This window comes from Vanellus vanellus, assembly GCF_965231255.1.
Source record: "Vanellus vanellus genome assembly, chromosome: 25".
Taxonomy (NCBI): domain Eukaryota; kingdom Metazoa; phylum Chordata; class Aves; order Charadriiformes; family Charadriidae; genus Vanellus; species Vanellus vanellus.
This window is the reverse complement of record NC_138930.1, coordinates 129,194-267,162: the sequence shown is the minus strand read 5'-3', so window position 1 is coordinate 267,162 and position 137,969 is coordinate 129,194. Positions and strand designations below refer to the sequence as shown.

At 50.1% G+C, this 137,969-nt stretch overlaps 9 protein-coding genes and 1 long non-coding RNA gene across 15 annotated transcripts in view; 6 read left to right on the top strand and 4 right to left on the bottom strand.

Moving 5' to 3' along the window:
• TLE5 (TLE family member 5, transcriptional modulator) overlaps window positions 1-3,642 on the bottom strand; it is a 9,648-nt gene extending 6,006 nt beyond the window's left edge. For 2 of the 3 annotated variants that reach the window (XM_082495500.1, XM_082495501.1), the window contains exons 1-3: window positions 3,506-3,642; window positions 2,958-3,055; window positions 1,403-1,466 (exon numbers count right to left, since the gene is read on the bottom strand). In XM_082495500.1, the coding sequence (XP_082351626.1) occupies window positions 1,403-1,466; window positions 2,958-3,055; window positions 3,506-3,532 (189 nt within the window). In that variant the 5' untranslated portion in view covers window positions 3,533-3,642. The remainder of the gene's footprint in view (window positions 1-1,402; window positions 1,467-2,957; window positions 3,056-3,505) is intronic. The other variant, XM_082495502.1, reaches the window with a different exon arrangement.
• A 16,946-nt stretch (window positions 3,643-20,588) lies between these two features.
• Window positions 20,589-32,972, top strand: GNA11 (G protein subunit alpha 11; the record flags this gene model as incomplete). The annotated part of the gene is made up of 7 exons (XM_082495601.1): window positions 20,589-20,724; window positions 25,148-25,332; window positions 26,994-27,148; window positions 28,177-28,305; window positions 29,733-29,862; window positions 30,629-30,782; window positions 32,285-32,972. The coding sequence occupies 7 exons, from the start codon at window positions 20,589-20,591 to the stop codon at window positions 32,473-32,475; spliced, it is 1,080 nt and encodes a 359-aa protein (XP_082351727.1). The 3' UTR covers window positions 32,476-32,972.
• Window positions 32,973-33,041: 69 nt separating this feature from the next.
• On the top strand, window positions 33,042-36,599 carry LOC309681670. Its single transcript, XR_014270055.1, has 2 exons — window positions 33,042-34,196; window positions 35,769-36,599. It is a non-coding gene; the product is annotated as an uncharacterized lncRNA (long non-coding RNA).
• A 10,785-nt stretch (window positions 36,600-47,384) lies between these two features.
• On the bottom strand, window positions 47,385-50,250 carry LOC309681625 (granzyme E-like; the record flags this gene model as incomplete). Its single annotated transcript, XM_082495530.1, has 5 exons — window positions 47,385-47,646; window positions 48,304-48,537; window positions 48,680-48,821; window positions 49,804-49,951; window positions 50,064-50,250. The coding sequence occupies 5 exons, from the start codon at window positions 50,248-50,250 to the stop codon at window positions 47,509-47,511; spliced, it is 849 nt and encodes a 282-aa protein (XP_082351656.1). The 3' UTR covers window positions 47,385-47,508.
• Window positions 50,251-53,646: 3,396 nt separating this feature from the next.
• Window positions 53,647-55,702, bottom strand: LOC309681609 (mast cell protease 1A-like; the record flags this gene model as incomplete). The annotated part of the gene is made up of 5 exons (XM_082495510.1): window positions 53,647-54,117; window positions 54,480-54,731; window positions 55,060-55,195; window positions 55,388-55,532; window positions 55,630-55,702. The coding sequence occupies 5 exons, from the start codon at window positions 55,700-55,702 to the stop codon at window positions 53,983-53,985; spliced, it is 741 nt and encodes a 246-aa protein (XP_082351636.1). The 3' UTR covers window positions 53,647-53,982.
• Window positions 55,703-64,268: 8,566 nt separating this feature from the next.
• On the top strand, window positions 64,269-65,717 carry S1PR4 (sphingosine-1-phosphate receptor 4; the record flags this gene model as incomplete). Its single annotated transcript, XM_082495486.1, has 1 exon — window positions 64,269-65,717. The coding sequence occupies one exon, from the start codon at window positions 64,269-64,271 to the stop codon at window positions 65,493-65,495; it is 1,227 nt and encodes a 408-aa protein (XP_082351612.1). The 3' UTR covers window positions 65,496-65,717.
• Window positions 65,718-68,382: 2,665 nt separating this feature from the next.
• NCLN (nicalin) lies at window positions 68,383-81,784 on the top strand. 2 transcript variants are annotated; one of them, XM_082495621.1, is made up of 16 exons: window positions 68,383-68,626; window positions 71,511-71,701; window positions 71,889-72,033; window positions 72,663-72,757; window positions 72,984-73,064; window positions 73,275-73,378; window positions 73,836-73,924; window positions 74,103-74,242; window positions 74,667-74,845; window positions 75,054-75,141; window positions 75,247-75,285; window positions 75,402-75,565; window positions 75,752-75,805; window positions 75,894-75,972; window positions 77,350-77,449; window positions 78,437-81,784. In XM_082495621.1, exons 1-15 carry the CDS (start codon window positions 68,446-68,448, stop codon window positions 77,407-77,409), a joined length of 1,689 nt encoding a protein of 562 aa, XP_082351747.1. In that variant the 5' UTR covers window positions 68,383-68,445; the 3' UTR covers window positions 77,410-77,449; window positions 78,437-81,784. The 2 variants fall into 2 exon arrangements, with proteins under 2 accessions (XP_082351747.1, XP_082351746.1); XM_082495620.1 differs by having other exon boundaries at window positions 77,350-81,784.
• A 1,108-nt stretch (window positions 81,785-82,892) lies between these two features.
• Window positions 82,893-86,348, top strand: LOC309681701 (activated RNA polymerase II transcriptional coactivator p15-like). Of its 2 annotated transcripts, XM_082495627.1 has the most exons (6): window positions 82,893-82,929; window positions 83,029-83,095; window positions 83,369-83,485; window positions 83,718-83,826; window positions 84,163-84,283; window positions 85,713-86,348. In XM_082495627.1, the coding sequence occupies exons 2-5, from the start codon at window positions 83,030-83,032 to the stop codon at window positions 84,240-84,242; spliced, it is 372 nt and encodes a 123-aa protein (XP_082351753.1). In that variant the 5' UTR covers window positions 82,893-82,929; window position 83,029; the 3' UTR covers window positions 84,243-84,283; window positions 85,713-86,348. The 2 variants fall into 2 exon arrangements, with proteins under 2 accessions (XP_082351753.1, XP_082351754.1); XM_082495628.1 differs by lacking the exon at window positions 84,163-84,283.
• A 5,394-nt stretch (window positions 86,349-91,742) lies between these two features.
• Window positions 91,743-133,542, top strand: CELF5 (CUGBP Elav-like family member 5; the record flags this gene model as incomplete). Of its 2 annotated transcripts, XM_082495622.1 has the most annotated exons (13): window positions 91,743-92,022; window positions 99,288-99,370; window positions 114,406-114,457; window positions 121,838-121,966; window positions 122,563-122,642; window positions 123,622-123,768; window positions 129,344-129,488; window positions 130,163-130,309; window positions 130,542-130,604; window positions 130,683-130,766; window positions 131,896-132,039; window positions 132,153-132,317; window positions 133,287-133,542. In XM_082495622.1, 12 exons carry the CDS (start codon window positions 91,743-91,745, stop codon window positions 132,278-132,280), a joined length of 1,482 nt encoding a protein of 493 aa, XP_082351748.1. The 2 variants fall into 2 exon arrangements, with proteins under 2 accessions (XP_082351748.1, XP_082351749.1); XM_082495623.1 differs by lacking the exons at window positions 132,153-132,317; window positions 133,287-133,542 and having other exon boundaries at window positions 91,878-92,022; window positions 130,241-130,309; window positions 131,937-131,953.
• Window positions 133,543-137,569: 4,027 nt separating this feature from the next.
• HSD11B1L (hydroxysteroid 11-beta dehydrogenase 1 like) overlaps window positions 137,570-137,969 on the bottom strand; it is a gene marked incomplete at its 3' end in the record, with an annotated part of 9,397 nt that continues 8,997 nt past the window's right edge. Inside the window, exon 7 of the mRNA XM_082495509.1 lies at window positions 137,570-137,756. Within this exon, the coding sequence (XP_082351635.1) occupies window positions 137,570-137,756 (187 nt within the window). The remainder of the gene's footprint in view (window positions 137,757-137,969) is intronic.

Below are 137,969 nucleotides of genomic sequence, written 5' to 3'. Positions count from 1 at the left end.
AACCCTCCACTTCCCGCGACTCGCTGTGGTGGGGAGCAACAGCAGCTCTGTGCGACTCCAGCTCAGCCACGCAGATGAGGCAGGAGCTGCTGTGCCTGCAAAGCCTTGAGTGCTGCACAATGAGCAATAGCCCTTCCCCTCTGCTGCCGACAGAAACCTGATTCAATTCTGGTGACTGTCAGCATTAAGGGGGGGGGGAATATCTATCTCAGCCACACCTGGAGATGAGACTTTCCATGCAGGCTGCAAGGCCCAGGAAGCAATCTTTTATCCGTGAGAATGGGGCAGGCTTCCACATTAATATACAAGGAAAGCTGTGACCTCTTCTCCTTGGCCCCAGTCCCAAGCACACCTTGCTCCCCACAGCCTCGGAGTCTGGACACACAGGCAGCACAGAAGGATGGAGGGGCCAGCTCCCTTATTTCTGGTTTTAATGTCCTAACTCTGCTCTGAAGAGCTGCTGTATTAATTTCTACATCTTATCTCTTCCTTCCAGGGCAGGTGCAGCAGCTGGCAAGCAGGCACCAGCTCATCGTTATGTACAGTATTACAACCTCCTATTAACTCCTTGATAGGAAAGGAACAGACCAGAGCCTTGCCAGGCATCCCACCTCTCTGTGACAAGGGCTCTTCCATGCATGGGAAGACAGAGGCACTACCTGGCAGGCAAACCATCACCCTGCCTACAAGAACATGGCTGTTTCCCAGCAGATTTCTCTTTAGAGAGTTACAGCTAAGCCTGCTGCCCACATGTGGCACTACATCCCGTGCTTTTACCAGGCACTGCTCTGGGATTTTCACACTTTGTGCTGGGACACGTGCACCAGTGAGACGTGCTAGTACTTGCACCACGGCTCCACAAGGCTGCTGGGGTCACGAGATGGTGCAGAGGGTTTAGCTCTCACACAGCTTCCAACTCCTACCAGGCTTGTGGGGTTTCCCAGCTCCACGGCCTCTCAGAGGACTGCTTTGTCCTTGACTGGCCATGACTCTGCCGGAGTCCCCAGACACCTGCACACCAGCACCCTGCAGCTCCTTTTCGGGTGCGCAAGAGCTGTTGCTTCCCCCAGAGCACAGCGAGTACAGTCAAGCAGACAGTCACTGGCAAGGCCACGGACCCCCATCACCACCCATCAAGCAGTCAGCCACTGGGTCCATCAGTTTTCTATATCCAACAATTCTCTGCTACCTCCCTACATTTCAACAACCCACGGTGTGCAGAAAACACAAAATATAAAAAAGCCATGCTTTCAGAAAAGCCAGTGCCAGCCTTGCCTGGAGATCTGCTGCTCCATGGGGCGAAGGCTCCCTGCCAGGCAAAACCCAGGCACAGGCACCTGCTCACCACTGGAATCCCACCCACACCACCCATGCACACTCGGCTGCCGGGGCCGGTTCTTACCATGACGTAGTGACGCTGCATCTCCGATTTCTCACTGGCTAGTTTGTCACATTCCAACTTCAAGCTGAAAAGCCAGAAAACAGTAAGAAAACCACAAACAGGAGGTGAGACAGTTGACTGCCACAGAGCAGCTGCTTCCTGCACAGCCCCATCCTGGCCAGGCCAGCTTCTCGGACACCACTGTCCAGCTCCAAGGGGTGGTTGGAGCCGGGTGATGCTGTGCTGGCACAGCAGTGACCGCAACAGAGCCTGCTCCCACATTCCCAGCTGGAGTCCCAGCAACACAGGTCCAGGAGAAGGAGCACAAGACTATCCACCAGCTGGACACCGACCTCCCAGCAGCAAATCCTTTCAGCCGGAAGCAGAAAGCAGGGCAGAAGCAGAGGCCGCCGCCCAAGGAGGGGTTTGTTTTTCCCCAACTGCTCGCCAGCAGCCGGGGTCGGCTCCTAGCATGGGCCTGTCTGCAGCACCCGAGATATGCTGCAATGCAACTTCAAAACCAAAGCCAGATCCGCTTCTGGATGGGGGGGGGGGGGGGGGGGAGGCCCAAGTGTAGCACATCCCTCCAGGAGAAAGGATTTTTTCTCTCCCCTACGTTCTTCACGCCCTTCAGAGAAAGTGCCGCTGCTCCCAGTGTTTTATGAGACTCCAACTCACCAGCCAAGCAACTGCAGCCAGCATGTGCTGTGGTTTTATGTTTCAAACAAGAAACAGCTTCACCTACACAAAACCTGCTTCTTCTCAAGCAGATTAAGTCTAACGGGGGGGGGACACAACCTCCCTTCCAGAGGGCCTGTTTCTTGGGCTCCCCTGCTCCCTCGATGGCACTTCCCAGAGACATGGGGACACCAGGAAACAGCCATTTCCCAGCAGTTTTTCTGCCTGCACCTGCCAGAACGACACCACCTCAAACCTGTGACCTGGGAGAGCCCAGGCTGGGGGAAGGCACATAGGGAAGCCACAGCCGCGTGGCACCAAGACATGCACCACGACTGGCGCCTCGCAGCCTGCCGGGCCACAGCAAAGGGTATCACCCAGTCCATTTAACCCAAGATCTTCACGTTTATTTCAGACACTCACACACACAAACCAACAGACCGTCACAAGCCAGCTTTAGGGTCAGCAGAAGTATTTCCACACACACCCACAGAAAAGCAGAAGCTTTTGGATTTAAGTGCTCCCTGCAGCATTTGCTGTCCAAGAATGGCAGCCAGGGAGAAGAACAGAGGAAAACTCCCAGCAAGACACAGGAGGCCTGTTGAGCTCCGCACACTCCCGGCTGAGCAGCACTTGGAGCAAAGACCTCAGCTGGAGAGGGAAAACACACGTTCTCCTCACTGAGCTCCTGAGTGGACACGACTAATCCCCTGCCTTAGGTCCTCCTCTCACCAAAGGTGACCCAAGATACCTGACCGGGTCCCCTCCTTGGCATTCCTGTTCGGTCCGCACAATGAAGCAGAAGAATCAGAGTGATTCTTGCGTGCCACACTGCCACTTGCGAGCCCAGTGGGGGCTGCGGGGTGAGCCAGGCCAGTCACTGCGCGGGAGCATGTACCTGTGGTACTGGGCCTGCAGGAGCTGGAACTCATCCTTGATGCGGTCGCAGGAGTCAGAGGTCGTGAACTTCAGCTGCTGCGGCAGGTGAGAGGAGCCCTTGAACGACAGGAGACAGCGCTGGGCGCCGGGGGCAGCAGCCCGCCCGTCCCACCCCGAGCCCGCCCTGCTCCCGCCGCCCCGGGCCGCGCAGCCTCGCCTGGCACCGGGGGCTGAGCCCCGGCAAGGGTTGGCCAGGTCCGGCGGCGAGGGCGAGCGGAACCCCCCGAGGGCCCGGGACGCGCCCAAGGTCACCTGCGGGGCCGCTGCCTCCCGGGACCTCCCCCGGGCGCCGCCGCCGGCCCCGCCGCCCCCCGGCACCGGCCGGGGCTGCGGGGCAGAGAGACCGCCGCCTCCTCGCTGCCGGCGGCGGAAGGCGCTCGGTCACCTCGGCCCCACCGGGGCCGCCACAGGGAGGCCGAGCGGTCCCCACGCCGCGGCCCACGCCGCCGCCCCCCCGGTGCCCGGCCCCGCCCCGCCGCCGCCGCCCCGGCCCCGGCCGCGCCGTACCGAGTGCCGGCTTTGTGGAAACATCATGTCAGGCTGCGGCTCGGCCCCCGCACGGAGCGGCCCGGTGCCGCCGCCCGCTCCCGCTCCCGCGCCCGCCGCGGCTCCCCCAGCCGCCGCCGCCGCTTTTGTCCGCGCCGGGCCCGGCCGTCCCCGGCCCCGCGGCCGCCCCGCCCCGGCCGCGCCGCTCGCCCCGCGCCGCTCCCGCCGCCCAGCCGCCGGCGCCTATTGTCTAATGGCGGCTGCGGCTCCGGCTCCGTCCTGCGGCTGCTCGGCACCACCTGCCGCCGCCGCCTCCCCGGGCCGGGCGGGCCCACGGCCGCCCCCGCCCCCGCCGGTCCCCGCCCCCGTCGCGCGACGCTGCCGGCCGCGGGCACCGGTCCGGGCTGGGCCGCGGGAGCCGAGCAGGGCCCCGGGCTGGGTCCGGCGCTGCCGCTCCGCTCCCCTGCCGCGCTGCCGGGCGCGGGGCTGGGGCGGGCCGGGCCGTTCCCCTTGCGGCGTCCCCTCCCCGAGCCGCATCCCCTCCGTCCCTTGCGGGGCTGCGCGGCCTCCCGTGCCCTCCCGGCGCTGCGGGCGGCCGGGCGGCGCTCCCCTTTCCCCGGGCCCCTCCTCGCCGCCAGTGCCGAGTCAGGACCCCCGGCGCGACCCCGGTGGGGCTCAGCAGCGACTGTCTGCGGGGGCCTTCGCCCCCCGGAGCGGGTCCGCGGGGGGCCGAGGCCCGGCCGGGGTCGGGCGCTGGGAGGGCGGCGGGTGCCGCGGGGTGACGGGCTTCCGCGCCTCGGACCGCCCGGTGAGGAGAGTCCCCGCGGCGCCTGAGGGAAGGAAGGGGCAACGCTGCCGTTAATGAAGCCACCGCGCCGGTTTCTTACAGGTTCTTAAACCTGGTGTGGCACCGCAGGGTCTGCACCGTGCCGGCAGCGCGGGGAGCGGCAACAGATGCAGCTCATTTTCACATCCTTCCCCAGGCGGGAGAAAAGGAGTTGTTTACACCGGGGTTTTGGTTTGCTTTATGTCAGCCCTGCCGCTAAGCACGGGGAAAGGCAAAGGCAAGGGAATGCACCTGCAACTGGCCCCAGACATCTCCAAACAATGGAAAATTCTGCTCCGGATGCAAACTTTGGTCCTAAACCTGCTGCCTGAGGAGCAGACCCTGCAGTTTGTGTCCTGGGGGATCGATTGCATCCCCGCTGAGAGGTGGGGAATTGAGCCACAGACTTCACTGCTGGAAGGACTTTGTTGCCATGGGGCCCCTTGGAAGCCACACAGACAAATGTGCCAGAGCCGAGGCAGGATCAGGTCCTTGGAAGCCAGCCTGAGAATAACAGGCAGGAATACGGCTGGCGTGTGTGAGCGCTTGGGGAGCTTTCATCAATTTCAGATGCTGCTCTGTGTCTATCTTTAAAAATCAGTACGTTTTCTGATTAAAAATAAAACCCTACATGTCCTGACTCCAGCAATGCGGGCTGGGCTGTTGTGGTGTTTATTTTTAAAGAGAACAATATAGCAGCTGAGTTATTGTGACACCTCCTGCATATTGTGCAGTAGCTTTTTCACTTCGATGTCTCCATATTAGTGAAAACTGTGACAGCTTCATGCCAAGGATTATTAATAGTGCAGGCAGGCTTTATGTCCCTGCAGAATAAGGATTGGAAAACAGGGTAGGCAGTCCTCCCCCAAGCTGGTCAGCATCCCAGTCCTCTTTTTACATGTCAATAAACTGAGCCACCCTAGCTTGGGCTTTGCACAAGGGCAGTGAGATGCAGTTTCTAATTGGTGTGTGCAGGAGATGGGGCTGGGTCACTGCTGTCCCTTGCAAAGCTAAGGCCTGCCTTAGCTCTACCTTCAGTGGGAGGCATTGGAGCAAGTCTGGAGCATGTGTCCTGTTCCCTGCCAGGCTTGTCACCTTGCTGCCAGGTGGGGGAAAGGAAGGGACAATGGGATGCAGAAGGGTTTGACCCTCAGCTACGTGATGATTCAGATATGCAGTGCCTGGGACGAGAGCTTTACCATCCCTGGCCCCCAGCACAGAACAGACTGGCCTTGCTGGTAATTGTCCCCACTCCATTACAGGAATTAGGTATCTAGTATAAAGATGATTATGTTAAGTGCAGAAGAAATGTGCAGCATGCAAATGCTGTATGTTGAATCATGTGTTCCAAATTGAGGGTTGTGGGCTCTCTCCTGCACCCTGCGAGTGCTGGTGCGGGGTCAGTCACTGTGAGCCCACACGTGTGGCCACTGAGAAGGTTCTGGGCTGGACCAGCTCATCCCAAGGGGAGCACCCAGAGCCTGGGATCCTCTTGCATGGCTGCTGCCTGCAGGGTTGTACCATTCAGACTGCTCCTGCCTCATTTGCAGAAGGGCTCCCATGTTGTTCTGAGAAGTTACTCCTTTTGGTTAAAAAAAACCCTGTGAGCACATGTGTGGGTCAGGAGGCTCACATTTGCTGCTAGTGTGGAAGAACAGATTAAGTGTATCCATCAAACCAGGACAAGCAGCTAAAGACCTAAACCACAATGTCGACTGCCCTGTGCAGTTGTACGTTGTACACACACGTAAGAAGAGATGGCCCCTAAATGCACGGCGGTTTTTCTCCCATTTTACAGACTTTGCCCACGTTAGAGGTGCTGAAGGATGATCTGGTGAGCTGTGCCCGCAGAGCAGTTGCTGTCTGCAAATATCTTCCCATCCAGGATATTGCTGGGGTTGGTCATGATGCAGAGCAGGACAAACTTTGAGATGAGCTCCAGAGTGGATGTCTTCCCTTATCAGTCCCCTCAGGTAAAACGAGGAGGGCAGCTGGGGCCAAAGGCACCTTCTTTACCCACTGGTGGCTGCCTTTTAGCACAGCTATGTACGCACTTTTGTGAGACGCTCAGGAATATCTGTCTGCCTGCCAAGCCAGCTAGCATCTTTGCTCTTCTTTTCCAGCTCTCCCCTTCATTGCTCATCTAAATATTATAATTTCTTCTTTAACTTGAATTTTTTTCCAGCTGAAATAAAGCAGCAGGGTTGCCTCATAGCAACCCAAAACAACAGGTATTCCTAATGATGGTACTGCCAAAGCCATGAGGCATTTGTCCTTGATGCAAACAGGACCAGTCTCTTCCTGTAGTTGATGGACTTCTTTATAAACAACAGTAATAATTGCAGGGGTAGATTGAACTTCCCTGAAGGTGAGGCAGAGGCACTCTTCCCGGGCCCTGGGCTGCCACTATGAAGCTTCCTTCGGCTCAGCAGCATGCACCCTCCATGGCGCTGCCCCCCAGCTCAGACCCCGTCCCCCGCAAAAGGCTCACGGTCCCTCTCCGAGGCACGTGTCAGGGGATGGCTGGGCAGCCCCACTGCTAGCTTGCTGGCGGCTTTGGCCCCAGCCAGGCTCCCCGAGAAGGGGGGGCACCAGGAATGTGCATCTCAAGTCATGGTGAAAGAACAGGAGCCATGCTCATGCTGCCCTGCGCTGCCTTCCCCTCTCTTTGCAAGAACTCACAGTCGCTCCCTTCCAAGTGGGAGATGAAATGTTCCTTTATTGGCTTTTATGTTGGCTACAAAATGTTCCATTTAATCTTTTTTTTTTCTGCTTACATTCTTCCAGGAAACACACTAATTTATGGTATAATCTTGGCAAATCCCAATCCAAGGGAACACAAACTCGCTTGTGCCTAGTAAATGACTCTTTAATGGGCCTGTCTCCGGCCAGGCAATGTATCTGCATCTGAAGAAGGGGGAATTATAACCTTGCCCAAGCAGTGGGCCTGCATGTGTCAGCAGAGGTGAATATGGCCTGGGCATGGCGGCAGAACAGCACATGGAGGAGCCTGCTTTAAACGCACTCTGGTGAAAGGAGGGGATTCCCACAGCCCACCTCAGACCTGGCTCAGGAAATGAGGGTTTTTCCAGCACAGAAAGGGAGCTCTGAGCACGTGTGTAGGAGCGCTCCAAGAACCAACATTTGTCTGCTACAAGGCTGTTTTACAGCAACGTTGGAAAGCTGCAGCTGAAGCAGACAGATCCCCCAACACCTCAGCTGGGAGCAAGGTCACGCCAGGCTCTCACTGCACCGAGGCTGGCTCGGGGTCAGGCTGAGCAGGCCAATGGGTTTCCAGGGAGTGAGCCTGCTCCTAGAAAAGCTGGACCACACTTTGGAGGGGCCATGGAGGGCAGCCAAGGACTTAGCTGTTGACATTGACAGCTTAGTCAAGAGCCTGATGCTGCACAGGGACTTGGTGTGGGTGACTGGCAAAGGGGTCTCCAGGCTGGAGCAACCAGGACACCGGGGCTGAAGGAGCCACTTGTGCTTCTTTTGCGGCACGCTGCTTGATGCCACACTTCCAAGGAGGAAGGTGCCATGCCTGCATTTAGCGTCGCTTTAAGGCACTGCAGTACACATGGTGATCTTGTGGCATGCCTGCTGGCCTGGAGTCTCCCCCCAGCCATGTGCCCTCAGGTTTACCACACCATGTCCATGCTGAGCTTTGCCTTTCACCATGTCCTGAGCTTGCCCAGCCTGTGGGCTTGTCTGGCTGGAGAGCAGGAGCAGTGTCCTGCTCAGAGCTGGTGCAGGACTGGACCTCTCCCGCACCGCCATGATGGTCTCCTGCCCCTAGGGGCTGGAGGGAAGATCCTGCCATCGCTCCCACTTCCCATGACACACGTGTCTAGCGACATCCTCGCTTGCCAGGTCACCTGGCCACTGGCGCTGGAGCCTGGTTACCCAGGGACCGGGAGTTTATATTTAGCATTGATAATGGAGCAATAGGCTGTCCCAGTCCCTGGCCCCAGCAGGAAGGGTTTGTACAGGGATGTCCTAATGAGACCAGAGCAACTTCCTATTAGTTCCTAAAAGGAGCAGTCTAACAAAGCTGCCAAAAATAAACCTGTTTAATGAAGAGCCTTTGTAAATTATTCAGATATTATATCCCACTCCAGCACTGGTTCAAGGAGAGAGGCTGTACAGACACTTTCTTCTCTGAAGCTCTGGACACAAGGTGAAAGTCATGCTGTCATTGCAATGGAAATGCAGGCTCTAAAATCCTGCTTCTACCCTGAGAATACTGTCTCTTACCTGGAATTAAAGAGGAAGAAATAAAAAAGGCACAGCAGTAATTCAGGCCCTGAGACAAGGAAGGATTTTTCCTTTCCCCTCCACCTCAGGACCACTCTTGAGTCTGAACACCTAAAGCTGACCACGTACACAAGTGCTTTGAGTCAGAAATTCGGGCTTCCCTGGACACTGCATGCCTCAGCACGGTGTGGACAGGACCTCGCTGGGGGTGGCGTGGTGCAGTCCTTCCCTCCTCAGTTGTGGTTTGAATGCTGTGGACTTTTTCCAGTAGACACGGGGCCGAGACCCACCGAACTCATTAAACTTCAGCTGCCACCCATACAGTGGCTGCTAACAAATCCCAGTCCCTCCCCAGGATGTAAAGCCTGTCTTTGCAGAGTGCCATCCCCCACTGCCACATCAGACACCTGTGAGGCATTTTATAAGGCAAAGTGGTTGGTAGCTTGTGGACTATTAGCCACAGCCTGCCTGATGCCATGCTGCTGGGGCTCACGGGCTTCTCCCCTTCCAGCTTCCCTGTCTTCCCAGTCCGTCTTCGCTGGCAGGAGGCAGTGGGGCCAGCTCCTGCAGTGCCTGGCCTGCAGCTTGGCTCCGGCCGGGCTGGGCAGAGGACATGCCTGCTGCCGCTCGCTGGCAGCCCTGCCGGGTAACGCCTGATCTCGATGGCTTCCACACAGCAGCAAAACCCTTGTGCAAAGTTTCCCTGCTGACTTCAGTGTGGAACCACCTGGCTTCCAGTGCTTTAAAGCTGCAGGTGTTAATTCTGTGTTTTGCTTCAGCCTCTCAGGACTGCATTTGGGTTTCTCTTTCTGTGTTTTCTCGCACCCTGCCATCAGCAGTTTGCTGTTGCAGACAGTCGGCGGGGCCTGCATGTGGGAAGGGGCAGCATCTCTCAGGGATCAAGGAGAGTGCTTGGGACAAGGGCGGCATTTTCATGGAGCACGTCTTGGCCAGGGTTCCTCGGGCAGGTCACCTGGGGGCTATTCCCACACGTGCCGTGAGGCAGCCCGGCCATCCCAGAGCAGAGGTTGCTTTCTCCCCTCTCCATGCACTGCTGTGACGTGCTGCACGTGGGCTCATTGCCTGTGACTCAGGTCAGGCACCCACAGGGACGCCAGGGGCCTGCAGGACCCCAGCAGCGTCCCCGAGGGCCAGAGCAGAGGCTGGCAGGGGGCTGGCACCTGGGCACCCGGTTCCCACATTGATGAGCTCCCTGACAGCCCCTCGCCAGCCCCTTCCCTCTCCGGGAGTTGCTGTAGTGCGGCTGCTTGCAGCCTCCCTGCACCACGGTTGCCTATGGGGGGAGCGCTGCTGACTGCCCAGTTTGCTCTGAGCGCTCAGGGCTCGGCTGGAGGCAGATCCCACAGCGGAGCGCCTGGGGACCGGGCTGCCCCTGCAGCACCTCCAGCGTGGCCCACACCTCCAGCCGGGCCCCGGCTTCCTGCGCAGTTGAGCGGCTTCACCTGGGGAGGCGAGAGGTGCTGGGGGCGGCAGGGAGGCCCCAACTGCCTGCCACGTCCAGGCCAGCTCCGGTGGGACCCGCGACCATGCTGTGCCTTATCGCCCCTCTTATCATGGGAATTATTGGCTTTTTGTATTAAACTTTCTCCAGATAGTGTAATGCAATCAAGCAGTCGCCTGGCAAGGGCTTGGCAGGCCCAGGAGTGATTTATAAGCAATCTGTCTTTGCAGTCTCTCTGTCACATACAGGCTGTTTCCTCCTCTCCCGCGCCACCTCCCAGCTTGCCCCCGCCGCCATCCTGAGCAGCCGTGCAAATCTCCCTGCCACAGCCAAGGGCTGGAATGAGCCGTGGGGCTGCCCCACCGAGGATGGGTCCCCCTTACCACCCGCCGGGATGGCAGCGCCGCCCCCGCCACAGCCAGCAGCCATCTTGCACGCCTCTCGGGCTGTTGGGCACAGGCCCCTTGGGCTCTTCCGCCTCCAGGAGGGCGGCCGACTGCCCGGGTAGGAAACATCCTTCCGACACTGGTGGTGATGCCAGCGCCAGGACTGCATCCCACAGGGGTGTAGCCGTGTCCATCGTCTTATCTCTCACGTCTTCCTTTGAAACGTCTGCTGCTGTCCTCCATCAGGGACAGATATTGAACCATCGATCTGGTCCTGCTGTCTGCAGCCGCTCACAGCCTCCTCTGCTCTGCTGGGAGTGGGGGCAGGCCAGAGGCAAACCCCCTCCATTAAAATTGCTGACTTCAGCACTGTCCTGGGAATTGGCACAGGGTGCAGCATTGGGACAGCAAACACAAGGCAGGCTCCCTATTTAGTTACTGACATGTTACTCAAGCCATAATTTGAAGCCGGGCTGGTTGCTGCAGTCGGTCCCGCTGTGTCCACTGCAGCACTGTCTGCGTGGCTGAGAGGAAGAAATCAGCAGGTTCCTGCATGCAGCCTGGACCGAGCATGGGGCCCTGGTGCAGCAGCTGCTCTGTCCGCTGCATCCCTCAGCAGATTTCACTCCTCATCACTGGGATTCCCCCACCAAAGCTATGGCAGAGGTGTCAGCATCCAGGGCTAGTGCTGGCTGGGGTGGCTCTGCAGGCTCATTCTTTGACTTGAACTCAAAGGAGCAGCCGATAACCCTGGAAGGTGGCAGAAAGTGTGTGCCACCCTCTCGGTGCCCTGGCAGTACCTGTGCTGCTGCAGAGGCCACCCGGCACACAGCATTGGGACAGCCTGAGGTGACCTGCTGGTGTCTCCTTGCCTCTCCTGAAGGCCCTCATCTGCAACACATCCCCAGCCCAGCCCGCACGCTGCCCAGCACGCTCTTCCCCCAATTTCATGGAATCATGGAATTTCAACAGGATTTCAACAGGAGTGACCCAGGGCTGGGCTCCTGGGCAGCGTGGGCTCACAGGGAGGTGAGGAAGACCTATGGCAGCCAGCAGTGCAGCACTGCCCACCCTGCAAACACAGCCTTGGCAGAACACCCACCAGATGCCATTCTGCAGTGCTGTCCATCGCCCCCATCGCTGCCCGGCCCTGGCTGCATCTGTCCCCTGGGACACCCAGGTGCTCATGACAGGACGCAGCAGAGCCTCAGCAACTCAGGTCCCACATGGGACAGCAGACAAAGTGCTTATTCTGCACCATATCCCCATATTACTATGCTCTTTTCCTGGGGAAACTGTCTTGCTGCTTGCCCTCAGAGGCCAAAATGGACTTCATCCCAAATTCCATGCCTATACCAAGAAGGAAAATGAGAAACTTCCCCATGGATGTGCACAGGTCCCAGCCAGGGGTGGCCTATGGGCAGAAAGGGCCTTTCTCCAAGGAAGAGCCTTGGTCCAGACAGGCTTTTTACAGCTGGTAAAGCTTTTCCACCCTCTCTGATCCCGTTTTATCAGTGACTTGGAATAATTGGGTTCCATTCCTCATGGTGGCTATCCCCTGCTTCTGCTGTGGCCTGTGTTTTTGCTGCAGACTGATTAGGGGTAATTATCAGCCTTTTTACCAGCTGAAGTGCAAAGAACAGTTCACACTCCTTGCAGGAAGCAGGGAAGGGATTTTGCAGCTGAAGCGTGATGAGGAAGCACATGGCAAGGATGCCTGAAATTGCCTGCGCCCAGGCCAGGCATGGGACAGTGTCAAGCTCCAGAGAAAGGCTTAGCTCTGGGTGGTGTGTCTGAGGCATTTGGTGGGAGAAAAACAGTAAGTTTGAAGCTATAACACAGCCAGGAGGTCCAGGGGAATCCACTGACCCTTTGACCATGCGGGGGCTCCTGGGCCAATTAGTTTCCAGAAGGAGCATTTGAATCCCTCTGCGTAAGAACCAGAGACCAAACCTGATGGAGGGAGTGCTCAGCAGGGGCTAGAACGGGCAAAGGAGGGGCTTCCAGACTAGGCCCACTGTGTGTCATGGGCATGGCAAGGACTCTCACCTCTCTCCTTCACTGTTTCCCTTCCTGGACAAAGGGAGTAATGAGATACCAATTTTAAGGTCAAAGGGATCACCCAGGCTTTCCTCCTGCCTAATGTGAGGCAGATAATCTCTCCCCTGTATCGCATTCCTCCTGCCCCTGTGTAGGATCAGTGCTTATCTACTGCATGGGAGCTCTGTCAAATGAATATTTGCAACAATTTCTGAGATTTGCACGGGAAAGACAGATTACTGCATCCTTAAGTGTCTTCCTGTACTCAGCTAGTTTAGCAGCACTGCATTCCAGGTAGGGAGAACATTGCTTCCTGACCTCAATTTATGACAAAACACTGAAGCATGAGGCTGGATTGATTGCACAAGGAGATTGTGTCTTAGTAACTCGTGTGAATGCTGCAGCAGCTGTGCTAATTCATCATTCCTTTATTTATGAAATCTATGTGCAGGTTGAGTGCAATTAAATGATGTGCTTTGGGATCTTAGGGGATGAAAGGATCATGGTAAATGTAGGTTTGTTATCCTGATTTACCATGCACTGAGCCCACCTACAGCAGCCATGACAAACCAGATGCGAAACATAAGGTTTAAAAAACTGTAATCCTGCAATTGCTGTCACAGGCTGCATCTGTCAGCATGTTTGATCTGGTGCCTTTCCCCCTCTTTTCAGAGAACTCAAGTCTCCTTGTGGCGTCTTCCTGTGACAGGCAATTGAAAAGCTTGTAAAAATAATTTTGGGGGAGGCTGAAACATTGACACCTGCTCTGCAGTAATAAGTCCTGGCATGCTCAGGCTTTGGGAAGAGACTTTATGCACCTTACAGGTACTTATTAAGTACCTCTTGTGGCCTCCTGGGCAGCATTTGCAGAGTGGGACCTGCAGCACAGGGAAGGAGATGAAGGAGGGGATGAGGAGCGAATCCCAGATTATGCAAGGTTAGCACTACTGCCATGATTTTACCGGTATAAAGGTGCTTTAATTTATCAAACGATACACTGCTTTCCTTTTCCGTACTCTAAGAGCTGTGCTGGCATGTGATGGGAACTGCTCACCATGCACTGGCCAGGAGAGGGTTAAAGAGTGGCAGGGGCCCGATCCTGACCTGAAACACCTGGATCTCACTCCCCCGAAGGAGGTGTTACAGGGGTGGGGTTGGCTGGAGACATGCTGGCAGCACCTCTGTGGGCTTGTGGCTTGCTAGTGCCCTCCTGTGGGAGGCGAGGCTGGCGCTGGGGCTCTGTGCTCCCTGCTGGGGCCGGTGGGTCTGGCTGGAGGTGGTCGCATGCCCAGGGCTAGAAGTGGTGCTGGGGAGACCGAGGTAAGGCGGCTGCAGGGTGCCATGGGCGAAGCGGTGTTCTCAGGATGAGGGGCTGCGAGACAAGCCTAGCTGTGACTTGCTGGCACATCTGGATGTCTGGCACGGGCTAAACTGACCCAGTTTGTCCTCGGCTTTTGGTAGGCACTGCTGGACCACCCTCTGGCTGCAGGTCTCAGTGATCCTATCCTCTTCCCTGCTGGAAAACATGCTCCGTTTTCTGTTGGCCCCTGGCTTCTCTGCTTCTGTCCTCCTCTTCTTGGATCAGAAAGCCCTCTCAGTGCCTGGGTTGCGTTCTCAGGAGTTACAGTTCTGCTGGCACAAACCCAGAATGTGCCACCGATGCTTGAACAATTGCAGATATGATGTAAAGGCCCTGGTATTTTCTACTGCAGCCTTGCTGTCATGGCCTGCCCCGCAGTGAGCATTGGGCATGCAGCTCCCTCCTAGAGGAACCTGCATCTCCATTCAGCTTAGTGATGGCAGAGAATGTGGGGAGGAAGGGGTGCACGTGCCTTTCCATCTGCTTTGAATGTCATTATGGATTTAGTAAGGAGGGCATTTGACACAGCAAGGTTGCATGTTGTGCTGCTTTAGTCTGCCCAAAGGGAAGGCCTGAACACTGAAGTAACTCTTGTCCCACGACAGTGGGAACTTGCTGTTGCTCCTTCAAGGACTTGGGCAGCTCCCAGAGTGCGGGAAAATGATGGGGGTGAAGGGCAGACAGGCCAAAGAGGAGTCAGGGTGGATGGCAAAAGCAGGCAGAGGAGAGGGGAAGACCAAGGAGCAGTGGTGAACCTCAGTGAGAGGGGAAAACTCAGGGTGGAAGTCATAAGCCCAGTATTTACAGCTGGGGAGGGAACAGGCTCTGGTGGTGTTTTTTTTTTCTTCTTTTAAAAAGCAAAAAATAATAATCTGACCCAGTAACTGAAATGGTGTAGGTGACCCCATCACCCCTAAGCCTGCAGATTATGGTCAGTGGGTCTCCAGGCTGGATGGAAAGTATGCTCTGGCCTTTAACTGTGGGCTCATTTTAGAAACACACAAATGACAAATAGCTCAAGTATCCTCCCAAGCACCTGGGTAGGAGTTGTTTTGCCTTTGGCATTGTTCCTTAAGCACCTGTGTGAACCAGGAATTTAGCTGTCCCTGCGCAGCCCTCACCAGACAGTGCGGTGGTGGTCTGCCTGGCCCTGTGGGACTGACCTGGCTGCCTGTGCTCCCAGGCTGGCGGCACAGCTCTGCTGCGTGCATGAGGGATGCTCCCAGGGCTGCTGCAACCCCTTCTCCTTGCTCTGTTCCAGAGACTACTTCAGTAATCCCAGTGGTCCTGGCCACTCATTAGCGCTGATGAGAGCTCGGGGTAGTGTCTAATTGATGCCATCTCTTCCCCAGACAGTGTGAGGGAAATGAGGGAAATGCTGCTGCTGCAAGTATAGGCAGGAAACCTTGAAAGGGATGAAAAAGGAGGGGAGCAGGTGTGAGGCTACAGAAGCACTTGGAAAGGACTTTAAAGTGTTGGTTTGTCCTTTTATAACATGGAAAATGGTGAGCAGCGTGAAGCCCAGATCAAAGAGGAGTGCCTTGTGTCCTGTCCTGTTCCTCCCACCACCCACCTTTAACCACGGCCCCACACCCCAGCGCAGGGCCCAGCAGGTAGCACAGCTCTGCTGTGCCATTCAGAAGGTATTTCGCTTCTCAGACCCGCAGCGTGTGGCCGGGGCGGCTCATGGGGCTCCTCTGGCAGGCTGGAAGGTGGGTCCGTGGAAGAGGCGAGCGGGGTGCTGGCTGCGGGGAGGGCCCCTGCCTGGCGAGGGCACCCGGGCTCCGGCTCCCCGGTCCCTGCCGGCGCTCGCCTGATCCACGGAAAACGGTCCTGGGGTGACTGGGACACGCCGGTGGGACGCGGGCGGTCTGATTCGATCCCCCCCGCCTCCGGCCGCTGCCGCCCCTCTCCGGGGGGTCCGGGATGCTGCCCGCGGGTGGCGGAGGGGGGGGGGTCCGGGGCGGTGGGTGCGTGGCGCCGGCGGGGAGAAGCGCCCGCCCCGCGCCACTCCGCTGCTGCCCTCTGCCGAGCGCGGCCCTGGGGCCCGGCGGCGCCTCCCCGCGCCTCGCTTAGCTGCCGGGGCCGGGCCCTGCTCGGTGGGAGCGGACCCGCGGGGCCCCCGGGGGCAGCCATCGCCGGGGCCCGTTGGGGGGTGCCCGGGGACAAGGGGCTTCGCTCAGGAACGGCCCTCAGAGCCGGCGCTGACGCAAGGCTGGGAGTGCCCGGTGGGCTGCTCCTGGCACAGACTGCGGTGGTACCACACCAGCTGCCTTCGCTTTCTCTTCCTCACCTCGTGCAGACCACCTATCCACTTCCTCCTCCTCTCCTCTTCCTTCTGGTGATGTTCCCCCGTTCGTTTTCATCTGGCTGTGTACTCTCAGCCGTTCTCCTTTCCTTCACACTCCCAGGAGATGGCCACCAGTGCCTGTTCGTGATCGCCTGCCCTCCCATCCTGCTCCTTGGGCAGGGGCAGCCATCACACTGGACACCTTCTACCTTGGGAAATGAGATTCCACCTCAGCTCTGCGGGATTGTCAGTTCCTGGTGAGACACTGAGGAGTGAAACCCCACACTACGTTTTTTTCCAGCAGCTAGAAGGTATAAAATGTTGACAGGCAGCAGGGCACTTCCAGCTGACAGAAAATGTCACCCCAAAGTCATGGGAGGGATGTACAACCCTGCACCACCTCTGCTGCTGAAAGCTCATCTGAAAGGTGAATTGTAGTAACTAGTTCTTTCCAACAGCTGAAGGAAATGGTTGTTCAACTTACAGAATAACCGCAAAGCAGAAGATGTAATCAGGATCCTGATTCAGCAAAGTACGTGCTGAAGGGGCATGTGCTTGGCTTCCAGAGTATCACTGTGTGTTTGTGTGCAGCTCAGCTGGGGATCCTGTGCTCAGAGCACCTGGTTCCTGTGTTAAGATGGGAGCAGTTCTCATCCTCTGGTTGCAAGCTGCTTTTTTTTAAGCAATGAACATTTTCCTCAATTAAGTTGTTGATCAAGCAGCTGTGGCAAAACGCAGCTGAGATGTCCCTGCTCCCCTCTGCTCTCCAGTATCTGGAACTCAAAAGCACCCAAGAAATGAGGCCAGAATGGAGAAAGGGAATAGGACTTTGAAATGTTTGCAGCGCTATCTAGCAAGGTGTGCTTGCATCTTGATGGGCCCAGTGACTGAACACCCTTTATAAGGGCTGGGACCGTCCTCTCTGTAAATGAACGGGGGTCATCTTTGTGCTTGATATTAACTGCTGCAAATGTAGGCCATGGAAGTAGTTGCTCTGAAGTGGCCTGACATGTTCAGGATCAGTTTTCTGGGAAATGCTCCTTATTAAGCCCTTTGTGCAGAACTTGGGAAGCCACAAAAAATACAAGAATCCCCCCCTGCCCCTTGCCAACCTGCTGGAAAACAGAGGTGAAGCTATATAGATTGGCAGGACCTTCCCCACTTAGGTAAGCAGCTGCTGCTCAGAGCAAACACTGTTCGAGAGCATGCAGCAGTAGGAGACTGGGGAGAATGCCTGGAAGTCAGTGACATCTGCTGACAGCAGCGGTTGTGAGACGCTGTGAGGGTAGAGAAAGGTAAGGAGAGGAACATCTGAGACTACAGACACAGCAACCCAGGTGGGGCAGGGAAATGGAGACTGGGGCTTAGGGAATCACATAGCACACTGGTGACAAAGCTGAGAGAAATCCCAGGTCTCCTGTTTTCTAGGTGAGCCCTCTGAGCACAAAAGCTTTTCCATCAGGGCAGAAAGGGAAGGAGTGGACAGACTATTGTTGCTTGGAAACTAGCAGTTCTGTCATTCTTAAATGGATAGTTTGATCAGGATTCATCAGAATGGACGTCTGCCAGCAGGAACGAAGCAAGTGGTCCAGAGGATGGATGCAAAATTTGTTACTCCAAAAGATGGCAAGCTGTGAAAATTTCTTCAGGATCTTCTGGCCTTTAGATTTTGATCCTGCCCGGGGGAAGGTAACCAAAACAATAGCCTCCAGCATATAGCACCTTGTGGTTCAAAGCAGTCTAGCAATCCTAACTAGATAACTCTTTAGCATGCTCCTGAGGCACAATATCTATCTTGCACTTGCAGCCTGAGGACATGCAAAGAGGTTAAATGACTTGCCTAAAGTCAGAGCAGGGGTTATATGAACTTAAGTCTTCTGCTTCCTTAAGCACCGTCTATAGATAAAATTCCAAAGGAGAGATCATGCTGAGCAGCCCACTGTGACTTCAGTTCTGGATGTCCTGAGCACCTCTGTCTGTAGAATAATTTTTGCCTGCCAAAGCAAAATGACTACACCTCCTTCACCAGAGATCAGTAATGAGGGAGTAACATTCCCCTCTCAGCTGCAGGGCATCTGGAAGAGAAAGTAAGAGAACATAAGAATGGGAGGTATCAATACTGTGAAAGGCCAAACTACGGAGAGACCACTGAGTTAAAAAGTTAAAATCTTCTTTTAATTGAGGCCAAGAGCTCACGGGAATAGCACAGGTATAAGTGGAGCAGGTGGAAAACACTGAAGTGGAAAACAGAACCTGTTGTTTGTCAGTATCTCATGTTTCTGTCTCAGCCAGACTGCCATGAGGTAGGGATTGGCAAGCCACGGCACAAGCCAGGCAGGTAACAAGGAAGACAGGTATGTAACAGCTCCATTGTGCTCTTTTGGACCTTCAAAAAGACTGGTTACATACAGACCTTCAGGCAGAGTAGACTAGGAAAGGTGAGTGAGCCCAGCTGCGGAGGTGTGGGAACAAACTGCAAGCAGACAGAATGGACAGTGTTGTAGCTGGGTGTCCATAAGGACTCCAAAACACCAGCAGAAGCACCTGCAAAAAGAACAAGAGACTGGGTAAACTGAGGGGTTAGGGAAGTTGAAAGTGAGACAAAGAAACAACAGCAGATGGAGCAAGAGAAACCAAGACATGCAGGGGGAGAAGACAGTGAGAAGAGACTTCTTTGGAAAGTTAAATGTGCATCTCTCTACCTTGCCACGTGGAATATGCAGAGGTCTTGCTCTCCCTACTTCCCTCCTTCCAGGAGGAGAGATTTGAAATGAGAGGCATGTACTATAGCACTTACAGTTCCATGGGGCAGGGACAGAGGGGCCCCGCTGAATCAAGGTGCACGACATCTGAGTACAGCTTGTAACAGCTGGAGCCCTGGCATCCATCTGAAAGCAAGGTGGGAGCTGCTGCATGTGGATTTTGGCAGCATCTGCATTGCTGCATGATTTGGCCGTGGAAAAAGAGAGTCTTCACAATCTCCAGAATTCCATCTTTCTTTCTGTATGGAGGGCTGTGGGGAAGCCACCTGGTCCTGGGGTGACTGGGACACAGGGATGGGACTTGGTAGGTCTGATTTGACACGCATCCCTCCCCCCTGCTGCTGTCACCCCTCTCCTGGAGGGGTCAGGGATGAACTGAGCCTGGGAAACCAACTCTGCAGGTGGAGGAGCAGAGCTGGGGGGTCCCAGGCAGCCATGCACCCACAGGGCAGTGGGTGTGCAGCCATGGGCACTCCAAGTGGTGTGTGCGCAGGGGGAATCCAGGTGGCTGGTCTTCTGCTTGGGCATGTTCCCAGGGGGCATGGCAAGGATGCTCAGAAAGATAAGGGTAATGAAAGGATGACTATATGGCTCTGGCTTGGACAGGATGCCTCAGGCTGCTGGTTGGGGTACCTGTGAGAGGGCAACAAGGACCTAGTAGGAAACAATGGGGAAACCAGGGTTAAGGACAGCTTTGAGACCCCTGTCTGGAGAGAGGCAGAGCAGGGAGGGCTCGGAGGTCGCACCCGGAGGGTTCAGCTGGCAGGCTCTGTTTCTGTCTGGCTCGGCTCTGGTGCGATGTAGTCGGGAGACGGCAGCCGCCGGGGCCTGGCAGTGCTGGCCCGGCGCTTCTGTCCCTCATTTGTTTCTCCTCTGCATGGAGGACTGCCGCAGCCGTGGGCGGCAGAGAGAGGCCGGGCTGGCTGGGTCTGCGGGGCCTAAGGCGTAGGTGGGGCCTCCCCCGAGCAGGGCCGGGCCCGGCTGGCTCCGCCGCGGCGGCGCAGGGCACCCCGGAGGACAGCCGGGCGCCGCGGGAAATGCCGCAACGTCCAGGGCCGCGGCCCGCCCTGCGCCGTCGCCCTAGCGGCCGCCGCGGCCCTAACGGTCCCGCGGCGAGCGGAAGGGCGGCGCGGCGCCGGCTCCGCGACGAGGCCCCCGCCGCCCCTTCGCCCCGGCCCGCCCCGCCCCGCCATGGGTGCCCCGGTCCGCCACCGTCCCACAATGCCCGGCGGCCCCGCCCCGCCCTGGGAACGCGCGTACGAGCGCCCCCCCACCCGACCGGCCAACCAAACTTGCACTCCGGTTGGCCGCGGCGCCCCGCCCCGCCGGTCCGGCCCCGCCCCGCCCCGCCGCGCGCCGCGCTCTCCCACTGGAGCCGGCGGCTGTCAATCAGCGCTTGTTTTCGGCGGCAGCGCGTTGGGTTGCGCCGGCTCGTCGCTGGCTCGGCGGGGCTGTGTGAGGAGGGAGCGGCGGGCGGCGCAGCCGGGCGAGGGCAGTGCGCTGAGGGGGGGGGCGGCGGCGGCGGCGGCGCTAGGCCCGGCCGCAGGAGTCGGGGCCGGGGCCGGGGCCGGGGCCGGGCCGGGCCGGCGCCGCGGAGGGAGGGTGGGGAGGGAAGGGGGCGCCGGGCGCGGGGCCGGGCCGGGCTCCCGGCCGTGAGGAAGACGGTGGTCGGTGCCGGGGGGGTGGGGGGTGGGCGGGGGCGTCCCGGCTGCGGCGCGACCATGACTCTGGAGTCCATGATGGCCTGTTGCCTGAGCGACGAGGTGAAGGAGTCGAAGCGCATCAACGCGGAGATCGAGAAGCAGCTGCGGAGGGACAAGCGCGACGCCCGCCGCGAGCTGAAGCTGCTGCTGCTGGGTGAGGAGCGCTGGGCCCGACCCGACCCGGCCCGCGGGGCCGCCGCTCCCGCCGCGGGGCCTTGGCCCGGCCCCGGGCTGGCGGCGGCTGCGAGGCTTGACAGGTCCGGGTGGCTGCGCGGCCCCGCCGCGCCCGGGCCGTGGCCGGGAGCGGGTGTGGCGGGGAAGCGGCGGGAGCCACAAGCGGTCCCCACCTCGGAGCCTTGTGCTCGGAGCGGCCTTCCTATCGGCGCCGGCACTGGCCGTCCATTGGCTGCTCTTTGTTTTTTATGATGCGTTCTCTGTCAAAATGGATTTTGACATAATCAGGAACTATGGAGCTAAAATTACTGGTTCTAAATGCAGGCACGCACACACACGCGTGAAAATCGTCTCAAGGAAACGCTTCCCAGAGCATGCTGGCCTTTATTAGCGTATGAAAATTCACTGATGGGGTTGATGCTTTTCGGTATTGGCAGCAAACTTCTGGGCCTTGAGTGAATATCTGTGGAAAAATTGGCCTCTGGCACCTAAACCACAGAGTTCCTCTTGCGCAGTCTGGGGAGGGCCTGGGGTTAGGAACTTGGTGTAGCGACTCTGAAGGGAGACGAAGGAGTAAGAATGTGCAAGTTCTCTGTCTGATGAGGAAATGGCTATAGTGTTTAGCATTACCTTCAGAGGCAGAGATCACCTGTGTGGTGATAAGGATGTCAGTGTTCAGATGGAAATGTAGTAGTGTTCTGTGGTTGTGCAGATGGATAACAATTCCGTGTTTAGATAAGGTTTATAGGGGATGGGTAATCAGTTACAAGAGCAGCCAGCTAAGATTTCAGGCATTCACATCCTTCTTCAGCAATGAGTTTGATGTTCACGTCCAGGTAGACCCCAAATTAAACTTAAGTTACAGTTTTCATGGGTACTGTGATTTATCATAGCTTGTGTATGTATCCTGCTTTGTGTCTTAAATACTGTATCATCTCAAGCTGAAATATGAAGCAGGTCTGATGGATTGAGCTTATTCACTTAGGGTCTGTTGTGAGTTGGCAAGCCATTAAGGTACAGGTGAAGAACTCGGATGATTGTTGTAAAAACAAATGTAAATCTTTACAGGCATGAAGTGAGGCTGTGTCTTTGGAGGTCTCCAATATGGACGTAGTTGCATAGTGATAATTGTTAAGTGAAGGCCAGGGCTTTCCTTCTCACTGTGAATCCTCAGGAATTAACATGTTGCTCTTCTTCAGGTGAAGGGTAAAATTAAGGGCTTAATGTTTGTGCTCTTTGAAGATGCTGTGTCAGTTTCTGTAAGGCTTCTTGTAGACTAGGGAATGTGTCTCTCGCTCTCATACCTAAAGCAGTCCCACAGAAGCAGCTGTTTCAAAATAGGTTGGTGCTATAGGATAGATCTGGGTTAAGAAGATCCCACTGGATCTAAATATTTCACTTTAGAAATAATTCATATGGCTTAAGAATCCTTTCTGCTTTTCTTTTAAGACACAAGTAAGATTCAGCATCAGATTTAAAAAAAAAAAATCTATACGAGGTCATTAATATTGGATAAGCAACACTCCCAGTTTTAGGATGTGTTTGCTAGGTGCTTCTCACTGAGTACAGCGTTGCACAGTGCCTACCTTAAGTTGTGGCAGGTAACGTGTGTTCTCTTTCCTTGATATAACTGCTGCTTGCAGGGATTTCTTCTGTCTTGTTCCTATTGTGTGCAGTTCTTTCAGTCACAAACACTAGTGATTGTATTAGTGAGAGGGCTTTCCAAAATATTCAAAATTTTGAAGAAAAAAAAAAAAAAAGCATGTGTGGAGGGAGTTTCTGCCTTGTAGAAACCCTGGTAATTTTTCTTGTCACTACATCTAGTGATCGTTAGTTTGTTGAAGCCTAAAGCAGAAAACTGGGGTGAAGAATAACAGTGCTAATCAATGGTGAACCTGGTAATAAGAAATTTGATTTCATGATATTGGACATAAGGTAGTCATTTGTCTTTTTACTGGGTGGGGAGAGGGGAGAATATTTTGTACAAAAATTACTTGTGATTAAGCATGGGATACTGTTGACTGAGTAATGTATATACAAGTGTCTGTCATGTACTTGAGGGTCATTAGTAACTTATTGTAAACTCTGCTGCTTTCACCTGTTGACAGAAGAAATCATGAATTCAGATTATCTCCTTGTCTCAACATTGTCATATTAAAAAAGGTTATTGTGCTCTTATAAATGTAGGAGACCATACCCACCAGAGCATGTAATGTTCTGGTGTAGTGCTGTTCTGTATTGTTGATGGCCTAGGCAAAAGCAAGAGGGACCTTCAAAAAAACCCAACCAACCAACCAAAAGAAAAAAAAAACCAACCAAAAAAAAAACAACCAAAACCCCCACCAAAAATAGGTAATGGTGGAGTGACAGGAAGAATCTGTATTTGAACTCTTCAGTTCTGAAGTGAGTGAATGGCTGATGCTGAGGTTTCTCATATGTTTTCATTATTGGAATGCTTTGAAGCACCACTTTTTTTTTTTTTTTTTTTTCTCAGTTTTGGTTGCTGTGGTAAAAGACAAGGAAGTATTTCTCACCACAGCGAGAGAAACCACAAAATATTTCAGTTTCCCATTTTCCCCCCCCTCCCCATTTATGGTCCAGGTTTCTGTTTGAGATGGAGATAATTTGTTGTATGTTAATGGTGTTTATAATGTTAATTTCTAACTACGCTGACATAACTTCTGTCAGTTCTTGGAGATGGGGAGAGTTTATTTTAAACATGCTGCTTCTAGTTATGTGCTTGCTGCTTTTATTTGAGCATATTTATTTGTTTGCCTTTTAGCCTGGCACTATAAACATGAGTAATTGAGAATCTACATGTGAGTAGTAATTGTGTATTGTGATGAATGAGATACTGTCTTAATATATCTGTCCCCTCGTGTGAGGTGAGTACCTGGTGGTTCCTGTGGTGAAAGCCAGGGCTCTGCCAGCATCTTTATTTGTAACTGCAAATCAAACAGATTTGTCACTTAAGGAGATATGTTTTCGTTTTTGCTCTCAGTAACCAAGTGAGCTGGGCCACTGTATTAAAAAGAGCTGTCTTTTTTTTTTTGTATGTGTTCTGCATATCGATAGCAAATTTTAGAAGGTTGAACAAAAGTACCAAACAGAGATGTCAATGGTATACGCTTAGGCTATTGCTTGTGGGATGAAGTGTGGAGGTATTGCTAATCACATGCAAGACTTGACCCATATGTCCCCTCCACAGAGGTACTTTCCATAATACCAGTTGAATCATGAATTTAACAAGGCTGTCTGACGGCATGGATGCTATATCTGATGATGTTTTTCTCTTGTACTTACTGTGTTAGAAATTTCCCACCATCTTTTTATATCATCTGTTGGCCTTTGCATGTTAAACGACACTTTTCTGGGGCCATAAACGTAGGAGTGGGAGTATCTGCCCAACTGACTGCAGGAAGCAGGTGCTGAGAGGGCTGGATGGTTTAATGTGCTGGCATTGGTGCGAGGGTGCCTTGCCCTCCCACCCACTCCAAGACCCAGCTTCTCTGGGACAGTAAACCTGTGTAATAAGGAATGGGTAGCCTTGCTGAGCAGCTTGCTGTCTGTTAGGGATCAAGATGGAGTGCAGACAGCTGTGAGCAACATCCTACTCTGTTCTCCCTGCCAGTTGCTATTTTTAACCCTATAATATCCAAAGGCTGCAACCAGTATTAGAGGTATCTTGCCACAATGATGATGATAATTTCAGTCCTTAAGAGCAAACATTATGTTTCCACAGTAGTTTGGGAAACTAGGCACTGATGCACTGACTGGGTTGTTCACATCAGGTGGATAAGCAAGTAGTTTCTCGAGTTCCATTCTCCTTTAGAGTTGATTTTTCTGTTGTGTTCAGTTCTTTTCTGTGAAAAGACACATAGTCTATAAGGTAAAGAGCATTTTGTGCCAAATCACAGCAAAAGAAAATTCCCTTTTTACTGTGCAAATAGGCTTCCCCCAGCCCACTCACTGTCATCTCAGTTTGCAGTACTTATCAACTTGAGAGTGCATCAGGGCCCTCTCTGGCTGGTGTGGTGATTGTAGCATCTTGCTGGAGTATCTGGGAATAGGTCAGGTGTGACGGACAAGGGCCTTTTGACGCAGAACGTGTGGGAGTGGCTGTAATGTGAGATTTGGAATAAGTACCAGAGCTGCTTTTGAAGGCTGCTGTAAAGGACAAGATGTCTTCCTTCTATGCTGTTAGGTTCGTAGTGGGGATGAGCAGGGCCATCCAGACCGTCTTTTAATATTCTGGAAAGTGACTAAAAAAGTGGTTGGAAGTAGCATGTACTTGGGTATAGTAATAGGAACTTAGGGGTATGGTGTAGTTGATGTTAGCTTGCTTTCTTCTGTAGCAAGCCTTGCTTGTGATGGCTCCTAACTCTCTCTCTTGCATTCTGTAGGCACTGGGGAGAGTGGAAAAAGCACATTCATTAAGCAAATGCGTATAATTCATGGCTCAGGCTACTCTGAAGAGGACAAAAAAGGCTTCACCAAGCTGGTGTACCAAAACATCTTCACTGCCATGCAGTCTATGATCAGGGCCATGGAAACCCTGAAGATTCTGTACAAATATGAACAGAACAAGGTAAGTTTCTCTCTATTTTTGCATGTTTCTTTAGGCAATGGGGATTCTAGGATTTGATTTCTAGGTTCCTGTTTGTTTGTGTCCTCCTGCATTGCAATCTCAACCTCTGTGAACTCCTTCCCATAAATGTTTGGTGCTTAAGAACTGCTTTTTTATGTCGTTTTGGTGATAGCTGACTCAATTTACTTGGTTGTGTTAAGGGGTAGAGCAACTTTCTCAGGATGGTTTGTGCACTGATCTGCATCATGAGTGGTGGGAGCAAGGGACTGGGATACAATATAGGGCAGGGTATAGGACAGGGGTTCTTCCTACTCATTTCAAGGATTCAGTATTGTTAAATGTGTTGGACTTTTCTTTACATGAGATATTATTTGCATTGGAACTTGAAGCTGACAAAATACATGCTGGACCCAAAAGGCACCTCTGTTGGTAGCTACCACTCTTACTGCAGTCTGTCAGTTTTTCTGGTAGGTACGGACCAAAGGTACAGACCTTTCTTAAAGGATATTGGTCACAACCACAGAAGTCTGGCTTACTGATTTTGGGTGCAGAAATAATTTTTTCAGTCTGATCTGGTCTAAATTGTTTCAGCTTTTTTGGGGAGGACAGGAAGGGCGAGGGTGCACCAGGAAATTAGATTTTTTTTTTCTTTTTTAGTGTGTTTTGCTTCTTTAATGCTTAGTACAATTTCACTTAAAAATATTAATGTATTGTACCTGTTCTGACACACAGTAACTTGAAGCTGTTTTTTTTAATAATTGTTGATAGGGACTGGATGGTGCACCAGGAATTCTTGAGTCTGAACACCGTTTTTTGCCTTTAGAGAGGTTCTGCAATCTCAGTGATTAGAATGGGTAGGGTGTGAGGAAGCTTGCCTTGCCTGTGCTTTGCCTGGGGCATGGTGAAGGTGTTTTGTTAGGTATAATCTGCCAACTTTTACTTATGATAACATTTGCAGAACTTGGTTTGGTTTGGTTTTCCATTTTTCCTGGTATAGGTGGTATAGGCAAAAGCCCCTTCCTGTGGCAAGTGCACTAAAGATTTCAGAAAGCAGCATGGTGTGGATAATAACTTCAGAGATGCCATAGGCTGTTGTAATGACTGTAGTCCTTCCTCTGCTTATAGGTTGTTGGGTGGGCATTTTTATTTTCTCTCTCAAAAGGGGTCATGATTGAAGTATGCTTAAACAATGTCTCTGTTGCTATTAAAAATGTAGTTTAATTTTTTTTTTTTTTTTGTAACAAACCTGAGATAGCAATGTGTTACCCAACTGCAGTTGGACCTCCTCAGAAGCTGGGCAGCCTGTGGTTCCTCACAGTGAGTGCTCTGCCTTGGAAACCACTGTGTTTCAAAACACCTGGTGATCTAATGATAGGTGAAACCTGCTGTTTTACAGCTTATTCTGTGAAGGAGCATATGATGCTTTGGGGGAATTTTGCTGCTGTCTGCTGTGTCTTAGATTTATAGTTTACCCACTGTCCCTCTGGACTTAGCAACCTGATCCACAACCAGCCTGTGGATCCTTGAAGTCATAATGTAAAGATTTAGTTCATCTGAGAATTTTTTGATTGCCTGTGACTGGTACCCCCTGCTCCCGATCCCGCCCCCCCCCTACACCTCCCTCCCTTTTTTTTTTTTTTTCTTTGCTTTTCAATCTCCAGGCCAATGCAGTGCTGATCCGGGAAGTGGATGTAGAAAAGGTCATGACATTTGAGCAGCCATATGTAAGTGCAATTAAAACATTGTGGAACGACCCTGGAATACAAGAGTGTTATGACAGGAGAAGAGAATATCAGCTTTCTGACTCAGCTAAATAGTAAGTATATAATTGCTGGCATGCACTTGTAGATGGTGGTGATGGTCTAACAAATAATACCTGTCCAGTTTCTCCTTTTTCTAGAGTTTGTTTCAAAGGGCAGGAACACTGCTGTAGATTTCACTACGTAGTTTGTTTGAAGTACGCTTTATCTTTTTCATTGAGGTGGATGAGTCTCACTAGTGTTTTTGACAAGCTGCACAGTCTCTACTGGCTACATGTATTGGGATAAAAATCATAGGCATACGAGAGAGGCATTTTGTCTCTATCAGCCAGAAGTATCCTTAGAGAAAGTTAAGATGAAAGAGCAGTGGGAGCAGGTAACTGGTAACTTGTTTGAATCTGGCTCCAGAAAGGCAAAGAGCTTTGCTGGAGATGGGGGAAGCTATGTGTATTTGGGGATAGATTTAGATCTGGAAATTCTTTACCATTTGCTACTTTTCATGAGGGTATGAAGTGTTCTGGTGGGTGATAAAAGACAGTTGTTCACGCATCTGCTTCTGTATATACCTGAGGCTAGAATCTCTACCTTAAGCCATCTATGTCCGTCCTGGCTCTTAGGCAGCAGAAGTGTTGCACTTTCTCTTCAGATTTGTCCTTTGTCCTACAGGTATATATGGATGTGTAACTTAATGGATTTATTATTAACAAAATCTGCGTCTAACATAGGTTCACTTATAAATAGAAAACCTCAGATGAGACTTAATTCTGAAACATAAGCATCCACTGTGCTTAAACTTTCTCTCTAGTAAAGATTGTGTTCCACGCTCCTATGCAGAGTTGGTAAAGTTGTCCTTAATGTATCTGTTTATCTTCCGAAGGGGATGACTGGTGAAGTATGGTTCCCCAAAGGTATATTCTGTTATTTTTCCACATCATATTTTAAATGGTTCAGGTGACTTCTGACTTTCTTATTATGCTAGGGGAAGATTAAATGTAGCAGTGTTTAAATCTGTATATTTATGTGCTGCAACCTAAGGTAGTTTTTTTTGTTTGTTTTTTTTTTTTTTCCATTTTGCTTCTTGTAGCTATCTTAGCGATGTGGATCGTATCGCTACCCCAGGATATCTACCAACTCAGCAAGATGTGCTACGGGTTAGAGTTCCTACAACCGGTATCATAGAGTACCCCTTTGACCTAGAGAATATTATCTTCAGGTACTGAAAGTGTATTCATGTTACAGTTGAACTGAGAGAGGAGTGATATGGTTTCAGAAAGGATGAGTTCTGGATTGCTTTAGACTGTCCAGGTGCTTAGTTGAGAGGCTTGAGTGGATGTACATGCTGCGAAATTCTGAGGTATCGGCTGACAGGTGCTTCTGTAATGGGGATGGTGTAACATTTTATTCTAATTAAGGGAAAACTCCAAGCTGAAGTGTTGACACTCACAAAACAGAACATGCTTTTGAATCAGTGACACTTAAAGCCCAGCTAACCATCTTGCTGGAACTGGTGTCCTTCCTCAGAAGGATTGTGTTGCTGGCATCTGAGGCTGAAGTGGTGGCTTCTGAGGCAGCTGAGTGAACTGTTGGTAGCTTAAGCCACCAAGGGGAGGAGGGGGAAGCTTACTCTGGGCAATGCTTGCCTTGAAATGTATTTCCCTTTAAGAATGCTTAGCTCAAACAACTTTTTGAGAATTTGTTTTTCCTTCAAAAAGAGACCACTTTTTGTCCAGGAATATGTCCTAATATGTGATACCTAGTATCTGCCTTCAGAGATGGGTTTCTGTGCCTACCTTGTGCTCTCAGGATGATACCAAAATTTGCTGCCTATGCTGCTGCAGCAGTAGATGGTATTTGGAGGCTTAAGCCAGCAATTGAGCATGGCATAAAGGGCACAATGACATGCCTGTCTATTGCAAAGCAATTTTCTCCCTAGCTGTCTGGTACTTACATGCTGGCTGCCCTTCTCTACTGCAGTGTTGACATTACAAGAGAGGAGTAAAGAAGCCTGCATCCTCTCTCTCAAACCATTCAGTTGCAGATACACAGAAAGTTACTCTCCCTGTCTGGTTTGCTGACTTATGAAACAGATATAGGGTTTTAGCAAAGGTGGATCGGGTGTGTTGCATTTTAGGTGAGTGACAAAATAATTTTAGCGTACTATGCAGATGGGACTTACAACTGAGGAGCTGAAGTGCGTAACTGTTAATAGCATGTTCTAAGAAGAGTTTAATACCTAAGAAAGCTGTCTGTGTGAGACAAGTTTTGAGGCAAGCAGGTGCTTTAATAAAAAATAAAAAACAGTTTGCTCATTTGACAGAGCAGAGTTTTGAAGGGCTTGTCTTTTCAGACTCAGGACTGCTACTTAAAAAGCCAGAGCAGAATGAAACTAAAAATGGTAATGCTGATATTTGGGATTTGGATTTGGTATCACTCACCTATGGCCATCTCTTCAGTTTGATATATTTCTGGAACAAGATATTTTGTAAACTTGATGGTTTTGTTAGCAAGCACATATTATCACGTGCCAAGTTAACTTGAATGGTAGAGAGTCACGTTTGTTCTCATCGTATGCTGGTCCTTTGCATTCAGATAGACGACTGCAGCTACTTCTGTGATACTATATGTATTTATCTTCCTTAGAATGGTGGATGTTGGAGGTCAAAGATCAGAACGAAGGAAGTGGATCCATTGCTTTGAAAATGTGACTTCCATCATGTTTTTAGTAGCACTTAGTGAATATGACCAAGTTCTGGTGGAATCTGATAATGAGGTAAGCCAAAGAATGGAATTCTGCAGGAGGGTGGAAGGAAAGGAGGAATGTCTGTCTAGCTTCTTAGAGATTGGCACTGAAGTGCTTGGTGCCAAGTTGTATTATTAAGTATTACTGGTTTTGGCCTCCAGTTCTTCCTATTGCAAAGGGAATGTGAGCCTCAATGGGTCATGATGTCCCTGAGAATGGAAAATGCACAGTGCATTCAGATCATCTGTACTTCTCAAGTAATACTGAAATACTCTGAAATTGCTGAGTTCTGTGTGCCTTGGAAGGTACTGTGCAATGTGATGGCATGCTCTTAAAAATCACCCATTCCTCTTTTCCACACTGAATTACTTTGTGCTGTGACTGCTATCTAGTTAGATAGTGACTGGTCTCTTTGAAGATGCAATACTGAATTTTTGCACTTCCTAATAGATTAAAAAAATGCCATTAGGTAACAGCAGTTACTCCTTTTCTACTAGACAAAGCGTGTTCACAAAGTATCGTAGCCAGTCCTCTCACATGATGATCAAAGCCTACAATGACTTTTAAGCCTTTTTATATGAATAGCTTGCCAGTTAAACGAAGCTTGAGTCCATCAGATTTTGCATTTCCTTTGCATTTACTAGCACAGCTTAAGCCAGAACTTACCTGGCGCCAAAGTATTCTGTGTACAGTATCTGAGGTGCTGGATCGATACAGATCTGAGTACGTGTGCAGGTAGCAGAAAGGCATCTTAGGGCTCATTTGTGAAAACAAGGCTTTCTTTTTCTTATTTCAGAACCGGATGGAAGAGAGTAAAGCTCTCTTTCGAACCATTATCACTTATCCATGGTTCCAAAACTCTTCTGTTATCCTGTTTCTCAACAAGAAAGATCTGTTGGAAGACAAGATCCTATATTCCCACCTTGTTGACTATTTCCCAGAGTTTGATGGTGAGTCGCTTTTAAGAAGGAACACATATATCTAGAAGAAGGGGTGGGGTGGTTTGGTTAGAATTTTTTTGGTTTCTAAAGAAAACTCAGATCTAGACATGGGGAAAATATCTTAATTTGAGAAGGAATACCTACAACAATGAGAAGATGTCACAAAAATGTCTTAATCATATGTAGATAACTGGAATCTGATTGAATGATCAAATAATGAACCTCTCCTAGATGAAGAATTGCTCCCAAGCCCCTGCCCCCCCTCCCAATATGCACTTCAAAGTATTAAATAATGGACATTTAACTTTCCTACCTGTATGCTTGTACATATAACCTCTTTCATAAACATGTGACGATTCGCTGGTATACTGTAGTCAAGAGGTGACATGAGTCCTTGTTTTGAGAAACTGACTGATCAAATACCCAAGTTGTTCAAACGATGGTGCTGAAAAATCTCAGCTAGCATGAAATTCCTATTAGTGTGTCATCTGCAGCTGTGGAAAAGTAATATCTATGGGAAACAGAGAAATTCCCATCTGAAACAAAATTCTTTAGCCAAAACAGCATTTCAAGCTCTTCAATGAAGTGCTTTTAAAGTTGGCCTTATTAGTTGTTCTCCAGCTTCTGGAGTTTCATGCCCCCTGCTGTCTGAAAGCACAAGCACTCTGAAATTGTCAATGGTGGAAAACATGATGTTTTTACAGCAGGCTGGGAATGGCTGGTGAGTTTATTGGTCAAATAGTGTGTACTTCTAATATAACGTAACAGCTGGAGACAAGATCACAGCGTCAGGAAGTGTCACATACTTTCATTTTTTTTCCTGTAAGTATTTACTGTAGCTCCTCCCGGGATGCTGCATGGCTTGTGAGTGGAAGGTAGCCCATCAGACTGCCTCTCAAGAGATGGTCCTTGCAATGGAGAATGTGACAACACCAGTACTGTGAGAGAAATATCAGTAGGTGATGTTTTTCTGAGGAGTTGTCAGCAATATAAAGTAAATAATGGCAGAAATTCCAGTTTTTAGGTCCTGTGAATTGACCAGCCAGTTAGGACAGACTTCAGTGTTGGCTGAAGATGACCCTTGTTTGCAAAACATACGCTTGTGTCCTTCAGCGCGTAAGATCCATCTATATATTATGAAGAAATATATATCCCATCTCAAGAAAAGAGCATTGTGTTATGTATATCCAGCATCTGTCACTGTTATCTAGTGAACACAGTGCATACAGAGTTATACCAAGTGCTGTGTTTCAAAGCACGGTCTGAAATGAAGCCTTGGTTTCTGTCAAAACTCTCAGCCTTGGAAAAATGCCTTTTGTAGGTTATGGTTAGATAACTGAAAAGCATAAGACACTTCAGCTCCTGGGGCTTTAATGCAATAGATGATCTTAATTTCTTCTTTATAGCTCTCTAACCCTTAAGAAAAAAGTGTGCTAGCAATTATTCTGATGGATCAAACTGGGGGATGCACTTAGCATAAATCAATTAACGGGTTCCTTTGTTTGCTGCAGGCCCACAGAGGGATGCACAGGCAGCCCGTGAGTTCATTCTCAAGATGTTTGTGGATTTAAATCCAGACAGCGATAAAATCATCTATTCTCACTTCACATGTGCCACAGACACAGAAAACATCCGTTTCGTCTTTGCAGCTGTCAAGGACACCATCCTACAGCTCAACCTGAAGGAGTACAACCTGGTTTGACCTGCTCTGCTCTTGGCCCCTTGAGAGGCTTCATTGTGAAGAAAAGACAAAAAAAGAAATTTTAAATATGACAGGAAAAAAGTTTTAATTTTTGATGATGTAATGATTGCAAATTGTCTGATCTGTGGAGTGGCAAGTGCTCAGTGTTATCCTGGAGTCTCATGTCTCTGTCCACAGAGTAGTTGATTTCATATTTTTAACAAATTGCTTTTATTTCACAGTTAACGGGGATATGCCTCATTTCTTCAGCACCTTGCTTACTTCTTAATTTTTGCCAAACAGCTAAGGCAGTCTCATCTTGAGCTTTCCTTTGTTGCTTAGCCCCTTTTTTTTTTTCCTTCCCCCCCTTTCATGCCCATGGTATATATATAGACAAAAATAACTTTCCAGCCGAGATTGTGAATTCACTGGACTGTGGGAGTGCAGAATGCTACTGGTCCCTTTGCCTTGTGCTATAGGGTGCCTCTGGTGTAATTTGCTAATTCTGCTTGCTTTTTTTTTTTTTGCCCCCCCCCTCCCCCCTTCTTTTCCTTCCCCAGGACACGCTCCATGGTTCACTGTGATGAAATGTTGGGGAGGAGCGATTGCTCTCCAACTATTGTGCAAAAAAAAAGGAAAAGGCAAAACGAAAAAAAAAAAGCCATCACTTTTCCATTCTTTATATGTTCTAGTTCTGAGTTATTTTTTTTTCTTATCAATTATAAAAGGTATGGAGACTGTGATTATTATTTTTTTTTTTTTTAAATTATTGATGTTCTATACATAGTTTGCTACGTGTTACTGTATTTTGTTCATGGACTACAAATGATGGAAGCTCTTGGAGCAATAGCTGCTGAGCCTGGGGAAGTGCCTGACTGTAATTGTTCTTTTTTTATTTTATTTTGTTTTTATTTTTTTCTCACACATACACACATCCCCACACACCACAAGCGCATGCAAGCGCACAAGGCTCAATTTGCAGAAAGAAACTGTTGAGTAGAGTATATGACATCAAGTGAGCAACTTCTCTATGCAGCAAATATCAAAAAGCACACTGAGTAATTGTGGCATCTAAACATCAAACTTTGGCTGGATTGAAAATCTTAGTCTTGTGCCACCCTCTAGTTCTTTTCTTGCTGCTAGTAGCAAACAAGCCTTGTTTATTGCATTTTGTGCCAGTGTGTTGAATGACTTGGTAAGAATTCTTTGGTCCTGTCCAACTTGCAGATTTTGAGAAAGGACCAGAGTTGGTGGGTGACAAACTTTGGGACATAAGTAGGATTCTTACTTGAAACCGTTGAGGATAGCTCTTGGAGGGAGTGGCAACTCTCTCTCTCCTGTTTATGCATTCCCCTGAGGCACATGCTGCTGTGTTTCTCTGTAGAGGAGTATGGATCCTCTTTGGAAGACTTGCACACATACTTGCTCCAGGGTGCATGTGATAATCAAGTTACAGTAGTCATGGCTGGAGCACGCGGCTGCTATGGAATCCAGAAAGCCCTGCTCTGGTTGCGCTTTTGTTTAGCAGGAGAGTAGAGGCAGAGACAGCAGGGTTTGCTGGTACAGGTGGAAGGCAGAGTGGAAGTAGTTCTAGCTTCTGGATTCCAAATGAAACTCCACTAAGCAGAAGGATGTGAAGTCTTTGCACATTAGAGAGCTTTTTCCAGCGGCTGAGGCAAGTGAACAAATGTGCTGAAGACCTGTTGCCGGCCTGGAAGATAACTGCAGCGGCAAGGCAAAGAGTGAGTAGGAAACAGGGAAATCTGACCCACCTCTGGACGTGTGCCGTTTAGCCATCGCTAATGCTTCTGTTTCAATTCCAACAAGTAGCATTGGGTCCAAATTCTCTGGATCAACCAGATTGCCCCCTTGAAGGCCAGCGGGCTGCCAGTAGATAAAGACTAAATGAGGTTCACTGTTGAAGGGGGCTGTTGATATTTTGTCTCTTTTGTAGACAGAGCACTACATCAGTGTTTTGCACAACATGTAAGAGTAAATCTTAACTGTCTGAGATGCTTAAGATGCTTTGATCTAGAACACTAAAATATGGAGGGACATAATTTTGAGTAATTCTGTTTATAGGTCCCTCTTGTTTTCCGGAATAGCTGAGGGAAGCCTCTGTATGTCTCAGAGCACTACAGAAGAAAGCAAGCTCTGCTAAGAGTGATTAGAGAGCTCAAGTTGGACCAGTAGCCATGGGACCAACGGTTGAAGAGCCAGTCTGGCTGAGTGGTGATGCTGAGGGAAACACAGCATCTCTTTAGACTAGCCATGCTCTGGACTGCATTTAACACTTGGGAGGAATGAGAGGGATTCCCATGTGTCAGACAGCTTTGCATCAATTTTACTGCTTTTTTTGTCTTTATGCCAAAATGATCCATTTTGTAGAAACTGTCCTATAAAGAGGAATTTATAATCATATTTGTGTATTCTGAGTGCTGTTCATGAAGCAGATGGCAGCACTGGCCTCTTCTGCTTCTGTGATCCTCTTGTAAATGGTTCACACTACAACTATTGCCAGCAGCAAACCTGGCACTGAGATGTACAGGTTCTTGGAAATAAATTCCCAGAAGTTTTTTTTTCCAAGGTGAATGATGGTGGTACTTCCACTTGAATCAGAAACTTTTCTTTGTTTTGTATCCTCCCCTTACTTAAGAGCTGCTGCCCTGGCACAGGAGGAGGGATCTTGGCTTCTGTCTCTTGCAGAGTGAATCTGTGTTGTCGTGGGGAACAGTGGGAGGCTGTGGGCACAAGGATTTAAGCACACGCTGTACATTACTGAGCTGTACCTACTTGGTGTAGCTGTTGGCCTATAACTGGCTTGGTGTGATGATTATTGCAAAGGGAAGGGGAGAATATTATGGGATGGTTATCTCATGAGTTCCTGAAACCTCATTCTGAATTAGGGGAGGAATGGGTCAGACTTGTACACATAATCTGGAATTGTCTGTGGACTATGTTATATGTGAGAAGATACCAGTGTTAGCACGTGCTTTTCTTAGCAAGCAGTAGCTTGGGTGCCTCCAGCTTGACCAGTGAAGCATTCCTGCAGAACTGGTTCATGTCTCTATTGGCTGGCCCTTTGGCAAATGCCTGCTCTGACAAAAGTGCCAAACCTTAAACCAAATTTGCCTATATTATCTTTTCTGAAAGTGAGACCAGTCAGAATTTTCTGCAGGTTGAGACGACAAATTAACCTTCAGAAAAGAGGTGGAATCGGGTTCTTGTAGACAATCTAGAATCTTGAGTCTGAGGAATTGGTCTCTTGGCTAACCTCTGCTCCTTGTGCACTTTTTATCTTTGTTCTGCTGAAGAAACCAACATACTTTGAACCAATTTGAAACTTGAAGTCAGTGAGGAGAGGACCATCCCATTTCTTTGTACCATTCTGTGTGGATTGGCTACTTGGTGAGCAACAACCCCTTCCTGCTTCAGCATGTCAGATAGCTCCTGCCCTTTCTGCCTGTCTCCCCTTCTCCCAGAGTTGAATTTTTTGGTCTCTTGTTGTTGCTTCCTAGCAATGTTGGCCTTGCGTTCAACTATGTTTTTTCTTCATGTGTTTTATTGTTTTGGTTTTTTTTTTTTAAAAAAAAGTACTTCCGGAGTGTGCTGACCATTGTATTGTACTGTACAGAGCCCAGGTTGTTAGAGTCCAGCAGAGATAAAGTGTGTTATGCAGCACCCAGTTTTATAAGAGTATGGTTTGTGCCAATGCCCCTTCTTTAGTAGTGCCAGAGACTCTTTACAAGTGCCAATGTGGTGGAAATTATTTGGTTATACTTGTATATTATAGGATCCTGATTTAAGACAATTTAAACATTATCCTATTTAAAAAGATACTATATAAAATGCTGTTTTTAAACCTTGTCATTTGCAATGCATGTATTGTTGTGTGTATTGGGGTGGGGGGAGGGAAGAGGGTAGGGTAAAGGAGTTTCTGAATAAGATGCCCAGTGTCAGGATCTATTCAGGCTCCAAACTGTCTCATTCCTGTCCAGGAGTGTGATTGTTTCTTGGAATGATCCCACTCTGACTGCTGGGCAAAACCCCTTATTACAGAAATATCTGATGGAAATTGATTTTCATATCTTTCTCCTGAAATAAATTCTCTGTTTGAAATTGGAATAAATTTTGTTCCTAAAAGCCGTGATGGTCACGTATGCATTTCTTCACTCCTGTCTCTTCTCTCCCCCTCCTTCTGGTCGGCTGAACAACTTCTGTACTCTGTGGGACCTGCATCTGATTGAAGCATACTCTGCCCTCCTAGCTAGCAATGTTGTCCTTGCTCAGAAAATCGGGACTCTGAGGCATAGAAACAAAGTGAGTTTTGGTAAATACAAGGTATAATACGCAACAACCATATATAACATACTGTACAAATAATTCTGAAGTGTGAAGAGTGGCCGACTAGGGTTTTAAGATACAGGGCTGCAATGGTGGCACCTTGACTTAAATTTTTACAGCTTTTTTGAGTAGAATTGCTAAGTGAAGCTGTCAGTCTTTGCTGCTGCCTCTGGTAGCATCAGCCCATTTCAGGCATGTATCTTGCAGGATATGTTGCCAGTAGCAGAAATGCTGGTGGGACCAGACCTGCTTCCAGTCTTGTTTGTTAGCAACATGGACTGAAATAGGAACACTGCTTAAATTTAGCCCTTTAGGAGTCCAGGGATGGATGATTGTGAAAGCTTTCACAAAGGGATTTCCTGGGATGGAGTTTCTAGAATTTAATTCTCCTTCTCTAGGATTGTTCTCCATGAATTTCAAATGAAATCAGCTGTGAGTGGGTAGAGACATCAAACTTCCTCAGTGTAAGGTTTACCATGTTTTCAGGAAGCTGCAGCCAAGGATGTTCTACTCCCTTTTATGTCATTTAATGCACAGGTGAAGTGGCAGGTACTGGACAGCCTGAGATGCTGTGTTTCGTCTTGAACCAGGAGGATCACTCCAATCTAGTTAGCCATAATATTGGCAGGTATTTCTGTCATCGCTGTTTTCTAATTAAAGTGAATGTACATTGCTTTTCTCAGTAGTTCTGCGTTCTTACCAGCTGGAAAGCATGAAATTAGTAGCTGAAAGAAGTGTGTTTAGTTTGTTGTTTATTTCCTTCAGCTCCATGTGGGTCATGTGTTGTGCCATTCTTTGCAGAGCAAGTATAATATGCTCCATTTAAATAAAGCATAGTGACAGATTCAGACTCTTCATGGAAGAAGGTAAAGTCTTAATGACCAGTATTCCCAACTGACTGCAAGAGGGCCTTGTGGTCTGGCCTTTTGCTGCCTCCAGCCATGATACTGTGCAAATTGCCCATACGTGCTGCAGGTGTGCAGCACAGGTGCAGTCTCTGCGCTGAACAAGCTGCAATGCTTCATGCGGGATGGTGGGTCCTTGCCTGTCCTGGAGTGGCCCTGGGAAAGGGGCAGCTGGGAGCAGCAGCTGATAGAACAGTCCATGCAGCTTGCTCGCAGTTGCTGTCTTTCCCAAGGGCCCCTCAAACGCAGACTGAGTAAACCATTTCCAACAAGACAGTGAGCTCCTAGCCTCCACCCCAGCAACCGGGGGTGAGACCCTTCAGCTCCTTTGTCCTGTGCAGGCAGTACCCCATGCTGTGAGGAGAGGTCTTGGGAACACAGGAGCGGCTGCGGTGCGGAGCTGTGCTGCTGCCTGGACAATGCCTTTCTCCTTTCACCTGCTCTCACCAGACGCTTGGGAAAAGAGGGCTGTCAGATCTGGGCTGTGGGCCAGGTGAGTATTCTGGTAAGGTGTGCTGGCTCAGGGACTGGGGTTTTGTTAGTGCTGCAAGTCACTTCAGGCCTGGCCATTAGGTGTTACTGCCAACACCAGAACAGGTCCTCGGGATTATGTACATGTGTGGACCCAGACATTAAGGAAATCAATTTCGATCTTCTTCATATTAAAACATCCCATGCAGAAGAAGAGGGCAAAGAAGAGAGAATTTGGGGTTCTCCTTGTCCTTGGACAGCCATCATCCTCATAGAGAGAAAAAGCTCTTTTCTTTGAGCGTAACATTTGCTCACTTGGGAAAGCTAAGGATGCACCTGTGCAGCATGAATAAAATGTCATCTGAAATTTATAAAGCAGGAATATAATGCCTCCCTCCTTTCACTTCAGTTTTCTTTCCTGTGCCTAGCCTGACCCCAAGTTGCCTTATGCAGGACTCTTGCAATCTACAGCATGCAGGTCAGAGGCACAGAGCAGCTTTGCTTGTTTGAACGGCAGCTGTTGATGCAACTTTGCTGTCACGAGCAGTGATTTCCTGGACCCCAGGCTCAGCGAGGGGCATCCATCCAGCACTCTTGGCCTCTAATTTATGTGTTTGTTTTCCTGTGCAGCACATCTGCCCTCTGAAGGCTGCTGGGTCCTGCCTCCCGTTTCATTGCCCACTTTTATCATACTGAGTCATTGTGATAAGCTCCAGATAGCTCAAATATAGAACACGGAAATCATGAGTCCCTCCATTGCAGAAGCCAATCTCTTCTGACGTGAAGGCATTTGAATAAATACTGCAATTACCTGTTTGTGAAGGTAGTGCTTTGGAATGCAGGTAGATAAAAACTTTTTTCTAAAATATTAAAAAAATATTAAATATTAAAAAAAAAAAAGCTTTTATAGTGTATGTGTCCCTACAAACAAAAGCGATAAGAACTGATGGGAAATAGTCAGGATGGAAATTAAGGCTTCCAGAAACCACCTTGGACAAATCTTCTGCCTTCTTTCTCTCTGGTTTTTGAAGCTAGTTGAAAAAAAATTGTATGTGTAGTCTCCTCTCCATGATATCTCAGTAGCTTCCCAGCAAAAGCTTGCACCGTTAGCCATTTCTAAAATGAACTCTTGTCTGTGTACTCTCCTCAGGCATACCTGTTCAGTGTATTTGTCTTTGAGCTGTTTTATCTTCTGCAGTGCAGTCCAATCGGGAATCTATGCCTCTACAAGCAATTTTTGTAACATCTGTATCACCTTGGGTTGAGCACTCATGGTTTCTGGAGAGTTCTTGTGGTTCCCATGCCAGGCTGTATGAGACTCAGCATTTGGGCTGTGAAAGCTTCTGGGTGACCTGGCTTCCGAGATGGGCGAGGATGTGGCTCAGCAGGGACGAGGGATGCAGCCTGGGGACTGGTTGAATGCCCAGTTGGGTGCTGTTACCTGTTGTCACTGGCCACTCCTATTGACTGCTCCCAGAATTGCTCCTCCCTTCATCACAGGTGCGTATCCATAGATCCTGGCCGTGGAAATAACCGGTGCTTGTATGAAGCACCCGAAGGGCAGGTCTCTCCTGCTGTGCTGGTTCGGATACTCCCTCCCAGTGGCTCAGACCTTCAGTCTCTAGTACTGCAAACAGCTGATAGCTTCAGTGAGGCTCTTTGCAAAGTAGAGGTGATATAGGATGAGAATATCCCTGGAATTCTTCTGGAACGGATTTGGCAGCATGATTAAATGTTGTAAAGAATCCTAGGGGAAAGAGGTGCCTGCAATGAATTTACTTCCAAACTGCAATCTCATGCTTTGTCGAAAAAGTTTTTTTAGAGGTAAGATTTTTTTGGATCAATTCAGAAGTTGTTTAGAGATAGAACCTTGAAGAACACGTGCTTTTGCTAACCCAAAGAGGGCACTGTGTGCATGTAAAACCCACAGCATAAACGTGCTCTCTTTGTGCAACATCATCACCTGCAGCAAAAATCACTGATAACTTTGTTCGGTTATAGCTTTCCTTAGTCACGTGAATGCCCTAGGGGACTTTGAGACGTTTTGAATTACTAGGCTTGGAAAGTACTTTGAATCTTAAAATCTTTGGTCTAGTGCTTTGTACCCAGCGCTGCTGCAGATACTATACCGGCTCTAACAAGTCATCCTTATGCAAAGGTGAACATAAGGAAAGGCAAACGCTCTCCAGAAGTACTTCTTGAAAAATGAAACCCATTAGCGGCTTTCTTTTAACACAAAAACTTCAGTCTGACTGCTGCTTTTCAAAAATTTTGGAGATCATGTTTCTATAGTAAGGAAACTTTTTGTTGTAACCTGCAAACTGAAGTGTATCTATTGGCTTAAAATGGTTTAAGAACAGGAACTGGTTGGTGTGAAACTGGGCTTAATCAAAACTTCCAGATAAAAAATAAAAGAACAAGTTTGGATTCAAAAAGACAGATGTTCTTATTAGTAATTTTGTAAACTTTGTCCCCTAGTCTTTGATTTTAGAATGTAATTTGTCTGTTCTAATCTCAATAAATAAGCTGTTGGATTCCTGTCCTTTAAACAGATCTCTTCCCCCACCATCACCTTCTATGCAGTTAGAAGAATGCAAATATTCTCAAGTTCAAAACCTCTATGTCCTACAAAACTACCTGGGCAGCTCTAATAATAAAGAGTCTGATTTTGTTCCATTTTTCTCCAGAGGTTGCTTAAATGTCTTCAGCTGTCTGACTGCTTTCTCTGTTACGAGTGCATAGTATGGGTATGAACCAAGCTCCACACCTCAGCTGGGCACATTTCTGTCAGATTCATCTTGTCTCTGAAGACTCGCTTTCTGTTGTTCTTTGGAGAGCTGGGTCTCATTCCCCAGCTGTAAGCCCTGAAGTGTGCGGCCGTAGTTAAGGCCACAGTAAACGTGGCATCAAGGGCAGTGAGAGCAATGCTTGTTCTGCAGGTGCAGACTCAGATGTTTCTCCCAAGTCTGGCAGTGCTATTGCAGCGTGACACTCACTGGGGTTCTGTGCCTGGTGGCTCTGAGGTCCTGAACCTCCTGTGGTTTGGTGGGAGTGGTTGCAGCAGTGAAGAGAGGAGAGAAGCCAGGCCTCCTTACAGCACAGGATCCGTATAAACAGAACGTTATTGTAAAACTCCTCGTCTCTTCCCTGCCCTGCACGAGGCTTGGATAGATTATCAAATTTTGCTAGTGTCTCACCTGGAATCCCAATCAAAGCTGGTATGTTTGGAAATCCGCATGAGGAGAAAAAGTGAGCAGAGTTAGTGTTTTCATATTGTTTTCAAAGACAAGCCTCAATGGTCCTGGAATGCCCTTTGTCTGCGTAAAATAGAATACATTCACCATTTCACTGTCTACCACACTCCTTCCCTCTCCGTCCCCTCTCAGCAGCAGTTGCCGTGCTGTGTGATGCCCAAGAGTCCAATGTGGAATGTATGGACTCCTCCTTCAGTGGTCGCATTGTGCATGCGCAGTGTCTGGGGAAAAGTCCTCTCAAAAAAGCTTTCTTCTGGATTTTTCCCCTGTATTTCTGTAGAGAATAGAAGAGGTTTGCTCTCACTTTTTATGGGTGGAAAGAATCTGTGCTTCTGTGATCTGAAGTTTTTACTCAAAAAGTTTCTGGCTTTCAAAATTCGGGAGAGGATGAGGTTCTCTGTGTTCACTTGTACTTGCCAGTGTTTCACTTCCATCGCATGAATGCAGAAGCTGGCCTACGGGCATTGTGCCTACTTTGTATGCCCTGTACTTGCAGCTGGTGGACGAGAGTGTGCTTTTTCAGGGCTCTGTCAGATCAGATGGTTTGCCGATATGCAGATGCCCTCACCAATTAAGATTAATTCAGTCAGACTGATGCAGCTCGGGGTATGCCAATGAGCAGCATGTTAACCCTGAGCACTCACCAGGCGGGTGGGAGTCGCTGTACCATTAGCTCTCTCTCGCCCTGTGCAGTCAGAGGTGCGGTTCCTGTGCTGCATGGCTCTCCTGGGCGAGAAACCCCTGCACCGGCAGTGGCCTTGGCACACGTGGGGGGAACGGAAAGCGCTGGCTCCCAGTGATGCAGATCCTTGCTTCTTGGATTGGGTGGCTCTGTTTTTAAGAGCCTGAATCTGTATATGTCAGATACCATTTCCCTCCCCTCCCCGGGGCAGAGGTGGCAGTGCGAGAGGTGCCAGAGGAGGATGCGAGAAGCCGTATTTCCTTATGGTGGTTCTTTCTGAGCTGGGAGTGGGGATTCACCGTTCAACTCTATTGCTAGTGGCCCCCCCCACCCGGGCCAGGTAATGGCGTGGCGTATCTCAGACGGTGAGGTTTTTCCCTGCGTGGTTTGTGGGTGAGAGGTTGTGGACGGCATGGGAAAGTGTGGCCTGGCAGGCTCAGCCAATTTTGTAACTTGGGCTTGAATGGCACTGCTGCCACGTGGGACAGAACTGCAGCAAGGGACATCCTGAAATTGGTTTTCTGGAGGAACTGTTGGTGACTTGATGTCCTGGTTCCGTCAGGGATGGGGTTAATTTCCCCAAGGAGCCGGCAGGGGAGGCAGGTATTCCATACCACGTGACCCATGCCTGGGCTATAAGAGGAGCTAGCCGGGGAACAGGGAACAGTCGCCACTCGCGGGCGGGCTCCGGCTCCGGCTCCGGCTCCGGCTCCGGCTCCGGCTCCGGCTCCGGCTCCGGCTCCGGCTCCGGCTCCGGCTCCGGCTCGTGCGCGGCGGTACTGTAACTGCGTCTTTATGTCTCTTTATCGGTGTTACTGTTTTTTTTCTCTTCCCGTTTGCTGTTCTGTTAGACTGCACCATCTCGCGAGTTTTGCCTTTTTCTGCCGATTTCTCCCACAGCCGTGGGAGTCGAGAAAGCGGCCCAGTGGCTCTGTTGCTGGCTGAGGCCAAACCGTGACACTTGAAAACTTAGTGGGACTGGCAGAGTGGGTTTCATCATGTTTTACTTTTGTCAATGAAACCCTAAGCACCTGATGGAAATATTTGTTCTCATTCTCTCACTGGGTTACTTGCCAAATCTCAGGATTAATTTCCTTCAGATACAATATTTTCAAGCTCTATTCTAGAAGAGGTGGGTCTCTTTTTTTTTTTTTGGTCTTAAACCACAAAATGTAGGAAGAAAATGTTTGCTGACTGTCAGGATGTGGTGGGAATGTGTGGTTGTTTTTTGCTGCCAACTTCACCAAAAAGACCTGAATGACTCAATGGATCTTGATGAACACTTGTGTGTGATGCAGGGCTCATCAGGATTTCTCTGACTGGCACCTGCCTGAGTCCAGCCACAGCCGGATGCACAGGGTTGGAGGGTGGAGCAGGGAGGGACAAAGCCGGAGCCTCCCAAAACTGCGCTCTGCTCTGAAGAGCTGAGTTGCTGCAGCCCCCTTCTCCCTAAATCCCATCCACAGCTCTGTGCTTCTCCTGCTTCTGCTGCTGCCATGTTTGCTCATGTTTGCCCATGTTTCCCACTAGTGGAGGACAAAGCTGTCATTCTGATCAACAGCAAAATCAACAAAATACTGAGGGAGAAGAGATGAGTCTGGCAGGAGCTGAAACTGCTACTTCTTGGCGAGTGGCACTGGGGGAGAGATGCTGATTTTCTGTTCAATGACAGCCGGGCAGAGGTGGGACGGAGGACAATCAAGAGGGACCGGGGGTAGCAGATGTGGTAGAGGGAGGAAGCTCCCCAAAGTACCAGCTGGAAGGACCTTGGGGGAGCACGTGTGCCTGACTGTATGTGAGGAGAACCACCAGCTGACTATGCCAGAAACGCTGCTCTGGATGCTGAGGTGGTTCTTCAGCTTCATTGTTGTGCAGCCTTAAGCAAGCCCATGCCTCTATTGCCTTTAGCCATGTTTCTGTAGCACCTTCAGTGTGAGGACTGACTCTGCTGTGTGCCCATACAGCACCTTGCACAGGAGCATCACTGTCACCAGGGCATTTGGCCGCTACTGTAATACGCAGCACTGAAACATCTCTGATTTTGAGTCGCCAATGAACTGATGCCTACATCTTTCACTCCTGTTTTCCAGTACAACCAGGCACAAAAATCTCTTGAATCTTTGGGTGGGATGTCTTTCCTGACTCACCAAAATTGGGGTTGACTCTGTGGTGTTTGTGCCTCGGTAATACAGTGGTTGAATATTATTGCAAGCTACAGGGGCTTGTGGGAAGAGAAGGGTGGTGATATAGTTAATGTATGCGGGCAGGAGCAGTACTCCCAGTTCCGTTTCCTTTATTGCTATAGATTGACTTCACCCTTTTATGGGCTGGCAGAGATCTGAGATAAAACTGTGTACTGCAGTACTGTCTTACAGCTGCGGTACAAGACCTTGCTGTGCAAGGTGCTATTGTCATCTTGCTTACGGTGAGGGTCAGTGTTCTGGCTGTCCACGTTTGTGGCTTGAACCAGGAGCAAAGTCTTTGCTTCTAAGCCAGTTGGTGCAGTTTGACCACACCAAGCTGTCTGGGGGTATTCCCTTCTGGAATGGACTGGTTGTACCCACATGGCACAGCCAATAGGTCTACATCTCTTCTGCACTCTGTGTTACATGTGGTCAGAAAAAAAAAACAGGGCTTTGACTTTGATAATATTTTTTTTTTCTTCTGTTGAAATCTGCAAGAAAGAATGAAACAGTGGTGTCAGCCCTATAAGATGCTGTATTTATACTGTGACATCCAGAGGCATGAGTGTATACCTGCTTTGGGAGATGATGTAAAAGATGCACATGGGGGAGGGTAACTGAGGGCATGAAGCTTGCTGGACAACTCCAACACTGGCTACAGGCAGAGAAAGTCAAGTTTGGTGCTATCTGCCTCCACAGTGTCTATCTGGGAAAGCACTTGCCTCTTTGCTGGAGGAACCTAGTTGTCCGACTCCAGAAGAGAACTGGAAGCGAGCTATGGAGGATGAGGGGAGTGTGGCTTGAGAATTAGACAAACATATGATGTAGACATGTGGCACAGCACTGCGGGTTGAAGGGACAGACTGCTTCCTTGTACTGTGTCTCCCTGCAGTTTTCTGTCCCATCTGGAGCAGGTACCTGAGGGCTCTTATATTTCCACTCTTCAGGATGCACTGCAGAGCCAAATGCCTACAGCTGGCAACAAGGAATACCACTTCTCAGTGCAGAATGGGACATTAACGTGAAGCTCCTGTAAAGCAGTCAGCCCTTTGAGTGTGGCAAGTGCATGTGATTCACCTTTTCCCAAACAACTCTCCTGCACCTCGCTTCTTCCTTCTCAGTCATGCCTCTCGTCCTTGGGCTCTCTCTTGCTGCCTTTCTCTTCCCCAGTGGGAAATAAGGCAGCACCTTAGTGTCCTCTGCTTCTGCTTGGGCTGGGCTGTGGTTATCAGGAAGCAGACCCTTTGCACCTCTGTGCCTTCTCTTGTTCAAAACGCTGCCTGCATCTTGAATTTCAGATAGTTGAATTCCATCTGGCTCTGGTCTTCCTGTCCTCTGCCCAAGAGGTGGCTTGGTAAGGCTTCTGCTCACTTGCTCTTGGCAGGCTCAGAGTGCATTTGGGATTACATTTAGTAACTCACTCGATATCTGGTAACCTGTTGAGATGCATCAGCACAGTCCTGTGGGGCTCTGAGTCTGTGACCCCTGTCAACACCATGCTCCCAGGCAGTGCCTATCCAAAGGGGAAAATAGTGCATCCCTGCCTCTGGCTTACCCTCCATCCTGGCAGGATCATGGATGTTTTAAGGGGCAGAAGTCGGAGCAGAGGAAATGGATCAGCTGCTTTGAGAGTGTGACTGCTCTGATCTATCTGGCCTCCCTCGGTGAATGTGACCACTGCCTGGAAGCCAACAGCAAGGAGGTGAGAAGCTCTCAGGCTGTGCCAGGAGGTACTGGCAAAGGAACTTGTAGGGTGCTCCAGGCAGGGGGGTGAGTGTCAGTGAGCGGCGTGGGCCATCTCTACTGTCACTGCTCTTCAGTGGGGCTGTGGAACTTGGCAGAGTGCTCTTGGGGGTTGGTGAGCGGGACATCTGCACGAGAGAGACAGCAGTCTCTTGCACACACCCCCTTCACCGCAGAACGGGGTGGTGGAGAGCCTGGCTCTGCTGGGGGCTGCCTGGGCTCTGGAGCACACTGCGGGTCCTTCTTCTGAGCAACATAAACCTCCTGGAGGGAATGGCCCTGTACTTTACCTCCTTCCGTGGTAGTGTGTTCCTCCAGGCAGCTGCACAGCTGGAGTAGCCCAATGCGTGTGCCAACGCGAGTGGCTGCTCCCCCGGGTGTCTGACAACCTGAGAAGCCACAGGCAGCAGAAGGGTTGGCACAGCCCCATGACATGGATTGTCTCATGGGGCACTTGGGCACTGCGGGGACTGGAGCCTTGGCTGTGGTTCTCAGGCACCCTGTGATGAGATGGGCTAATTCTGCCCCTGTGCAACACCGGTGGGCACACGTGGCAAGTGCTCCTGTAGCCCCAGGGACCCCTCGTGCTCAGTGCCTGCTCCCCTGTGTAGTCATTCTTTCCTCCCTGCTCACACTGCAGCATATTGGGGGGAGACGATCTCCTGCCAGGAGATGACTGATTACCATCTTTTTCAGTTTTGCTGAGCACTCCACACTGGGGAGAGGAGGCTGAGAGGCTTCCCCTGCCCTGAAAACCAGGCTTGACACCTATTCTGGGGGTTTAGGTGGGACAGAAAATGGAGGCCACTGGTTAGGGTAGAAAATTCCAGCTTGGGATTCAGCTGTTTGAGCAGTGACTTTCTTCTCAGCTGTTCAGGACTGAAGCCAGTGACCAAGAGAAAACCAAATCACAGAAGGAAAAAGGCTGTCAAATGCAGATGCGATTTATTGTTTTTATGTATTCTTACAACACCGGAGCTACAGCAAGAGGGGAGAAAGGAGGCAGCAGGTTTCAGAGGTCAGGGACAGCAGCAGCAGTCAGTGTCACAGATGTGAGGGTCAGGGAGGAGGCTGCTCTCTGCCATCCCCCTGATTTAATTGTACTGCCTTCCCCAAAGAGCAGCAGACATCCCAACACCTACTGTCACCTCACTCAGGGCTGTCCTGCTGTTTCCTTTCTAGAGCTGTAGCTACAAGCAGCTTGACAAAGGGGTAAATCAGAACAGCAAAGTGTGGGGGCATGCACTGTGTGGATGGGCACTTTCTGGCTTGCACAGGGAACAAACGCAGCCAAGGTGCAACCTCTGCTCCAAGCCCCCGCTGCCGTAGTTTGGCTTTGCCAGAAAGAAGTCCTTGCCATGTCCATGAGGATCACTGGAAGACATTTCCCAGGAAGAAAGGCAGAAAAAGCAGGTGAGCATGGGGCCCTGAAGATGAGTTTTCCAGGGCAGCAGCTGTGGGGGAGAGTAGAGTCATGCTGACTTCATGATTCTGTTGACCCAAGGAAGGAAAGGAGCAATGTGTGTGTAGAAACCAGGCCAATTGTTATGCCTATAGGAGAAGATGCCATAGGCTTTGTTGTTGCAGACAAGTGGATCCCCGGCATCACTCTGTAAAATGGAGTAGGAGAGAGATCAGTGTTGATTTACGTGGGGTCCCTGGGAAAAGGGTGTGTTTGCAAAGAACAGGAAGGCTGCAAATATCAGGACAGAGCTTTCCCGGAGAAGTCTGGACTTGCAATGTATGTGGTTCAAAAAGGACCATTGGCAGTTTTGTCTGGGATGCAGCACAGCTACAGCTGGGCAAATGCTGAAGTTTGAAGTATCACTTCATTTCTGCCCTTCTGCTGGCTGCAGAGCACTACAAAACGCACTCAGATCAGCTACGAGATTTAGGGCAAACCCCTCTTCAGCTAAACTTGTGCTATTGCAGACTCCAAAGTCCTCTGCTGTGGGAAGACAAGGATCCACTTGTCCCTTCTGCTTCGCCCAGGGCTGAGCACAAGCATGATGCCTGCAGTCAGTAGGAACGCTGCTGCCCCTCCGTGGGTCTGATCCTGGGAGATCAAGACCCAGAGTACCACTTGTGCCAGGACAGCAAGAGAGAGGGATGCTGGTGAGGAAGCATGGAGGGGGGAGAGGGACAAAGTGAGGGGACAACAAGAAGCAATTTTAGACTGTACCTTTTCAGTGAAGTTTTTTAGACCAGACGGGGTTTGTGCCCAGCACCTGGGAAACCACCTTCTACTCCCTAAGTCGGAAACTGACCTTTTCAGGTACCCCAGCAGATCCACTGCGGCCACAAATCAAGTTGTCAGCAAGTCCAGGGTAGTGGCTGAGGCAGTCCCTTTGTTTGATGATGGTGACGGTGGCCTCACGTAACATGCCAGCGGAGGTTTTGTAGCCCCAGCCAGCTATGCTGCACGCAGTCCCACCAGGGACTTTTGATTTTTCAAAGGAAATGGTCCTAACGTAGCTGTTGCTGGTGGCATTGCCTTTCAGCTGGGCAAGGGGACAGAAAATACAGAAAAAAGTGCTCGGTCTGTAAATGTTCTGTGACAAAGGCTGTCCCCTCCCGCTCCAGGGCTACAACCCTGCACATCAGGCAGACGGGACCATGCAGGTGCTCCAGGCAGGTAGTTACCTTCAGCAAGAGGATGTCATTTCCCTTCTTAGGACTTACGAAGTCTGGGTGGCAGTGATACTCTTGGACTTCGAATGTTTGCCAGCTTTCCTCTCTCCTCTGGATTGTGTGGGCTCCAAGGATGACAGTCAGAGGTTTGTGTCTGGTAAAATCAAGCACAGTGTATGTCATTAGCTTTCTCCTGTTTTCCCTGGTAACACTGAGGCACATCTCCCAGGGTCATGGCCAGGAGAGACCAGCTGGGCTTTAAAGGAGAATGATGGGAGCGAGGAGCTCTGCCAGTGAATCTACCCAGCCAAGAGGCAGAGCAAGTCCCCATCTGACAGGCCAGAGCTCTGCAGGGGTTACTTTCCCTCTGGATCTGGAGCTGAGCAGATTTGGTCCAATGCTGCTGCTGTCTACTGATATGTGGGCTGTTGGTCTAGGCTTTGTAGGCCCATGGAAGTCCATTGCACCAAGGAAGGATTTCTAAATCAGGACCCTGCTCTGGGCCAAGACTGTCCAGATGCTGCTCAGATGTGGGGACTGGCCCTGGGCCTGTGTTACTGGCACTGGGGCAGAGCTGTCAGCCCTGGGGAGCGTAGTAGCTACACAGTCATGCGCATCTAGAAGAGCCCTCTTGCCTATCCATGCCCCAGTTTCTCCAGCTGGAGGGATGGAAGAGAGATGGGCAAGCACCTTGCTCGTAAGAGATTATTAACTCTGATAACAGTCTTGGAGGTCTTTGGTGGCAGAAAGGGCAAAGCCTGACACCAGCAATCCCTGCAATGCCAGCAGGTCAGTGACAGCAAGGGAAGAAGCCGGTCTGACTTATCATTGTTGATGTCTGGGAAGGATAAAATCAGTCATGGAGGGGGAGTAAAAAGTAAGTATCTGAATACGGGCTGGGGAGGGACATGGGGAAGGACGGCTCAAGGGAGAGCTGCGGACAGACCCTCGCGGTTTCGGTGCTAGCCCCTGTCCCAGCAGAGCAGCCTCTACTCCCTGCTAGGGAAAGAGTTTGGCCACAGCCATGAAGGAAGAGACTCAAACTGTTAGACCTCCATCTGGGAGATGTTACCTGGATCATGGCAGTGTGACAATCTCGTCGTGCCAGGTGCTGTATGAACATACCAAAAACTTACACAAAGCACTGAGCCGCTGTCATCACCCAGTTTGGGGCCACTAGGAAGCCTCCACAGAATTGGTTGTTCTTTCCTTGCAGATAGGCCACGTAGGGTGTGGAGCGGGTCTTGGCTTCACCTCCTCCTTCCATCCGATTCCAGGAATAGTCTACAATGCACGGGACTGAGGATGAGGGGGTCACAGGACACAGGGCACAGACGCGCTGTCTGGGACTCTTCCTTCCCCAGCCCTCTCCCCGCCTCCGGGCCGCTCTACTTACTGGCTTTGGCTGGGGGGCATGTCACCAGCAGGAGAGAGAGCAGGAGTTTCTGCAGGTGCTTCATCGTAGCGTTCTCGGCCTCAGTGGATCCCCCGGAGGTAAGGCTGCAGCTGGGGTCTCTTCCTGCTCCCAGCAAGGTTTTATAGCGTGAGAGTAGACTCCAGGAAACCACGGAAGTCAGACTCATCTGATTAATCTATCTGCAAATTGCATGCCTCAGCGATCTGAGAGGGGAATTCAGTGAGCCTTAGCCTTGGGCATCAACCCACCTTCATGTTGGGCCCGATCTGGAGTGTCTGACCTCCTTCTAAACCCAGAGCCAATTTTAATCTGTTGCCTTTGAGCTGGAATCTATAGGGAGCATATCCATCCTCATCCCTTTGCCTGCCAGTGGGGTCTTTCCTTGCAGCTCGTATTTGTTGTTGGGGACTTGCAAACTCTCTTGATTTTTATCATGAGCCTTGCAAGAACAAGATTCCCTTCACCTGATGTACCACTTCCCAAGACCATGCAGTGGCAATTGAGAACCCTCCCACTTTCTCAACAGATGTGGTTCTGGCTAATAGAGCAAAAATGGTGTGAGTGCATTGATAACACCACACTGGTCATGGCTATGTGAGGGCAAGAATTTGTTACAGCAGCTCCATGAGTGTGGCCCACAGCAGCGTGACTACTGCTCTTGCCTCAAGGTATTTCTGCACCAGCTGCTGACTGTTTTGCTTTGTACAGCAAAACACCATTTCAAGTGTTTCTTTCCAGATGTAATTGTCCACCATTAATAAGGGAGTTCCCTGTCTCTTAGCAGACAACGTGAGAGAAGGCAGGAGAACACTTCCTTGGCCCTGGGGCAGGGGTCACTTTACCTCTGATGTGTTGAGGGCAGATAGAGACGAAAGATGTAGGTTTGGGATTCTGCCCCTTCACTAGCTAGAGATAACCCAACGACACGACTCCCTGAAGCTGGTCTTGTTCCTCTGGGAAGGGTCGCGTCCAAGTGTGTCACAGCCAGCACTGCCCTCACCCTGGCAGACAGTGATTTTTAAATGCCACACAGTGCCAGGTGCCTTTCTGTGGTGCATGGCGGGGATCTGTCTTCCCTGGACCAGGCTCTGTGACAGCTGCACCTTGTCCTCCTTCAGCCCATGGTGAGAGGGACTGTGCTGAAGGAAGAGCTGGTGGTAAATCACTGAACGTACTCTCCTTGCCTTGGGCCCCCAGGATGTGCCCACGCCTCCCCACTGGCACCAGCGCACGCTCCAGCGGAAGGTGGAAGGGTATGTCTATGCATTCTCCCCAGCAGCAGTTCCTGCCATGGCTGTGACTCGGCTCTGGACTGCAAGAGAGACAGGGAACTACTGGAGAGAGTCCAGCAGAGGGCTACAAAGATGATCAAGGGAATGGAGCACCTCTGTTATAAGGAAAGGCTGAGGCCCCTGGGTCTGTTCAACCTGGAGAAGAGAAAGGCTGAGAGGGGATCTCATCAATGCTGATCAATATCTAAAGGACGGGTGTCAAGAGGATGGGGCCAGACTTTTTTCAGTGGTGCCCAGCAACAGGACAAGGGGCAACAGGCACAAACTGGAACACAGGAAATTCCATCTGAACATGAGGAAAACCTTCTTTGAGGGTGGCAGAGCTCTGGAACAGGCTGCCCGGAGAGGCTGTGGAGTCTCCTTCTCTGGAGGTATTCAAAATGTCCTCCTGTCCAACCTGCTCTAGGTGAGCCTGCTTTGGCAGGGGGTTGGACTACATGATCTCTGAAGGTCCCTTCCAACCCCCACAATTCTGTGATTCTATGAAAATGGGGCTGTTACGTCCTTGCTGCCCTCACTGACTGCCGGTAAATTTACTTTCCTATCTGCCCCCTGTGTCACAGGGCAAAACCCATTTATAAGCTAAAAGCTGCCATTCTCGTGCAAAGACTGCAGTAGCTGGAGCTTCAAGGAAAACCCTGACGTGACGAAGATTTGATAAGCGGTTGCAGCCTTTTCACTTGCAGATTTCCTAGCTGATAGCAGCTCTTAGCAGAAGCCCAAACCATGGACCCTTCTCATTTTCTCCAGGGTGGCATGTGTGCTGAAGGCAAGACAGGGAGAACATAAGAGCAGACATCGAGGGCCAGACCGTAGGCCATCTCCTCCCTCTGACAGAGGTGGCTAGTGAGAGCCTAAGAAAGACTATAGAACAGGGTAAGCGTCCCCTTCCCTTGAATTGCACACACTTTCTGTATGTTTAAAATTTACCACTGGGTTTCCCCACAGCAAACCAGTCTGGTCTCCTCTTGAACTTGCACCAGGGAGTTCTGCAGCTCAGTTATTTACCAATGCACTGTCTCTGCCCCTTGTCATCTCCTCCAGGAAAGTGTCTAGTGCTCTCCTATCTGTGTATGAGAGACACCATCAGAAACTAGCTGGAACGAAGGAGACCAGGACTCAGAGTTTAGGCAGGTTGCTTTACACCCAGTGCAGGCCATGGAAGGAGCGGCTGGTGCAAGATATTCAGACTCTGGCGCAGGGGCTGTCTGAAAACAGTGCTAGAGCATCCTTTGTGGGGAGAAACTCACCTCTGAGCATTGCCTGGCCAAAGGGAGAGTAGTAAGCCCTTTTAGTTTTGTGCTACTGCTTAGAACAGTCTCTGCTCGTGCTTTACTGCTAGGGCTGGGCTTGCCTTCTTGAGAGGGACAGAAACATGCCAAGCCCCAAGGAAGGCAGCTCCCAGCTAGGACATGACCATGACTTCTCCAGGGAAAGAGTCAGGCTCTCCCGCTTTAGTTGGCATGGGAGAAAAGGAGGAGGTGGCATGGGGTTAGGTGCTTTTGTGAACCCAGGTCCTTTATCAGCCCTTTCAGTACAATCCTTTCAGAGACTGTATCTGTGTCTCTACCCAGGGCATCATGTTGCTGTTCAGGAGACAGAGAACTGTGGCTGCTGGAGAATGGCAGAGGCAAAGACTGAAAGCAATGATGTGCAACAAGCTGGGACTTTGAGTATGTCTCCTCTCTGAGATCCTAAAGCCTCATCCCTGGGATCTCAGCCACCACCTGTCCTATGCCCAAGTGGGGGCAGAAACAGCACAGTCCACAAAAAGTTCAGCTCCCTTCACCTGCTGGAGCCTCTTAATCTAAGGCAGCTGAAAAGATTAGCCTGGTTTCCCCTGTGACCCAGCCTATGTCCTAGGGCGCAACATCACCCAAGCGTGTGGTCCCCGCAGAGGGGACAGTCATTACTTTGCAGGGAATGGCAAGTTTTGACCCCTGGTACCTGCTGACACACCACATCCCAGCTGTCAGGTGCTCCCAGGCAGATGATGACGTTGCTGAAGTTGGTGAATGGAGTGTGTGCACATCACTTTTCCCATACCACTTCTACCTGGCCACTTTCTCTTCCTGCAACACACTTGTCCCCATGACCCCTGGAAGGGCAACTGTAGCTCCTGTCCTCCAAGTCTGCACCAATTCAGTGAGCACAGAGCTATGACTGCCTCCATCCCAACAGGCTGACCTCTCACTTCCACCAGTGAGACCCTCCCGCCCTTCTCCCCGGGGCAAGGTACGAGAAAAAAGACATACGCTGGGAAGTGCAGCTCTGAGTTTACTGTGGGTTTTAAGTGCAGCAAGATTCAAGCAGGTTCAGGGTTATCTCTGATGGAAACGGGATCCACTGTAGCACAGCATCTTTCTGGTGCCACCTGGGATGATCTCTGCTTCTGCCAGGGTGATTTAACACAGCCCTGAACTGGCTGCCTGAGATGAGCAGTGAACAAGACAGCCAGCAGCCTCAGGGCAGAAAGAAGGGGACCCTTGTGGGGTCAGGTCACTCAGGTTCCCGAGGAGAGAGGGAGTCAAGCCTTCAGCAGGGGCAGGAAGGAAACCAGTGCGGTCTCCAGGGCCTCACCAATGCTGGACCAAGTGCAGCTGCCGCTACTTCTTCAGGATTTTTTTGATCCAGGGCAGATAGTTGGAGATGCGGGTGTAGACCCCAGGCGGGGTGTCGTGCCCGAAGGAAACAATGCCTTGTGCCACCTTATTGCATACCAGGGGCCCACCAGAATCTCCCTGAGGACAGATGAGAGACTGGTTTTAGAGGTCCCTTCCCTGTAGGAGCAGGTTTCACCTCGGTCCCTCCCTGCCCAGACACTGCCAGCAGGGCTGTGCCTCTGCTCTGGACCTGTGGCTCTGCTCCTGCCCCACATGCCCACCATGCTGGTGGAGCTGTCCAGGGCAGGTGGGTTGGGGCTCTGCCCCTGGGACTGCACATGGACTATGGTGTCAGGGCATCCAGATAGCTAGTCCACATGGGAGAGAAAAATCAAATGCTTGTCACCTGCCCTGGGAACCAGCTAAGCCTGTGCCAGCAGCAGCCCCTGCTAGGAGGGAATGGGCCTGCCCCGAGCCCCCAGCCCATCGACAGCCCATACCTGGCTGGAATCCCTGAGCTCGTGGAAGCTGCCGGCACAGACCATGCCGATGTTGAGATGTGGATAGAAGCGGATGCATTTCCTGCGGCTGTAGATGGAGACTTTGGTTTCAAAGAGCTTGTTGGTTGCCTGGTCATTATCGATCAGGCCCCACCCGGCTATGCTGCACTTGGTGCCCGTGGGGAGGTCACTGCTGGTCTTGGGCAGTGAAATGGTCTTGACGTAGTCATTGAGAGTGGCCTTCGCTGTCAGCTGGGAGAAAGCAAGGTTATTGGAGAAGGCTATGAGGAGAGCAGCTGAAGGACGTTTTGTGTGCAGAGGTAGGGGAGGTCTAGCAGGACGTACAGCACCGCAAGCTCTGGTGAGCAGCTGCAAACAGGGCATGTGGCTCCAAGCCCTGCCTGCAGTTCCCTCCTAGGTCCCTCCCATTCCTACCTGCCACCAGCACTCATGGGCAAAAGCAGCTGATGAAACCCTCAACGGACGGTGCTGACAGCAAGAATGTGCTCTGCCCAGATCCTGCCAGACCCACAGCCACACTCTACCCTCCGACCCACTGCCTGCTGCAGGACTGCCTTGCCTTGAGCAGCATGATGTCGTTAGACACGGTGTTGGGGTCATATTCAGGGTGCTGGTGGTATCTGAGAACTCCCCGGATCTGCTGGGTCGTTTCTGGTGCATAGATGTTGTGAGCCCCCAGGATGACTGTGGCATTCCTGGCCGTGGCAGCAGAGGGGAGAAGGGGGAAAACAGGTTGGGTCTCACCCACATCCCTCCCCTTTTGCAGGCAGGTGGAGAGAGCTGCTCAGCACAGGAGGATGAGGAACCTACTCCAAAATTACTCCAGTGATAGACCTCACAGGTTAGGGGAGGAAGAAGGGGATAAAGCCCCTGTATGAAGTACTCACCCCATGCAGTGTGCAGCTGTCATCACCCAGTCAGGGGACACCAGGAAGCCTCCACAGGCTGACATTCCTACCTTCAAGTATGCCATGTAAGGGTGGGAGTGGGGCTGAGCCTCATGGCCCCCCACAATCTGACCCCGTAGAGCACCTGCAAGACACCCCACCACAGGATGAATCGGTGGCTGCTAAGGTCAGAGCCCACACCAGCAGCCTCACACGCAGCAGCTCGCGGCACACCATCTTACTGGCATTGGCCCATGGGCAGGAAAGCAGGAGCAGCAGTGCCAGCAGCAGGGGCTGGGGCTGGGGCTGGCACATCTCCTCCCACAGATGGACACTCCCTCCAAGATGTGTGGAAGTCTGAGTGTCCTAGTGCCTAAGGGCTGGTTTTATACCCTGGACGAGCTGTACCCAGCAGCCAGGAAACCATGTGTGATGGCCTGATTGTGCTAATCAGAGCAGTGCAGCATCCCTGCACGTCTATCTGCATCTCTGCTGCCCCGGCCTGAGGCTGTGATTGACAAGTGATAGAGCAGGGCAGAGAGAGCGTGGTATGCTGCAGTCCCAAAGCCTTGGGGATGCTGACTTGGAGAGGTGTCCTAGGGTATTTTTGAGGTGTAAGCAAGCATTTCTCCTGCAGTTTGGCTGCAGGAAAAATCACATCCACCTGCTTCAAAGCAAGGTGTCTTCAAACTCTGGCAATAAGGCTGTCTGATAGTGTACCTTCAGTAGCTCATGCCACTTCCTCCTGGGGGTTGTCAGATCACTTCATGTTTTGCTGGCAAGCGCAATGACTGCAGATGCTCTTTCCCCTCTACAGTTTCCCTCTGCAGCTGGTCTGGCCACTGGCACTTCTGTTCAAATAGGACCACCTACCCTGTTCTGGATTCCCTGCTCTCTCCCTTCCCTGACCTGAAATTGCCTGCAAACCAGGCTGTGATTGTTGTCTTCACCTTGCCCCTAGCAAAGTGTGATTTGGTTGAATGCTAAACTGAGCACCCATCCTGCTGCGCTTGTCCCTTCATGGCCTTGTGGTCCTGAACAGAAACCACCATTGGGCTGCTTCAGGTGACCCTGTTTCAAAGAGGTGATGAAATCTTTGCATCAAGGGCATAGACCTGGGGCTCAGGACACCTATGTTCCTCCTGTTCCTGGCTCTCACACTGCCTTAGCTGGTGGCTGACCACTCTGTCTGTCTGATCTTTGGGCCTCCAATTGCCTGAGTGTGTCCTGTGATGGCAGCTGAGACTGTCCTTTGTACGAAGGGCTGCCTGACTCTCAGGCTGCAAGCTCAGAAGGAGCTGTGACATACAGCCCTGTGTTGTTTAAAGTTGTCCATCCCGTTTGCACTTCCTAGCCCTTATCTACCTTAATTTTCCCCACTGCCAGGTTGTCCCAGTTTGCTGCATTGTTTCTCACTCCCTGGGGCTTGTCTGGGCAGTTGTGAGCCCACAGCAAAGCATAAATCTGTCAGGGTTAATGCTGTGTGAAGTGTGCGCTCTGCTCAGGAGGGATTGCACATTGCATACTGGAAGGACATCTTTGCCATACTCGCAGACTCTGGCCAGCCTGCTAGTTGCTAAAGCTGGAGCAGTGCTCTCCTCTCCTGCCCCGTGAAGCTGTGGGCAGCTGCTAGCTTTTCTTAAGTAAAGCAGCTACTCCAAAACACCTTCCTCTACTGTACAGATGAACAATTTGCTATTGAAAGGATGGGGTGAGCTGGGAGAGGTAGGGGGTAATGCCTCCTTTTAATTCCTGGAGTACTTTCCATCTGGGTCACCTAGGCAGGAATCCTCCCAGAAGCTCTGGCTGAGGTCACTACAGGTTCTCTGCAGGCATCTGGTTTAAATAAGGTAATTTGGGCTTGTAACTGCAGCCAGGAATTGATGAAAAAACACAACAGACAAAGGCAAAGACAGACAACAGACAAAGAACAATTAGCACTCTGAAATGTCAATGCCCCTCGCCCTCCCCCACTTCCCAAATCCTTGGTCCTGCTATGGGAGATTTTTCTACCCAACGACCCTGTCTGTGTGCCCACTCCCTGGGACATTTTCTGCCAACATTCCTCAGGGGCCTGCATGTCACTTGAAGAAAATGGGGCTTGCTTTAATCCTAAATCACCATCTCTGGAGCAGTCTCTAGTTACCAGTCCTAATGTAGGTCTGTGAGAAGTGTCAAACTCAACTGTGCCTGCCCAAGACATACCAGCTGTGCTTCCTGCTGCAGGTGATCGCAGGTTAAAAAGCACTCTCCAGAAAAGGAGAGTGGATCAGGAGGAAGAACTGTCCTAAACCCCCCTTGGGAATGCAGTAAGTGTGCTGCTTCGTGGCAGGCATGCCCTGTGCAGGCAGTGCTGCTGGCGGCACAAGCACAGTGCGTAGGTGCTGTCACTGCCACTGCCCACACTGCCCCTGGCGAGCTGGTGCTGGGTTGATTTTGCCATCTCTGGTAAGATGCCTTCCAGCACCCTGCTTACAGGTCCAAGAGGCACAACACTTGTCTCTCACAGAATCAGACTGGTCAGGGTTGGAAGGGACCTCTAGAGCTCACCCAGTCCACCCCCTGCCAGAGCACAGTCACCTACAGCAGGTTGCACAGGATGGCATCCAGGCGGGTTTGGAATGTCTCCAGAGTGGGAGACTCCACCACCTCTCTGGGCAGCCTGTGCCAGTGCTCCACCACCCTCAAAGCAGAGTTCCTCCTCATGTTTAGATGGAACTTCCTTTCTTCAGGTTTGTGCCCATTACCTCTTGTCCTGATTCCCCAGATCTGCTGGGGCATTTCTGGTGCGTAGAGGTTGGGAGCCCCCAGGATGACCGTAGCGTTCCTCTCTAGCCCTTTCTCCCCTGTCTGCTTGGGCCAGTCCTCATTGTTTCCAGCCAGGGCTCGAAGCTGGGGGACTGGGCAAACTGGCAGCAGGATAGCCATGCTGTGGGCACGCAGACAAGCTCACAGGGCAGGTGTCCCAGGAGGCTACAAGGGCGGCAGTGGGGCTGGTCTGCCAGTTAGTTTGTGTTGCTGGGAGGAGGGCATTTGAGGGAGAGCTGCGGTATGAGAATGGAAACCCCCTGAAACAGTTCCTGGAAATAAAATAAGAATATGTGTGTAGGTATAAAAAAAACAACAGATAAATATATCTCTCTCTGCCCAGAGCAGTCTCCAGCACATTAGAGCAGCCACTGGGCTCGTGGTAGGGCCATACTAACTCGGGCAGGGAGGTCCGGCAGCAAGGGCTGTCCTGCGTGCTGGTCCTCGGGCATCAGGGCTTTTGTTTGATTCAATTCTTACTCCCAAATACAGGGCTCTCACTGCGCTCTGATCCCCAGTTTCTCTCTGTGAGCAGCAGCTCTCTCCATGAGTCTGTATCCTGCAGTAACCTTGTGCAAAGGTCCTGCTTTCCCTTTGATCCCAATGGTGCTGAGCTGAAAGCCCTGAGCATGGGTGCCCAGCGCCATCTGAGTTTACTTATTGCTCTGTAGCAGCCAGTGGGTCCCTGGTGCCAGGGGGCCAGGCTACACTGCAGACAGTAGAAACCAGACAGCAGTTCTCTGCCCCAAACCACTTCATGTTCTTGTGTATAACCGGCAGGGAAGAAAACCAGCAGGTGGAGGAAGTGATGCACAGGACGGTAAGCAGCAGAGCTTGGGATAAATCTATGCTCTCCAGACATGGTGCAGCAGCACCAGCCCTGCTGCCAGTAAGCGCATTGCCGCTGCCACAGCCCAGTAGCACGCACCACAGGAAGGAGTGCTGCTTGTCCTTCCTCTGCAGTGCTCACGTTGGGTTTCAAACCAGCGTGATTTCCCCTGCGTGGTGCCAGCACCACACCCCCACCAGCTCCCCGCACGTGGCCATCACCCTGCTGTTTACACGGAGCCCTCCCAGGCCTGTTTCCTGGGCGAGGACCGGTTCCTCCCTGCCATCCCCACATGAACATGGGAGGAAACAGCTCTCAGCTGTGAGCCTGTGGGGACAGGGCTGGTGCTGAGCTAGGCCCGGCCCCAGGAGTGAAAAGCAGCACTGATGAGCTCACATGAGGGATTTTATGGGTCCTGCACAGGGGACCCTAGGCCAGAGGCTCCAGCCAGGTCTCTGGAGCAGCCTCGTGGCCTTGGTGAAGCCACACTGACCATGGCTGGCCATGCCACACCGAGTGGGGGTGGCAGGAGCACTGTGCATCTCCCTCCTTCCTGTGCAAGGTGTCTGCTCACTGCAGACATGGCTTACAGGGCAGAAGATGCTAGGGGAGAGCTGAGCTTGTCCCAGGCACTGTAGGAGAGCTGGTGCTGGACATGGCATTTGGAGACCAGGCACTCAGCTGGTCCAGCTTCTCCAGCTACCCAGGCCAAAAGCGAGACCTTGGGATGAGAGGAATTGCTTCTCTGGCAATTGCCAGTGGCTGTCAGGAGCTGCACGAAATGCCACACTGTAAAGAAGCAGCAAGACTCAGGAGTGTGCATTTGTGGCATGCTCACTCTGGAGGGATGCTGAGGGACAAGTGCCTCCAAAGCTCGCGTCCTTCAGGCACTTAGGGTTTTCACTGCAGACCAGCTAAAAGGTCAAAATCTCAAACCTGTCGCAAAGCGGGGAAATGTGCGACACCATGGCAGACAGGGTCTGGGCTGGCCCACTGATGCTGTGTTTCATTGGCATGACTTCCAAGTAATTATCTTTTTTTAGGGGGGGTGGGGAGGAGCGTTTTATAAAGCTGTTTGCTTTCTGTTTAACGTTTTTGCATTGAGGAAATGCAAGTTTCTAGAGAAAAGGCACTTCAAGAAAAAAAAATCAACAAAACTTTGCCATTTAAGGTCATTAATGTGGTCTAAAGGACACGATCCTGAAACTTTCATGTTCTCCTTCAAATCCAGAGATGCACTGCAGAGACTCTTTGCCTATAGAGACCCACCATCACCACCACCCTGTTTCAATGAACTGACACCCAGGCACAACAGCTGTGCCTGGGACAGTTCTTTGAGCACTGTGAAGGGCCAGGTCTCCAGCATTTGGTGTCAGCCCAAGCCAGAGGGGCCCTGCTGGCTCTTCCCAGCTCCTCTGGGGCCAGAAGCATCCTGCCGCATTGGGATGTGCCACTGGAAAGATGACCGCCTGCTGCTGCACAGTGGAAGAGACCAAAGCTAGGAAATGCAACCAACCAACTGCCACAAGCAATCAGTCATTTTTAAACCAACACAACTCCACCCTTCCTGGAGCAGAAAAACACCTGCAGGCAAATGGATGCCTTGGCTGATATTGAGCTGTGCTGGGGCCGCACAGCAGGGACAGGATGGGTGTGGGGGAGGTGGGGAGGGAGCCTTGTGGGACAGAGATGGGGATGCCAGCTGTCCATGAGACAGATTGGGGGCTGCCTGACCAGGCCCACCAGGCAGAGCTCTCCACAGAGCTTCACCCAGAGATTTTTTTTTTAATCAGAATGTCTGAAAATAAAAGTTTTAATCAGGACTGTGCAGCAGCACAGCAGGAAAACCTCAACATAAATCATTGATATTTTATCTTGCATTTGTAACTTGCTGTCTTTCCCCCACAGCTACTCATGGCCCCCACAATCTGGAGCTGGACGCCCTTGCGGGAGCAGGCAGTCTCAGGGCAGGAGTGACCGGGACATAAACTGACCATGCCACTGGCCACAAACCCAGGGCGCCGGGCTCCAGGCTGCTCCTGCCCTGCTCCTCTCTAGGCCCTCCTGTCTGCAAACTCTTCTCTCTGGGGCTGAGGTGGTTTTGCCTTCTTGTTGGCCTTGGTAGGAGCAGGCTGTGGAGGGTTCCAGGGCTTCTGCTGCTATGGCGTTTCTTCTCAGCATCCGTGAACACCTGCTATGGCCACGGCTCTGGCAGAGGGCTCCGGGGGCTGCAGCTCACCCCCATACCGCCCCTGGTCCTCCCAAGCCCAGCACTCAGCAGCTATCAGGCAGTTTCAAGTAGATTGTGGTCTTGATCTGAAGGAAAGAGATGAGAAACGTTGCAGGATGGGGTGTCCCTCCCCCGCCCCCCTTCATTTCAAAGAAAGAACATCTGAACTGAAACGGCAGCAAAGGAGAAGTACCAAGATAAAGCTCAGCCTGCGTCTGTGCAGATAGCAATGGGGAGTGGCTGCAGAACAACAGGAACTCTCCTCGTGTGGGTGCCCCGCTGAGAGCAAGCCTCATTTGCCCCCAGCGATGGACCTGGGGACTCCCTTCCTCAGCTCTGGCAGCAGGAGATCTGAGGGGGACACGAAGCCAGACTTGTGCCAGGCAGCAAGGCCCTGCTCTGCTGAGCTGAAGGCATGGCGTCCAGGGGACGCAGGTCCCCCCAGTCCCCCCAGACTATGGGACTGTGCGCTGACTCGCCAGGAGGCAGGGAGCTCTGGAGGCTGCTGAGGGGCAGGATCGAGAGGGGGCTGCAGCAGGGGCTGGCACACAGCTCAAGCAGCTCCCCAGAGCCGGTCCACCTCACAACAAACTGCGGCGTGCCTCACCGGTACCCAGTGCCTCCAATATGGAAAGGCCAAACAAGCCATGTGCTAGCACAGACCAAGGAACAAGGTTTTGTCTCACTGGAACAGCTCTTGGCAAAAGCTGCCTCTTATGCAGCACCTGATGTGCTTGTGGAATGGGCATTAGGAAGAGGCTTTTGCTGGTCCAGAGGACCTGGCACCCCATGAATGTGTTGAGCTGTCCCAGCTGTTTACCTGCCTCAAGCCCTCCTGCCATCAAAAGCATTTGCCTCCCACCTGTCCAACACTCTCTGCAGATCTCCCTGACAAAGAGCTTGTTCCTGTCAGACATCTCCCGCATGCTGCCAGCCATTTGAGCAGCTACTTACGGCCCCTCACAAGGCAAATTGCTTCATCCTCTGATCTTTTAGGGACACCCCACCAGTTCTGTCCTGAGCAGACACATTAGCTGGAGGCTCAGCCTGAAGCAAGAATAAAGCAGGGGTGATGTGCAAGAATCACACTGACCCTTTTGATTCCAGTGATGTGCTGGGAGCATCTGCCCAGCCCATTTGGGAATGTGCTCCTTGTGATGAATGTGCGACCTTGTACTCCTGTTCTCTGGACTGAGGTGCATTCATGGCCCAGCCTTGCTGCTGATTTCCACTCCTTCAGTCTTGGGGTCATCTGCTGACTTTATCAGCATGAGTTTTTTTTGTACACTGCTGATAGAAAAGCCCAAAACACCAGTTGAAAGGGTGAATGTGGAGGATGGATCCCTCAGCTTTTGATGAGAACCACTCTTGCTCGCACATGACTTCCTGCAGCAGGAACCGCCTTTGCATTTTCCACTTGTCTATGCTGTGATCCAGGCTAGGATCTCGCTGCTCATCAAGCAGTGGATGGACTCCCAGGATCTTGCCACTCATCAAGCGGTGGATCAACTCCCAGGACAACTCCCTGCTTGCCATGCTGATGGAAGAAATCATTGCTCTTTGCTCTCAACCTGGGGACCCCTCCATGTCTTTGCACCAGTCTGGCATGAGAACACAGGTGAAAGCAGGGCACAGTTTCTGCTGTGATCTCGAGTTAAAAGGTGCTCTTTCTTTTCTCTATGCCTCTTCGCAGCTGTTTTGGGTGGGGTCCATCCTGCACACAAATGTGGTTGATGTTGTAACTTCCCTTTTTCCACTTTGGTAGGTAGAAGTCTCACTTATTTTGCACAAGGAGCCCTCCCCACTACCTACTCTCTGCTGGGCCTCAGACAAGCAGCTGGAGAGCACTGCTAGCTGCTGAACCTCCCTCCGGCAGCAAGAGTCTCCGGCCAGTCATGACAGGTGAGTCATAAGGCAAATTCAACTGCTGTGGTTGGGAATAGCACATTGCAAGACTTTCTCTCCAGTCAAGTTTTGCAGACACAGGGAATAGGTCAATGACAAACATTAACATTACAGTCATGTCAGGGCTCCTGGCTCTGGTCTCAGTGCAGGCCCTCACGTGTTCTGCAATTCCAGGCAAGAGGCAGTAGCTTTGTGCCTGTTTCCTGGTCTGGGACCTCGATGATGGGAAGATCCTGACCCATCTATAGCAGGTGCTTGGAGAGCTGAAGGTGGAAGGTGCAGCGTCAGGGCACACACAGGGCTTTGACAAGCTGGTTTTCTTCAATCTGGGTAGAACTGAATGGAACTGAGCCCTAGCTTCAGGCACAGAGGTGCCTGGACTTGCTGCATTGACGGGGCAGGACTTGGATGGATGTGTCCTGAGACTGGTAGGATCTGGGCCCCCAGCAGAGCCCAGAGGGGTGAGAGCTTGGACCTTCCTCCTGAAGAAGGATGTATCTGGGCATGGGTGATGCAACAGGGCAGTTGATGAAGAGGCAGTTGCTCTCTGCCAGGCTCCGGGGTGAATTTAATGCCACAAAAGGCAAAGCACTTAGTGTCTCAGGCTGTCTGGGAGCTCTTACTAGCACCTGGCTTTGTTCAGCCCAACAGATCCTACCCATCAAGATGGGAGGTGTTACCCCATTCAACCCAGCTTGCCCTGACTCAAAGAGGGACCTGACATTATTTCATTCATGTCCCACCTTCACAACTACAGGAAAGCTGAGAATAGCCAGACCCATACTGAGAAATGATGACAGCTGTTAGAAACGAAGTCAATACTCTAGATTACAACAGGAAACTTTATTAAACAATAGGAAGCCCATACTCATACGTAGACTTACAAAACACCTCACCCTCCTCTCTCCTTGCTCTTTCAGTGCCACAGGACTGGCAGACAGGGCTCTCTCATCTCAACGCTGGGTAGGGCTGCTGGGATCAGACCCAGTCCTGTGTGGCAGTCTCACAGCTGTCTCCAGCCCTCAAACGGAGGGTCTGCTCTGCTCCAAACCCCACCTCAAACCATTGCTCCATTGTGCATCCCTTGGCTGCTGACCTAGGCTCAGAAGATGGATGGTCCAGGGCTGAACTGGCTGGTAAATCACTCTCTTCTCCTTCCACTGGGCTCTGCTCAATATCCTGAGCTCAGATTTGACCTGCTCGACAGGAAAGGTTCCTGCCTGCAGCTCGCTGCCATGAGAAATGTGAACATCATCCTGCAGCACTACAACTTCACAGGCAAGCTGACCAACCGGCAGTCTGGGGATGAGGGCATGGGTCTCATCCGCACAGCCTTTGCCATTGTGAGCTGCATCATCATCCTGGAGAACCTGCTCGTGCTGCTGGCCATCCTGCGGTGTCTGCGAGCTCGCCGCTGGGTCTACTCCTGCATTGCCAGCATCACTGTGAGCGACCTGCTTGCAGGAATTGCCTACCTTTCTAATCTCTGCCTCTCAGGCAAGAAGACTTTCCAGCTTTCACCTCAGCTCTGGTTCCTGCGGGAAGGCATCCTCTTCATTGCGCTAGCTGCCTCCACCTTCAGCTTGCTTGTGACTGCCATCGAGCGCTACAGTGCCATGGTAAGGCCAATTGCTGAGAATGAAGCCAGCAAGACCCTGCGCTTACGCAGCCTGATCATTTCCTGCTGGCTGCTGGCCTTCATCATTGGACTGCTTCCACTGCTGGGCTGGAACTGTCTGTGTGACTTCAATGCCTGCTCTGTCCTCCTGCCTCTCTACTCTAAGAACTACATCCTTTTCTCTGTAGTCATGTTCAGCATCATCCTCCTGGGGATCATTGGCCTCTACATCTCCATCTTCCAGCTAGTCCAGGCCAGTTCTAAGCAAATCAGTTCTCGGCACAGCCGCAAACGGTCACTGCGCTTGCTGAAGACTGTGCTGATGATCCTGGGTGTCTTCATCCTCTGCTGGAGCCCACTCTTTGTCCTGTTGCTCCTTGATGTCTTCTGCGAGACCCAGACCTGCACATACCTCCACAACCTGGATTGGACCTTGGCTGTGGCCATGCTTAACTCAGGTGTTAACCCCATCATTTACTCCCTCCGGAGCGTGGAGGTGCGCCGTGCTGTGGGAAGCCTCATGTGCTGCTGCTGTGTCAGGGTTGGGCTTTGCAAGCCTGGGAACTGCTTGTTCATCACAGACATCAACTCTGGCTCATCCACAGAGAGCTCCCTCCGCTACCGGGAGAGCTTCCGCAGCTCTGTAGCTCTGAACGCCCGTCCCAGAGCACCTCTGTCCAGCAACTCCAGTATGATGAGCAACCTCCCCAGCCTCTGAGAGGCTCTGGGGAGAGCAAGAGATGCCAGACAGCCCACCAGGACCTCATGCTGCTGGTCCTGGACTGGCAGAACTATAGCCTACATGCAGCTCAGGCTGACCAGGTGCAACCCCTACCCCAGTTTTCAACTGCCCAGGCTTTCCAGTCCCTTCAGACTGGGACATTGCTTCAGTGAGGGTGCAGCACAGGGACAGGCATTGCTCATAGGATGAGTGAAGGATACAGGCACATTTTGAGATTGATGCTCTGCTGAGATAACTGCTGTCCCTAGGTTGTAAGTGGACCCTGTTCTGTGTGTGCGTGTATATAGATGCTGTACCTGCCCTGATGAGGGTATTGTGTCCCAGGGCACAGTGACAAATAGGGTGGGTACCCCCAACCAAACTGTCTCCCAACCCCTTGGGATCAGGCTGAGCTGGCAGTGCTGCCACTGCATGTCATGCAGGGCTGGAGGCGATACTTGACTTTTCTCCTGCAGTTTACAGCCTTCTGGAACTGCTGCGATGGGCACAGCTGCTGGGAAAGGATACAGGCTTGATGTCTTGCCAGGGAGTCAAGAACAACTGGGTTTGCAAGTGCAAGTGTGTGCAGCTGTGGGGCATCTCAGAGGTCCCTGGCCAGGAACCAAGCACCCACCTGGAGTGCAGCACAAACCAGCCACAGAACGGCAGAGGGCTGCAGCAACAGCCCACTCCCTCACCAGAGTGCAGAGGCGGGGAACCGTGTCTGCGCAAATGCTGCGACAGCACTTACAGCTGGCAGCAAGAAGTAAGAGCCCTCCTGTGCCTCTGGGTATAGAGCTGCACCTGCAGTGGCAGCCCTGGCACCACCACAGGAGGTACCCACAGGGACTGGGGAACCTGGTCCCCTCCAGCATGGCAGAGATACCTGGTCACATCTGGCTGAACCTCTCAGGTAACACACACCTGTATAACTGAGGGTTTGCAGTGCTGTGGCATCCCAGAGGTGGGTCATGCTCTGGTGAATGTGCCAAGTTCTAAGGTCCCTGCACAGGGGGAGGTGCCCACTCTGGTGGGCACTGGAAGGTTGAGCAGCAGCTTCTAGATGGCTTTGCATTCTATTGTCTCCGGTGGGGTTTGGCTCATACCTGAACAGAAGCAGCAGGAATTGTTTCCTCTTCCTTTTTTGGGCCAAAAAGGCTGCATTCTTTCAGAAACTTTTCAGAAAACAGTGTTTGCAACAGAGCAGATTTGCAAGAATCACTTTAACAGCCTGGAACAGAGCCATCACCCAGAGGCAAGAGTAAGGTGGAGCCTGCCCCAGGCCCTTCTGAAGTTCAGCACAGCCGGGAAAAGGAATGGAGGGGTCTGGTCCAAGCATGTTTGCTCTCAGCGCTACCACATTTGGAGAAAGGGGTTGTCCATACTCTGCCAGGGAAATGTTCTGAGGGTCTCCACCTCATTGGGAGCCGGGCAGCATCAGCAGCAGACAAGGTACCCAAGGACCCCAGGAGCCTGGGCTCACAACAGTCACATGTGGATTCTCCCTGCTGCCCCTGGGCTCAGCGCTGCTGCCCTGGCCTCTCTGAATGCCGTGCCTTCTCTCCCCTGAGCTTGCAGACCAGTGATTGCCTGGCTGCAGCCTCTGGCCCCGTCAGTTTGCTGGCTGCTATCTCTGAAGTAGCAGGAGAGATTCCAAGTTGCTGCAATTTCACAGACAGGAAGCTTTAAGAGGCTGCCAAGTTGTGCACGGACACAGCCCAGCCGGCAGCAGAAACGGACATTTCTGTGGGCAGGCAGACAGCTGTGCTTCGTGAGGTTGGTGGGGAGAACTGCTCTCAGGGCAAGGCAGGCTGGGGCCAGCAGAGGCTTTTGTAGGGCTCAGAGACCTTTGCAGCAGGGCTGGGGCTGTGACAGGGGTTACGCAGCACTAGCAGCTCCTGAGGAGCCAACACAACATGCAAAGTGCCCGCTGGCACAGGGAAGGGGAGGTGGGGGGCACACCACCCCCCAGGTGCCAGGCCTGCAGGTTGCAGAAGTTCATGGGGGCCAGGCTTCATCCCTGGAATGGAGAGGAACTGTTCTGTGCCACATAAAATGGCTGGCTCCAAAACAGCCCTATTTCTGCCTGGGTCTGACAGAAGGCACCGCCAGCTCCCGCCTCAGATTCCTGCTCTTCTCATCCCTAACCAGGTGAAAAAACAGAGCAGTGCCCAAACGCCTCCTCTCGCCATGCACGGAGGCCAAAGCCACCCAAGTGCTGGGGAGAAAAAGCTCTCGATGACTTAAAACCTGCTGGCCCAACCCCTCAGTGGGAAGCACTGAGCTTCCAGCCCACTTGTTCTGCAATAAATCTGTGTTATAAGAGAGCCCCGTTTGATTTGCTATTATCTCCCTGCAGGTCCTGCAGGCCCGAGGGCCCACACCGCCGCGGGCGCCGAGCCAGGGCCGGGCCGGCTGCCCGTTGCCCGCGCCCCTCGCCCGGGCCCAGCTCGCCGCGGGGGCCCGCTGGCTGCCCGCGCCGTGCCCGAGTGCGCAGACGTTCACCGAACCGGTCCTGCTCCCGGGGGCGGCGGGAGCCCCCCGTCCCGTTCCATCCCGTCCCGTTCCGGGGGGCGCGGCCGGAGGGGCGCTGCCCGGTGCCCCGTACCGGGCACGTTTTCCGCCGCTGTCCGGCGACGCGCGTAACACGACTCCACGGGCGCTCGGGGGAGGGGGGAGCGCGGGGGCGCGCGCGGTGGGCGGGGCCCGGCAGCCACCGCCTGGTGGGCGCTGCGGAGTGGAGCGCCCCCTGCCGGCTAGGCAGGGCCGTAACGCCGCTACACGGGCAGCCGCGACTACAGCTCCCAGCGCCCCTTGCGGCGGCGCGCGAACTACAGCTCCCGGCAGCCCGCGAGGGGTGCGTGCCGCCTCTTGCGCACTTCGCTGCGTCGTGCGTGCCGTGCGTGCCGGTGGAGCAGGCCGCAGCGGCGGGGTCGGGGCCGCGGCGATGCTGGAGGAGGCAGGCGAGGTGCTGGAGTCGGTGCTGAAGGCCTCATGTCTGCCGCTCAGCTTCCTGCTCTTCGTGCCCGCCATGCTCCTGCTCCTGGGCCCGCCGCCCGCCGCCGAGGCCGCCCACGAGTTCACGGTCTACCGCATGCAGCAGTACGAGCTGGGCGGGCAGCCCTACGGTGAGAGACTGCACGGCCCGGCCGGGCTCGGTTCAGCCTGCGCCAGGCCTTGGTCCTCCGGGAGGGCGAACCCCCGCAGCGGCTCCCTTCAGCTCCGACGGGGCCCAGTGTAGGCCGCGAAGCTGCAGGCGGCCCGGGGAGGGCGGCCCAGCCCAAGGGAGGCTGCAGGAGAGCTCGGAGGGCCCTGGGAAGCTGCAGCCAGGCCCGGGCCCGGGTCCGGACCCAGACCCACGGGAGGACGCAGGCGGGCACCATCTGGCTGAGTTTTACTGCCCAGCCTCAGCACGAGCAGGAGGGTGCTGAGACCTCCCACATGGTAACCTAGAGATGGCCAAGGACCCTGCTGCGTCCTTGCAAGCTCCTGTGTGTGGACTGAACTCTGTGTTTAAGTAGTCCATCTGCAGCCCTCTTGCATACTGGGGAACTTGGTCGTGAGCTTAGTTTTGTTCTGTTGCCTTTGACTCCTCTATTGACAGATTTATTTTTTTTTTGCTCTTCAGCCTCTTCTTCAGTCTTAATTAGTGTCTGTTGCTCCAGTGTCTCCTCATTTGAGAGTCTTTTCTTTTACAGTTCTTCCTTTATGTTACGATTGACCTCCAGTTCCTCTGTTCTGTTGCCTCCAGCCTGCTGATTGTGCAACACCTTTCTTTGAGTCAGAAACACAACCTGTTCTGCGAATCATTGAAGTGTTGTAATCCTCGACCTCCACACCCCTGTACTCACTAACCCGGAATCAAGTGTTGTTTCTGAGTCTTCTGTAGATATTTTATTCCAGAACAGGGCATTTGTTCTGTCTGTGAGTGACTCTTCCTGCTGTCTCTTTTGTGGTCTAAGTTTCAGACTTATGTTAATAGTCTGGTAGTACAGCCCCACATTTATTCTGTACTGTCCATGAGACTCGGTCTGTAGATCTTTCAGATCTTGATAAGATCAAACATCAGTAGAAATTATAAAATGGCAGCTATGTCTGCATGCTTTGTAAACACTACAGACACTACTGGTGGCTTCTGAAGATCTGAAATTATTTCTGGGTTCTTCCGTCACAGTTTCTCAAAATGCGTCTGCATCTTGAGACCTGTTGTTGACAAACCTCGCTAGATCCAAAGTAGGCTCTCTCATCGGGGTATTAAGCTATCTCTTTTCTCATGTGGTGGTAAATCTTTGTTGGCAGGCTTAATGGGTGCAGCAGGCATGTGTTTCAGCTGGCTTTGACTTTGGTTGCCTGAGTGTTCTCTCTAGCCTGGTGCTCACCAACGTATTTTGGAATATTTTGTGAACTCTTGGAAAGACACACATTGTTTTTTAAGATGCTTGCAATTTACTTTTTGTGCTGTCTCTTTTTCTGGAGCTTTTTAGCTTGGTGGATTGTGTGTTTCCTTTGTTCCTTGCCAGCCCCTTTGGGTAGCTGATATTCCTGGTCCCTATGTGTTCTGAGGCCAGGATGTCCTTTAAGATCAAAGCTATTTGTTGTTCCAGATTCTCATATTCTTTTCCAAAAAGACCAAATAGGGATTGCTGCTGACCCTTTTCTTGCTGGGTACAGATGTTTGTCAACATCAGTCAGAACAATTTAAGAACAAACTTGGACTTCCTATAATACTGTTAGAATAGGGTTCTTTAGATTATAAATGAACAATTGTTAAACAGTTATCTATAGAGAAACTACAGAAAGTCAACTTGTCTTGCCATGCTGTTAGAAAATACTGTTGGGTCTGCTCTGCTTGGATATCAGAGGGTTGTGCTGGGAGCAGAACTCTGGATCTACACTTTGCCATGTTTACACATCATTGTTTTGGGAATGGTGGAGGGATTATCCTTATTATGGGTTGTTTTTCTTTAATCAGGGGGGTGTTGTTAATATTTGTTTGTTATACAGTGTAGGAGCTCTGTGTGCAGAATTTAGATCATGCCTTAACTCCATTTTTGGTTGTGTGGCCCTCACTGATACCGTGCAGTGGAAGTGCAGATTTTTTTTGTTTACGTGATTTGACCTTTGACAAGACCAAACTAATGTTAGAGTTAAGTTAAGCCAGGTTTAAATCTAACCTTTAGCAACACTGTTATTTGGCATAGGCTTAGATGCCTTCTGGAGCACTTTGCTCCTTCCCTGGCTGCATGGGGACACAGTGTGGTGAAGTCTTCAGTGTAGGTGCCAGAGTTATAGAAGAAGAAATTGGATTTGGAGCATTACATTACAAATTGTAGGGTGGATTTGTATGTGTCTATTTATACAAGATGTCCTTGTGGTCCTCTCTTGGAGAATGATGGAGCTGCTGGCAAGCCTCCAGACTGCTGCTCTCCCAAAGGATTGCATTTTCATGTGAGAGATTTGATATACTGAAAATAAGAGTAGGAGAGAGCGAGCAGTTGAAAACAACCTGCTCATTTGTAATTTTCTCAACTATAGAAACATCCCAGTGGGTGAGCTAGAACAGCCCTTTGGACATGGGGTAGCCTTGTGTACTTTCACAAAGTGATTCTGCACAGCTTGCATCCTCTGCTTACAGACACAATCGTACAGCTGGAGGATGCATAGCAAGAGGCCAGGCTTTCTCCAGATTGCTGTCTGCAGGTATTGTGTGCAGCCTGTGTGGTTGTGGTGGGGAGGAAGACCGGAAGGTCGTTGAGGCCATGTAGTGCTGGAGTAAGGGGAGCCTGGCAGGACATGGCTGCACATATGTTGCTCTGATGGATGCAAGGAAAAAACACAATTCTGTATTCCTTCTTGGATGAGGGGGAAGAGGTGAACTTAGGTTTCTGCAAGTCCTGGCTGCTCTGAAGTTTATCGGACTGTCGCCAAGTCTGTTCTGTGAAAGAGCTAGGATCAAGCAAATGGCATGCGATGAAATCGCTTACAAAACCTCTTGCTGTTCTCTCCTCACAGGCACCAGGAGTGCAGTGCTTAACACAGAAGCCCGCACTGTAGAAGCAGATGTCCTGAGCCGCCGCTGTGTCATGATGCGGCTGGTGGACTTCTCCTATGAGCAGTACCAGAAGGCTCTCCGCCAGTCAGCTGGTGCTGTGGTGATAATCTTGCCACGATCTATCTCTTCTGTCCCTCAGGATGTTGTAAGGGTAAAAAAAAGATTCCCTTCCTCTTCTGATAGAGAAGGAGAGAGGCTTGGATTGCTGCAGGATCGAAAGCTCCTGTTGTAATGCACAACCAATCATATTCTAAATTTTTAAAAAATGGTTGTTAATTTTCTTCTGCTCTCTTGCATGTTTAGCAGATGCTAAGTTTGTGTCTCACTTAAATCCCCAGCAATTCATGGAGATAGAGCCGGAAATGCTTGCTATGGAAACCATTGTGCCAGTCTATTTTGCAGTGGAAGATGAAGAACTACTGTCTATCTATGAACAAACACGGGCTGCTTCTGCATCGCAGGGTTCTGCCTCGGCTGCAGAAGGTGAGTTCTAACAAGTAGGGGAAAGGTTTAGAGGAAGACAGGTCTGATCCCATCTCTGGGAGCAATCTGCTGTGTCATGTGCACCATGAACCAGTGTTGTGTTGCCTTCATGTTTATTCTGTCTTTGTAAAACTGCTGTGAGATTTAATGGAAAAAAACAGTATAAGAGAATTACTTGACTACATTTGGACACACAGTTGCATGGAGTTGACTTCTCAGCTTCACACTGATGGAAGTAAGACAGACAGCAAAACTCAGGTTAAAAACCACATTGAAGATGTTAAGTGACTAGAGTGTGTTTGTAGAAGCTGAAGCATTTTGTCTAACCACAAGTCCATTCAGTGCTTCCATGTATTCCTCTGTAAATAACTGTACTATCTTACTGTCTTTGTTGCTCATAATTAACTTTAAGGACTGCTGGAGAAAAGCTTTGTTTTAGCCAGCTCAAAATACTGGGATTTCAGGACAGAATGAAATTGTGTGGTCACCAGGATTCCATGTCAACACATAAACATAGGCAACAAGTGAGAGAGCTTAAATAGTTTAAAGCTGCTCTCTCCAAAGCTAAGTTAGCAAGGGAAATAAAGTGGTGAAACTTCCCCTGGTGTACTTTGTTGTTGTTGTTCTAGTTCTGCTGCACACGGCAACTGCTAATGGCTTCCAGATGGTGACCAGCGGGGCTCAAAGCAAAGCTATCAATGACTGGCTCATACCCAGTGTGGAGGTGAGTTGCATATGGACTCAAACTGGCAATATTGATGGGATGCTTTCTTTTATTGGGACTTCATCAGACATTTTGACTGATAGGGGAAGTCAGAGGAGTCCGATAAATATCTGAAGTCCTCAGAACTGAGGCCACTGCAAACTCAAAAGGCATGCAGAAGTCATGCTGTCTTTGTACAGACGCACAAGAGGTGATGCTGAGTGACACCAATCTCTTTCCTCTGCAGGGAAAGCTAACAGGGCTGGGTGGAGAAGACCTGCCCACTGTTGTGATAGTTGCCCACTATGATTCTTTTGGAGTGGCTCCAGTGAGTATTCTTTCTTCCTGCAGCTCTCTGTTCCTGTCTGTGTGTTCCTGTCCTTTTTTCCCACGTGGCCTCTGCCGCTATGTTTTTTCTTGGCCCTAAAGATGGGCAGTTATAAGCAGAGCATGGTGGTGTGCTATCTTGAAGGCTGTACTGGTACACGAAAATCAGTGTAGGGTTGTCACCTTGTCTCTGTCTCACTTCATCCTGCAGTGGCTATCACATGGCGCTGACTCCAATGGCAGTGGTATCTCAGTGCTACTGGAACTAGCCAGGCTGTTTTCCCGGCTCTACACCTACAGACGTACCCATGCTGGGTAAGAAACTGCCCTGTTCTTGGTCGAACGTGTGTAGCTGCGATCAGATAAGAAGGGCTTTTGCTCCAGACCTGTAGAGTGTTATGAGCAGCCATTTACTTCCTCTGCTCTGTTTTGTTTCCCCCTGAGTACAGTTGCTGTTAATGGCCATGCTCCTTCCTTTGGTTTCTTTGCTGTAGCTCTGCTCAAGCTTGGGGACAAGTCGGGTGGAATGATGTGGGAAGTAGATTCCATCCTCAAGCACTGGGAGCTCTCCCCTTTTGCCCCATCCTGCCATTACTTTAGTATGTAGCATGTAGGAAGCGTTTGTTAATGGACAGTTTGCCTTGAATATCAGGTGCTAGCTGTTGTGAATTCAGCACACTTCCAAGGCTGAGTAAAGGAGTTCTGTAGCCATGCAATGGCCTAAACCACAACAGCAGTGCACTAACACTTTTCTGTCTTCTTTGATGGGCAGTTATAATTTGCTGTTCTTTGCATCTGGAGGTGGCAAGTTTAATTATCAAGGAACCAAGCGGTGGCTGGAAGACAATTTGGACCACACTGGTGAGTAAGGGGCTGGCGTTCCAGCATGTTCTGTGGCAAGGCCTCTGTTAATATGCTTGTGTTGAGTGTCTAGCTTGTCAGCCCTCCTGTGAGAATCTCCTTGTGTGGGCCTTGCTTTTCTGGGATGGAAATCCCAGCGCAAAACATAGCAATAAAGGTTTGGATTTTTCTATTCCAGATTCCAGCCTGCTGCAGGACAACGTAGCATTTGTTCTCTGCCTTGATACTCTGGGCCAAGGCAATAGCCTTCATCTCCATGTCTCAAAGCCTCCAAAGGAGGGGACCTTGCAGCATGCGTTTCTGAGAGAACTGGAGATGGTAATGAAAAGCATTGTAGGTAGATGGGAACTTGGGAATTACTATGAGGAACTGCAGCTCTCCAAGACAGGAAGGAAGGAAGACATGAAGAAGGGGTTTGCCATTGAAATATTTCATGTATTGTTTATGGTCACTTAATTTGAAGTGCAGATAAATCCTCATGTCACAGTCCCAAATGAAGCAGACTAGATCTGCTGCAATTTCCACCACACTTCCTTATGGCTTGTTGCTTGTAAAAGCTACCCTGTAGTGCCAGCTTTTTTGACATTAAAACACCTTTTTAATGGCAGTAACTGCACCTTACAGTTGGAAGCATATTTACCTTCTGGAACAGAAAAAATTAGGTCTAGGTGGACTGGGCAGTGCAAGATGGGACTATGCAGTGGGCAGCGTGACACCCTGGATGGCTTGTCCTTTCCCTCAGGTCGTTGCCAGCCAGTTCCCAGAGGTGAAGTTTTCCATGGTGCACAAGAAGATAAACTTAGCTGAGGACATGCTGGCATGGGAGCATGAGCGTTTTGCAATCCGACGCTTGCCAGCATTCACCATCTCCCATCTGGAGAGCCACCGGGACAGCCTGCGCAACAGCATCATGGATAGGAGGTTAGAGGCCTTAGGGAAGGCTACAGTGGAAATCCAGCCCATAAACACAAATTGGCCTCATGACTGCATGTGTTCTGATGGTCAGAGGATGGGTGAAAAAACACTGGGAGTTGGGCTCTGGATTCAGGCTCATCTTGATGCAGTGAAAAAGGATGGTTTCTAGAGGAAGCTGATCCCATTGACAAGTCCATAATCTCTTTTGCTTTAGGGCACAAATAGACACTAAGGCACTAATCAGGAATACGAGGATCATTGCTGAGGCTTTGACAAGGGTCATCTACAACCTAACAGACAAGGTAAGAGCTGCCCATCGTGCAGTGGTAGCCAGATTTGTCCTGCCCAACCAAGCTTGCTCTCACGAATAGCCTGAGGTTGTTTTGTTTATTTTTTTCCCGTTGCAGGGAGCACCTGCAGATCTGCAGATCTTCACAGATCAGATGGTGAGCACAGTGCATTTGTGTAACCCATGGGAAGAAGGAATCAAGAGTCTGGGAGAGAGGTCTGGTCTTAGTGTATGTGTGGTTGACTCTAATTCTTTGGTGGTATTTTTCTGCAGCAGATCCAGCAGGAGCAACTGGAATCAGTGATGGACTGGTTGAGCAGTCAGCCCAGGGCTGCTCAGCTGATTGATAAAGACAGCACCTTCCTCAACACCTTAGAATATTATATGGGTCGCTACCTGAAGGATGTCAAACAGCATCATGTAAAGGCAGACAAACGGTAAGAAGAGATGAAAGAACCAGCCAGGGCATGCAAACTGGTTTCCCCCTTCAATTAACTGCTATGCAAGGTGGTCATGCTTACCTGTCTCTGGTTGGATGAATTCCTTGGAAACAGAGCTCTGGGCTGTCCTTACTGCAGTGTCAAGAGGTGTAATACAACCTGAAGAATTTCTTCTTTTCACAGGGACCCTGAGTTTGTTTTCTATGACCAGCTGAAACAGGTGATGAATGCATACAGGTATGGAATTTCCTTGGGCACGTTGGGCTACTGTCTCACTCTGGCAGTACCTGCTGTAGCAATTTCATGTGTTCGTTCTTTATTGCAGGGTCAAGCCAGCGATCTTTGACTTGCTTCTGGCTGTCTGTATTGCAGCCTACCTTGGTGTTGCCTATGTTGCAGTGCAGGTAAGAGAAGAGAAGCAGGAAACAAATGTATTTTTTTCCTCATAAATCACATTAGCTACAGTAACTAATGCTCACACAGTCCCAGCACCAAAGTTGGAACAATAATGCCACCCTACTCTAAAAATAGTAATCCAAAATGGCTGGCTGTTTTGATGTCTATGTTTTTGAGTATCTGTTGGCTGTGCTGAAGGCAATCTCTTGCCATTCTAGTGCAAAACTATTTTATAGAGCTCCTTCTCTTGGTCAAGGACACACACAACTCATCTGTTAAGCTATTTTGGCTATGTAACAGCTTCAGACCGAAACTTCTCAAGGTAACTAAAATCTGCTGTAATGTTGAAGATTTGCAGCTTGTAGTAAGTTAGGAGTGTTAGGATGTTTTTCCAGTATCTGAACTTGGGATGCAGCTTAGAAATGCACCTTCAGGGTTTGGTTTGGTTTTGTTTTTCAATAAAAACATCTTGTGTCCATACTCTTGGAAATGTGATACTCCATGCCTTGGCCAGGCAGCTTAAGTTTAGTGTCTTTGTTTAAGTATTAAAGCCACTGTGAGCTAGGTTTCTGATCCCAGCTGGGTTCTCTGAAGAAGATGAATGCAAGGGAAGCATTTTAGGTCAATATAAGTGTTGATCTCTTCATGTTATTTGTGTTTGGGAAAACAACAAGCACTTAAAAATCTGATGTAACAACATAAACAGAAGGGAAAACATACACTTTGATTTCTGTCAGCTATCTTCATTACGTTTGCTATTACAAATTATTTGAAGCCTGGTTCTTGTTATATCTGTCAAATATCTGAAGTAGCTGTTGTTGAATCAAAATGCAATTAATCAAAGCAGAATCAAAAGAGGAATTAAGTGAATTTCTAAGTCTGTGGTGAAAGAGAAGATCCAGCTAATGGATTGTGAACTACTGGGAATCTCTGTGTTTGCCTGGTTCGCTTTTACATTCCTGAAACTGCTAACAGCAGTGTTTCTGTAGTGATCGGTATCATGCATGTGTTGAAATCTGAAGCTTTCTCCTCCCCTTCAGTAGGAAGAGAATTGCATAAAAAAACCCCATGACAAAATGTAAAATTTTTAACAAGTGTTTGCAGCTTCACAGTGGGGGTGATACAGGTCTGCACAAACACTTCTGTAAGCCATGACTTTCTGTACAATGTCAGGTGACTGGCTTCATTGTAATAATTCCTCCTAATTCAACAAGTCCCACTCTTTCTTCAAGATGAGAGTGCTAGTGGATGATCCAAACAGGGTATTGTATTTGCACATTAGTATTGTTTTAAGCCTTCTAGTAAGTTTTCTCTCTTTGTAGAACACAATCATTTAATTAGAATTTGTAAGGACTTGTGGTTACTTATTTTCCTTCTGTTTCTAGCACTTTGGTCTCCTTTACAAGATGATACAGAGATTATCCCTTAAAACCAAGCAGCAGTGAAGCAACGAGTCATCACCCATACAGCAGCACTGAGCCATCGGTGAGCCCATCAGGAACCTCCTGCCTTCCATTGAATCCTGCTGTTTCTCTTCCTCTGTCTCCTCTTTGCTACTCTATAGAGGGGAGGAAGGCAGAAAGAAAATGAAATTTTAACTCTTGTGCACCTTTTAAGTGCTTTTCTTCACCTTCTTCCCCTGACTTGGACCATGTCTGTTTTCCTTTGCTTTTTGGCAAGGGGGAGGCTCAGCAACTTCCTGCAGGTTGTTTAACCATTGAACGGCTGATTCTGAGCAGTTTTTATGAGTGTAAAACCAAGTCCAGCACCTTCATGGACACATGTGCCATACAGCCAACTTGGAAACTGAAACTACAGAGTAGAGTGATGTGTTATCTCTGCCCAGCAAACAAGGACACAGAGCAGTTGTTTAAAAGGAAAAAAAGTGCATATGCAAATTGAAGATAATACTATTAGTATGTTTTATTATGGCACCTCTTCATTACGTTCACTGCCTGTGTTTAGGAAGGTGTGCTGATCATGCAGTGTCTGCAGCAAGACTGTTCTTGCATTTTGTTTAGACTGTGCGATAATTCATTTCCTTTTAGGAGGTGCATTGTAAACGATCTGACTGTTACTGACAGAATGAGGAAAGATTGTTAAAACGGGTTCCTTGCATTAGGGTTCTATACAGGTTCTCTCCTGTCTATTGGAGGATGTATTTTGCTGTGTACTTGACTTCTTTTAAAATGTATCGTCTTTGAACAGTTGCCACCACTCTGTGCTAAACTCTTGCTTGGTTTTTAAGGGGTGTTCTGTAGTCCCAACTGCTGCAGGACCATGTTCTGTGCTCTTCCATTTGTTTTAGCAAGCTGGTTATATTAATAGCAAGAGCAGCCCAGCTCCTGCTGACCTCTGGTCTGTAATGTCTTCAGTCTTCATTCCTCAGTTTTCACTTCCAGATGCGTTCTGGATTTTGAGGTGTTTTGCCATGTTCACCTGCATCTCAGGGTCTCATTTCATGTTTTTCAGCTCTATTATTTCTGGAAACACTGTTCCTGGCTGCACGTACGAACAAGTTCCCAAAGTGCTTGTTGCTGCCCTTTCATGTGCTGCCACCAGTATGTATGAAGGGAGGCAGGTCATTTAGCTATTAAAAAGCAAAACAAAACAAAAAATGAAGTTTTATGAATGTCATTTTAAACATGGCTGTTTCTAGAACTGTACCAAAGGAGTGTATCTTGGAACACATGCTCTCTGTTACTTTTATCCTTGAGCAAGCCTTATTTTTAATTTGTTGATGCTTCTGGATGGGTAGAGCTATGTAGTTGCCCAAAATAGTTGCCAGTGCTGTACAAAGATCAGGAGGGCTGGGTAACCAGTTGCTCAAGCCTTGTCATGATCTTAGGTCTTTCCTGAATTCCACCATGCAAGGTAAGCAGGATACTTGTCACCACTTTCTGGCAAAAGTTGAGTGCCCTTTCTAGTCAGTGTTGCACTTTGTTTACCCTCAAGTTCCCCTGAAAAATGTATCAAGATACTGACTACAAGTCCTAAGCTAGTTGTAGTTCTAGAATATGTCCTGATTGATAACTACGGTCCTGACACTCAACAATGTTTGAGTCCTTTCTGTAAGTTGTTCTATGCACATGAGGTCTCTTCACAGGTCACAGCAACTATATTTTTTTTTAAAAATTACTACTTGTATTTAAAACAGCATCATTTACAGAGGCTGAAAAGCTCTTGTGGGTTTGAATGAAGGTGTGCCCTTTTTCACATGCAAGGAAGATTCGAGCTGTGCATCCATGTCTGCACCACAGCTGCTGTGCATGTGGTGGTTAGAAAAGGGGTTGTTGTGGCCAGTCACTGTCCTTGTCCTTTGGATGGGGACCAAAGCACTGATTTCCATCCATCTTTGTTTGTTTCACTGTAGTCTTCTTCTTGGAGTACCCTTATCCCATGATGTGCTTTCTGCTACTGTAGATGTGTAGCAACTCATTTTTTTAAAGGGTCTTGTCTTTTCCAGGAGAGCATGCTGATGTCAGTGGCTCACTGTAATGTCAGCAGGTAGCATAGTACGAAGCACTCTTGAAATATCAGCCCTACAGGGAAACTTGTCTTTTCCTGATCTTTTGAGTGCTTATTTAAAATACGTCTCTGCATGCATGAAGTGTTTGTGACACTCCTCTGCCAAATGAATTTATAATGACTTCAGAAATTGCTGGAGTGGCTGGAAGAAGAGCCTTGATTGTTTTCCACTGGGTTTTATGCTCTTTCCTTGGAGACTGCATATGCTGTGTAGTGGGAAGGTGCATGCTCTGGGCTGTAGGTTCAGAACAGGGGCTATCTGAAGAACTACTCTGTAGGTTCTGAAAATCTGGAAGTAGTTTCAGAAGCTTCCAGCTGCATCATACATTTCTAGTGTGTTACAGTTGGAGAGGGGGTGTTCCCTATAATCTAGAAGATTACTTAACCAGGCTTAATGAAACTCTCTTACTTCGCTGAGAAAAATTGAAAAGAACAAAATTATTGGCAAACCTGCTGCAGCTTGACTTGATGCATATAAAATTTGCAAGTAGTGGGCAAGAGAGAACAGAACAGGCCCAGAGCATTCTTCCTTGCAGTGGAGCTTGTCAACCTTCCGTCTTCCAGATTGAGAAGCTCAAAGTTCAGACTCAAAAACTTCCACCAAGGCAACGCAGTGTGGTTGCAGTTATGTCCCTGTCAAGGTTGTAGCATTAAAGCAAACACTTTAGCTCCTTGTGGTCTCAACAGTAAACTGCTAACACTCGATAAAGTGCCAGAAGCCAGTGGCAGCTATGTAAAAGGTGGATAGAGGTAAATGAGGAGAGTTCATAAACCTACAGGGCAATTGGGATAGTACATCGCTGTCTCCCACACACGGGTAATTTGTCCTATAATCTGATTGGATACATTTTGTGCTCAAGCTGGCAGCCTTAGAAAGTAGTTTTTACTACAGATAAGGTTTTATGCTTTTGATCAAAGTGCATGTGCACTGAAACATTCTATGCTCAAATCTGAGATAGTCAAATTCCAACTTTCTCATAGCTGGAACAGAGTGCCCATCCTGGGAGTGAGCTTGCGTCCCACATTGCTTTTTCCTTTGGGAAGTTGACAGAGAAGCTTGTAAGTAGACCCTGCTATTCTACTAGGTCTTGAAATAACACGAAAAATGGTGCTGATCCATATTGCAGCATGTCTGATCAATTCTGTCACCAACATGACATGCAAAGGCAGAAATACAGCAGCTGTTCAGGTAAAATAAAAGTTCTCCACAACATCATGGAAGAGCTCTGTGTAGCTGATTCTTGTTGCCCCTATTTTTACCTATTATTTTCATCAGGAGATTGCCTGGCCTGGAAGGAAAAAACATGGAAAGCATATGTGCACATATACACAAATGGCTAGCAGTTGATGCTTTTAGCCGTAAAACAAATTTCTTTGCAGTCTGTCTGACTTCACCTGTTGTCTTGGTGCTGTCAAAGTCTGCAGCTCACAACAATTGGTTTTCCAACAAGATTTAAGCACTGAAGTTGTTAATTTCTTCTGTCCACTCCCACCCACACAAGCACTTATGGGGATTATATGCAAATAGTTTGGACTATTGTAGTTGATCCTCCAAACAAGAGAGGTTGGTTCAATATTATGAAATAAGTACTCCTATGCAATATGAGGTCCACCCTTGTACTCAGTGCCAAGAGGAAAGACCCTGAAGCCAAATTGGAACTCGGTACCCCACTATTTGTTGCTGGAGGAGTCGACACAGTCTATTTAGATGTTTAAAAGCACAGATACCCAAAATTGTTGTGGGGCTTGGTTTTGGAGGTTTTTGTTTGTTTGTTTGTTTTAAATCATGCAGCCTCTTGTTGTTAATAGCACAAGCCAAAATACCAAGCTTCTCTGGCACCTTGTGGCCAAGTTGGGGTTTATGTTTAAGAGCCATTCAGTCTTGACTTACTGATCTGAAATGATGGGGGTGCTACTATAGGTGTCAGTAAATTGAGCCTCTGAGTACTCAAGTGTGGGCTCCTGCTTGCTCACTTGGATCTGTTTAGTTCCTATTTGTAGTTATTGGATAGCGACTTCAAGGTTATAATCTGGAATATTTGCAGCTCAGGAAAAAAAGTTGATTTATCTGGCAATGTTAACTCAATTATTTCTCTCTTGTGTGTTCTAAAGAACAAATGTATGTTGAGATGAATATTTAAAAGCTAATAGACAATTCGATGCAGTTGATTTACATATTTTTTCAGACTATAAATGTAATAATATTTAATTATTTTAACATTTTTAATTTCCTTATTTGTTTGTCCTCTTTTCCCTTGGAAAAATAAACCGCATGAGTAGGTTTGATGAAAAGATTTGTTGTAGAACTATTTGCTGCTGGAAGCTCAAAAAAATGGAATCCCCTTGCGTTATTTGAAGGAATAGGCCCCCTGCAAAAAGGGAGAAAATGCAGATGTTTAAGAGCTTATAGCATCCCTTCTGTATAGTCAAAAGTAAAACGGTGTGACAGAAAACATTTAGAGACCCTGAGCAAGATTCCAGCACCTTGGGGTGAGCAGATTCCCATTTATTTGAAGGGCTTGTGCTGATTTGAAGCAATTAAAGTTTCTAGGCAAGACAGCTCCAATACTGTGAAAAATTGGCTACCTGAGGAGCCAACACAGTGTATGGTAGTGGTAGATCTTGTGCCTCTGTCATTACCAAATGACTTTTTGAACACTTATGAACTATTTGTTTAAATTATAAACATGGCAGGAGATCTGTTATCTGAGCGTGAGTCACCCCAACTCTTGCACACCTCAGCGGTCGCGGTTGTAGAGTGGGAAACTGACCTAAACCCAACAGGAGGGGAAGACTCCTCACAACGGCCGACTACCGGAGAGGTTCTCCTGGGCGAGACCTTTCCTCCCCGCAGCCCCTTCCTCCGTGCTCAGGGCCGAGCCGCGCTGTCTGCCCTGCCCGCCCTCTCGGCTCCCCGCAGGCTGGCTGAAGGAGGCTGTGCTCCTGCCGCTGGGGCCCTGGAGCCACTGGTCCAATCTGCCCAGTCCCGGGCGCGCCCTTCTCTGCTGTGTCCCATATGCCTTTCTGGGCCGTGTCCCGGTGTTCCCTGGGCGACCTGGGGCAGGGCGGGGGAGCCCGGACAGCCGCCGGGCCGGAGCGTGTTCTGGTGCCCGCCGGCTGTAGAGCCCACCCCGCCCGGGCCAGGCCGGCTCTTACTGGCTGTGGCTCAGCCCCGCGACGGCTCTCCGCCCTCCGGGCCCGGGCCGACCTCCGGGCTCCCCGCCCGGTCCGCCGCGAGACTCGGGGACAGCAGCGCGCCCGCAGGCACGGGGCTCGCCGCGTCCGCCCCGCCCCGCCCTGCCGCGCGGCGATTGGCCGGATTGCAGCGGGGGCAGCGCCGGGAGCCGCGCGATTGGGGGTCGGCGGTGAGGGGCGGGGCTCGGCTCTTCTAGGCGGCGGCGGGCCGTAGGCGCGCTGCAGGCGCCGCGCTAGGTCAGGTACGAGCAGCGCTGGGGAGGGTCGGCCCCGTCCCCGTCCCCGTCCCCGTCCCCGTCCCCGTCCCCGTCCGCTCCGGGGCTGACTGGCTCTTCCCGTAGGATGCCCAAGGCCAAGGAGTTGGCGGGGACGAGCAGTTCGGAGAGCGGCCCGGAGGAGGAGGTGAAGGTATTGCCACCCCGGGGAGAAGGGAGAGCCGCCAGCGGAGCTTCCCGGTTGGGTCTCGGTCCCTTGCACAGGTGACCTGCCTCTCCCTCCCGCAGGGCAGGCAGGGGCTCGGCGGCGCCCCCTCTCCCCCCACCGGCACCAGAGGCACCTGACGGTCGCAGTGTACCCTGCTTGCGGACCCTGACACCGGTGTGCTGTGGGGGCTCGGGTGCAGCCCGGCAGATGGGCTGTGGTTCAGACCGGGCTGTTCAAACTGCTGATCTCTCTTTCTAGAAAAGAAAGAAAGAAAAGTCTTCTAAGTCAGAGAAAAGGCTCAAAACAGAGGCAAAACCTTCGAAGCTGACAGAAGAAACTCCAGGACAAGGCAGTGAAGAGGAGGGCATGTTCCAGGTATGGATGGCAGCGATCCATTCTAGGAACGCACCTTCCTTCTCATCTTTATACAGGTCTCCCCTGTACCTCCTCCACTTGGAGCAGAGCATTTTTGTAGCTGAGCTGACTGCCCGGGGTGCTGCTGTTCCTTCCCTAGTCCTTTGGCACGTTGAGTGACCCAACAGGCCCTGCGGGCTGAAGAGCAGCTTCTTGCAGGGCTGGGTCTAATATAGGCTCTGTGTCACCGCAGATTGGGAAGATGCGTTATGTCAGAGTGTCCTGCTTCAAGGGGAAGGTCCTCGTGGACATCAGGGAGTTCTACACTGACAAGGAGGGCAGCATGAAACCGGGGAGGAAAGGTACAACCGTGTTTGCTGGTGGCAGCTGGGGGCCACGCTGGCCTCCACCTCAGCTGCTGGCTCTCCAGCTCCAGCTTAGCCAGTCTCTCTCGGTGATAGGGAGACCAGTGCGTGCTACACTGAGGGACCGGGGAGCTGAGCAAACCACACGGGAGGGCTTAGCACTTTCTCAGCCTGGGTGGCAACAACTGAAGAAAAGCACAAAGAATGAGTGTGTGTGAGTCTCTGGTGAGATCTGGAGCATGGCAGGACCGCTCTGAGAAGTAGTTCGGGCAGCTGCTGTGCAGGACCCTGGTTCCACCTCTGATCGCCAGTCCTTTCTCTTGCTCTTGGCAGGGGCAGAGCTGCAAGGTGGAAGAGGGGAGGCTGAAGACACCGGGTCCAATACTGCTTCCTTGTGTCCTACTGCTAGCTGACAAACTTGTGTTTTGGTACTGGTGATGCCTTTGGCAAAAAGGTGGCATTTTGTGTGTTTGCTCCAAATCTGTAGCAGGGAGAGTCTCCCAGAAGTAAATCCATTCTTCTCTATCTGGGTGGGGACGGGAAGGTTAAGACCCTTCTGGATCCCTACCAAGGCACTCCAGTGCTGCTGTATTAAGTGTTCCTTATTCTTTTGGCAAGGTGTCTGACAATGTGATGTAGGGGCACAACTTGGGTAGCCCATCATGGCAGCACTACCTGAGTAGGCGATGCAAGGAAAGGCTGCTGGAGAAGGGAAGACACTTTTCTCCAGAGCTCCTCAACTGATGAGTCAACACTCAAGCCTTTTGCTTTGGGACTTTGATAGTGACTTGCCACCTTGCCTTGTAGTTCACAGGCCCTGGACTCTTTTCACCTGTCCCATGTGTTGTGCCCAGCAAAGATTCAGTTAATGTGGGGTTTCTTGAGGAACCTTTTGGTCTTTGCTATAGATTTTTGTGTCAGGGCAGACAAATTTATTTCAGCTCACTTTGCTTCATAACCACTAAGCATGGTTTTCCTTCCAGAAATTAATTTCCTTCAGGGAAGTTACAAGTATAAATTACTCATTTAGAGGGAACTATGTAACCTGTAATGAAAATGGGAAGCAAAGTCCTCAAGCTTTTCTGTGCCATTGGGGGCAGAGAGGGAAAGGAGCATTATGAACTCCTTCCAGGCTGGAAAAAGCACATTCACAACGTAAGACAGTTAAAACAGAGATCATGAAGAAATGTTTTTTCATTTAAATACTGCCTCTGCTGTTTTTCTCAAGAGTTCTTGGCCCCTGATCTTTATCTAGAGAATTTAATAAAGCTTGGGCCCTAGTTCTTTAGTGTGGTTCTTAACAAAGCCAAAAGGAACAAGTTGACAACATCTGTCTGGAACACATGCAGCAATTCCACTACCGTGTTTGTTTTGTAAGGGAGAGGGACAGGACATCAAGACCTTATCTCTGCTGGATCTTAAAAAGAAGCTAGTTCTTCTCTAGTGTTTAAGCCACACTAGGGAGTTCTTGTTAGCAGCAGTTTTTTTTTAGAGCTGGAGTTGGCATTATTTCCTTTGGGCAGTTGAAGGGATGGTGTCCTAATTGTTGTGTGGAGTAAGGTTCTCCTAGAATTTCTTCCCAGCTCATGTGGGTGGGAATTTGTACTAGGGAATGGGCTGTAAGAAGCTGTGGGAATCTTGAAAGGGAATTTGAGCTTATATTCTCATATGGTGCTTGTGTGATAGCACTGAGTACTCCTTGGTATGGATGCTGAAGTGCTGGCACAACTGCCAGGCTTAGAAGGCTGCTTCTGTTTCTGGTCTGTGCCTCTGCCTCAGATTCCAACTTTCCCTTCTGTAGCCAGTCTGAAGGAGCCAATCTGGTGTGCTACTTGATGCTTACCCCTTGCTTCCTCTGAAACCTCTTCTTCTGCTGTTTCTAGGGATTGCCCTGTCTGCAGAACAGTGGAACCAGCTGAAGGAGATAATTCCTGAGATTGATGCTGCAGTCAAGAAATTATAAGATGAAGAATCTTGGACACCTTAAATCTGTTTCCTTTCCCTTAAGTGCACTGACAGCTATAAAGTCAAGGATTCTCATCTGGACCCTTCCCCTCACCTTGCTGGGGTTTCCTCACTGAGGTGGTGGTCATGCTGAAAAGACCAGAGACTCTTCTATTTTCAAGTAGTCTGTAATGAGCACCTGGAACTAGAGCCAGTGCTGTGAAGTGAGACTTCAGCACCTCTGGTCTCAAGCAGATTCGAGGTCTGTGCTGGTGAGGGACATGACCCCAACCTGGCTTTTCAGGGGTCGATGGCTTCAAGTCTACCTGGTGGAATGCTTTATCTGCTCTACATCTGTTACTGTGTTCCACTTGGTTGACTGTTGAGCAAGATGGTTTGTATACCTCATGTGGGCATCCTCTGCATTTCCTCCATATGTCGTTCTGGCTATTTCAAGTACTTTCTGTGTTGTTAAGGGTGGTTTGGTGTTTTGGGGGTTTAATTTGGGGTTGGGTTTTTTTTTTTTTTGAGTGAAGAAAGGTGTTATTATACTTTAGCAACTGGTTTGTCTGTAGAGGGTGAATATGCACAATAAATGTGTTTGCATTATAAAAAGGAGAGGTGTAGTGTTTCACAGGCTGGCATCTCAACTCTTTGTTTCAGGCACCGTTCTTTGTAGGTTGCTGTTGGATTTCTCTTTCAGGAGAGGGCTCTGTAGTGTTTATCTCATGATATATTCCCAATAATCCTGCTATACAGAAGCAGTCAGACAGCAGTCTACTCCAGGTCACGGGAAGAGCAAACTAGAATGTGAATCATTCAAAGGAACTGGTAATGAGGAGGCCTATTAAATAGAGGGGAAATTAAATGGCTAAGGAGGAAAAAGAATATTCCTTTCCCTGTGGCAGAGAAAAATGACAAGCTATGGAAAGAGTGGAAAGAGGATATTTTATGCTTGAGCTCTAAATGGATCCCACTCTGGGATCAGCTGCAGCAAGCGCAGCCTTCCTCAGCCAGACTTTTCCAGACTTTTCAACAGCTTGCGTCTTCCATCTATTTTTGGGTTTTCTCTTGCCCTGGTTTCCATAGTATCTGAATGCTTCATGCTCTTAAATATATCTGACACTTGCAACACCTTGGTGAAGTAGGAGGTACCAAGGCCCTTGCTCTATAGAGGTGCTGGGGCTCAGGGTTGTGGAGTGGCGCAGTGAATTGAAACCAGGCTTTCCTTTTCTCTTTTCCTGAATTTGTAACTGCTGGATTGACCTTTCACTAGGGATATCAGGAGAAAAATAATATCTTTCTTCGTAAAACTGTCTCTTAAAAAAAAAATGTGGAAGGGCTCGGTGCTGTAGCTGCTTGGAGCAGGGGTTGAGACGGGTACACTTGATGACTGAGGCATTCTCCTCTAATCCTGTGTTCAACTATTCTCTATTCAAGTGTCACTTTTCTTTCTCTCAAGTAAGTGAGAGAGAGCATGAGGATACTAGACTGTGTCCCGAAGCCAGGCTGCTTGTGCTGTAAGCTTTTTCCTGTGGAATATTTATAATGTCTTAATACAGTGTTCAGAGACTAAAGGTAATGGGAATATAAAGAACTTACAAAAAATGAAGTGATGGAAGAGAAGCAGATGGTGTCGGTATGAACCCAAGATGCCAGGGATGCTCAGTCCTTTTATTTTGTCCCAGCCCTGGGGTACCCAGACTAAAGCATGGGACAGAAATAACCATCTCTGTGCATGATGCGTGCTTCAGGAGTGTTTGGAGGATAGAGGGAGAAGCCAGATCAAATCAGCATAGCTTAATATCTGCAGATTAAAAATGGGTCCAAGCTGAACTCAATCATCTTAATTGAATATTGCACGGTTCTACAGCTGATGACTGACCGCCCCTTAATTGGGAAAAGAGGGCCATGTTCCATTGTTTTCTGACTCTCTTTCAAGTGTTGGAAGAAACAGTTTGCAAACAACACAAAATTTTTGTGTAACAGGCAGCAAGGCTCTTTTTTTTTTTTTTTTTTTTTTTTTTTTTTAATCCTCAAAGAAGAGCTGCTGTTGATCAGAAAGATGTCTGGAGTCTTTGATATTCATTTCCAATCTACCCACTGTTACGGACAACTTCCAGTTGTAAAATCCACAAGCCTTAAAACTTAGTTAATTTTTGGTTTGTTGCAAAGTTAAAATATTAAAAAAACCCTAATCTTAAATTGGTTACAATAACAGATATCCAATGAAAGGTAAACAGCTAGGTCTTAGTAAACAAGAGAGGATGAAAGCTTATAGCAAATTGTACTCTTACACAGAGAGGATGTTTTTCTCTTAAGCTGTTAATATACTGTTTTGTAGCCATTTTCTCTGCAGAACCTTTTGCTCCCAACCAGAAAAAATCACATTACAGGAATTAACTTTTATCTTCTTGATACTACATTGTTCTTCGGTATTTTCTGCCAGGACTGGCTTAACTAGTCCTTTGGCTCTTCTGCCTGGGGAGCAAATAGGTAAGGGAAGGCAGATTGTTTTGAAGGACCCCGCCCCCTTTTTTCTGGGCTGTTGTGAGGATTTCCTGTCTCAAGCGTTGTCTCCTAGGTGATGTGGACATTCAGAGCTCCAGCTTGTATTTTCTCTGTTCCTCAATGCCTTTAGGAGCTGGAAGGAAAGGGCAGGCACTCCTAATGCAAAGCGTGTCTTGTTGTTCCTGCGTCCTTCATTTGAGCACTTTTCAAGTGGGGCCACTGGAGTGGACCTTTTCACCTTTTGTCTTAAGCTGCCCCTGCCTAAATCCACGTGCTTATATGATACAAGAAGCCAGGAAAGTATAGATGTGTTTAAAGAAAACACCTTGGGTTTTTTCACTTGCAAATGTCTCTCTGCAGAAGAGAAACTTCCTGGGCGTGCAATGTGATTTTCTTTTAACAGTTTGTTTTTGAAGCAGTGTTTCATGTTTGGGCAGAATCTGTTCCTTCATCCTCTGGGGATCATGCATCTGAGTTCTGCTGTGCCCCTTCTAGCTCTCCCTTGCAGCCTCCTCAGTGACAGATGCAACATGTTTCTTCTTCATCTGCAAAGGTGACCTGTCATTTCCCTTTTTCACTGTGTCTTGGTGCTATGGCTATCTTTTATCTGCTCATTAATCCTGTTACTGTGGTACATAATTCTCTGTCTGGCTCTGTAAACTCTTTCCAGGTGATGATTGACAGTTGTTCTACTTTTCATTTACCAGCAGTATTTTCATCTCTGTTTTTCTCTACTGCAGTTGGGGTGATTATAATATGACCATTCATGGACTCCAAAAGAGGGAAAGTTATATCCAGTATCTAAATAGACATTTTCTACCTGAGGCACTGGGTCCCTTGAGCTGTAACATAAGCTTAGAGCAGCTTGTGCTGCAGCAGCTGACGCGATAAAGCAGGCTAGGCATGGAAAGGTGCTTGAAAACATTACTTACTTAGCCATGATTCATCCAAGGTGAGGTTTGCTGCTGCTGTGATAAAGGTCTCTTGTTTTTAAGATTGCCTTATCTGCTTGCAGGTGTTAAAAATGAGAACGGCTTGATTTGTCACAAGCTTCTCAGCTGATGCATCTGTGGCTTCTGAATAGATGGCAAAACCTTGGCAGCCTCTGCAAGAGACGTAAACAGAAAGTCTGACCAGTGCAGGGAGTTCTTTTTTTTTTAGGGTGAATTTTAGAAGCTGCACTACCCTCAAACACAAGGCAGCTCTACTGCAAGAGTCTTGAGACACCTTGCAACGGCCCCTGGGTTCAGGCCAGGCTGTAAAAGGCTAAGGGCCTTTGCGAGTCCATTTCAGTGAAAAGCCTGGATGCAAATCCCAGGCCCTTGCACCTGCGGGCCCTGAGTAACTGTTCTGGCAGCTCCACACACAGGTGGGAACAATAGCCAGGGCTGGAGGAAGAAGGGTGCAGAACTGTAGCTTGGAGAAAGGTTGAGATTCTCTGCTGAGCACAGGAGAGAAGAACAAATCCACAGTGGCCTCTTACTGAGGGCCAGCACATGCCTCTGGTTCTGCAGGGGCATCCATCGTTCTTGCCATGACTCTAGCCTGGGAGCCAAGTGGGTGTTCATACATGAATAGTACTCTCAGCCCCCACTTTGCTCCCTCGGACCCCTCTTATTCCCCTGATAACCCACCCCCTTTTTCCTAACCTTTCCTGCACAGATACCAGCATTGAAACCTGCTGCGAGTAATTCCTGATGCAGGGGCCTACAGTCAGCAGCCCTCTGCCTCTCTGGGTGAAATCAGCACAACAGACCCGAGCAGTATTGGAGCCGGTGCTGTGGGGGGTCAGCTGTGCATGCTAGTACATGGGGCACTGCAGGGAGAGGGCAGGAGGAGGATGGGACTGGGGGAGAGGGCAGTCTGCTGCACTGGGCTGCTGTGTGGGAGCATGGAGCTGCTGTAGCACTGTGGGTGTATGTGTTGGATAGCAGCCTCCCCTCCTCCACTCGCTGCCTCCTTCTATCTGCAGGATCCAGGGCGAGAGCAGCGGGAGATGGCAGAAGGCTCCTCACACAGGGACTCAGCAAGGGGAAGAGAGGCCGGGTGGTGCCTGCACCACAGTCCTTTGTAAAGCCTCAGGCCTGGCGTGCTCAGCCGAGCTGAGCCCCCAGCTCTGCCAGTGCTATCCCTGCACACACACCCCTCCCAGCACGAGGTCGTGGAAGTCCATTCATCTTCGGGGACTCTGGGGCAGGATGACAGGCTAAAACGTGTGGTGTGACAACCGGAGCTGTGCAAGCTGCAGAGGAAATGCCCTGTGGGATATGCAGGCAGTGTGTGGCCGTGGGCGGCAGAGCAGGGTTGGGCTGTGTCCCTGCCGCTGCACTGCTGAGGGCTGCTGCTCCTTGTGGAGTGGCAGCTTTGGGTGTGCTGTGAAAAGTATCACCCTGGCGTAGCACAGGTGGAACAGGGAAATAAGACAGCCCGGGCCACCCGGACTGCGCTGCTCAGAGCACTGACATTCCCTGCTGCTTCCGTCATCTGTCAGAACTGCAGCAGCTGGTGGGAGAGCAATCCATGTCCCCACATGAGAAGCCAGATCTGACCCCAGTAGCAATAATGGCTGCTCCAATGTGGGCATATGCGACCCGCCTCTGGCCATCTGGCACAGTGTGAATGGGACCCAGCTGGAAATGCCTCTGCCCATCTGCAGTTAGGAGGGAGCTGAGCTTCTCCAAAGAAAGGCAGCTCTGCCCATGGGGGCCTGGGGCAGAGAGACCTGGCAGGGTTGTAGGCCTGGGGCCACGTATCGCTTCCCATGGTGACTAAGTGCCCTCTGGAACTGGTGCTTGTGCCTGCTCTCACCATCCTGTCACAGCCTCTTCGCTTTGGGGGAGAGCTATGTTAGAAAACTTTCTGCTTCAAATAATTTGTTTTCCTCAAGACCCTGGTGCTGCAACACTGCGAAAAAGGGGCCAAACACTGATTTCTGATAGGGATATGGAAGGGCACTCTCCTTTGTCTTTTATTAGCAGTACAAGAGCAAGCTCTTATTTTGGAAGATGTTCGAATGCTTAATTTCCTGACAGCCGATGACAATGCGTCCCTCTGAGATAAGCACCATGTGCCACAAATAACACCTCCCACCCCTGCTGAGCGCACAGGGCCTGTTCATGGGTGCCGAGAGCCCTTCCCCGTTACCCTCAGTGCTTCCGGAACAGAGGCCTTAGAGAGACGCCTCTCCTCCTGCGTCTGCTCCGGGGCCGTCGGGGTGCCCTCACAGCTGCAGCTCCCCCCCTCCACCCTGCCATGGCTGCAGGTGCCTCCGCCGCTGTCCCCGCCGCGGGGTCCCGCTCCTGCAGCCCCCGCCCCTCCCCGGGGTCGCCGCGGGCCGGCAGGCGGCGCTGCGCAGCGGCTCTTTGTGGCGCGGCGGCGGCGGCGCGTGCGGCGGGGCCCTTCCCAAGCGCGCCCCCCCCTCCCCCCCCCCCCCCCCAGCAGCGCGCCGGGCGCGGGGCATGGCCAGACTCGCCCCGGGGCCGCCGAGGAGGCACCCGCCGCCGCCGCCGCTCCCGCCAGCGCCGCAGCCGCCGCGCCGAGCCTCCCCCATGAGCAGCAGCGGCGGCGCGGAGCCCCCCGCGCAGCCCGACAGCATGAAGGACCTGGATGCCATCAAGCTCTTCGTGGGGCAGATCCCGCGCAACCTGGAGGAGAAGGACCTCAAGCCGCTCTTCGAGCAGTTCGGCAAGATCTACGAACTCACCGTGCTCAAGGACCGCTACACCGGCATGCACAAGGGTGAGCCCGGCCCCGCGCGGCTCGGCCCGCTCCCCGCAGCGCGCACAAAGGGCGGCGGGTGTCCCCCCCCCCCCCCGCCCGCCCGCCCGCCCTCGGTTCGGTCCACGCGTGACCCACCGCGACGGGCGGCCGCTGCCTGCCCCCTCCCCACCCCGGCTCGCTGCCCGGGAACGGGTCTGCACCGCCGGCGCCCACGGGCGGGGTCGGCATCGCGGCCCGGGGTGAGGTTCGGCGTCCCCGCGCCGGACCCCCCGCGGAGCGCCGCTGTCCCGCTCCCGGTAGCCCGGGCCTGGCGCCGCCCGCGCCGATGCGTGGGCGCGGTGACAAAGGCGCCGATGTGCGGAGGGGACTGGCGGAGGCTGAGGCGGGAGCCCCGGTGAGCGGCCGTCCGCCCTCCGGTGGGCCCGGGCCTCTGCCCCGGCGGGAGCACGGCGCTTCGGTTTGAAAATCCGCCGAACAAAGAACATCGGCCGTAAACCTGCTGTTGCCAGTGGCGCAGGGGATAGACGAGGGGCCTTCTTGGTGACAGATGAGGGGTCTTTCTTCACTGAAAGACCTTTAGCGGCTGCTAAAAAGTTTGAGGAGGGCTGTTGGCTGCACTCGTGGCTGTGTCTGAAAGCCGCGTTTTGAAAAGCTGTGGTGTTCGGGGTGCCAGCTCCCTTCGAGGAGCAGCTCTCACCCACCTCAGCAGGTGTTTGGGATCTTGTGATTGCCACAGCTCCAGAGACGGATGGGAATTCAGGGAGCCTGTTTGCTGTGAGGTCTGAGCGCAATTGCAGCACCGCTCCTTGGCACATGCAGAGTTCCTGCAGGGAACCTACACTAAGTACCTTGAAAGCTGTCAGTGCTCAGCCTCGGTCACTGTGGCCTAAACCAGTTTGTGATGGGGTCATGTGTCAGTGTATGTGAACTGCATTCAGTCCTGATGCTGCTGGTTCCAGATTGAGGAGGAAAGGTAAGAAAAACTGAGTGCTGTGGCAACTTGAACCGCTCTAGATTGAACAGAGAGGGAAGGGGATAACAGAAAAATAAGTTTATTTTCAAATAAAAGGCCAAAACTAGCCCCAGCACAAAAGGAAAGCACTTCCTCGTTGAAGCCTGTGGGAGCTGGGCTGGCTTGAATTTAGCTGAAGTATGTCTGGTTGGGACTATAGAACCGAAATGCCATGTGGTTGTGTGTCTGCGTGTGCAAGGGACTGAGTCCAAACCTGGTACCATCTGACAGTGTGTCACCAGGTTTCAGACCCAGTGAGGAGGAGAATGTGCCCGAGGCAAGAGGCAATTGCACATTTCATTTCAGTTGGCATATTAGATATAGACTGTGCGGTCTGAGGTCAGGTTCCAGGCAGGAGACAGATTCTAGGGATCTGCCACTTAGATATGGAAATTAGAGGGGGCAGCACTGGTATTAGCTGAATCTGTGTGACATATTAACTTGCTTCTAAATGCAGGATTCCTGCAGCAAAATAAGTATATCCCTTTGATTTTGACAGTTCTGAGCGGATGCAGGTGTTGGTCAGGGCTTGTTGGTGCTCTGTTCTGTCCAGAAAAGGGCGTTGAGATGTGTAGGTTCTTCTGGTGGCTATTGTACAGTCATTTCCACGCACCTTCAGCTTCCTCTGATGTTCCCTGCCCTGTTTTGTACAAAGTGAAATGTTGGGATTCCTTTCCTGGTAGCATGGGGTTGGGAAGAGGCAGTATACCTCTCCAAAGAAGTCATTCCTCCACAAGGATGGGGTGTGGGGGGGTTACTGTGCAGTGAAGAAATTAGACTCACAATCCAGCCAACCCTGACCCCAGCCCTTCTTACCAGGCCTGTCTGCATTGGCAAGAAGGCCAAGCCAGTGAGGAGCCACTGCTCCCATTAGCATCAGCTGGAGGGTGATGGATCCAGCAGAGGCCTGGAGGGTGCCAGACCTGGCCCAGAAACTGCAGCCACCTGAAGCACTGTTGCAGGAGATGGCCAGGGCTTCACAGCCCCTGATCAGGGGAAGACTGTGGCAAATCTGGATAACTATGCATTCGTTCCTGCGCCATAATCTTTCTGGGGCAGTTGTAACAGCAGATTCGGTTTTCTCTCCCCGTTTTCCCTGATCTGCAGTGACATCCAACTGACAGCTCGCATGTGGCTTCCATCTGCTTTTTCCCTAAATGGGGAGAAGCAGCTGTGTGAGGAGGCAGCACCGCTGGCGAAGCCCCATAGCTCCTCTTGCAACCCCTTGGAGCTTGACATGGAACTGAGCCACTGCCTCTGCTCCAGGGAGGCACAGAGGGTGGAAATGGCCTCCCAGGGGCAGAGAGTGTGAACTGGGGTGCTGAGACCCAGAGCCAGCTGGGACTGCCCTGTGTGGGTGCTGAGAACTGGTGAATTCACTGGAGACAGAGGATGATCTCACAGGCCCACTAGGAGCGTGAGCACCGTTATGAGATGGGTTTGTCAGTGCCTGACTGTTCACATCTCAGCAACCTGACTGCTGGTAGTTGATACTGTTCCAGCCTCCTAATATTATTCATGAGGCAGTTTTTCTATTTATGTTAATCACAGATGCATTTGCATGTAAATGGCAGTGTTTGTCTTAAAGCTAATGTTTTCACGGGAAGAGCAGGGAGGCATCTGAACAGGCATTTTGAATGGGTCAGAGGAAACCGAGCAGTGAGGATCAAGTGGAAATTTTCTGCCTTGTGTTCCAGGATTAGGCAGAAGGCGGTTCCTCCACGAGCATCACCTATGCTCTCCTGGATGGGTTCCCAAGCAGTACCCATGGTAGGGAAAGTGTGAGACAGTAAACTGAGCTGCAGGGGAACGGCAGGGACAGGATCAGCCCTCTCGCAGGGCCTGTGGAGGAGCATACAGTGTGCGGACAGATGGGTGGCGTTTCCAAAGGGCAAGGAGGCAATAACAACCTCAGCCTAACTTGCCTCACTGGCAGCTGAGCATTGACTCAGCTTCTGCGGGCTTGTAGATAAGCTCCCCGCTGACTCCATGCTTCCCTGGCTAAAGTATTTGATGTGATTTCTAATGCTGAGCTGAATCTAGAGAACCCTCTCTTTTGCAAACTGACAGCCTTTTCTTGCTCAAGGCTTTAGACTGCTGATGGCTGGAGTAACGTTTAGGATCTGAAGGGACTGTAAATCCCAGAGTCAGTGTGTGGTTTGTAGGGAGGATCAGGCACAGAATCTCTTTTTTTGCTGCAGTGTCTTGCGAGTGGGACTAGGCTGTGCTCTGCTTACAGGGAGCTGGAAGCCCTCCTGGAGCCAGTGGGAGTAGGGTGGTGTCCCCTGACACTGAGGGGACATACAGGTCCTTTTGGGGATCCTTGGCAGAATGATCACAGCACAAAGTCATAGTTATTCTTAAAGCTTTATTTTCTTAACAGAATTCTATGGCTAGTGTAGCACAGAATTCGTGACTAGAATGGCACAGGATTTCTACAAGTAGAATCACTATAGTACACTCTATAAGTAGTGTAATACAGAATTTATAATACAACTTAACTTACAATTTCTAATCGCCTGGACCCCTTGCAGATCAGGTCAGATTTTAACACATGGTTTGCTGTATCAATATAGCAATCATCATCTAGACTCAAAAATCATATAGAAGAAGACGAGTCACTCGGTCCTCTCAGGAAGCAGGTGACGGTGGAGGTATCCCTGGCCACTGGGGGTCACGGCTCTCACTGTCCAGTGGCAATTCCAGTCCAAGTCCCCCCCTTGTAATGGCTTGATTTGGTAGGCAGCACTCTGGGTGGTGTTATGCTTCCCTGTCCTGTGACTGGATCACCAATACCACCCAACTGGCCAGGTGCCTGGGACCTTCAAGGCCGGCACTTTTTAACACCATGTCTCATGTCTCATCAGGCCTAATCAACTTGGTGTTAGAAATGCCCAAAGGAGCATAAGCCTGTTGACCTAAGTTTGCTGCTAAATAAAGCAGGAAGTGTGGAAGTGAGGAAACTTAGTGAGAGTGACAGGTCCCTTTGCACCTCTGTGGACATCTCCTCACTGTTGAGTGGATCCCTGGTGACTGTCAGGCTCAAAGTTTTAGGAGGCTGAAGAACCCATGAAAGATGTGGTGAGCAGGGTCCTGTCACAGCATGGAAATGCTCCATAGATGGGAAAATGTGGCATTTCTTGAGCCTCTGGTACCTCTGTAAGCTTCAGGCGCCAAAGGCAGGGGACAAGGGGAGGCTGTGGAAAATGCCTGGGAAAATTCCTTTTCCCAAATATTTGCTTACACAATTAGGCTTAGAGTGCAGTGCTTCTGCAAAAACCCCTTTTGTGTATTTCAGACCAGGACTTTGCAAAGAGAGTAGAATTGACTCCTGCATCCTACCTCCAAAACATCTGGCTGTGGAGGACAGTAATCATGTTTTCCAAAGGACATAGCTGACCTCTTTAGTTCCCTCCTTTCCACAGCCAATACAGTCTCCCAGATTCCTGCCATTTGGGAAACAGGAATGAAACAAAATGAATGAGTGGAATGTCCTGAAAGCTTAGAGACATGGAGAGCTCAGGGATGGAGCAGTGGACAGGGCTATCCTGTGCCTATAGGCTTGCTTGTCCCAGTCCAGCCCAGACGCAGCCTGTTGTTAGAGGCTATTTCGTGCTTGAGTGAAGAGAGGGAGTACAAGGTGGCTTCTGTTGAGCAAATATCCCCATCCCTGAAAAGCAGAGCAACAGCAAGGTTTGCCAAGGGAGTGAAGCAGGAGGTTTGAATGAGGCATCTTCAAGCTCTGTAGCGGCAGGATGCTTCTGTCTCTAGAGGCTCCTACCTCTTGGCACAGATACCTAAGCAGCTAAAAGATGAACAGCATTTTGAGCTGCCTTTGCTGTAGGGAATAGAAGGACCAGAGGGGCTGTAGGGAGGGAACTCATAGCACTTTTTTGGATTGGTGCTGGTGAATGTGGGTGTTGCTGGGCTTTACAAATCCCTGATCTGGTATGATGACAGCAACTTGCAAAATAGCTCTCTATCCTTGTGTGAGGAGTGTCTCTCCTTTATCCCCAGTAAATGGTGCACCTTTGTCCAAGCCTCATTTTATCCTTGTCCTCCCATGGGCTGATGTTTTTGAGCCTACTAGTATGCATTACCTCAGTTTTGATGTTCTTGAACACTGGAATTGGGACCCAGGGATGGGGTTTGAGTGCTTAACAGGTAGCTTCATGTAGACTTACTGCTCTCCTATCCTTAGTTTTCTTAGGTTTCGTGGCTAATTCTGCTGAGGCAAGGATGGTCTCTTCGTTGCACGTGGACATGGTACCGATGCATTGAAGCTGTCAGTGGAACAAATTGCTTATTCCCAACTCCTGACTTCAGAGTTTTGTGTGCTAAACCTGATCCCCGTTATCTTAGAATAGGTCTTGTGTGACTTGCAAAGCAGCAGACTGGAGCAGCAGGTGGAATCAGGCAAGCATCTGCATTTGAGACTTCGGTGACCAGACATCCACATCTCTTAGAAATAGGGTTTGGGCTCTCTGGTCCTACAGGTGCTTTTGAGGCTTCTCCTGATGCTTGATATCACAGCAGTCTGCAAGGAGAGACCGAAAGCAAAGGGCTGCTTCCCCCACACAACAGGACTAGCTGCCTTTGCCATGAGAAGTAAAGGTTAACTGCATGGTTCCTGGCTTCCCTGCATTTGTTAAATTATCCAGTGATCCCATGTCTGGCCTTGCTGTGGCATTCTTGGTTCAAAATCTGGGGGATACAGAGCTTCAATTACCTGTTAGAGATATCAAATACTTGTGTGCTCTTTGTGGAGGTTTTTTTTTCCCCTAACAGGAGTTGTGAGGACAGATGTGATTTGCTTGGCTGCAGCAATGTATTGGAGTTGGGATGGAAGAACAGCATAATCTTGTTGCCATGGGTTGGGATTGTACTGAGCAACTGGCTTCCAGGTGACCTAAAAGTGTTGTGTACCATGGAGTTGCTCTGGGGCAGAGGGGAGAGATCCAGACAGCCCCTGATTTGCGTTCAGCTTTGGATCCATGGAGAGCTGAAGCAGCTTTGGAGTACCCCGAGCCAGGCACAAGAAAGCAGGGGCAAAAGAACAGGCCACTCTATTTGGGCCATAACAATGCACCTGCAGCCCCAGCACAACAACATAGATGCGGACATTTAGCAACAAGCTGAAGGGACGTGTCCTGCCTGTGCTTAGGATGTGAAATGCCACTGCGAATAGGAGGGGGATGAGTGAGGAGGTCAGTTGCATTCTAGCGTTTGAGTCTATTCTCCAGAGCTTTGCCCATCCTCATCTGAAACAAGACAAGTGGCGGAGCTCCAGGCACTTCCCTGGGGAGATCATTCCACAGTCTAATAAATCTCTCTCTGCTAGGAAATGTTTCTTAATAACCAGACAATTTTTTCCTTTGCTCAGTTTCATTTGGTTATCCTCAGTATCAGAGCACCCAAAGATGGTCCCTCTTCTTCCTGGAGGGGCTACAATTCCTCCCCTCCTCCCTTGGCTCCAGTGTTAGGCTAAGATGAGTCAAATCTTCACGAAGAATGTTAGGATCTGGCCTTTTCTGTGTGCTTTTCATCTTGCTTCTTAAGTTGGGCCCTTGCAGAATGCATTATGCTTTGCTGTTGTCTGTATTTCCCTTGTCATGCATATGTATGTATGTATGTGTGTTCATGCACATTGTATGGGTGTATATATGGGACAGAAAGCCAGGCCTCTCCTGTAGCTTTCCTGATTCTGTGAATGTGGATCATGGAGTTTTCATATGAGCCTAAAATCCCAGATGCTTTTCCTCCTTCCTTGCCTTTTTTTTTTTTTTAAATCAATAATCATACTGGTCTTTGCATTTCCTCTGATCCTTGTGTTTTGGGCTGTTTCTCCCACAGGCAATGTTAGCTTGCGTTTTGCTTTCCTGTTGTTTCTCACTGCATTCAACATCTGTTTCAAACCTAGTTGATTCACTGGGACCCTTTTCCATGACTTCAGCCGATCTCGGATGGTGTCTGCAAGTCCTTTAATGTTGTTTCTTTGTCTTTTTCCCTAGAGTCTTTGACACATCCAAATTACCTAACATTTGCACCTTTAATCAGCAAGCCTCCCCTTCTGCCCCTCTCCCAAGTCAGGTCTTGCACAAGGGCTGTCCGAGGCATTTCTCTGTACCTGAGCAGAAACGTTGGGATGGAGGTTGCTGAAACAGGGCAGCATCTGTAGTTCTTGTACTTTGGTCACCTGCTGTTACCAAAGTTGTGTCAATGTGCATCTGCAATTGCACGTCTAACGTGACACTTGCTGTATCCGCTGCAGGTTGTGCGTTCCTCACATACTGTGCCAGAGACTCTGCCATCAAAGCCCAGACAGCCCTGCATGAACAGAAGACTTTGCCAGGGGTAAGTCCCAGTGAATCATGCCTGGAGCTCATGCCATGGGCCAGTGAACAGGGGATTGTCAGGGGAGGGAGTGAGGGTGAGAAGTGGCTTAGATTAATTTTGTTGCTTGTGAAAGAGAAGTGTGGTTTGGGGATTAGAACAGGGATGTGGGAGCCAAATCACAGGGCTGCTCTTCTGAGAGCTGCTGCTCTTTTCTCCGCCTTGCCAAGGCGGCCCTGTGTAACTCCAACCAAGCCTGTTTCTGTGCTGCTCTTTGGCCTCTGTGGCATGACATGATACCTTCGGCTATGTCCCTGTTGCTAGGGAGCTGTAGGCATTGGGGTGGAGTGTGTGGGCCCAGCCTGCACAGTGGGCACGCTGGAAAGCTGGCAAGAGGCAAGATGAGGTACCGGATCCTTTTCCTCCAGGTGTGCTGAACTTCCTGGTGCACCCACTCCTCCTCTGCCGTTGCCCTGCAGGTTGCCTGCACAGTTTGGTGGCTGGCTCTGTGCAGGACCCAAAAGGACTTCTAGTGCAATGGCTGAGTTGGATCAGCTTCTCAGAATGAAAAAATACACTTGCCACGTCCCCTTGTTTGGAAAAGAAATGGTTTATACAGGTGAGAGCAAGAGTGCTGAACTATCAGTGGTCTGTTCCTGGGTCCTGCTCGCTCCACAGCTGGTGTTGGGAGCAAAGTACAGTAGGGATCGCAGGAGGCGATCGAGGTGGAACAGGTTCCTTCTTGCAGGCAAGTCCTCTGCCTTCTTGTGACCTGCTGGGGAGCTGAAAGGAATTCTGAATTCTTGCCATTCCCATTTTGGTATGATTTGAGAGCTTTGACTGGACAGTTCCCTTGCTGCACTGAGGGTTGATCAAGCACCTTGGAAGGATTCATTTGGAGGTGAGTAGGTGGACAAGTTGGGTACTTAAAGGCAGAAGCTCACGGGAGGCCCTGAGTGCTCAAGGCAGCAGAGTAATTAATGTAAACCAGGGGCCTCTAGAGAGGGGTTAGGAAATCTTAACCATAACACTTCCTTTTTAACCCATACAGGTGCAGATAGCTTCCCTCACCTCTCCCAGCTCCCCTCAAGACCTCCACACACACACACATCCTTTTTCATATTTGTTTACCTGTGCTCCCTTTTTGCGTGGGCCTGTGTTGGCATTTGAGGGCTGGAAGATGCACATAACTTAATTACCACTTCATAGGATCTTTACTGTTTCAGGTTATCTCAGGTCAGCAAGGGGGTGCTCAAATACTGTTTGACTTAATTTTGTGTGAGGGTAAAAGGTCAGCCGTTCAGGCTAAAGCAGTGTAATCTTCTGTGTGTGTTGGTCCAGGGCAGAATTGACAGTCTATAAGAACAAGTCAAAGGATGGGGGAGCAGTTGTGATGAGTCACGGTACAGTGCTGTAACACAACGGAGAAGACAGATGTGTCTCTACATAGTACCTGTAGAGGGACTCTGAAAGGTTATTCATGTGAGGCTCAGTGGATTCAAGGCAATCTCAGTTTTGCTGCAGTTCTGCATCATGAGTTTGTTGCATGTTTCGCTATGTTCTCTCCTGTGCTCTCAGTGGTTATAGAGTGCTACATGGAGTAGTATTTAAAGCACCAATTTATCTGTGATGTGGGGATCTAAAGGCTTTTTATGTTGAGAGAGGTGTACGAAACTGCTTGGGAACAGTAAGAAGTCTGTGCTAGCTGAGTACTTTTGAACATGTTTGTCTGGAGACAGTTAATGAGTAATGTGGTGTAATTAAGCTTCAGGATTCAGATGAAGATGAGCTGTGCTGCATTTGGAGCTGTCTGTTTTCAGGCTGGCAATACACCACTTCTTGACATTTAGTTTCTCTTTTGGAAAGTCGCTTAATGACCAAGAAGTCAGGATTCTCTCTCTTTGGTCATTTTAGTGGTCATTTAGAGATGGTTACTACCAGAATGGAACAGACCTCCATCCTGGTGTGCATAGAATTGGTCTTGGCGTGGACATGGGCTGTGTAACCTGAGGTACTTCTGAGCTCTGTTTTCTCAGCCTGCTTTGCTTGTGTCTGTATGGGCCAGAGGGATGGGTGATACCAACTGATCACAGAGAATACTCTGGAAATGAGTCACAGGCGGGAGTGCTAGGTAACCGATTGTCTCCCTGTTTTGGGAACAAGGCCTTGAAATTTTGTCTCTGTACATTCACATCTAGATCATCTCCTGATGAACTCTGTGGCAAAGCTTCTCACCAGAAGTGTAGTAAGGACACTGGCATAGGGCAGAGAACAGAATGTACTGGACCACACTGCTGGAATTTCAGTAAGTGGGCTGTAGTCTGGTAAACAAGGGATTTCTTGTTCATTTTTACCCATTTACTGTATCTTTATTGCACATAGCAAGAGCAGGAAGAAAGTTTAAGAGTGTATGATGGCAGTGTAGGACGACACAAACTGTCATCTGAATGCATGACGAAGCATGAGCATGTTTAGAGACAGCAAAGGATCAAACTGACATAGAAAGGATCTTGTTGGTAATCCTACACTTGCCATTGTATTGCTGAGCAACCATAGATGCCACAAGTACCCAAGTACCCTCCTTTGTTGGTCTCAATGCAGAGACCAGTGGTTGATCTCAGCAGTTCGTGAACCTGAACAGAGGCAAATGGCTTTCTTAGTCTAGACTGGGGATTTGGTCAGGACAGACTTATGGAAATGCTTTGATATGACTTCTGGTAGGTCCTTAAGCTGTGATCAGGCAGCTGTAGCAGGACTTCTGGGTTCTCTTCTAAGTCTGTCACTGGTTAGGGCTGTGCCCACAGAGATATGGCTTAGGCGCTCCAGGTCTGGTGCTAGCAATGTCAGCCCATCTAAGAATGATGCCACATTGTTCCCACAGGGCCATACCTGCAGTGTAGCTTTTCTGAGGTTTTATATTTATATTGTAGGTTTTCCACATAGGTCAATAGGAATTGCCATGGGCTCTGTTTGCTTTTATGGCATTTCTGGCAAGTTCTCATTTTTAGAGATCAAGATTCTTGTTTATTTTTAAATTGAGGGCTGTTGGGTGTATGGTAGCTAAATAGAATTTAAACTCAAAAAAGCTTATTTTTTGACAGTAAGGCTTAGCATCTTTTTCCGAAGGTGGACAGATTTTTGGCTTTCACCCGCTTTTGTAAGGGCTAGTGCGCTCAGGCTGTAAACCAAGATGACTGTCAGCTGTATATTCTGTTATCTTAAAAGACCTGTGTTGCCTTCAGAGCTGGTCAATTGCTATCAGTGCAGTCTGGAAGCAATAAATGTGTGAATCTTCCTTTGGGGAAGGAAGGAAGGATGGAGCTTCCTAGAACAGAGACAAAGTGCATCCTTGGTGAATTCACAGAAGTGTCTGATCACCCAGGCTTGCTAAGGAGCTTGAAAGGATGCCAAGTGTCTCTGCCCTTGTTGTCAGCTGGGGTGAGCAGGAAGAATGCCCTGCCTTGTGGATGTGTGAGCAGGGAGCCCACTTCCACACGCTGCGGTGTGGGCCCTCAGGTGTGGACAGCAACCTGTGAACCTCAGCACAGCCAAAGGGCTGGCACACAGTGCGACAGGTTTGCTCATCACCCTGCTCAGTACATGTGACAAGTGGGAGACACGTCACACCTTGCTCACAGCGACTGGTTGCTGTGCAGCGTATAGACAGTGCCAGCATTGTGGCCAGTTCTCTGCCCAGCAGCCACATACTAGGCAGCCTAGCACACTCCTACCCCTGCCCTTCACAGTGCTTTCTGCGTCCTGCACATGCAAAGAGGCTGTTTCGTGTTCCCCACTTTTGCTCCCTGCGGACGGGCTGTGGAACTGCACAATGGAGTCTGACTCAGTCCCAATGAAGCAGTTTGACGGGTTCCAAAGGCTCAAGAGAGAGGGAGACAGATCTGCCTGAGGAACTAAATAGAAACCAGCTCCCTTTGTGGCCTGAGTCCACAGGGCTTGGGGAAAGACACGCAGCCCATGGAAGCTGAAGAGAGGCAATATCTTTGGAAGTGAAAAGCGGAGAGGGAATCAAGCCCTTACACTTCTTCCTAAATCTTGTGTCCTCTTCAGCTGCCAGCCAGCCTAGCAGTGCAGCGTTTCACCTTCTCCCTGGGTACGCTCCTCCCTGGCTCAGTGAAACGATATTATATCTCAATAACCCGTGCCTTTGATTCGTGATTGTGCCTTCACTTTGCTGAGTTCTGAAAGGAATTGGAGAGGTTATTAATGACACGCAGTGATCACACACCAAGTTAAAGCCTCTCGCTAAGTGAAATTTGAGGGAAAAGCAGCCAGCTTTTCAATATTTCTCAGAAACGCTTTGTGTCGCTTTTCATTTGCAGCCAGACAGTTGCAAATTACATAAAATTGCTCCTGAAGAAGAAGGGGAAGAAGAATAGAGGGAAGAAGCAGAGGGGGGGAGGTTTAAAAAAGTAATTCTTCTGACAAGGTATAGTTACAGTTTTATTTCTATGCAGAACAAAGAAGGGCTTGCTGAAAGGTAGGCAAGTAAGTGGCAGAAATTGGTATTGATCCAAGCTTGGAACATGGGCAGTTTAAGAGCAGTGATGGGGCACTGAAATGTGGCTACATCAGGGAGAGAACTCATGGATGCAGTGACGGCTTGGGAATGCAGGGACACAGGAATGGAAAATTACAGAGAGCAGCAGCATTAGAGCAGAGAGAGACTCTGGGAATGCACCAGGGGTTGAGATGCTGCAGCACTAACTCAGATGGTTGGGCACAAGGATTAATGTAGAGACCCAGCAGAGCTTGAGCAGAGGGCATCCCTGTGGGCAGGCTGTCTCCTGTGCTGCCAGGAGCAAGGGCTCACCATGGGCCATCTGTCAGGATCCACAGCCGTGATGATGTGAGGGAAGACAGGTGACTGGAGGGGTTTTGGTAAAGAGGCCAAAGCATCTCATTCTCCCATCCCCTCTCTTCTACAAGTGCTGGTGCAAAGCCAGCCTGGACCAGTGTTTCTGAAAGTTTCTTCAAGTGAACACTACAGGATGTTGCAGCTGGCAAAGCTGGGAGACGTGCTGAGGAGTGGAGTAGGCGGCCTGAATGTCTGGTTGGGGGCTGAAGGACTCCTCTGGTTGTTAATCTTTGAGGTGGCTTCTGTAGTTTGAACCTTTGGGGAGGGCAGGGTGGAGAAGTTTTTCCCATGTCCATCCTGCAGATTTGATAGACAATATCAGCAAATTCTTGAGAGCCATGCAACATTATCAGTAGAAGGTAGCAATACAGAGAGCATGCCAAGGCTGTCTCATTGAAATGGCAGGACCAGGATGTGAAGGTACTGGGCTAAAGCAGTCCCTGGACAAGGAGCAACAGAAGTGCCTTTCACTGCAGAGAGAATTGCAAATGCGTGTGCTGGTGGGGGTTTGGCTTAAGGGGATGAGAACTAGCAGTGAGGCAAGGCAGCAGCCCTAGGAGGTACATACCCTAAAGAGGCAGGGGGGGAGCAAGCTGCCAATGCAAACATTGGCTCCTGCTGCCTGTGGAATTGGAAGGATAATGGCATTGAAGATCAGCACCCGTTCCCATGTGCTGACCAAATGCACCCATGCAGGCTCAGTCCTGTGTACAAGGGTCTTCCCTTTCTCCCTAAAATTGCTGCCCTCTGCACAGCTGAGCACTCACGTGTTCTTGTAGCACAGAGCTTAGGCTTTTGTCTCTCAGCTGGCATTTTCCTGGTGAGCTCGCCTGTGCTCATGAACACACACACACACATGCGCACCTGCGCACCAGCCCACATAGACCTTCATCTTTGTGAAGGCACCCACAGTCCTGAGCATCACTCTGCATTCCCATCTCCTGAGGGTCATTTGGTATGTGTGCGTGCACAGGAGTGTTTGTGAATATGGATATAGAGTCACAGAATAATCTACGTTGGAAGAGACGTCTGATGTCTCTGGTCAAACCCCACTCAAAGCGCAGGGCTAACTACATCAGATCACTGAGGACCTTCTCCAACTGAGTTTTGAATATCTCCAAGGAGATCCTGCAATCGCTCTGGGCCTCTCTTCCAGTCTGTGAGCACCCCTAAAGTGAAATAGTTTATCTAATATCAGCCATAATTTTTACTGTTCAGCCCAAAGAAGAGATGGCTTGGGGTTCTTATGGTGACGCTGGGACTTGGCCCCGTTTTCAGTGGATTTTCCCATGGGCACGTCGTTATTGCAGGAGGTTTTGCATCACTTGGACCTTAACAGTTGCCATGGTAACTGGTGCACTCGGCTTGTGTGCAGCAGCTGGGGCAGAGGGTCCCTGCTGATATCTGCATGGCCCTGTCCGCAGCCACCAAAGCATGTTAAATTAGTAGAGACTTCTTTCCCCAGCTGCTGTAATTAACCTGCCATGGGGGGAGAAGAGGTGGGACATGGCTGCATTGCGGAGCTGCCAGTACCCCCGGCTGTAGGGCCCAGACCGACCGCACTGTGTTAACCTGCCAGCACATCCATGAGAGGGCTGTGCAAGCTCTCTGCAGACCTGGCTGGGTCTGTCAGCTCAGGCTTCCTCTGCCCCTTGCTTTGCCCTGTGCTGGCTTGCTGGCGTCCCTGGAGGCTCCCGCTCACATGTGGGGAAGAACCTGAGCATGTTCACTGGATGTTCGCTGGACCGGGTGTCCAGTGAAGCAGGGTCAGTGGTGCACCAGTAAGCACAGGGAAGGATGGGTGCTGGGCATCTTCTCCAAACAGCCTGACAGAAAGATCAAAGCCAGGTGAGTGTGGCAGTGCTCCCAGCTTTCCCCTCTGCAGCTTTCTTGCACTTGCCTAGAATAACTTCATGACACATCTCATAGCATCTTATTCCTGCTTTTTGTAGGCTCGCTGAGCACTTTCCACCGTACTTTGAGCTGGGAGTGGTTACTGTGATTAGGGCCTCCTTAGGCAAGCCAAGGATGGCAAGACCATGTCTCTGCTGAAGCAAGATCCAGCAGCTGACACTGGACTATGGGCCTGAGCACCGAGCTGTGTCTGGGTACTCAGGCCTGTGGCTTTCTGGTGGCCAGAATGATCTCTTATGGTCTTGAAGAAGTTGTTAGAGGAGCTTTTAGGGTTTTCAGTTCCGTCAACCCTATCTTGCAAGAGTGGGGAGGAGCAGGAGGAAGTTTGGGGCCAAATACTACTCCTCTTTGCACTGCTGAAAAGCCCCCTTGAAACCAGAAATGTACTCATCAGAATTTGGTCCAGGATTTTTCTTTCTGTGGCCTCTGGGGGAAACTTGTTGTCCTAGCACCTGTAGAAAAGACTTTGAGAAAGCTGGCACTTTTCCTCTTCTCACCTTAAAGCTCTTTGACCTTCAGTGGCACTAATCACAAGTGACAGGAAGAGATCAGACCAACGGGGAAGATCATCTAATGTTGTCCTTGATGCAGTGCCCTGCAGTGCACTGAAACATCAATGAAGGAGCCCCATGAGGACAGGCTGACCATGGAGTCCTGAGAGACTGCACTTAAATGTGTCTGCCAAACAGTCACGTACATGATAAGGGCAGTAGTCGCTACGCTGGACTGGCCTCCCTGCTGGTTGTCTGATGTTAATGCACAGTAATGGTGCTGTCACTTCCATAGAGATACCAGGGAGATCCAGAGGCTGTCTGAGTCATGGTGGCAAGTTGCTTGCCTTCCTCCCAGAGCAGCACTAGCTACAGTGGGGACAAGGATGTCTGTCTGTGTTAAGGGAGAAGGAACACAGCTCAGCAGAGCATCCAAGAGGCAAAGCAGTCAGTCCACGCGTGTTGTGGCCCGCACGCTGCTCAGATGTCTGCTTGCTGATTCCTGCATGCACTCAGTTTCAGTGGGGAATGGTGGATAACTTCCCTGCTCTGCCTGATTTGCCTTCTGTGCTGGGGGTAGGGAAAATACCTCTGTTGTGGTTTAACTCCAGCCAGCAACTAGGACCACACAGCCGCTTGCTCACTCCCCCAAGTTGGGATGGGGGAGAGAATTGGAAAAGTGAGAAAAAACTTGTGCGTTGAGACAAAGACAGTTTAATAGGTAGAGCAAAAGCCGTGCATCCCAGCAAAGCAAAACAAGGAATTCATTCCCTGCTTCCCATGGGCAGGTGGGTGTTCAGCCATCTCCAGGAAAGCCAGGCTCCATCACATGTAATGGTTACTTGGGAAGACAAACACCGTAACTCTGAATGTCCCCCCTTCCTTCTTCTTACACCAGCTTTATATACTGAGCATGATGTCATATGGTCTGGAATATCCCTGTGGTCATTTGGAGTCAGCTGTCCTGGCTGTGTCCCCTCCCAACTTCTTGTGCATCCCTGGCCTGCTCACTGGTGGGATGCTGTGAGGAGCAGAAAAGGCCTTGACTGCTTAGCAATAACCAAAAACATCCGTGTTTTACCAACACTATTCTCATCCTGAATCCAAACCATAGTGCTATACCAGCTGCTAGCAAGAAAGTCAACCTGTCCCAGCTGAAACCAGGACAACCTCCCAAAGAAACTTGTGAGAGGAGTTGGAGTTTATGACTCCTCTTCTTGGTGGCACAAAGCAGTTGGGTGAAGTCCTCCAACACTCTTCCTTGCTCATGTGGAAAGAGATGGCCTTAGCCATGTAGGCAAGAGCTGTGTGGTTTGGACTGTGGACTTTGCATCCTGTGTCTGCCCCAGACTTCCTGCATGACCTTCATCGTCACGTGCTTTGGTTCCTCCACCTGGAACACAGTACTCATAATTATCCTTGTCTCCTTCGTAATGGGATTGGATGGGTGAATTCATAAGCAGCCTTTAGAGCTGTGCTGGAATGGTGCTTGATGCTAACATTGCTCATGTTTCTGTGTGAGACAATGCCACTTTTTCAGGGATGGATGGTTCTTCAGGATAGGACCAAAGTACACTGAGACATCAGTGGAAAGATGCAAGCAGGAGACTCGAACACTGAAACTGGCACCAATCTATGACTGCTTGCATTCCCGACAAGGAACAGAATCCAAATGAGCAAGTCAGCATTTAGATTTATGTGCTCTGCACAGCTAGAAGTGGTTGTGATCATTCAGGCATTTTTAACTGGCCAAAAGAGGACCAGCCCACAATTTGCAAAGCCTAAGAGCCTGGGATCTAATTCTGCCAATGGCCTTGCATGCCTTTTGGTTCCTGATGTCCCAGAGGAGCCAGCCTGCATTGTGTGTTTCATGCTTTCTGCCTCTGACCCACTTAACACTATGAGGTTCCCCTGCATTGCACCTGAGGGGCTATTTTACATCATTTAGTCCTGATTAATAGAGAGGCTTGCCCTGCTGTCCCAGGGGGCTTTCTCCCTCTATCCGGCTTTTGCAGTTTGGAAGCTGAGGAAGAAGAGGGTCACTGCTTGTCCTTGGAGAACATGGCTACTGGATTGCTGAGATGACAGCTCATGCTGGGCATCGGTGTAAATGTGGGGAGGTAGTTCACCTCCAGAAGGGTTTTCTTGGGGGTGTTGTGGGAGAAATGGAGCATTTTGGCCTGGGTGAAACCAATAGCAAAGCTTCCTCTGACTTTAGTAGCACCGGGAATTTTCCTTAGATCCTTCATCCTAAGAGTGCTAGGGGAGCATTTTCTTGAAAGCAGGGAGGAAGCCTAAAGAGAGCGCAGTTCCCCATTTCTCTGTGCTGACCAGTTACTGGGGATGGGGTGGAATGTAATCTAGAGGCCAGCAAGGCCTCTCATCCCTGCCTCTTCCCTCGAAACCTCTGGGCTGCAGTGACTCTTACCGCTAGGTAGCTCCTCAGGGCTACACAGGAAACGTGGCTGCTGTGCTTTGTAGCATGTAACGCTCCAGTGGTCAGTATAGCTTTGTGCCTCCATCGGGCCGGCCAGTTGCTTCTTACCAGTAAACCCAAAGAAAGCTAACAAGGGCTGTGTACTTGCGAGGACAGCGATGCAAGCAGAGAGGCATCGTGTGGGAGAGTTGTGGGCTGTGGAGGGTAAGCATGGCTGTGTTTGGAAAAGGTAGGTGTGCATCCAGTCAGGAGGGCAAATGTGAGGGAGAAGCTGACGGGAGGCAGTGGGAGCTTTGCCCTCTCCCGTGTGCTGCCCATCTGGTGTCCATGTCTGCTTGCGGCTCCAGAAGGTTTCTTGAGTCCAGTGGGTCATGGAGCTGACAGCTCTTAGTCTGTCATTAGCAGCAGGTAGGAAGGACCATGAATTGGGGGTTGAGGGACTCAGGGACATTTGGCCCGTGGTGGCCTGACAGCACGTGCTAAATGTTAATGGAATATTCTTCAGAAATGAAGGATAATAATGCTTAGCTGAACAATTTAATGAGGAAAATAAAGCTTAACTAGTGAGGCAGGCGCAGGCTCATAACTTGCTCGTTAGCGCAAGTTCTCCATGCCACATGTGTGTTCACATATGTTTGTGTTCTTGTGTGGTAAAGGCATGCAGGTACATGTGCATCTGCTTGGCACTTTGAATTTATGGTGAGCACATCCTGACTCTTGGATTCTGCTCCCAGCTGGGCATCTACAAATACAGCTTTCTTACACTCAGGTGTGTTCTCTGATTACTGTACAGCTTGAGATGATGACTGGAGGTCAGAAGAATTTGTACTTCCAGACTTTGCTGTGCAAGCCAGAAGCATGTCCTCCCTGCTGTCCTGTTACTATTTCTCTCTCAAATGGAAGGAGTAAAGCTTGATCATCCTTTCTGTGTGTTGAGGTCCTGTAGGGGACAGAGCTCTTTGTCTGAGATCTGTATACAAAATTTATGATCCCACAGGGACACTTCTCAAGGCCTTGTGACCTATATTGTTGAGTTAAAGCAACTGTGGACTCTCTTTGCATTTGTAAGCTCACACCTCTGCTTTGATATTTTCACAGAATCACAGAATGGTCAGGGTTGGAAGGGACCTCTGGAGATCATCCAGTCCAACCCCCCTGCCAGAGCAGGGTCACCTACAGCAGGTTGCACGGGACGGCGTCCAGGTGGGTTTTGAATGTCTCCAGAGTGGGAGACTCTACCACCTCTCTGGGCAGCCTGTTTCAGTGCTCTGCCACCCTCAAAGTAAAGAAATCCCTCCTCATGTTTAGATGGAACTTCCTATGTTCCAGTTTGTGCCTGTTACCTCTTGTCCTGTCACTGGGCACCACTGAAAAAAGACTGTTCCCATCCTCCTGGCACCCTCCCTTTAAGTATTTACAAGTATTGATAAGATCTCCCCTCAGTCTTCTTTTCTCTAGACTAAAAAGACCCAAGTCCCTCAGCCTTTCCTCATAAGAAAGATGCTCCAGTCCCCTAATCATCTTAGTAGCCCTTTGCTGGACCCTCTCTAGCAGTTCCCTGTCCTTGAACTGGGGAGCCCAGAACTGGATACAATACTCCAGATGCAGTGTCACCAGGGCAAAGTAGAGGGGGAGAATAACCTCCCTAGACCTGCTGGCCACACTCTTCTTGACGCCCCCCAGGATGCCATTGGCCTTCTTGGCCACCAGGGCACATTGCTGGCTCATGGTCATCCTGTTGTCCACCAGGAGTCCCAGGTCCCTTTCCACAGAGCTGCTCTTCAGCAGGTCAGCCTCCAACCTGTACTGCTGCATGGGGTTATTCCTCCCCAGATGCAGTACCCTACACTTGCCCTTGCTGAACTTCATAAGGTTTCTTTCCGCCCAGTTCTCCGGCCTGTCCAGGTTGTGCTGTATGGCGGCACAGCCTTCCAGCATGTCAGTCACCCCTCCCAGTTTTGTGTCATCAGCAAACTTGCTGATGGTACATTCTATCCCTTCATCATTTTGTTCATCTTTAATGGCAACATGGGACTTAGAAGGATTAAAGTGGTGGTGTCCTGTTTGTGGAAGCCTCTGGGTGTCCAGTTCCCTGCAAGGAGGACCATACCTGCCTCTCCCTCAGCTGGGACACGTCCTATTTCAGGAAGCAACAGGCAGAGAATCCTGCTGCTCTTAGCCTCAGCATCGGGACAAATTTCTTTTGTCTTGTTTTCTCCTCTTTACCCACATCTTCCAGAGGAGATGAAGACCACCAGCCCAGAGACCAGACCTCAGTTTGGTGGGTAGCTCTCAAAGTTGCTGGAGCTGGTAAGGCCTCTGGAAATGGGCAGCCCTTGCCCAAGGGCTTGGTCTGACATTGGCAGAGGGTGAGTCTTCCTATGCCCTGCCAAGGTGCTGCGTCAAGGAGGTGAGAGAGCAGCTGTGGCCACAGCTGTGGGGTGCAGAGCAGCCCACTTGCTTGATGTCACCCCCAGCAGCCCCGCTTCCCCTTGTGGCTGCAGGCACTGCTTCCAGACTTGCACCGGTGCTGACATGTGTCACTGTGCTGGCACCGGCGCTGGCACCTCTACTGCCAGCACTGTCCTGTGGGCATCATGCTGTGGCCTCGCTGTGGGTGTGTGGCCCCGCTGTGGGTGTGTGAGCCTGCGGGGTGCGCTCCCCCATGGCGGGTAGGTTCAGTGGGGCCAGCCGCAGCCCACTATCCCGGGGCAGGCCCTGCAGCACACTTCCACTGCTTAGCAGTCCCTGGGATGGGGGGAAGGAAAGGGGTGGACAGATGGGTAGAGGGGGCCCCCTCCCCAGAGATCATATCAAAATATCTCTTTTGTGCAAAACAGAGGGAATGCCCCCAAGAGCTGGTTTCCATGGCAACCACAAATGTCAGGTTCCATGTGGTGAATAACCGTTTCCATGACAACACCTCCTTTACCCTCGGTGCTGGGAGCTGGAGTGACAGCCTGTTGGGGGAGGGGACAGGGACATGTCCTCAGGTACTTAACACTCCCCTCCCCCTCTCATCTGCTCCTCGCCCTCAGCCCCAACATCCCTGGGGGGGGTCTGCTCTCACATGGGGGTGTGATGCTCTTGGCTTCCACAGCATCCCTTCCCCCAAATGGATTTGCTCCTCTCAGAAGCTGAGATCTGAGTCTGTCCCTCCATCTCCCTCCCATCTGTTTAGCTTAATCCTGGTTTTGCATCCTGGGTAGAAACGGCGCTATATCTCAGTGCTGTGGGAGCAGTGGGGAATGCAGTGACCAGCTGCTGCTCCTGGCTCCACGCTGAGCCCTCTCTTCTGAGTGCACATCTGGACTGCCAGCCGTCTCCCACGCAACCTGCTGCCGGAACACACCGTGTCAGCTCCCACAGGCATATTGCCAGAGGCTGCGAGCATCCATAGGAGCCACTGCCTCCTCAGTGGGGAGGTCTGAGGCTTTCTGGAGCAATGTCTGACCACATCCTTCTGAACCCCTACCCCACATCCCACTCAGCTCGTGGGCTCAAAGAGGTGCCAGTCTTTGGCAGCTCCTGAGAGGAGCAGCAGCCTGGAGGTTGGCGAGTGGCAGTGCTGCACATGCTGGGGCTGTGTGGCAGCACAGCCCGATGTCAGGAGCTCTGCAAACATATGCAGCTGCTCAAAGAGCAGGAAAGGGACCCTTAGCCTTTCCCTCTCCCCCAAATGACACAGCATGTCCTGGGAGATGGACTTGGAGTTGGCACTGCTGCCTCCGAGGTGCAGCATGGCAGCAGCTTGGCCTTCCTTTGGACAAGTCTCTGGCTCTGCCAAGCAGCCCCATGTTACTCATTGAGGCAGAGCTGGTCCCAGCTTCTGCTCGTCCTGCCTGAGATCCACCAGTCAGTGGAAGCCGGCTCACAGCCCCCAGCTGCCACAAGTGCTCTGCCGTGCTCACTGATCAGGCTTCAGCAGCAATGTGCCATGCCCTGGCATCCTGTCACCTTCTGGTTGGCATCTCTGTCCTGTGAACTGCAAAGTTACTTCACAGTTTTCCTCCAGCTGTTGTGAATGTGGGATCTACCTCTGGTTTCTGGCCAGTCTGGCTCAGCCACCACTTGGAGACTGACAGCAGTCCATGTTTGCACGCTGGCTTCTAAACACGTTTCAGTTGGTGCCGTTTATGGCTTGATTTCATTTTCTGTTTTGTTGTTGTTGCTGTTTTTCCTGAGGGCGTTTCTTAAGAGAGGGGGCAGACTATACCTGCCCCTGCAACTTGAGTGCAGGTCTTACCTCTGATATTCTGATTGGGTTTTATTATGTATGTCAGTAATTCAGGTCACTGTCAGCCTCTGTGAATGATGCTGAAAGACATGGAGTGAGATGTGCTGTGAATGTGGAGATCTGCCTTGTACACCATTCCTTGGAGGAGATTCTGGCTCAGTTGGATCCTGCTAGATGGGAAGAAGGCTACAGCTTGTCAGCTTTCTGGGCAGCATAGGATATGCATACCTTCCAGCAGATGAGAGTTTTGCCCTGCTTTGCAAATCAGACAGTTAAAGCTGTGGGTTACTTAATGCAACTACTCCTAGGTAGAAGTGTTCTTCTGTCTTACCTGGAGAGTCCCCATATCACGTGAACTAAGCTACCCCTCAGGCTTGTTGCTTGTGTTTGGATTATTGCTGATGACACTAATGAGTGCAAGCAAGATAAACAGCTCTTCACAACCAAGAGAAGGTTTTGTTGCTTTGAACCTGAGTGTTCCCCTTGTGGACAGGAGATGTTGCTGGAGAGCAGCACTGCTCTTCTTTAGAGCCACTCTGGTGCACAGAGCTCTGACTGTGTGAGGGCTGGGGAAGGGGAAACATAACATGCCTGCTTGCTGTACTGCTCCTAGCCAAGTTCAGAGGCAGTCTTTCATCCCTCCTGCAAGGAAAGTAAGTGGCTCAATTAGGTGAGGTGACCATGCCTGCACTCAGTCAGGCAGGCTTAGAGCAAGCTTTCAGGCATAGTTGCACCTTAGGCAACCCTGACGACTGTTCTGGTTCCAGTTTCATGGTGATGAGTTGCTTCCTTGGAGTCCTTTCTCTGCCACTCGCTGTGTCTGAGGAGGCAGAATGCATGGTGAGCATTTGCAGGAGAGCTGTTCCCTGCAGGCAAGCAGCTGAGCAGGGAAAAGTGCCAGGTTTCCTTTTGAGAACTCTGAAATCCATGTGGTCCCTTCTCTGGGGGTTCTGGTTGCCATCACGATGTCTTGGTTCCCTTCTGCCACCCTCCTACTCTGTACGGCAGGCAGAAAGGGGCACTCTGGTGCCACTGCCATCAGCACCATGTGCCAGGCAGATGGGCCAAGCTCTAACCCTCTGCATTTCTCTTTCATTGCAGATGGCGCGCCCGATTCAAGTGAAACCCGCAGACAGCGAGAGCCGTGGAGGTAGTTGTCATCTCTCCTTGTTTCTCCTTTGGCAGCTATGTGCTTGTGCAAGGGGGACCAAGCAAAGAGACAAGGTCCTGACCTGGCCTTGCTCTCCCTGCAGTGTGTATGAAGGGCTGTTTGTGTGTGGCAGGGATTTGGGGGGGTGGGAGGAGAGTCTAGGGATAGGCTTTGATGGGGAGCCTTCAGCTTGGCCCAGCAAGCAGCTGAGAGCACCCCAAGTCCTAAGGGTAATAATGTGGCTGCCTACTCCACTCTTTTGCACCCCTTTGAGGGTACTACTAGCCCAACAGCGTCTGCCCCCTGTCACTGTTGGAGTGTCTTTGCCTCTCCACTCTCGGTCCTGCAGCATCCCCCATCGCACTGCCAGGGCCCATGTGCTGTTGGGGAAATAGTGACTGAAGGGAAAGGATCCTGAGTTTAGGCCTGAGATGGAGGTGCTGTCAGCCTGCAAGGGACCAGCTTGGTTAAAGCAACGTATACTGAGTAGTTCAGAGCTGGAAGACAGGAAACAGGAGAATCTCTTAATTTAATGGGGAGCTCACAGAAGCTCAGATGCCTCCTCCATGTGGAGAACGTTTGCAACTCCAGCCCTTCTGAACTCGTTTTGCTGCTTTTCCTTGTCTTAGCAATACATTTCTTTTCCCCTTCTCTCCATTCCAGCGTCTGCTTCTCCATGCCTCATGCTGTTGGTGCTGCCTCTGAAAGCAGTTTAGTAGTGGCGAGGGAAGAATTTCTGTGAGGCTGTTTGTCCTGTAGGGCAGCGTATCCTGCATGCTGTGTTCAGATTTTAAAAGCTTTTGTTTTAAGTTTTAAGGGGTCACTTCCAAGCAGTCTGTAGTGACTTTCAATTATTGCACTGGCAGGAACATGAGATACTTTTTATAATATTTTATATGGATATGTGTATTTATGGTTGTGTGATCCTCCTTTAAAAAAAAAAAAGCTTTATCTGTTTAAGTCAGATCATTTTTCCAAATAGAATCTTTGACTTTTCATTATTTGCTTGAGGGATAAAGCACTTGACTTTTACTGAAGTCTAGGTGTTTTTATTCCCTTGGGCTATACTGAGAATCCCAGACATGCCACCTATAGACATGCTCCTTTTGAAAAGAACTGTGGCTTAAGCCTCCAAAGAAACTAGTATGTCTAAAACACAAAGGACTGGATTCATCTCACCGTAGTTCAGCCCCTGGGTTCGGGGTTGCGTTTAAGGTCCTTGTCCATGCTATAGACTGTAAAAAGAGACCAGGGCCTTCAGGGTGATTCACTTTGTCACACTTGACATTGATATCAGGAGCAGATGAGCTGTCCTTTAAGAGGTGCCTGCACCGGATAGAGGAAGCTAACTGCTCACTGACACCTCATCTTGCCTCTGGATACAGCCATTAGGTGATCAGTCCTTCCCCCACCACATTGATTTTAAAATTTTGTACCCCAGATTTCTAATTAATTCAGAAATTGTGTAATTGTATCTGAGGTTATTCCTGATAAGTCTTTAAAAAAGAAAAAAAGCGTAGGAGACTAGCAGAGCCTTTGCCAGTCATATCAATAACTCCGCATCACAAAACCATTATGCGTACGCGCTGGCAGATCCCGTGCACCCTCAGGCTGTAAGATGTGGCTGCATAGCAACCCTCGCAGCCAACAGAGACACAAGCGGATGTAGCTACAGACAGATGTCCCATGTGTGCACTGGTTTTCCAATACATACACGTGCCCACTTGACACATTCACAGGCAAATGCGCACATTTACCTTCACCAGTACCACCCATGCACTGCTGACATTCCTGCATTAACCCCTCAGAGGACAGCAGCAAAACCAGACCAAATAGACAATTCAGGCTGTGAACAGACCCACCACTGCAGCTTTGTTTTCTTAACAGTTTGTGTCTCTTTGATGAGTGCAACTCTGGAATTTCTGGTGTCTAATACTAGGCTAAGGTCACTTCTGCAGTCTTTCTTTTGCTGGTGGGACACTAGTAGGGACTGTCTTCTATACACAGCCACCTAGTATCACAAAATGTGTTGGGACTTAACATCTCTGATGCCTCAGCTCCTCTGTCAAATTGATCTGAAATAGGCCAACAGATTCAATCCAGGATGTTGATTTGGAGGCAAGCTTTTGGTCAAGGCACTGGACTCTGAAATCTCCAAGTTTATGAAAAGCGGCACAGTCTCTAATGACTGCACGTGTCAGGGCATCAGGTCTGGTTCCCATGGAAAAGGTCATAGAGAAAAGCAGCCTTTGGAGTCTGAATACCTGCTTCCCTCCAGCCCATGTGCCTAGCTTCTTTCCAGCTTCATTGCAGAGCTCAGAAACGAGTAGCTCCCATAGGATACATGACAAACTGGATTTTTTCCTGAGGCAGAAGCAGCATCAAGACAGCACCCTATATTTGTCTGAATCAGGTTGCTCTTTCCAATGGTTTCTGTCATGGTGCTCCACTTGTCAGGGACGTGGATGAGCAAGTTTGCAGATATGGGAAGAGCCATTCCCTATAGCAATAGCCCCACACTTGCAGGAGGTAACAGAAAGATTTGGGACAGAGAAAAACTGTTTGGACTAGGAATTTATCAAGGGAACAACTGCATGCATCAGTGAGGCTCTGCTCTGCATTATCCTTGAAGGGAACATCTTTTATCCTCTCCAGGGACTGACATCTCTCAAATTGAGCACCCTGAATTAAGTACGTGAAGTTAGAGCACCAGAATTTGTCTCCTCGTCTAAGAGATGCTATTTTTTATGCTAAAGGGACAGTTTTGGCTAAGCCCTGCAGGGGCTTTATAGAGATAACTAGATGCTCAGTGTTACTGCACCCTGCAGAAGGAATTCACTAGTAAAAAGGTGCTGCCTGCATTAGTACAAAGGGGGGCCTGTGATTCTGGTATAGGCTTTGTCAGCCCTTTCTTCCTTTCCATTATGCCTGTGATGTGAGCCTGGGAGTGCCAGAAGGAGATGGGGGGTGGGGGGGTGGGCAGAGGAGCTTGTCTGTGTTTCTTTCGAGACCTGGAGCACTCTGCTCCACTGATGAGACAGGACAGCTAGCCCAAGCCCATTAGCACTGCCTTAGAGATGAAGGAGCTCTCTGCATACCCAAGGAGGTTTTCTGCATCCCATCCACAGCCAAGTGATTGCAAAGGCTTCCTCCCTCTCCCTGATCCTTGCTGCTGACAGCTGCTGGCCAGATGACCTAAATCCACTGGGTTTAAAGAGGAGCAGTGTCCAGTGCTTGTGTGCTCTCCTCTGTCTCTCATGGCTGAAGCATTCAGCCTTAACCCCCTCCTTGTTCCTGTGATATCTTCATCAGCAACCTGCTCTGCACTGGCCCTCCTCCTGCTGCCTGGGTGACTGACTGTGCCCAGAGCATGTTTCCATGGGAACTCAACAGTGAGAGATCAGAGACAATTTTCCTGGTTGCTGGACAGCACGGGAAATAGCCAATCAGAGGGTGAAAAACAAGAGCCAGAGAGAAAGTGAAGGAAAAATGGCAGGAGGAGAGTGGGGGAGAGAAGATCTTCCAGTGCTGCAGGAGCCCCTGCTGGGGAGCCAAAGAAGCCAGCGACCCACAACAGTGGCTTGAGGATGCCAACAGGTTTGGGATCAACCGCGTTAAAAGTAGTGACAGCAGACATCAGGTGAAAGGGGTTGCAGCATTTTAGCCCAATTGTGGAGATGTGAGGCAGCTTGGTTATTGGTAGTGGAACACCCCTATGTGGAGGCTGCCTGAAGTGAGAGGGCACTAGGATCATGGGTTGGGCTCCATGGGAGAGGGAGAGAGGTCAGCAGCGGAGGAGCCCTTTCACAGGTCCCCTGTTGCTGCAAAGAGGCATCCTGGGGGAACGAGTCTGAATCCTGTTCCTGTGTGCAATCTTGGGAACTGGGCTGTATGAAATGAAAATAACTGTGAAAAAATCTTTCTCTTGTGTTGTCAGTGACTTCACCCACTTCTGATATTGCCATTCTGGGCATTCAGAAAAGATTCAAAACCAATAGGTGTGTTTCACAGTTTTAACCTGTCCCACATAGTCAGGAAGGCTGGTGGTTTTTTATTCCAAATTAAAAAAAGAAAAGCTGAAATTCCCAGATAAACACAGGACTTCCAAAACGTTCCGTTAGTGAGCTGTGTCAGACAACAAAAGACCTGCAGTAAAACTGCAAGAATGGAGACTAGCATCCACTGTTTCAGTGGACCTTTCCCAAAATGCAGGGTAAAGGAAAACGCTTTTGATCCAACAGATATGGTATGAGGATGAAACCACGTGAATTATCCAGGAAGTTTCAAGGCCCTCTGAAAGAGAAAACAACTAGTAACTCATAGTTTAATGTTGATTTGATTGCAAGCTGACAAGGTTCCTTTTTGTTCAGTGCCTCCATTGCAAAGTTGTGGCCTCTTGCATCCATTAGACTGTTGCTTGGTGGAGACTTAAGCTTTGGGTGGCTGTGGTAACCATCAGGTCTTTTCACTGAATTAGTCATCAGCCAAAACTGGAACCACTTATCTGACTCTCCACTGGTTACCCAATATTCTGCAAAAACCTTACTTTACACAAAATCAGATCCAGAAGCAAAAAGCCGATGTCACAAAAGTAACATTACATCCCTGTAGCTGTATGTTCCCCCCACCTAGACTTCCAGCTTTTTTGATTTCTAATGTAACTGACTTTCCCTGTTGTCTTGATGCCCCCACTGCCACCCTGACCCAAACAGCCAGACAGCCTGCTGGGATCCCTAAAGAGCACAAGACCATCAAGTGCATTTCTGGCTGTTAAATCTTAGTCCACAATTATTTGCTCATTAGTTCAAAGAACAGAGGATTATTTTACAGCATATAAAGTCGGTACAAATATTTCCCAGTGTGTTTCTACCCTTTGTTGATGTGTTTTTTTGAGGAACTCCTGCTGTGTTTGCAATCCAAAGGCTGAAGCATGGTGCACATATCTGAAATAAGGCCTGGCTGCAGCTGCAGTATAGACTCAGGGTAGAGGAAGGGGGAACACTGCAGAGCTCATGTCCACTCCCGTAGCCAAACTGGGATCACATATGGCAACAGGTGATGTTAATGGGAGCACAGAGCTACTGCTCCTTTGGTTTCCATTCTCCTCTCCACCTTCCAGTGACTATGTTCCTGACCAGTCCCATTTTTTTTTCCACTCCCCTTCCAATCAGAATTTTCACCTTCTCTGTGTGCTCTTTTCTGGCTGGTTTGCCCACCAGCATTTCTGAGATGGCCCTTGGGTGGGGGCAGATGCTGTCTTACTGCTAACACAGCAGCTGTACAGCACCTGGTTCATCAGCTTCTGTGTCTTTGCTGGGGATTATTGGGCATTGCCAGAGCACTAAATTTTGGATGGACTCAATCAGCTGTAATAGTATCTCCAAAATGCAACCATTGTTGTGTGGGTGCAAGGAGAATTGTAGAAAGAATCGCAAGGAAAATGGAAGGGGATGAAATTCCCACAGGTTTAGTTATCCAGGGGATCATGAAAATGGGGAAGCTGGGAAATTTGGCCTTTAAGAAATACACAAGGCCATGTATTTCAGCCACTTCCAGTGATATAGATCAGGAGTGTCTGTTTGAGACCTGGTAAGAGCCTTAGATGCAGCACTTTTAACCCTTTATCTGTGGTGCATCAAAGTGGCATCTGTGTTGCATGTACGTCTGGTGCCCAGCGGAGAGCTGTGACCGCATGGGCTTGGGCTTGTGCTCTGCAGGGTGGTGCAGCCGTACGAAGCGGCTCCCTGTGGTGTCTGCATGGTGGAAGATTGCATCTCTCTGCATGTCCCTCTTCCGTGCTGAGGAATTTTGTTTCTGAAGACGCCTGCTGGGGCTGGGTCAATGTGCAAGCATGTTCCTGTGCATGTGTGAGCCTATGTGCTTGTCCATTGATGTTGTGTGTGTGCATCTGCTTTTCTGCAAGGGACCAGTGGCACGCGTAGAGGCTTCCTGCATGTGCTACCGAGTGCGTCTGTACGTGGCAGACCAGTGGCAGGGGGGGCAGCTTGCTTACTGATCTGGGTGGGAACCATACTCTGAGCCAAGGGGAGCAAGGAAGGGGCTGGGGGGAGGCTTTGCCAGCAGTGTGAACGCATAATATGTCATCCATTCCTGCCATACATACACACCACCACCACTGCAGCCTGCTCTGCTGCTGTAGCTCCAAGACCTGTTGTTTTTCAGGTCACTGCACTCTCAAACAGATAGCAGCTTCCTTGCTATTCTCCCTGACATGCGTCACATTGCATTGGTTTTGTTTGAAGCCAGGTCCTCTGACCCTGTCACTAACAATAAGGAATCCTCTGCTCCTCCCAAGCCATGTTCTGACACATTCGCTCTTATGGGTCATGTCTCTCCATGCATGTTTGGGGCAGTGGGGGAGGGTTAACTCTGTAGTTGGCACAACTATCTCCTTGCAAAAATGGAGATTGGCCTGGCATTTAAGCTAGGATTTTAATGTTGTGCTATTTTCATAGCTGTTCACAGCAATCTGTGGAGGACGTTGCCCCAACCACTGCTGTGTTTGTGCTTGACTGGATAGCATCAAGCTGTGTGATGGGCCCCTGTGTGTACTGATGGTGGTAGAGAGGGGAAGAAAGCACTGTGTGCCTTTCTTCCCACCTCCACACTTGACCATCCCAACAAAACCATTCTCCCTTCTGATGGAGGAACCCAGAAGGACCCTCAGCTCAAAGTCCTGGATGTCTTGGGCAGCCTTCCAGCCCTCTGCCAGTGTGACATGGGTACAAAATGCCCTTGGAGAGGGGGGAGTGGAGACCATGGAGCTTTTTGTTGGCCCTCACCCAACTGTCTTGCATTTGGCTGATCCTGTGGTGAAGCAAATTAGGACCCAGGATGCCAGGGTTTATTCCAGGCCTTAAAAGACAGCTCGGTAGACATGCTGGTTGGACTGGGGTAGGGAGAGGCATATTGAAGCTAAGATGCTTGGTTACATAGCAGCTGTGGAAACAGTTATCTTGGAAAGAAGGAAAAGGAAACAGAAGCCAAAGGTCCTGGGTTGGTCTGCTGTATTTCCTAGGGTACCTCTTGAATTTAACATACTGTTTCATAGGGGTATAAATGCCCATGCGGTTTTTCTTATTTTTGTTGGATCATTCAAAGGAAAGGGCTAATGAATAGAAGGAAATTACTAATTTTTTGTTTTCCTTTGGGGAGGGTAGGACAGGGGAAGCCCCAGAAGCCTTTGCAAGTGTGAGGAGCTTGGGAGGACCCTGCATACTCACCTCTTGAAGCATTTCATCAAATCATTTCCATGCCAGGCATGTTTTTAGCACCTAGGCTGTTTTGTGCTTAAGTGTCCCTATCCTCATGCTTTGGACTGTAAGCCTCATAGAAGGTTGATGTTTCTGTGTTTACCCCTAGGGGACAGGAAGCTCTTTGTGGGCATGTTAAATAAGCAGCAGTCTGAGGATGACGTGCTTCGACTCTTTGAACCATTTGGGGTCATTGATGAATGTACAGTGCTCCGTGGACCTGATGGTAACAGCAAAGGTGTGAACCCCTCTGTGTGTTGTTCCCTTTCTCCCTGCTTTTCAGGTAGCACTTACCTGCCTCACCACCGATACTTCCTTTCCACTGGGGCACTTATTCCCCCACCTATCTTTAGGGGAACTCCTGTCACAGTCAGGCACAGGGAGCAGAGCAGGACGAGTTGTCTGCTTCAAGAAAAGATTGGGGAAGATGGGCAGAGACCAAGGTGAAAGGGAGGGGAAGCAGAGCGTGATGAGTAGCTGAGTTATCGGGATCACTAGTGAGCCTGCTGCCACAATCTGGGCCTGCAATTTGCAATGTTTGCACCCACAATTAGGAGTGCATAGAGAATTTGGGAAAGTGGTATTCAGGGGCAAGGGTGGAGATGGTAACATCATCTATAGAGTATATCATTGAAGTAACAGTTTGAGACCCTTTCTGTTTTTCCAGGATAGAGGACTTGGGATGAGCCATCCTTTTTGTTCCCCGCTTTTTTGGGATGGCTTTCCTTTGCCCTGCCTGAGAGCCAGATACTGTCTCTTGCATGACGATGCAAGGGGCACTTTCACAGCAGTCCTGTCACTGCAATCTCCTGTACTCTTTCTGTCCCTTTCCAGGCTGTGCTTTTGTAAAGTTCTCATCTCACACAGAGGCTCAGGCAGCAATCCACGCACTCCATGGCAGCCAGACAATGCCCGTGAGTATAAGGCCAGGGTACCTACCCTCTTCCTAATCCTCTTCCCACCACACTGTTGCAGGGACCTCCCCTCACTGTCCAAACCCATGACAGGTTGAACTACAGTTTCCAGCTCATGTGGTTGTGTGGGGTGGGGGGTCTGTGTGCACACCTGTGCTGTTGTCTTTGGGAACCATCCTGTCTCCTGGGCTCGTGTGTGTATCTATGTCTGTCCAGACTGGTGGTGACAGCACTTAATAGCTATAAAGGCTAAAGAAAAGAGAGCCAGGAACCGGGCCGTGAATTTATCTTGGAGGCAGCTACCTGGAGTAGTTCAAAACTAAGCAGGGTGCAAGCTAACAGTTCAGCAACATGAGCAGTCAGGACTCCAGTGTCTGCGCACATTCCCCAGCTTCTTGTATTTAGGCAGTAGAGGAGGCGTCTGGGGCAGGCTGGGGATGCTCTGTGCATTGTGTGGGGTTGTGTAGCTGCAGCTGTGCCTTCTTGTGAAAGTAGAGCTGCAGTTGTGATCTCGTCTCTCACAATCTCTAACCTGGATTGGGGCACCTTGCGGGCAGGACAGTGCATTGCTGCAGCCGGGATATTTCCAGCTGCCAGGAATGGCTCTGCCTGTCCAGCCAAGCTCATGGTGGTGGAAAGATGGTGCTTGTGGCTGACAATGGCCTGGGTGTTCCTGGCTGCACTCTCACCTGGTGAATGCAGCCAGGGATGTGTGCACCCACTTGTACAAGGCCCAGGGTGTGAGGGGAAAGGTGGGCAAGGGACAGGTTGGATGGACGGATGTATGGGGAAGGGCACAGCCCAGGTTCCAAGCAGCTCCCGAGTACTTTCACGCCAATATTTGCTCTTCTGCTCCTCTTCCCACTCCTCTCTGCTGCCTGTTCTGCCCCATCCCACCTTGCCTGACTGCTGACTCTCTGGCTGTCCCATGGCCTCTTCTCCCACTGCTCCTCTCTCTGTCTCCTCTCTCTGTGCCTAGGGCGCCTCCTCCAGTCTAGTGGTGAAGTTTGCTGACACAGATAAGGAGAGGACCCTCCGTCGTATGCAGCAAATGGTGGGGCAGCTGGGGATATTCACTCCATCTCTCACCTTGCCGTTCAGCCCATACAGCGCCTATGCGCAGGCTGTGAGTATCAAGCGTGGGGGGGGGGGAAAGGCTGCCCTCTTGGCTATGGGGCAACACCATACCTGGGCTGGGAGACCACAAACGGGTCTCTGTAACTTGCGTGAAAGCTTCCCGGCACTTGGGAGTTGTTCCTGGCTTCAGTTTCTCCAGTCAGCAGCCTAGTCTTTGTGCATTTCTCTCCTGGAAGGGGTGGCAGGAGAGAGCTAGGACCTTCTCAAAGTGAGGTTGGATTTTTCTGATGTGGTGTAGACTGGCGGAGGTGTCTGGGAACAGGTCAAGCATGACCTAGTGTCTTTCTGTCTTGCTTTGAGAACAGCTCAGAGCCATGATTCCTGGGTGATGTCTGCCAGACATGACAGTCTGCCAACTTGTGAACTCTTCCTTTGGGTCTATGGCACAAATGTGTGTCTTCCTCTGGTTTTGGAGCACCATGAGAGCCCTGGGCCTAGCTTCATGTGCTTATTTCTCTGCTGAAATTCTCAGGAGTGCCCTAATTCCCCCACTGCTGTCCTTGGCTCCCAAGGTTTTCTCTCTTGTATAGTGTGACTGTGGGCTTTGCAGGATGCTGGAGAGGCAGCAGTGGGTAGCAGAGCATCAGAGGTGTTTCAGCAGTCTGGCCTCTTCTGGCAAGACTGGCTGCGCTTTGGATCTTAGTGAGAGAACCTCGTGGCCTTGGAGCAATGGTGGTGACTGTCACTGATGTATGAGGGAGTTCCAAACTCGACGAGTCTCTGATCAGCTGTGGTGGAGCATCTTTTGGGTCTTCTTGGTGACTGTCACTTTCAGGTCTCTGCTGCCAAGTATAAAGCCCATGGAAGGAGGCTCAGAAATTGCTCAAGGCATGAGAGATACTTGTGTCAAACTCAAAAGTAGATGCTGTTACTGAAATTAATTTTGCAGGGAGGGGAGCACAAATAAAACCTGTTTTTCTCATATATATGGACACTTCTTTCAGCTCTGGCTTCAGTGACTACTTGGTGTGTCTGCCTTCCATCTACATGACACAGAAGGAACTGTTTCTCAGTTGTTGTTGGTTTCCTCACAAAGAATCCCCATGAACTGCCAAATGCTATATAAGTGTGTGGCAAAAGAAAAGAGGCTCCATACCATTGGGGAATTTTGGAACTGTCATGGTTTAACTGCAGCCACCAGCTAGGACCATGCAGCTGCTCGCACAGTTCTCCCTCTTCTCCCCCAGAAGAATAGGGAGAAGAGGGAGAAAAGGAGGGGAAAGGAAAGGGAAAAAACTCGTGGGTTGAGATAAAGACAGTTTAGTAGAACAATAACAGAAAAAGGAAAATAACAACAATAATAATAATGGTAAAATAATATACAAGATAAAGTCACTCTCACCACCCTATGAATTGGTTGCCCAACTCCTCCCAAGCAGTGATCACGGATTCCCCTCCCTGTCCCAGCCAACCCCCATTTATATACTGAGCATAACGTCTATGTTAGGGAATATTCCATTGGCTGTTCTATTGGTCTGTCTATACTCTTTCTCAGCTTCTATGGGAAGCTGAAAAAAGTCCTTGACTGGTATAAACATCACCTAGCAACTAAAACAATATGTATTATTGACATTCCTTTCATACCAAATCTGAAAACACAGCAACCACTAGGAAGAAAATTAACTCCATTCCAGCTGAAACCAGGACAGGAACCAAACGTAGAATTTGTCCAACACAGATTATTGGATTCTTGTGTAATGAGGCTGAGAACAGGTATACCATTCCAAGCCCAAGGCTTCCAGCAGAAGAATGGTTTAGAGGGGAGAGCCTATTCCAACCAGACACCAGTATCTCTTGCCAGCTCCATTCTTTTCTATCCAGCCCTGTAATCCACAAGCCAGCTATACCCGAGGTCTAAGTTGGTAGCTTAGCTCAGCTGTGGGTCAGCTATGAGGTGATCATTCTAGTATACCTTCTGCTGCCACGGAGATGGTGCTAACTTGGTCACAATATGATGGTGAAGGAGGCAGGAATGGATCACACAGTGAGGTTATGATGGCAGAAAATACTTTGTTAGCTTATGGTCCAGGTTGTGTAAGGAAGGAGAGTAGCGAGACCTTCTAGACTTGGTCTTTAAGTGCCCTCCAATCTTCCAAAACTCCTGCTGATGATGAGAAGCAGGTCAGGCCTAGGCTGTGCTCCTTGCTTATCTGCATCTTCTTCCTCCTCAGTTTTGTCTGTAAATTTGTTCCTTGTCTGATTCTTCACTGGCCTTCTTTATTTTGGCTTTCCCCTTGACTCAAGGCTCAGCCTGGGTCCCACTCTTTCAGGGTTTTTTCCTCCTTTTCTTTTTACTTTCAACTGGTTTGGGATCTCTCCTTTCTGAGGCACTGACATCAAACCTGATTGTTTCTTCTCTCGTGTCATCCCAGTCTTTGGTCTCCCTTCTCCCAGAGGAAAGATCCTAGCCAGTTCTCATATGCCTACAGTGTCCCCATCAGAGGGAGAGGGTATCAACCCTTTGAAATACCATCTAATATTTCTGGAAGTGGGTACAGAAGGGAGGGATTTCCTTGCTGCATCTCTTTAGAGCACCTCCAAATGTCCTGCCATAGGCAGCTCTTGGGAGCTGGGGCATCTTGTAAGCCAGGGCTCAAGGGAACTTCACCTTAGTTCATGCTTGCATGGTGCTAGGCTTGGCGTAACTCCAAGGTTACTCACGGGCCTGGGAGATGCAGCTAACAATTATGTCTGTGGTTGAATCAGACTGAGAGGAGCAAGTGCTGATCGAGTGAACTGGTGCATCATAGGCATCGGTTCATATATTCACAATTTAATACGCCAACAACTTTCTCTCCCTGTCCCCATGGGATTTGCTGCCCTGCCAAGCCAAAGCAGTCCCCAGAGTCTCCGGCCTAGGAAGAAGTTTGGAGCCTGGGTTGCTTGGTTTTTGTTTGGTTTGGTTTGGTTTGTTTTTTTTTCAGTTGGATGCTGTGGATTTATATTAATTGCATTTTCTTTTAAAAACTACCTCAAACTAAACATGAAATAATCATAAACTATGTTAGGTCTAAAGTTCTGATCTATTAAAATACACAAAGTAAGATACTAAAAATAGTCAAACAGTACATGTTAGCTGATACAGTTTGTAAGAAAGTTCTCAGCTGGGAGATATGACTGGCTAAGCATCTGGAAGCAGTTTATTTCAGTGCTTAAACCAGGTTTTGATGCCAAGTGGCTCTTCTGCTAGTGAAAAGTATTTCCTTCATTTCCGTTTATCCAACTAGTTGAATTCAGTGATTAGGTTAGATGGAATTGGGGAACTGATTGGAAGCTGAAAAAAATGATAATCTATCAATACAAAAGAGGCTTGAAGTCTTAAAAAAAAACAGCCAGTGCAATTTACTTACTGCTTATAATGCTTGAATATTTATTGTATTTCATAAATGTTTGTTCTAAGCACAAAACGTAGTTTGTTCACACACATCCCTTTTCTTTCTACTCTTATGATTCATTATGGTCATTTTATTTAAGTAATAAAAACAATTTCAGCATGCTGGTTTGGTGCAAGTGCAGTCAAATGCAGGTCTTATTCTAGCCAGAGCCTGGCACAGAACAGGCATTAATGAGAAAAAAGAAAATCAATATTCATCTAGTAACTAAGAAATGCATTGGTTCCTGCATCCTTAATTGGGGACAACGTGAAGATAGGACTAGAAATATGTGCAGACTGCTTGCCACAGGGACACCTTCCTTAGCAGAGTTTTTTGCTTTCAGGAGGGCCACGCTTTAGGGTAATCCTCGCTCAGGGTGAGTGGTTCCCAGTAGTGTGAGTGAATCCTGCTTCAAGGGAGTCACTCTGAAGACGGTGGTGGCAAATAGACGAGATGATTTCAGCATGCTTGCTTTCTGGAGTCATGCGGTAGTGAACTCCTTTGCTGTCAGTCGGTCCCGCTTGCCTGCAGTGACCCTGCTCTGTGGAGTGCTGCGGAGTGCCCCACCTCTGCCCCAGAAAGGGCTCTCCCCTGTCCCTGCAGATTCAGTTCCACCCCAGCTGCAGAGACAGCAATGCCATGAAATTAGGCAATTCCTCCTTTTTATGCAACAGCATTAATGAGTTTCTGTGTGAAGGAAACTAAGAGAAGGTTTAGCTGGCTGTGAACTTTCAGAGTTACCAGATTCTCCAGCTGAGAATCTGGTTACTGGCCAAACTGGCTCATTGACTCAGCCATTTGGGGATGAGGCAGGTTACTGGAGTGGCGTGTATCTATGTTGCAAAGCAGACCGTGAGACGCGGTTGTAGTTGTAAGGAGGATTTGTGGGTTTCTTGGTGTTTATCGCGTGCCACCCCCCAGCTCTTCCTGTGGAACTATGCAGTTTCGGGAGAGCTGTGGAACTATGCAGTTTCGGGAGAGCTGTGCCTCCCTCCTCTTGCTTGATGGTGAGGACGAGGCTTATGAAGGGGCTGGACAATTTTGCATCCAGAAATAAGTCTGTGTTGCTACTGCACTCTGAGTGCAGTCTGATTTAATCTTATGCTTCAGAGCACCAACTGATGGCCAAGTAAGACCAGAACGGTTTTTTTCTCCCTCCTCTTAACCCTCTTCCCAACCTTGTGTCCCACCCTCCCCACCCCTCACCCCCCTTCTTTCTGCATTGTGCATCTCTGCCGAGTCAGGAGCGTTACAGGACTGCAAGGAGCTGCCCAGGGTGCAGGCCACTGCCAGAAGAAGGATTGAGCTCAGTGGATTGTGGGGCAGACCCCAGAGGGCAAAGCATCCCGTAAGAGCTGGGCCGGGACAGCACCTGGTTGTACAGCAGGATGCACACAATGAGCTCCGCATGTCCCCCAGCAGCGCGGTCTCCTTGTTGAGGGTGGGCAAAAGGAGAGGGATTTGGACCCCCTTCCTCCAGGAAAAGCCATGTTACTTAACACCTGGCTCTCTCCCAGGAGAAGCGGCAGTGCTCAGAGAAGGGGCTGTGGCTGGGAGGAAAAGTTGTTGCTGTGCCCGACAGCGAGGTAGGGCCGGTGGTGAGCAGGCGCTGCCGGGGCCAGGAGGGCACCCCTTTCCCTGCCCTTCCCTGCCGCAGGAGCGCTCCGAGCAGGAGGCCCCCCACGCGCGGCTCACGGCGCGGCGAAGGCCCCCCAAGGCGGCTACGTGCGGGAAGGGCGCAGGCTGCTCCCTGCGGCACTGCCTTCGCGGAAGACGCCCGCCCCGCCGTGTCCGTCGGCTGCAGGGCACGGGGCTGTGCGCAGCTCCGGGGGGCCTCCACGCGTGGCCTGGCCCAGGCCGCCGCCTCCCCCACCCCCCGGCAGGGGCCGCCTCGGCCCGGTACGTGGCCGTAGGGATGCGCGGAGGCCGTCGGCCGGGCGGGGCGCGGGAGGCTCCGGGACGGGCAGCGGGAGCCTGGCGACTCCCAGCGGCGGCTGCGGGAGATGGCGACCCCGCGGGCAGCGGCAGGGGGAGGCGGAGGCCGAGCGGGGCCGCGCAGCCTCCCCGCGCTCCGCCGCCCGCGATGGCTGGGGGCCGCGGGGCCCGGGGCGAGCGGAGCGACCCGCCGAGCGCCGGGGTCAGCCAACCCCCGGCAGCGCCGGGCCCTGACTGCGCCGTCCTGCCTTGCAGCTGATGCAGCAGCAGACGACGGTGCTCTCCACCTCCCACGGCAGCTACCTGACCCCGAGCGTCGCATTTTCCCCTTGCCACATCCAGCAGATCGGCGCCGTCAGTCTCAATGGGCTGCCAGCCGCTCCTATTGCACCAGCATCAGGTGAGGGCCTGATGTGGGCCGGGATGCAGCAAGTCCTTCACTACCAGTGAACCTCCTGCCCCAGCACTCAGCACGGTGCTCATACAGGTAAAACAGTTCCTGCATCCCTCCAGGCTCAGCATCTGGATTAGACCACTCTTTTCTAACAATGCAGCCTCTGAGGACAGCAGTCCCTCATTCTGTGCAGATTTCTGCAACCTCCCTGACATCCTCAAGTGTTCAATGCACATTTTCTTGCCCTTCTGCTGTTCCTCTCTGCTGCAGTTTTGTTTTTTCCCTTTGATATAGTAAAGAAGGACAAGGTTCCCAGGATTGCACCTGACTCTGAGTGTATCATCATCCCACAGTAATAATATCAGCAATAATGCATACTGGGTTTGAACACGTGTCAAGAAAAGGGCTGTATTATACTTGATGCTGTACAAACCTGGATTAAAAATGTTCCATTCCAAAGCTCTGACAGCAACCAGGACTAGCAGTGCTGCACACACGCTTCGCTCTAGTGCTGCCTCTAATTTTGTGAAGACTCCAGCACTAGTCTGCCATCTCCGTGTGCCAACTAGAAGAGATAATAGCTTCATACACAGCAGTCTTGCCAGGCAGATGGAAGGAGGGACCACAAGGCTTTGCAGGACCTCAACTGTCATGTGATGTCCTCTCTTCTTGCTCTACAGGGCTACATTCACCACCTCTCCTGGGAACAACAGCCATGCCGGGACTCGTGGCACCCATTTCAAATGGATTCACTGGAGTGGTACCATTCCCAAATGGGCATCCAACCTTGGAAACAGTTTACACCAATGGCCTTGTGCCATACTCAGGTATGGAGAGAGGAAAAAAAAACAACATCCAGAGACCTCAGGAACTGCTGTTAGCTCCTCTTTTCTGGTTTCCCCATACAGAACACTTTTTCAAGCTCCCTACCCACCAGGCACTGAGACTCACTTGGCAGTGGGGTGGGGGGTAGGGGGAGAGAGACACACAGAACATGAGTGATTCCAAGAACACGAGTGATTCCCTTTGCTCTGCTTCTGATTATGTTCTTCTCTGCAGCCCAGGGCCCTTCAGTAGCAGAAGCTTTGCACCCAGCCTTCACAGGAGTTCAGCAGTATGCAGGTACCAGCTTCCCTTGAATCCCTCAGGCCCTTGCGTGGCTGCCCAGATCCTCAGGTAAAAAGTTTGTTCTGTCTCCAGCTGTGTATCCAACCACCACCATCACCCCCATTGCTCAGAGCATCCCTCAGCCACCTCCCATCCTGCAGCAGCAGCAGCGAGAAGGTGAGGATCAGGGTGGGAATGTATGTCTGGGGATGGGGCGGGATTTGTGTAGCTCGTCTTCTGCACCACAGAACCAATGGAGAGGAGACAGCACTAATCTTTGTCCACTCTAATCTTTAATATTGGAGCTGGGTTATGGAACCAACCATGTATCTGCAGTGAGTGGACTGGAAGGGTTCAGAGGATGTTTGTCACGCTAACTTTCTGAGCTCATCCCTGGCCAGATGCTGCCAAGTATCTGGGACAACGGGGACAGCAAGCACTAGAACACCAAGCTTTGACCCCCTCCCCCTCAGGGTATAGAGTCAGCACCTTCCCTACGCAGGCAGAGGAAAATACCTCCTCCCCATCTTTACTGATGCCAGAACCAAACTGGTACCAGTCAAACCAGCCTCTCCAATGCACTGTCTTCTCTCTCTTCAGCCCTCTTAGCCTCATGAGTTTGTTTTTCAGCTTATTTCAAAACTGGCCTGGACAGAATCTGGAGGCAAAGGCATTCTCTGTCTGCTCCTGCTCTGTATAGCAGGTGTGAGTGAGATGAGGGAACAGCTCCTTTTCCTCATCAGGCTCACAGGGAGCAAGTCAGGGAATGGGCAGGATCAGGTCAGCCCATAAATTAGACGTGTGGCAATCCAGGAGATTTCCAGTTAGGGCTGTGGCTTATGGGCTGAAGGCAACCACTGCATAGCTGTGGGCAGGGAACACTAGAGAAGCAGCAGGGAACACTAGAGAAGCAGCTTTCACATAGCAGTGTCTGCTGCTCTCCTAGGACTGGGAGAACTACGAACAAGGAGCTGTCACCTCAGCTGATTTCCTTTCAGCAAAACAGCATGCAGACACTCACAGAGTAGTTGTGTCCAGTACTGCACATGGGAACTGGGCAAGCTGTGAAAGTGAATCTGCTCTCCAGAAACTCTAGCTCTGCATATTGCCTCCCAGCTGCTCTCAGAGAACCCTCAGAGCCCTTTGTGGACCAGTGACTAAGAGAGAGAAGCAAGAGGAGGTGGAGGCAGAAGGAGCCAGTGCTGGGGTTCTCCTCCAGTGCTGTGCTCTGAGTTGAGCCCATTTCTCTTCCCTTTCCCTTTCGGGCTCTCTGTTTTGTCCCTCCCCATTGCCCCCATGCCTGCAGGTCCTGAAGGCTGCAATCTCTTCATCTACCATCTCCCTCAGGAGTTCGGAGACAATGAGTTGATGCAGATGTTCCTGCCCTTTGGCAATATAATTTCCTCCAAGGTGTTCATGGATCGTGCCACAAACCAGAGCAAGTGTTTCGGTGAGTGCTGACACCAGTGGGCAAGGGAAGCATGATGGATAACGAGGACACTTATGCATTGAGTGTGGCACCAACAGTGCCGTTATTATCCATGCCTGTGTCCTGTCTTTCAGGTTTTGTAAGCTTTGACAACCCATCCAGTGCACAGACTGCTATCCAGGCCATGAATGGCTTCCAGATTGGCATGAAACGTTTGAAGGTCCAGTTAAAACGACCCAAGGATGCTAACCATCCCTACTGACAGCAGTGAGCAAACAGGAGTCACTTCTGCAGCACAGGTAAAGCTAGCGCCATCACAGCACAGTTCCTACACGGTACTGGCCAGAGTTGGGGGCAGCATGGTTTGGCTGCTCCCTACAGGGAGGGAAGCCAGGAGCTGAACTCAGTAATGCAGTTAGCAGGGCAGCACCTGAGCAAGGCAACCAAGGCAGGCCTGGAGATGACGGCCGGGTTCAACCAAGAGTCTATATCATCGGACAAGTTGGTGGCAATGAGGCAGGCCCAAGGCCAAGCCAGAGAGTCAGTCTGCAGGTCAAGATCAGGATCAGTTCTGGTGAAGGTAAATAGGGCCAGACATCGTGCCAACAGCTCTGTAATGAGAATAATAAACAGCTCTGACACAAGGGTCAGATAATAAGGAATCCAGATAAGATCCATGGACAGCACAGGTCTGTGATGTAGATGAGACACAGACTGGAGGTGCAGGCCTATGCTGTCATGAGACCCCTGGGCCCATGAGCAGAGTGTGGACAGAGGCTATGGGTGGGGCTGGTCGTGGCCATTAAGGCCTGTTAGTGCACTCAAGGCCCTGGCAGGCAGAGGGGTTCAAGTTACCTGCCTGCAGTCTAAGCAAGGTTTCAGTCTACTTTCTGACCACTCCCAAAAAGTTTTCATCTTCCTAAAAAGGTTTAAAAACACAATAGTTATGTTTTCAATTGTTTCTTGTGCTCTGAAATTAGTCTGCAGAGAATGCTTTCCAGGGTAAGAAGGGACAATCCCATGATTCACAAAGATCACAGAAAAGCAGAGAAAAGGTGAGACCCTGAAGGGCCACAGAAGAGCTGCCTGACACGACAGCTGGCTGTCAAAGAGCTACCTCCTGCCAGCCTGGGAACCAGGGAGGGCTGGCCGATCTTGGTCCCTTCTAATTGGGGTCATCTTCCTCCATGTTTAAGCAACAGCAACTCAAAGCCTGAGGTTTGATGTCCTCCTAATCTCCCAATTCTCCCTCCTCCCTTTCTATTCAGGTGAAGGGAAAGTCCAGAGGAAGAATTTCTGCTTCAGGCTGATTTACAGAGAGGCCAGTAAATTTATCGACTCTTTTGACACCATCCCTTTCCTTCCTCTGCTCCCCACCTACCCATACCATCCTCTATTTCCTCCTCCCCAAAACATGCAATTAAAGAGAAGGCTCAATATCTGCCCAGCAGGAAGATTCTTGCCACGATGAACTCGCATATTTGCTGCTAATGTGGTGCATAGCAAAGGGACCAGAAAACCAGCAGCCCCTGGGGACCCGAAGCTCTTCCTCTCGGGGCATGCCTGGAGTACATGGACCAAGAAAACCCACTGGTGTGTCTCTAGGTTACTGCAGTGATGTATGGAAACTTAGCTCCATCCCTCTCTCCTTCCCCATCTCCTGGCCCTTTCATAGATAAATATAAATGTATATATATATACAGTCTCTATTTTTTTCTAAAGTGGCTCACAGGACCAAACTTTTCCATTCAGAGACTGACTCCTTGCAAGAGGGATTGGAAGTTAAGGGTTTACCTTTGCAACAGTGTCTTCTCAGCAAGCACTGCAGATAGGCCTGAACATTTTGAGAGGATGCTTGGATGGACAGAGAGCAGGAGAGACAGAGTGCATCTCTCTGCTCGGTGTTAGCAAGAAGCAAGGAGAAAGAGAACTACATACCTCCAGGATTAGGGCACAGCCAGCTGCTCAGCTCGAGTCACTCATTCACCGACCTTAGCACCGGCCTGGTTAAGAATCTCAAGAGCTCTCAGTCTTACCTTTCCAAGGGCTTCTGCAGACAAAGCTCCTGGAATTTGGTGCCAAAGCCTACCCTGAGCATTCCTCGATTAGGCTGAAAGCACAGGAAACCAGTCCCTTTACCTACAGGAACTGAACTGCCTCCCCACATGTGGCACAGATCCATGTTTCACAGCTCTCCGTGGTAACGGAGCTTTTTCTTGATCAAGGCAAGAGATGACAGAGCATGAGCAGATGCAATCTCCAAAACAGAGTGACAGAAGCCTCCCAGGGGCTACAGACTGCCTCCCCATGTCGGAAGTAACTTAGCGCTGGTTAGCAGGCAGTTCCAATACCTAGGCGAAACGGGATGTTTTCTCCATCTGAATTTAGCAAGAAGACTCACCTCTTACACCCTCTGCAAAGCTTTCCCAAGCAGACACAAGGATAGTATGACGAAAGAGGGTTGATGTTCTGGTGTTTTCCCCACCACACCCTCCAAGGGACAGATTCTCCATTATGCAGCATATATAGATACAGCTATATACACATACACTTAGCGCAGAACATAGTTCAGAGCTTGATTTAACAAAGATCCCCAGGGGGTGTGCGTCATACTGACAAGGCATATCCATTTAACAACTTGAAACTGTCTCTTCAAGTTTCTACCAAAATAAGGAAAGAAAAACAAAACAAAACAACCAACCCCACAAACCTTCTGAATGACTAGTTTCAATATTCCAGAGTTTGATAAGGTACCAAGAACATTCCCCTCTCTGTGTGTGCTTGTGTGTGTGCATGTGCATCTGCATTCAAACATGAACAGAGGGTTGGTGGAGATGGAGTGATGCAATTGATACTGAAGTGAGATATGGGGACTTCTGAGAACCTCAGCCAATTCTCCTCCTCCTTCAGTTTCCCTTTGTTCAAATGTTTATGGCACAGTTCTCTAAGTACCATCACATCTCCTCAACCACCCCTCTGTATCTGATGCTGAGAGTTTATGAGAGAGATGGATGAAGCTGTGCGAGTCTGTGTTTCTATAGTCCATGTTTACTTATTGTAAATACCATTTTTATACTTAACATCTATTATGTACGTGATTTGTATAATGTACTTTATTTCTGCTACAAGTAATTTCATGAAGTTTAAACTTAATCTAATTTTGAACAAAAAAAAAACCACAACAAATGCAAAAATGGGGAAAAAAAGGACTTTGTAAATTCTACATCAAGCTGGTTTAAAACAAGCATTTACAGTTTCTTCCATCACAGTTACTGATGTGACTGTACAGGTGCGATACAAGCTTCGTCAATGTCAAATTCCTCACTCTGGTAAAAAAAAAAAAAAATTTAATAAAAGTTTTACTTGCTAAGTAGCTGGGGATTTACTTCATGTGTTAGTTGCACCAGCTTTTAGATAATGCTTACAATTACCAAAGGCCTAAGGTAGGAAAGTCTGTTTCCATTCAGCTAATCATCTGTGCGGTCGTTTAAAAAGCATTTCGCAGGGGGATGGATGACAGAGCCTGAGTCCTACAGAATAGAACCCTGCCTTACTCTAAACACCATGCAGTGTCCCTGTGTCTCTAAGAAGGCTGGCTGTGGGGTTTTATTCCAGGGTTCAGCATATGATCCCCAAAATGCAGGTTTGTTAATTAGCCCCATTGCGACGAATTAGTTCAGCAGCCAAGCTCCAGCCAAGCTAAACACAAACCAGTCACAGCTCTTGTGTGCAGATAGCAGACATCTTTTAAGAACTCCTGTGTACTCTGCTTGCACCTGGGAGAACAAAACTGGTTTTCTCAACAGCACCTCAATGGAAATCAGTTGGTCGAGAGCCAGAGCCCAGCCCATCTGGTGCTATGCACAGAACGAGGAAAAGGGGAAAGCAAATGCACAGACTCCTCATCGCTGCTCTAAAGGTGAGGAACGTGCTTGGGGTTGGTAGAGAACCAATTGCATTGCCATGCCCATGGTTCACCCTCCGTCCCTTTAAAAACACCAGTTTCCATGGGTCTTCTGCTTTGAACCCCCTATTTAATGGTGCTGGAGAAGAGCAGAATATGAGCAGAGAATGCAATCTAGGACTACCTCAATTTTTGATGCTTCCTTGCCCCTGCATCAACACAATTCTGCAGTGACTGACCCAAAGTGTATACTGCAAACTGTCATGAGAATCAAGCAGGTGTCTGTTTTAGAAGGGTGAGTTTGAACGCCAGAGTTTGTGAATTGTGGTGAGTTCTTATTTCCACACAGCTCTGTAAAAAGCTTTGTCACATCAAAATCCAGTGAATGGCAAGGACAGAGGAAGGAAAACACTCAGTTGGTGCCTGTTCCTATGATGTGAATAAAATGTACTTGTGACTAAAAGTGCCACACACCATTCTCAGTAACAAGAATAGGAACTCAAGCTGCAGTGACATATCTTGCAGGCACACAAGTTTTTATATTTAGCTCAGAACAGGAGTACACTTAGTCTAGCACCTAACTGTCAACGAGCAAAGAAGGAGAGTGACCCTTTCCCAAGAAGCTGCCTCTCACCAGCTAGAATGTACCCCTCAACCTGCTTTTTTTGTCTCGTACAAGACCAGCTATGATTGAAGAAAGACTGCAATTGGCAGTCTGCACACTCCATTTTAGTTCTCTATCTCCTAGACGAGCCTGGTTTTTGAACAATACTTGACTGTTCCAATAAATTCCAAACCTGTTAACCACTTTCTACAAAATGTTCAGCTTTCAAAGCCACTTAAAGTTCTTTCAAGATTCATGCATTGCGGACAGGAACACCACACAACCATCTTCTCTGACACCAAGGAGCCCACATAGGATCTTTTATTCGTCCCCAGTCCAGGAGGATTCAAGCAGAGACTGCTTTTTCTTAGCTGTTAGTACTTACAAGCCATGACACATATCCATAGGAATAAAGTGTTAGGGAAGAATTCCCTCTACCTTCCTCCTGTTCAGTGCAGGAATCATCAACCCATCTTGGCATTTAGAGCAAGGAAGAGCTGATTTAACCGGTCCTGTGCAGTCAGCAAACGTCTACCAACAGGCCTGTGCTCACAGAAGATGGGTCACCATCCTTCCTTCACAGAGGAAGCATCAATGCATAACACCAACACATTAAAAAAACCCACAGTTTAATAGAAATTGAGATTAAAATTCTATGTATAGGAAGCAAGAAAGTTCACAGAATCCACAAAACAATGAAACAGTGGAGCAGGATGTCCCAGGAATGTGCAGAGGTTAAAGCTGGAGCTGTGAGAAGACCGGAGGCAGTAAGCAGACAGGTGAACTGAGGGAGGGAAGACGGGTGGAGGGCTAAGGCAGAGTGGAGAGTGGGAAAGATCTCTGCCTGACAGAAATATCAGTACTGTGGCTGAAGCAGGATGAGAGGGAGACAAGAGTCTTACAAAAAGAGCTACGGTTACTTGGCCACCACTGCTGCCTTGCTCCTGCTTAACACCAATGGTTGAATGGCATACTTAGTGGAACAGGGGGAATGTGATTAGAAGGGATGTTGGATGGGAGAGGAGACTGAGACTGGGCATCCCTTAAGGACTGCTGTAGTTATAGTAGCTCTGTAAAACCTGGTCCCGGTCACCGGGGGACAAAACCCAGAGGCAGCACACATGCTGCAGCCACCATGGGTAGAAAACCTCCTGCACCCGCATGGCACCCCCTCGGATAATGGCAAGTGCAGCTTCAGAAGCAGGAGAAGCAGTTAGGTGCACTTTGCCCCTGGAAGGAAACAGACAATCACTCAAAGTCAATCAATCCTTGGCGTGGTTTTAACTGTGCAGACTGACTACCACAGGGTTCTGTGTGCTCATGTTCCATGCTGAGGTGGACACGCACAACCCCCATGATGTACCCAAGTTGATGCACTCTTCCCATTACTTTTCTTGCACATCCAAACAGATGCGCACACCATCTTGTGCAGTTGTGCATTTT

Coding starts and splice junctions, on each gene's coding strand:
- NCLN (XM_082495621.1), top strand. CDS start 68,446: ATGCTGGAGGAGGCAGGCGAGGTGCTGGAGTCGGTGCTGAAGGCCTCA. Junction 68,627..71,510: donor GCTGGGCGGGCAGCCCTACG/GTGAGAGACTGC, acceptor CTCTCCTCACAG/GCACCAGGAGTGCAGTGCTT. Junction 74,846..75,053: donor AACAGCATCATGGATAGGAG/GTTAGAGGCCTT, acceptor CTTTTGCTTTAG/GGCACAAATAGACACTAAGG.
- LOC309681701 (XM_082495628.1), top strand. CDS start 83,030: ATGCCCAAGGCCAAGGAGTTGGCGGGGACGAGCAGTTCGGAGAGCGGC. Junction 83,486..83,717: donor AAGAGGAGGGCATGTTCCAG/GTATGGATGGCA, acceptor GTGTCACCGCAG/ATTGGGAAGATGCGTTATGT. Junction 83,827..85,712: donor CATGAAACCGGGGAGGAAAG/GTACAACCGTGT, acceptor TGCTGTTTCTAG/GGATTGCCCTGTCTGCAGAA.